General features: G+C 35.2%; 9 protein-coding genes and 1 long non-coding RNA gene across 25 annotated transcripts in view; 3 read left to right on the top strand and 7 right to left on the bottom strand.

Annotated features, from left to right (window-relative positions):
• The window catches only part of LOC136804904 (uncharacterized), a 17,662-nt gene extending 5,049 nt beyond the window's left edge, over nt 1-12,613 (top strand). Inside the window, exons 8-22 of the mRNA XM_067061416.1 lie at nt 54-160; nt 491-2,680; nt 2,851-3,028; nt 3,626-3,714; nt 4,149-4,217; nt 4,711-4,809; nt 5,100-5,226; nt 5,727-5,876; nt 6,405-6,489; nt 6,905-7,040; nt 7,319-7,368; nt 7,839-7,950; nt 8,570-8,999; nt 9,348-9,463; nt 11,649-12,613. Coding sequence (XP_066917517.1) covers nt 54-160; nt 491-2,680; nt 2,851-3,028; nt 3,626-3,714; nt 4,149-4,217; nt 4,711-4,809; nt 5,100-5,226; nt 5,727-5,876; nt 6,405-6,489; nt 6,905-7,040; nt 7,319-7,368; nt 7,839-7,950; nt 8,570-8,999; nt 9,348-9,463; nt 11,649-12,551 — 4,841 coding nt within the window. The 3' untranslated portion in view covers nt 12,552-12,613. The remainder of the gene's footprint in view (nt 1-53; nt 161-490; nt 2,681-2,850; nt 3,029-3,625; nt 3,715-4,148; nt 4,218-4,710; nt 4,810-5,099; nt 5,227-5,726; nt 5,877-6,404; nt 6,490-6,904; nt 7,041-7,318; nt 7,369-7,838; nt 7,951-8,569; nt 9,000-9,347; nt 9,464-11,648) is intronic.
• A 3,222-nt stretch (nt 12,614-15,835) lies between these two features.
• On the bottom strand, nt 15,836-34,476 carry LOC136804907 (liprin-beta-1-like). 9 transcript variants are annotated; one of them, XM_067061420.1, is made up of 17 exons: nt 33,871-34,476; nt 31,094-31,303; nt 23,341-23,452; nt 22,120-22,158; nt 21,547-21,656; nt 21,117-21,201; nt 20,715-20,837; nt 20,534-20,577; nt 19,839-19,882; nt 19,387-19,594; nt 19,041-19,187; nt 18,695-18,768; nt 18,291-18,462; nt 17,722-17,910; nt 17,157-17,369; nt 16,818-16,874; nt 15,836-16,556 (listed from the first exon to the last, which is right to left on the bottom strand). In XM_067061420.1, the coding sequence occupies exons 1-17, from the start codon at nt 34,225-34,227 to the stop codon at nt 16,527-16,529; spliced, it is 2,214 nt and encodes a 737-aa protein (XP_066917521.1). In that variant the 5' UTR covers nt 34,228-34,476; the 3' UTR covers nt 15,836-16,526. The 9 variants fall into 9 exon arrangements, with proteins under 9 accessions (XP_066917521.1, XP_066917523.1, XP_066917525.1 ...); XM_067061422.1 differs by having other exon boundaries at nt 31,271-31,303; nt 33,871-34,475; XM_067061424.1 differs by lacking the exon at nt 33,871-34,476 and adding an exon at nt 31,678-31,707.
• Nucleotides 34,477-35,539: 1,063 nt separating this feature from the next.
• Nucleotides 35,540-39,886, bottom strand: LOC136804908 (uncharacterized). Its single transcript, XM_067061430.1, has 2 exons — nt 38,782-39,886; nt 35,540-37,570 (listed from the first exon to the last, which is right to left on the bottom strand). Exons 1-2 carry the CDS (start codon nt 39,857-39,859, stop codon nt 37,110-37,112), a joined length of 1,539 nt encoding a protein of 512 aa, XP_066917531.1. The 5' UTR covers nt 39,860-39,886; the 3' UTR covers nt 35,540-37,109.
• Nucleotides 39,887-48,579: 8,693 nt separating this feature from the next.
• Nucleotides 48,580-50,568, top strand: LOC136804910 (uncharacterized). The gene is made up of 3 exons (XR_010846313.1): nt 48,580-49,057; nt 49,650-49,784; nt 50,182-50,568. It is a non-coding gene; the product is annotated as an uncharacterized lncRNA (long non-coding RNA).
• Nucleotides 50,569-51,878: 1,310 nt separating this feature from the next.
• LOC136804877 (Golgi-associated plant pathogenesis-related protein 1-like) lies at nt 51,879-53,303 on the bottom strand (the record flags this gene model as incomplete). Its single annotated transcript, XM_067061387.1, has 3 exons — nt 51,879-52,420; nt 52,799-53,057; nt 53,255-53,303. Coding segments are annotated over 3 exons (636 nt in total), but the record flags the coding sequence as incomplete, so codon positions are not given.
• Nucleotides 53,304-56,941: 3,638 nt separating this feature from the next.
• LOC136804926 (venom allergen 3-like) lies at nt 56,942-62,190 on the bottom strand. Its single transcript, XM_067061456.1, has 8 exons — nt 62,139-62,190; nt 61,531-61,600; nt 61,167-61,277; nt 60,527-60,622; nt 60,045-60,092; nt 59,618-59,734; nt 58,591-58,825; nt 56,942-57,352 (listed from the first exon to the last, which is right to left on the bottom strand). Exons 2-8 carry the CDS (start codon nt 61,589-61,591, stop codon nt 57,031-57,033), a joined length of 990 nt encoding a protein of 329 aa, XP_066917557.1. The 5' UTR covers nt 61,592-61,600; nt 62,139-62,190; the 3' UTR covers nt 56,942-57,030.
• A 701-nt stretch (nt 62,191-62,891) lies between these two features.
• Nucleotides 62,892-86,575, bottom strand: LOC136804913 (uncharacterized). 3 transcript variants are annotated; one of them, XM_067061435.1, is made up of 19 exons: nt 82,516-86,575; nt 82,051-82,115; nt 81,498-81,578; nt 80,728-80,941; nt 80,403-80,488; nt 80,027-80,106; nt 79,843-79,920; nt 78,993-79,110; nt 78,589-78,643; nt 78,257-78,296; nt 77,258-77,329; nt 70,422-70,552; nt 69,887-70,102; nt 69,606-69,647; nt 69,346-69,370; nt 68,287-68,378; nt 67,636-67,843; nt 63,994-64,141; nt 62,892-63,543 (listed from the first exon to the last, which is right to left on the bottom strand). In XM_067061435.1, the coding sequence occupies exons 1-19, from the start codon at nt 85,074-85,076 to the stop codon at nt 63,278-63,280; spliced, it is 4,578 nt and encodes a 1,525-aa protein (XP_066917536.1). In that variant the 5' UTR covers nt 85,077-86,575; the 3' UTR covers nt 62,892-63,277. The 3 variants fall into 3 exon arrangements, with proteins under 3 accessions (XP_066917536.1, XP_066917537.1, XP_066917538.1); XM_067061436.1 differs by lacking the exon at nt 69,606-69,647; XM_067061437.1 differs by lacking the exons at nt 62,892-63,543; nt 63,994-64,141 and adding an exon at nt 65,184-65,819.
• A 7,450-nt stretch (nt 86,576-94,025) lies between these two features.
• Nucleotides 94,026-97,047, bottom strand: LOC136804929 (uncharacterized). The gene is made up of 2 exons (XM_067061460.1): nt 96,800-97,047; nt 94,026-96,522 (listed from the first exon to the last, which is right to left on the bottom strand). The coding sequence occupies exons 1-2, from the start codon at nt 96,986-96,988 to the stop codon at nt 96,031-96,033; spliced, it is 681 nt and encodes a 226-aa protein (XP_066917561.1). The 5' UTR covers nt 96,989-97,047; the 3' UTR covers nt 94,026-96,030.
• An 89-nt stretch (nt 97,048-97,136) lies between these two features.
• Nucleotides 97,137-106,298, bottom strand: LOC136804919 (protein lin-9 homolog). 5 transcript variants are annotated; one of them, XM_067061446.1, is made up of 7 exons: nt 105,971-106,104; nt 102,301-102,376; nt 100,928-101,090; nt 99,588-100,068; nt 99,228-99,381; nt 98,961-99,067; nt 97,137-98,605 (listed from the first exon to the last, which is right to left on the bottom strand). In XM_067061446.1, exons 3-7 carry the CDS (start codon nt 101,063-101,065, stop codon nt 97,767-97,769), a joined length of 1,719 nt encoding a protein of 572 aa, XP_066917547.1. In that variant the 5' UTR covers nt 101,066-101,090; nt 102,301-102,376; nt 105,971-106,104; the 3' UTR covers nt 97,137-97,766. The 5 variants fall into 5 exon arrangements, with proteins under 5 accessions (XP_066917547.1, XP_066917549.1, XP_066917546.1 ...); XM_067061448.1 differs by lacking the exons at nt 102,301-102,376; nt 105,971-106,104 and adding an exon at nt 106,171-106,298 and having other exon boundaries at nt 100,928-101,083; XM_067061445.1 differs by lacking the exons at nt 102,301-102,376; nt 105,971-106,104 and adding an exon at nt 106,171-106,298.
• A 6,289-nt stretch (nt 106,299-112,587) lies between these two features.
• Nucleotides 112,588-118,178, top strand: LOC136804920 (chitinase-3-like protein 1). 2 transcript variants are annotated; one of them, XR_010846314.1, is made up of 5 exons: nt 112,588-113,043; nt 113,509-113,662; nt 114,058-115,028; nt 115,282-115,667; nt 118,141-118,178. XR_010846314.1 is itself a non-coding variant. In XM_067061449.1 (4 exons), the coding sequence occupies exons 1-4, from the start codon at nt 112,786-112,788 to the stop codon at nt 115,555-115,557; spliced, it is 1,659 nt and encodes a 552-aa protein (XP_066917550.1). In that variant the 5' UTR covers nt 112,588-112,785; the 3' UTR covers nt 115,558-115,790. The 2 variants fall into 2 exon arrangements, 1 of the variants encoding a protein (XP_066917550.1); XM_067061449.1 differs by lacking the exon at nt 118,141-118,178 and having other exon boundaries at nt 115,282-115,790.
• Nucleotides 118,179-121,896: the final 3,718 nt, after the last annotated feature.

Consider the following 121,896-nt stretch of genomic DNA (forward strand, 5'->3'; position numbering starts at 1 on the left):
ACCTTGCTTTGACCAAGTGTCTAGTTGATAGTTTTTCTTTTCTATTTCTTCAGGGCTAACATCGAGGTATTGTCACCAACCAGAAGACAAAGAAGCTTCCTGGATAAGACCAAATTTCAGTCGATGCGTTTCTCAAAAATATGAAGACCTTTATAAACAAGTATGTTTTTGAAAATCCTGTCGATGAAAAGTACTTCCGATTGTTTCTAAATAAAGATTATTGATGGACAACGGTAAAATAAATTTCTTTCTATTATGAATATCCATGGGGTTAACGGGTTTACCTTGGGTCAATTTGAACGGATATTTCTCTTACTAAACAAAGGCCAAAAAGAATAGATAACCGAATCCAAACCCATTATACCTAACACTTCTGGGGTATTCCCCAAATTAAAGGTCTTCAAGCGACGATAGACGATTTATAACCCAATTTCTTGCCATTCTATCCCTTTTCTTGCACTTGCTGACAAAGTTCTCTCACGTTCATTAGGCGCAACAATTGAACAATGGTGACAGTGAAACCACTTCAGCCTCCATCATCGATAAACTTTCACAATACACTACGGAAGACACGTATGGAGATGATCCGCCCAAAGAGTTCATGGGCATCAACGGGCTGGGTGGAAAGGCGGAAGAAGAAGCTAAACAACATCCCTCAAAACCACTCGATGAAGTTCCGTTTGCTACTGCTGGGCATAACGGAGGTTTACCGGAAGCTCAATTACGCAAATATTTAGATAAAATGAGCATGTCCGGCCTACTTGGCAAAACCGGTTTCCCCGATATGATGACTTTGTATAAACAGCTCTCAAAAAATAGTATCGGGGAAAACATCGGGAAACTTTCAGACTCTGCAGAATGGAATTCTCCAGTTAATGATCACCACGAGATCAAGAAATTAGAGACGCATAAACAACCTGTCCGTCCAATCAGCTTTCAGTATGATCACGTGACCGAAGAAACATCGAACCGTGATTGGTCGAATGCAAACAATAACGTACCAATCAAAACTGAGCAGTCGTTTTGGTCACCGCAAAAACCGATAAACCCTATAGATACTCACAACGCGAAACCGGCTTCCTCCTTACACTTCGATAAAAACAAACCAAGTTTAACGCCACACAAACATTACCAAAAACCAATTCAAATCAAACATTTAGAATATGTTGCGAATCAAAAATTAAATAAACGGAACAAAAACAATAATAATTTACGCTGGCAGATGTATTATCAACAAATGCAAAAACCAACAACAAATGATAATTTTCGAAGGAATAGTTTTCCACAATACCCTAGCGGTTATGGTTATTTAGGTGACTCACAACAAAATTATATCGATTATTCGCAAATCTTTCCGAACAGTTTGAAACGTAAGCGAAGAAATTCAGAGACCTTTGAAGACTCTAATATCGCTTTAAATAAATTGAAAAAATCTACGAAGCAATATTCACAATCTAGTAGAAAACGGCGTTCGACTATCAGTGATGAAGTCTTTTTACCATCTCTCAAACGGAAACGAGGTATAGATTCACTAGACGATGATGACGATTATATAAACTTGATAGGTACGGCTGAGCTTCAGGAGATGACGAAATCTACAGATGACGGATCCGATCGTAGAGTAATCAACGTCAAAGCTAAGCCACAAGAACTACGTTCAAAAACATTTAACTACAAATTTCTTGACGATGAAGGACATGAGTATAAAACTTCAAAGCGTGATAAGTATCCAACGTTTCGTTTGGCGTTGGTGAAAAACTCGACATCAAACAGTTTCCAGTTTGTTGGAGTGAAATATGCGAACGATTCCACTAACTTAGACCAATTACCCAAGAAAGCGAAAGCCGATGCAAAGAGTAGTGTCCATTTATCACGTGACCCTTCGTTGAAAGCGCATTCGAAAGTGGAAGCAGAAGTGACTGTTCAAAAATGTGAGAAGAAAGGATTGAAAACAATTTGTAAAACAATTAATGTCCCTGATGATAACCCTGATGTTTTGCATTCCAAGCAAGATTCACAAGTAGTAACAGAACATGAAAACCCAGGGCCTACTCTACCCGAATCAACAAGCCCGGGATTGGTTTCGTCGTCAATAGCAACAAATGACATTGAACCAACACATGCTCCGGACAACTTAGTTACCAGACCTCTACCGCCGCCACCTGATTCTGAATTACCGGATGAAAATGAGGGTGATATTGAACCGGAAAATGCGAGGACAACGCTCAAGCCACCAGAACAGGCGAAGTCTCATCACACTGCATCTCAGGAAAATCAACATCAAACAGAAATTCATTCCATCCAGAACATCTTAGTCAAAGAAACATCCCCACAACATAGCGACGAAAAAAACAAAGGGCATTCTACGGAGACCAAAACACAAGCCAAAGTAGAGATGACGAAAGGACATGGACATGATAAACAACAAACTGTTCAAAGTGAGACTCATCACAAAGGTGAATCTCACGAAATTCACAGTCAAGCTTCTATTGAAACAGAGAAAACTGAAAACCAGGGAAAATCTGATCCAAGCAAATCGAATCAAGAGAAGACTGGACACGATATCAAGATCCATAATGAAGTCAACATCAAAACTTCTAAACCACGCCCTCTCATCTCCATAACGGTGCTCAATAAGACAATAGTCAGCCACATAACACACCCTGCTGAAATCGAAAAGGTTTGACCTTTTGGTATTTTTTCTCTTCGATATTTGTATCCCTACAACTTTAAGGCTCATTGGATGCGTTCCTCATTTTGTTAACTCGCATCAGATAATTTTGATTTCAGGATAAGTTCCTTCTTCATTCAAAATACTGAGTAAATCATTTGTCCTCTCTTTCTTTAAAGGTTGAAGTAGAACAAACGCCAACACCGCCGCCCATTACCACCCTTCCCTCCACCACCTCAACCACCCTTCCTTCCGCTACCCCAACCGCCATTACTACCACCCCACCGCCAAAACAGCATGGATTATTCATCTTGGATCGAAAGATACCAGGCAACGAACAAGCTACTATGTTTGGAGGTACAGAGATATTTTCGACATGAGTTTCTGAGAATATAAAAGCTATCTCCTACATTAAAGGAAAAAAATTTACAGAAAGAAAATTTGGCGGATTTGGCTATTTATTCCCTTAAATGTGTGCTTTAAAACAAGTTTTGTTTTTTTAATGGCGTTTTTTGAACAAAAATGTCCTTCGTTCGCCAAATATAATTCCAGCCAAGTTTAATTTTTCATGTTAACCGCCAAATTAGATTCCCGCCAAAATTTCTTCCTTTAATGTATTTCATTCAACATTGATGTCGTTCACTAATATTGATTTGCCTATTTGCATATTTGTGGTTTTCCATGATCAATATGATTTAACGCTTAAATTCAGAAGTTGGTCTGAGCCTCTAAATCAGGTCAGATTTGGCAAAATACATCCAATGTTGTTCAGTCTATCCACAATTTCTAACAGCGAATTCAAAATCTTTATCACTCAGAAATAGAGAAGAAGCAAAGACACATAACTAGGATCCTATGGACTATCTGTGTACTACTTTATGTGAAAGATTAGAATTTTTTATCTTGTGGAGAGATAAAAAACAGAGATTACATCAACTTGTTTCCTTTTCATAGGTGACATCATGCTTGCAGTGGATATTACTGAAGAAATGGTAACGCATGCACAGAAGAGAAGTGAACCTGCGCAAATTCAAGAAGTTGAGGTAACAATCCATGAAAAATGGATCGAATATGTAATATTTTCGTAGCAGCGCAATAGCTTTCGAAAAAAGGTTCCCAATGTTCCCCTTCCCTTCCTTGATAATTACCTCAGATAGGAAAATTTAGTCGGTTTATACTTATCGCCAAATAAAATTAAATTCAGGGAAAACTTCGCCATTTTTATAAAAAAATATATTTCACAACTCGATTAAAGTTTACCAAAAAGGTTTTTCGCCGGGGAAAACTTCACTTGCCTAAAAAAATTGCCCTAACTAATTTTCCCTTTAAGGTATCAGAAGTTATTAGAATATTGTTCATGGAATATTGTTTACCTCGCTATTTATAAGCACCACGAGATCCCCATGACCACCCATTCCCATAGTTAACTCCTCAAGCGAAACTGATTCCCTTTTTCTCTTGCAATCTGTATTCATAGGAGTTCTTGCAAGCTTCCAGTTCAGTTTTGGATGATCTCAATATTCATGAATGGAAAAACGCTGTCAAGGTAAGGGTCACATATTTGTATCAGCAATCCAAAAAATATCGGCAATCTGATTGGTTAAAAAGAGTACAATGTATCTTGTATTTTACATATAAAAGTATAAATTGACGAAAAGATGTTGTTGCATTGCACCGGTAGCAGCAATTCTTGATATGCACCATTGCAATGTCTTCCATTCCACCCAATAGCTGATTGGTTGAAAGTGACGTATTGACTGTTTTTACGTCACTTCCAACCTATGAGCTATTGGTTCTGTGACGTAATGTCAGGAGACATTGCAGTGGTGCATATCATGAATAGACAATAGACCTGTCTTTTTCCAACATAAAAGTGCATTTTTGGGTCACTGATAAACCAGTTATCAGACGCAATGCAAATTTCACCAAAATTATAAATCACTTTTATTGATATGTTTTTCAATAAAGGTCGATCATCTTTCATCTTTTTGTGGGCTGTTATATATTATATAATTTTGACCTGTTTTCTTCAATTTCAGCATTTCAATCATCTTCGCAACGAGGTGGAGAATGGGGACGACTTGAGCGAAAATGAAAGCACTGATCGAACGGATTGGAAGATTCTTCATCGTCAAAAGGTTTGAAATCAATTTCAATTGTCAGTTAACGATATACCTTATCAGCTCTTACACTGACCCCTATTGGTGTATTTAACCTCTAATTTTGTCATATATTGATTGGGTAGAAGTTACCATAGAAAAAATTTAGGAAACGTTCCTTTTTGCCCTCTTTATACCAATTGCTTCCAATAAAAAATAGCTTGAAATATAAGTCAATCCTCCTGTAACAGCCCAGATTTCTTAGTTAAGCATCTCTATCGTTGTGTGTTTGTAGCTTGGAATTACTCCTCTTTGAATTTTATTTCTAGAGTTTGGAAAAAGAAGATTTGCTGTTAGGTTACGTTTCGACCATTTCAACTTTTGGCATCACTGTATCAAAGAAATTATCTCAATATGATGCAAAGTACAAGAAAGCAATCATCACCAAAAATATTAGTAAGATTTCCCGGCTGGCATACAACGTTGTTTCAACTTTTGTCTAATGTCTACAATGTCAATATAACGTTAAATGAACGTTAAAACAACGTTCAGATACTTCAGATATTGGTCATTTAAAGTAATGGAGATGACGCGTTCTTTAGAAAAAGTAACAAAATCGTTGTATGACAGGTTAACGACCAACCAAATCAAGAAAGAGCTTGTAAAAACTCCAGCTTGTCCCTTGATTTTGCATCTAAATCTTATTATTTTTCATGTGAAATTTTACAATCCATGGACATCACAGACCTTAGCTTCGATCTTCAGCGACCAAGAATTCTCTCAGAGTTAGAGTATTCAAATGGTGGAAAGTCTTTTGTCATACTTCCCCAGCTGAGAGAACCACAAATTTAGCCCATATTAAAGACTGATTCGGAATTAGAAGTTTAAAATGAAAGATTGGTTGTATTTTTACGTTTCACTGCTGTACCTTCTTATGGATTTGTTTTATTCTATAGTGATGCACTTGCAGATTCTGTCAGTTGACGGTCTCGAATACAAGAAGAATGTCGAATTCCCCCAATATAAAGAAGATGTTCGGCTTTCCAGTTGGAATTGCGCTGTCGAGAAAGTCGCTTTCCCAACGGAAAACTTCAAAGATAAACTAGGTACTGTTTTTGATTGTTTGATTAAGTCCTTTTTTCTATCTAGGTCTTTAGAATATTAGAACTCCTTGGTTTCTTATTGAATCGAATGACAATACATTTTAGATTGAGTCGATGTTTCATTTCTATGTAGATAGCATATTACCTTATTATATGAAAATAAATATGGAAGTACCACGAATTGAAAATTTTCGTGTTAATAAAAACCACCTTGATTAAAACCAGCCGTGGTTTCATTGAAAAAGCAAATAAAATTCGTGTTATTTTTTTGCGTGTTAATTTCAAGGGCGTTAAATACTTCCATATTTATTTTCATGTAATAAGGTATTCCAGGAATTTGAGGCAGTTTTTCAATTATTTAATGGGGTCCACAGCCAGCCGACTCAGCTATCAATGAACTAAATGGAACACTGGAGGGAGTTGAAATTTGGAGCAGTAATTTTTTGGATGTGCGTTGAATCCCTAGAATAAATACTTGCCTATCGTTCACTAACTGAAAATAAAAACTTCATAATCTGCCTTTGCTTTTAGATCCATCGGAAACGGTCCACATGACTTTCTTTCGCTTCAAAACGATCGGCGAAATACAACGATCGTGCGCTGAGAAAGAAGACTGGTAAGGAATGTGTTTTATTTATCAATCACCTGTGAACTTATCCCTTGTTATTCCTTTGCAAAAAAGTTAACAGAAGAATCTTTGACGTAATGAATAGAATCTTTTCGTTTGACCGCTAACGAAGAAGAAACTTATATTCCTCATCCAGTGGAGTGGATTACCATCTTGCTGGAGTTTTATCCCTGACAGATATCAGTAGTATATAAGGTTACTTTACTTTTGTGGAAAGGGGGTCGAATGACCAGAGTGTAGATACTCGGGGAATGTCTTTTAAACTTGGGATTAATCGTAAACTTTTATAGCACTCTTGTAAATGAAGGAAAATATTTTCGAAAAAAATCTTTATTTTGGTTGACTTTCTTCTCATAGTTTAATGAGCAAAAACGAATACATAACCTCTTTTTTCTCATTTCAGCGATGAGGAAGAACCAGAGAATATCATTGATGAAAATCCCATCAAAGTCGATTCACAACTCCTTACTGTGCATGTCGAACCTGAATTCTCTAAACCAATCAAAACTCCCGTTATCTTCACCTTCGCTAATGATGACGTAATCTTATCTTAGTTTATTTGTGCTGAAACAAGATCGTTGTTTGAACAGAATGAATCTTTTTTGAATGAAGATTTTTTTAATTGCAAAGTAACAGGCCCGGCGGAACAACCGTTAAAGTGGAGAGGCTGAAGTCTCCCCCAGTCTCCTCGCTTCCGCCGGGCCTGTAATATTACATCACATCAACTTCAGGTTGACGTTACGTAAGAACCCAATGCAAATTAAAAAATTTGGGATCTTTTAGATGATATTTAAATTGTTTTAATATGTTTTTGTAGATGACGAGAGCGAACCTACCTCATGATTGTGCTTATTGGAATGCAACCGAGTAAGTTCTTTTCACTTTAATACCTCCACCAAAATCTCAATTTTTCCCACTCTTTTCCCATCATCTTTCAGACTAGAATTTAAGCCCGCATGGGGAAAATTTGATGCAAAATAAACATGTAATATGCTTCTTTTAATGACTACAGACCGTCAACTTGTAAAAATACAAGTTTTTAATAAGAAACACTACATATAATAACACAAGGCTTTGAGGCTCAAAACATTAAGAATAAGTTAATAACATTTTAACGGGACTCTAATACACCAAATTTCTTAGGAAATCACACGAAAATACTCACAAAATGGTGAAAATAAGAACATTTCAAGAATTTTTAGACTTAAAACGCAAAAAGTTAAGAACATCTGCAGTCTTGAAAGACTTTCGTATGTTCTTATAAAAAAACGTGAATTGTTGTTTCTTGTATAAGTGTTCAGCCACTTACCTTTTTTCATTTAATCTTCTTCCGACAGAAATGAATGGAAAGATGATGGTTGTCGAATTGTTTCAAGAAATGCCTCAGTGACCACTTGTCAATGCGAACATTTATCCATCGTCAGTGTCCTCGTCAACACCGCTGGGGTGGTATGTCTATATGTTTAAGTTTATCGGTCCAATGATAAGCATATTGTGAGTTTATCTTGGCTTAGATTAGCATTGCCAACCGTAAATCTCGTGATCAAAGCCACGATAAACTTCCAATATATATGTCTCTTTTCGTTTGCTATAAATTATGCTCATTGTGTACTATCTATTGTGCACCATCACTCTGATGAAAGAGTATTAGGAGTATGCCAGGTATTGCGTGTGGTGTGGTGTGGTAACGATACTAATAGATTCAACACCTGCGAAGATGTATGTCCTCCCGTGTAGTTCGAGTATCATCGTCTATACAATAATAACTCTGTCGTCTCGCGACTGTGGTGTTAACAGTGTCTGGTAAACGTGGTAATTTCCCTAACCTAGGGTAGGTATCTATCCAGGGATAGGGCCCTTTCCGGATGATTCGAAGGGTTCACTTCTCCTCTTCTCTCGTGTACTATCTGCTTTGTACATCTAAGACCATTATGGGGAAGTTAAGTGTGTCTTGTTTCGACAAAATTCTAAAATTGTAGTCAGGTACATGAGGAGTCATTTGAAATGATGTCAGAAAATAAGAGTCAGGAGACAAAAGGTTATTACTTGCCATCTTTCCTTTTTTTAGCCCATGTCCCCTCCAAAGACGGGAGCTCCTCCGCAGATAGACTACGACAAAAATGATGGAGAGCCAAACATCCATGCGGGTGGAGCTTCGGTAAATGTTGAAGAGCCGAAAGGAGGAGAGCCTTCAACGACTATTTCGACAACAGATAGTGTTGTGACAACAGTCGGTACGACACTAGCTGTAATGGAAACGACTCTTCCTCCGACAACCACGACAACGACTACGACAGCTTCCGATCCGTCAGCCGGCAAATCACATCAATCAGAAACAAAGACGACAAAGAAAAAGGAAAATTCGTTACCCTGGTGGTGGTGGTTGGTCTTGTTGTTGTTGCTCTTATTGCTATTGTTGTTGTGTTGTTGTCTGATTTGTTGTTGTTATTGTAGGAAGAAGAAGAAAGATGACGACATACAGTCTGAAGAAGCCACCGGTAAGTCATTCTTTTCAAGTCTGAATCATAATCGAACACTTCTTCTTCGTGAAAATACTTTCATTTATTCTTTTACTTGCCTGTTTAGTTGACATGTACTCTTCTCACCCAGCGATATTCTCCTCTATCCTCTAGGTAGGGGGTTGGTAATGGATTGTTTGTTGGTGTTATATTCCTAAGTTCATTGCTGAGAGATTCTTGTGAAATTTATCATGGCTTCTAATAGCTATTTGAAAACAATATAGCTCTGCTTCGTTTATAGAACTTATCGTGTGGATATTCTCCCGCCGTGACCGTAGAAAAAAAATAAATCAAATAATTTTCCCTTCTCGTATCTTTTATCTATAGAACCAATCAGTACAGCAACAGGAGCAGACAGCCATAATCTAGTGGATAAAAGTAAACCAGAAACGAATGACATCCCCCATCACGGCTTGGTCACCCCTGGAACCACGTCACTTTCGGTTTGTATATTTCATTATCTTGCTGAAATATTCTCAAAAAAAGTGAAATTACGATACAGTGTTCGATAAGAACAATCTCTCTTACTTTACATGGGGCTCCCCCAGGGGCTGGCGTGACGCGTGAATGACCCTTTTTTCTGTCGTGAATACGTGAATTGGACTTTTTCAACTCGTGAATACGTGAATTGAGATATCTGCGTGAACGTGAAAATAAGATTTTACCAGCGTGAATTCGTGAATCGAGATTTTGAGCGTGAACGTGAAAAGCAAATTATTGTCTAAAACAAAACTGAATAAACCTAAATATGTAAAGTTTTCTTGCTCGCTTGGCTTGCATAATCCTTGATATCATATTGACCTATTGCCATTGTAAAGTTATTCAAAATAATCAAAAATTGAAACAAAAACAAATATTTTTTCCTTATTTTTTCTAAGGGCGTATTTTGTGATGCAAATATTGCATCCAGCGAGAGTGTTTTGAGCCAAAACAAAAAAGTCTAAATGAGAAAATTTTCTTCGTCGGCGATAATGATCACAGGAAAAAATCTTTAAATCCCAGGTCTGGGAAATGGCCATTTTTGGGGTGGGATTTATTTTAGCCCTGAGATTTTTTAAAGATTACATATTTCGATTAAATTTCGGGGGTGATTTTGGCCATTTTACAACCCTGGGAAAATTTTTATGAACACTTTCCCACCCCGAAAATGGGCATTTCCCAGGCCTGGGATTTCTTGGGGTGTAAAATGGTCATTTTTGGAGTAGGATTTATTTTTCAAAAATTCAGCGATTTGAAAACCCACCCTGAAAATGGGCATTTCCCAGGCCTGGGATTCCTCGGGGTGTAAAATGGTCATTTTCGGGGTAGGATTTATTTTTCAAAAAATCAGAGATTTGAAAACCCACCCCGAAAATGGGCATTTCCCAGGCCTGGAATTTCTCGGGGTGTAAAATTGCCATTTTCGGGGTGAAAATAAATATTTGAAAAGCCACCCCATTTTCGGGGTGGGTTTTCAAATCTATGATTTTTGAGATTTTTGAAAAATGAATCCCACCCCGAAAATGACCATTTTACATCCCGAAAAAACTTTGAATTACGTTTAATAAAATGTTAAATGTATTTGATCGTTTCGAATGGTCCTCTTTCTGTAATCGCTTATATTGTTACTAAATGCAGTACACAAAATGATACCGCATGAACTTGGAGACAGTGAAGGATATTTGATTCTTCGATAATTTACAAAAGTAGGTAGATAGTTCTAAAAAATTTTATATGATTGCATCATCGAACATTCAGAAAAAAACTCTTGTGACGCCGTACCGTGTAAGGCAGGTACGTCACTCGCCGTACCAGATTTGTACCAGTAATGGTCAGTGTTGAAAATAATCGAAGATTCTGAATGAATTGTTTTACCAAAGAAGGCATATTATGGTAACAATAGTGTGTTAAGGCCATTTTCTCAGCAATGAAAGAAAGTTGTCAAAAAATTTTCGCGCTCGCTCCGCTCGCTTTTTTCCTTTCCACAGCTTTTCTTCAATGAGACAGGGGGTCAAACTTGGGAATTTGCGTCCTCTGGTTGTACCACCTCTTTGAAGCTCGCGACTTTCCAGACCATGAATTTCGGCCAAACCTCGATTTAAATTTATTTTTAAAATGAAATATATTTAGGGCCTGCGACGTAGAAAATTCGGGGGGGGGGGACCTTAAAGCTAAGGCTTAACTTTGCACTTACCTCCCTTAAAAAGCAAATTCAGGCAGGGTTTATACCACCGTACGCCAGAGAGGTAGTTTTTTGTAACTTTGGCGTGATAGACGTGATAGACAGACCTTAAACATTGCCCTATGAAAGCTCCAATAATTGTAAGAGGTCTTAAAAGGTCGACGCTGTCGAGAATAAGGTTAAAAAGCTGCAGAAAACTTTATGTTGGCTATAAAAAGGTCAAATTTAGCCCAATAAGGTCACAATCGTTTAACAAAAGAATTAAAAGCAAAATCAGGGCGTGAACGTGAAAATGGTTTTTTTCGCGCTTGAATACGTGAATTGGCAAAAAATTTTGCGTGAATACGTGAATTGAGGGTCGACTGGGGGCCTCTTACATTAGTTCTTGTGTAATTCTTTTCTCAATTCGGCATTGTGATCTAAACATATCGAAGCATACCACTAACTTTACTTCTTTGTTTTTACAGACATCACCAGAGCCGAGCGACGCTCCTGGTTGGCGAAAGCTCCGAAGCCATGCTCACCATCCCAGAGAATTATTAATGAAAGAGAAAGCGTTATTATTCAAAGACTACATTCAACCTTACAACTTCACCAGTTCCAATGCAAGACCACCTGACACCAGCCGGGAATCGATTTTCGGTTCGACCATCGTTCCGTCAACCGTCAACCCTGAATCACAAAATATTGTAACACCGGAAAAAATATCACCACGATTGATACAGAAACGTCAATACGAGCCTTTATCACAGCAACAACAACCAAATCAAATAATCCCTAAAAATATTCCTAAAACAATGTCGGCTTTACCGGCGTCTTTACTAACGGACGACGGGTCCACTGATTCGTCACCGGAAACAATACACCGGGAGCCTACTAAACCGTTATTTCATAAACCTTATAACCCAGACAATATAGACAGGCAAGTCATGCCAAATAATCTGACTCAAGCAAGTTCAATGGAATGGGATCCTTTTATAGACAATAAGAACCCTCAGCGGAGGGGAAATAAAGGTATTCCTCGTAGGAGGAAGATAGTCTCTCCTATAGACGAGGGGGACGAAGAAGAGCAAAAGCCGGCCACCAGTATGGAGGTTCACGCAGGCTCAATGCAACCTGAATCTCCAGACTATTCAGAGACATCGTCGTATGTTGATAGTGCTCCAAGTTCTTACAAAACTCGCAGCTCGCCTACCTCCACCATTCGTTCAGGTGATGAATACTCAACTACTTCTGATGGCACTTCTTCAACTGGCTCTACAACGTCTTATACAGGATCGAGGACGTCAACGGAACCAGGTGGATGGACTCCGAGAATACAGGAAGATACTGATGAGGACTTGACTAAACGGCGCGGGCTTAGGAAATAGTCTCTTATATAAAAATCTCTATAATTGTACAGTTTTATTCCTAGACTAGCAAACTAGTCTGTTAATTAATCATGTCAGAGGGCGGGAACATAAAGGCGGCGGGCGTTTGCTAAAATAGGAGCTGCGTAGGAGAACGAGCAAAAGTTGGTGAGAGGCTGCTGATTAACAGCTTTCAGCCCTTGCCGCCGACAAAATTTCTTCCTACGCTTACCTAACTCCTACGCTCACTTTTCCTGCTTGTCACCGTTCCAGCCCGACTGGCGTGCCAGTCTATTTTATTCCCAATTCTTTTAAGTAACTTCAGCGTGGGACAGCCCGACACAAAGGCCAGACTCGTATTCGTATTCACAGCTTTGTTCACAATATTTCGATTTTTACTAATACCTTGAGTGTATTAATTTTGGTGTGTACAGCGGTTTGCCAAATGCGATTTTTAATGCGTATTTTATTTGGCAGATGGCAGAATTTATAAAATTTAGTGGGGTTTAGTTTGGTGGGTGGGGAAGTTTTAGGCACTTGTAAATGAAAAATTACTTAGTATTTTAAGATTTTTTACCTTAAAATGCTGACTTTCGATAGTATTTCTATCCTAAAAAGGTCTAAATTTGGTGGGTATTTAATTGGGCGGACGGTCATTTTTAAAAAATTTTGACGGAAAAACCGCCAAATCTGCAAAAACTGATACACCTAATACTTAAAGTAGCACTCATATGCAATAATACATTAAACCCTTAAACCAGTTTGTGATAGGGCGTTTCATGAAAGCCACTTGGTCTAGAAGATAAAAAGAAAGAATCGGGAAAGACACACGGTAGATTTATGAAAATTTGTAAATATTTTGTTAACTAATCAATAACAAAGCTTCCAAAGTATTTTTTTATCCGTAATTCTTCATCTTTGGGGGTTATTCTTCAACGATTGCTAAAAACAAATAAAATCCTGACTTTGTTGATAAAATCAATTAAAAAAATCTCGAACATTAACCTTGAAAATAAAACTTGGATGCTAAGAGACTCTACCCTTCTTTCGAAAATTCCTAGCATCTAATGGAATTGTTGCGTCTTGATCCTCCGTCCAATACATATACACTCTTTTGTTCAGAGCAGTACTCATGAGACGCTCAAAGAAGAGAAAAACATTGACGATAAGCCTTCGAAAATTATAGATCAATTGCAATGCTCATAAAAATGCCCGAGTAAAGGTTGGATCCAACTACTGTGTGTTTTCAGAAAAAAACAGAAAAATTACATCAAAATTTGTGTTTTTTGTAAAAAAAGTCTTTAACCGGTGACTTTCTTTCAGATTATCAAAAGAAACAGAAAAGTTTTGCTTCGTTTGGTATTTTAAAGCAGCATTTAAATCAGTTTTAGTTCGATTTTTAACGGAAAAATTGCTACTTTTTGACGTTTTGCCAAAATTTCGAAAAATGAGGATGCTTCAAAATGACACATCTTTTTTTTGGGCTAGAGCTATACAACAAAATTTTGATACAATCTCGGGTAACTTAATGCATGTCCCAAAAATGCCCTAATCTTTCCGCCATTGTTCCAGTCCCTAAACCATAACAAACTATACATTTTTGGAAGCGTATTTGGATGTAGAATACCGTATTCGGTGTAACTTAAATTCTTTCTCAGCAGAATTTGAGATTTTTTTAAGAAAGCGTGATTATGACGTCATTATTTAAAAAAATTGAATATCTCAAGAACTAATACCCAAAGCTTTATGAAATTTGGACCAATGATAGAACTCATCAAGTGGAGGAGAATTATTTTTAAAAAATTTGAAAATTTGCTGATGTCAGCATTTTATCGAGTTCTTGCAATTTCTGCTGACGTCATTAATTTTGGGAAACACTTTTAAAACTTTTTGAAACATCTCAATGTACTTTATCACTGGTCTAAATTTCATAAAGTTTTGATTTATATTTCTCGAGATGTTCAACTTTTTGTATTTATGACGTCGTCAATCATGACGTCATAATCAGGTTTTCTTAAGATATCTCTAATTAGACTGAGAAAGAATTTAAGTTACACCGAATACGGTATTCTACATCCAATTAGGCTTCCAAAAATATATAGTTTATTATGGTTTAGGGACTGGAACTGGGGCGGAAAAATTAAGCCAATTCTGGGACATGCATTAAAGTTACACCCGAGATGTTTAATGTTCTTTGAGATTATTTTTCTCAAATTGATTTCTGAATTCTTTTTCTGAAAACTTTTTTGAGATTCTCGTTTTCTCAAATTAAATTCTGAATTTTTTTTCTGAAAACTTTTTTGAATTTTTTTTTCGAATTGATTTCTGGATTTTTTTTCTGAAAACTTTTTTGAGATTCGCTTTCTCAAATTAAATTCTGATTTTTTTCTGAAAAATTTTTTGAGATTCGAAAACTAATAATAACAAAAAAAATCACTCGTGCAATTATTCTCGAATTGTACTCGTTATCGTGTGATTCCATGTACGAATTTTTTTCTGGAAACCTGTTTCAACATTGCACAACAAAAATAAATGTTGCTACAATCTTGGACAAAATATTTGAGATAAAGGGGATTTCCAAAAATTTTAAACACACCACAAATGATTTTAAGCGCATTAAAGTACGGTTGGAAAGTAGAGTTTTAACATGAGACTTAAGACCTCAGGATCTCAGGATTTAAAAGCTCGATATTGTTCCAATAAGGCTGGGAATATAGCCAAGAAACTACCGAACCCCTTCAAAATCGAAATATTCAATAAAATAAGGTGGAAATACTAAAACCCCAATACTTGCCCGAGCTCTTAATTCTGAAAAACGTTTTAAATACATTAAAATCTCAATATATTTGGACCAAGATTGTCGGCAGTTATCTGATATTCCGATGGCGTATTGGCGGCCGTCCACGCAAATTTTTTTTCCGTACATGGACGGGAGTATCATCAACGGTCGGGAGTATCTCATCTTTGTTGTTTGGTTTTGTTGTTTGGAATTACTTAGGTCAGGGTTGCTAGTAACGGCTTGTCTTGTTAAAAAAGGGACAATTTTACCCATATCATAATAACATTACCCCCGTCTTTTTTTTTCATTCTATAAGTATTTCCAAATTTTGTGTTCTGCTGACCGACCTTCAGAGCAAAGCGTGTCGTAGCATATTTCCACATCTGGTACCAGATAATGTCAGCAGCAGCAGCAGCACAAGCACTCGGTCTCAGATTGGATGAAAGCGTCTCTTTCAGGTACCAGCATAGTTAGGCTTGACTTCAAAAGTGTATTGATAGTAAAACACAGAAGAAAAGACATAATGTTTATAGATTAGATGTTTTTTATCAAAATATATGGTTTATCTTTTTCATATTATTGCTATTTACAAATAAAGATTATTAAGGAAGAATGTTTGTTTGATAATTAAAAAATCTTTCGTTGAAAGGGAATATATCATTATAAAGTCATAATTAATCTGAGATCGTAAAAAAAAAGAATTTAAATTTATTAAGCAGTTACCTGGAGAAAAAATTGCACAGGCAAACCTGCAAAATCTCAAAGAGTAACTGACCGGCTTTTATAAAACCTTTAAAGGCCGTCACATCCTTGCACGGACTCCAGCGGGTCGTTTGGAAATTTTTCCTTTTGTTCCTTCTAAAATATACTATACTTAGTAACAGGTTTTTGACCTTAAAAATTGGAACAGGGCCTACATACACCTAGGTAATGCAGGTCATTCACAACGCATCTCATTTTTGTCCTGTGTCAGCTTCAAAATTTTAAAGGGCACGCCGATTTAATAAGGCAATATAAAATTTAGTGTTATGCGAAAAATAATTATCAAAAACAGAACACGTAATTTGGTGATGTGTGCATTTCAAAAAAAAAACATAAGAAAAAAGATTGAAACAAAAGCTTCATAAAAAGTTCATTTTCATTTTTCATTGTTCTTCATTTCAAACCACTCAATCTTCACCGTAATTTGACCGACCACGTGACTTCGTCTCGCAATTTCATTGGTTGTCGTCACTTCCAAGCATGGACTTAATGAAATAAAGAAAAAACTTGAGTGAAATTTCGATCTTCATAACAATAGTTTTCCTAGTTTTCTTTGTGATTGATGTTGGAGGAAACCATGGAAGTGCTTGATAATCGAAGACTAGAGCCATGAGAGCGAAACATAATTTCTCACGAGACAAAAAAAAAGTATATAATACCCGTCAAATGTACAAACACTCTTAAATCCCTAGATTAAAAACTAAAATTTTATTCGAATACAGAAGAAAATGTAAGAAGAGCCTTACCGTCATTTGGTCGATTTCTTGAGACAATTCAGCAATCCGAGGTCCAGTACAACTTGTCTGTAAATGAAAATAATGATTTTGTTCAGATAATTTTGTTGTTGCAGAGGTCAAAAGCATAACAAAGTAACAGTAGGTAAAATCCGACAAATTTGTTATAGAAGACCAAGACAAACATCTTTTGTATCCCTTTTTTCACCGAAAGTCAACCATAAAACCGATAAATTTATTCCCTAGACTCGGTGGTGATATATCACCTCTCCTGAAATGTGTTGTAACCCCTTTACTATACTATACAAGACATGATCTCCCTCCCCTCAAAAATATTTGTTTCACACTTACGTCATTAGTTGAATTGCTTGCATTATCATTTGTGAAGGAGGGTGAGAGAGAAGTATTTTCCGACAAATCAAACATGTTGTCGGGATCGAGAGCCGGCGGTGGAGAGTAGATATTCGACACGTCAAGTTCCATGGGACAAATCAACGTCTCTAAGTCCGTCTCTGATTTGCGACGTCTCAGTGTTCCGAAATTTAACCCACCTTTTTTACGTAACTAAAAATGAAAGAAAAGTAGTTTCTCAGAGGAGGCAGAATCTAGATATCTATTGGGAAGAGAACGCCCTATCTTCAAAAAAAAAAAAAATCTGATCTTATGCAAATAGATCTTAGCGCAAGATGGGTGAATAGCATTAGTGCTAAGCATTTTTTCATAAGAACAAACTACCAAAACAAAAGGCTTTCAAAATATTAAGAAGTTGACAGCATTTTAGCATTTCTTAAAACTCAAAAATTTAAGAGCATCTAAAAGCTTCGAAAAATTTGGATGTTCTTATAAAAAATGTGTACGAAAATAAATCTTCAAACCGCAAGCTTCTGCTTTTTCAAACACTCAGAAAGATTCTTACCTTATGTTTTTCTGAGCCATTTAGGGGTACAAAATCGGCAGTCTTTGCAGTCATTTCCTTTTGTCGTTGACATGCGTCGCCTAATAACGTCATGAATTGCGTAGCAACGTGACGCCTTAGCAACGACTTGTTGTTTGGTATAGACAAAAGGTTTGCTAATGTTTCAGCATTGAAACGAGGCTCCAACACCTGAAAAATAAGAATGTGATTTTAAAGGAAAGGAATTTTCATTTTCATTTTCCAATTAAAGGTTTCATTTTTACATAGGTGTTCCCGTTTCATATCATACACATATCTCATATCAGGACAATGTCTTGCTATTGTTATATTATGCTGAATAAACAAAATTGTTTTTCTTTTCCTCTTTCTGGCCAATCTTGCCCCACATCTGTATCAATTCAATGTGAAAAAGCTTGTAAATTAAATATGACGAGTAAGCAAACGACATCACTCATATTTAAAAACAATACCTTAAAACCAATATTCTAGCATGAAATGATTGTAGAAATCATAAACCAGAGAACTTAAAATCTCTTCTTATGATAAATCCTTATTATAATCCGTCTTACCATAAGTCCTCCATGTACACCGCTCCCACGTAGATTTGGGGCGTATTCCGCCAGGTCCACAGAGCGTAACCAATGCATTATACGCTGATTGGTCCACAACATCACGTGATCACATCTCTCTTCTGATTGGTTCGCTACTTCTCGTAAAAATTGTGGATGGAATTTCTGGTGTCTAATAAAAGAGGGATATGCTAGATTACATTCGAAAATTATTTTGTCAAAGATTCGGATTCGGAAAATCCAAATGACTAGTTTAATTATTTTTGAATTGTAATTGTTGTCGTGCGGTTGTACGTGCTAAGATTTCGAATGAGGCAATAAGTTTGTTTCACTTTCAATAGATAACTAAAATATTAGAATCATAAAATCATTTGAATGTTTAAACGTTGAGCGTGCAATTTTACCTCAAAAATTGTACAGCTCTCTTTAAACTTGCATGATGTAGTAAATTGAAAACTTTTAGTTGAAGGATATCATCCTAAAAAGTTTAATTTGAAATGACATGAGAATTTGTTGTTGGATACATAATGTTGTCGTGAAAGTTGTACTTTGATCTTTGGTTTTAATAATTTTAAGAAGCAGAAAGTTACTATATACCTATATACCCTATATCTATAGATTTGTGCAACCTTCAGTAAAAAAAGTTCAAAGAAAATCATTAAGAAAAATCTTTTATATGAGAATGGTATGGCAGCTTCCTAAAAACTGGAAAAAGAACTCTATTGAAAACGCATTTGGCATGTGACTTACCAGTGTCATATTAACGAGAACACGTCCGTCTACTTTATGTATATAAAAATTCTGTTTGTATTGCGGTAACCCAAGGTCGTCAAGCCAACGTGCCACCCAATTATGATCGAGTCGGCCTGCATAATCTGGACTGTTCGATGTTATTGCCTTAATAAGGAAAACATATATTGAAAAACTTTGTAGCAAAAAAACAAAAGTAATTCACGCCTAGAGAACTGAGCCTCTCGATGAAAATCTCTTGAAGTTCATATAAAAACATTCTTATCAAAAATAGCTCGATAAAATGAGGCTGAACGGGCAGTGACAAGTGTTTTTGACATTTAGTTTTAATTTAAGTAGTTCGTACCTTGAGGGCTAGATTTAATTTCTTCCGTATCATGGGATCTGAAATGCCGAGACTTTTTTCAAAATCTGCAGAAGTGAATTTGATGAGATCTTCACCATTTTTGATACATTTAGAGCAATTATTGGCGTATTCTTCTAGGCCTTCATCTCGCATCCAGTCTTGCACTTGATCAAGTGACCACGTGGTGAATGGTTGGTCTGATATAAGTCTAAAGAAAGATAGATAGTTCATCATAGTTAGCACTCCTTTTCCTAGGGAGGGGGCAGAGGCTTGATAGCAAGAAACAAGAAAAGAGAAGAATACAAAAGGTATTGTTCTATTCATATAACAAGGCCAATGATAATAGATTCATAGGATAAAAACACAAACGGTTCATTATATTAGTTAAGGTAAGAGAATCCAAAAGATAAAGAAGAAATAGTGTCGTAAATTGAAAAAGGAATGAATCTTACTGCCGAAAAGGTCTGTATATGGCTTCATCTCCATTGACTGAAAGCTAAAAAGAAGCAATAACGTGAAGATAAAAAAAAGGCCAGGAAATGAATCAAACTAGGTATTGATCTGATATATTGTACAGTGGTCAAAGCATTTTTTTTTCTATGAGACAGAAAATTTTTTACCCCCTATATTGGCTAGAAAGGCACTAAAATTTGTTTATTAAAACAACTCAGAATGTTCTTAGAATGCCTATCATACAGCGAAAATAAATATCTATCAAAAATCACTATTTCTTGCTAAATAAAACCATTTCTAACTAAGGTGGAAAACTTTGACAAAAATTTCTGTGAGACGGAAATCCGTCTGAGACGGAAGAACTTTGATCTGCTTTGATCACTGATTGTACAATAGAGAAATAATGAAAAAATGGTTTTGTGTGGGGTCGTAAAACCTAATGAAATAACAATCGTGGTTCGTAGCCTTGCCTGTAACACGGTCAAGAACACAGGTTTTAATTCTCGATTCCATTCCGTCTGAAACTTTTTACATATATTGACGTCGTTTATAGTAAGTCATTGCAGTCTTTATCAAGGATTTGACATAATTGCGATAAAAAAGCAAACGCGTAATAGACCGTGTGATAGACCAACAAACTTATAAAGAAATCGCGCGGTAGGAAAGTAAAGAATATAATTTTAGGTTAACCTACCGAAGGTGGCGAAACTAGTCCAATACTTCTGTTTCCATCTCGTACTGAAAATATAAAAAGAAAAGAAAGTTACAAGAGTGCCAGAAACCGACATTAAGTCTTTTCTGTGAACAGGCTACTACAGTGCATCCATAACCTCAGATCAACATTAAAAGCTGTCTATAGTGATAAAAAAACTTACTTAAATTTGGTTCACTTGCAGATTTCAATCCGCTTTTCATCTGTAGGATTTCTTTGGATTTGGATTTTTGAACGGAAGCCGAGCGGACTGATTCAGGAGTTTGCGGTACCATACCATTCGTTACTGAAGGAGAAAGAGAAAAGCAAAGTCAGTATATTAATACGAGCTCAAAAAGCTAATAAAAGAACAAACTATTAACAATGTTTAATCTTTATTTTACTACAAGGATTCGAGTTAGACTGGACCTGACTGGGGAAAAATTTTGGTTTGCTGTCAAGTCCAGCCTTATTCATAGATTTTTTATCACTTATAAGGCATTGTTATAAAGCTCTTTTCTGGTGTCAAGAAGTCAACGAAGATAAACCAAAACAGTAATCTTAGATCTTCTTCTTCTTCACTTACTTCGTGGTGTAGCGATGTGCGGGGTGGAGCCGTTGGAATGCATTGCGGTGGCGCTGGCCAATTGCTGACGTAATAGCTCGTTCTCCTATGGAAACGAAGGAATTCATTTGAAAGAGATTTGAAAGAGATTCATTTGAAACTGTTATTATTTAATACCGATGTATAGTATAGACTTAAACTTCGTCTTAAAGATTTTCTTTTTTATGATATAGAAGGGAGGTGCGCCTCTATATACGCTGCGTAAGAAAATGGTTAAATGATGTCTTGAATGGCATGATACTCTGAAGCTGAAAACGAGGGTCTCTTCGAACTTGAAACTATTCTTTTGGTAATAAAAATTTTTGAATTGCTAGATTTCTTTCTATACTGACCCCCCTGCTTCTGACCAGTGCAGTGGAATATTTGAATAAGCAATCAATAGCAGACAAACCTCAAATAGGCGTTGTATTTGTTCCTGTATTTTGATCATAGTGTTATCTTTAGCTTCTTGTTGTTGTCGCATGTCTTCTAACTGAATCTTCAAACGACTGCATTCTGATGCTGGAGGTGGAGGAAATCGGAAATATTTATCTTTGAACGTCTTTTTGGTATAGAGATTTTACGTGTTTTGTTAAGTTACATAACTTCCGTCGTTATGGAAGCAAACGTTCGATTCGCGTAAGGAGGGTCGCCTCTTCACATTCAAACGTTTACTTCAATAATGCTTTAAATTACGTAACTCAACAAAACATAAACCTCTTTAGGAAAGAAAGAAAAGATCATTGAAAACCTGAAAGTTTTGGCCGTGACTGGTTATTCCGTTATATCGGAATAACTAGGATGTTTAGAGAGACAGTCTTATAGTTTAGTACTAACAGCCGAATTTTCTAAACCACGTATTATTTAGAAATTCAAATCAAATTAAATATCCTATTCTGATAGTATAGAAGTATGTCTGAATTGATTTTCTTGTCAAATACAATGTCAGTATGAATAAGTCTCCATCATGATCATCATTTCCTACCTTTTTCTCGAAGCCTTGCTTTCAAGCCGGAGAGACTATCTGAAAAGAGAAACAAAAAAAAACATTCATGAAAATTCTTCTTTCGATCAAAATACCTGCTAGGTTAAATACAAAAATGATGAAATCAACGAAAAGTACTCAACGCGCAGACGCAGAAAAGATTACCATCATCAGTTCCATCCATATTTTTCTCCTCGTGAACCCAACTAACGAAATACTGTAGTTACAAAAACATCTAGCACAAGCTTATTTATTATCACTGAGAGGGATTTAAAACTTACGACCATTCATTGGGTGAAAATTTGATAAGGAAATTACAAGGTATGTTTATATGAAAATATAAGGTGCGAAAAATCTATTAGCATTATGCTAATCGTAAAGTGTAAAAAAGGATAGCAAAAAACAACACTTCGACATGCGAACGGTAGATGGAGAAAAAATATCATCATTGAAAACTAACAAAATTTGAACCACAGATAGATAGATACGAGCCTTCCGAATGCATTTGGGATGGGTTCTACTCCAGAAAGAGTAGGAATCACGGCGCTGACAGACACTACCAAGCCATGCTGTACATCTTGAAACTCGAACGACACTGGGAGCCGAGCCTCGACTCGAGTCGAGCCAAGCCTACCCACACATACCAGAGTAATGGTACCCGAATCCCCACACATAGCATGGGTTGACACGGGTGAAGGTACGTTCACCTGTCGAGTGAATCGTAGTGACACGGTGAGTATCGTACTCGGGCCTCCCAGGCGGGAGCCAAGGATGATGACCACTATACCACTACACGTTTTTTTATAAGAACATCCAAAATTTTTGAAGCCTTCTTATGTTCTTAACTTTTTGAGTTTAAAGCCTAAAAATGTTCTAAACATGTTCTTATTTAGACCTTATTTTGTGAATATTTTTGACCATTTTCCAAGAAATAGGGTGTTTTTAAGGCCACAAAGCCTTAAAATGTTCTTAACTTGATCTTAACATTTTATCCAGCGCAGCCTTAATTTATTATATAGTTTGTTCTTATAAAAAAAACGTGTATGCCATTTCAACCACATTTCAGTGTACATACTAAAGAAATGAAAGCTGATTGTTGCCCAAAAAATGAGACACGTCCAAACCAGACAACTGCCCCACTTTCATGTATAATCGAGCTGAGATATTTTCCCTCTAGACAGCCCCCTCCCCTAAAAAAACTGACACCCAAGATCAGCATACCTTCTTGAGGTCGTTTCTTTTCTTGTTCATCGAGAAGTGTATCGATCCTGTTTTTCAATTGGTCCATTTCCCTATTGTCTTCGTCTGGTAGCAATAAGTCACTGTGATTAGCCTATAAAGAAAAATAACTTGTCGTAAGTTGATGTGATAGCAGACATATGTCTCGCTTTCCTGAAGTATTGAAGATATATACATTTACAAGCTTGAGTTTAGCGTTTCAAACACAAAAATCTTTAAACGCGTCTCTTAGATCAATTACGCGAATGTGCAAAATGATAATATAAGAACACTCGGTCGTTTTTAAACATTATCTTAACATAAAATCTATCTTTTTGTAATCTTTTAACTGACTACTCATTCACTCAAATTATAGATGTGTAATTATGAAGGATGGAATAAGAAAATCACATCACGTCTACAATGTTTTGATTTGGATCTCGAAATTCTTAATGAGCCTTTAGAAAATCCCTTCTTTTGGTCTATTACTCGTATTTTTGGTCAGTCTTTTTCTTCTTGAAACAACCAAACAAGTCCTTCTCCCAAAAATAAAATTCCCGCCAAAATGAACATTCATGATCGCATTGAAAAATAAAGAATTTGAAAAAATGATATCTACCAATAAAAAGCGGATGGAATTTAAACTAAAGAAGCTCGACATCTTTATAACATATGAGAATCTCCGAAAAGCAAAGACTTTAAAACTTCACGTCATTATCTGTAGTCATCAATCTAGCTTTGAGCATTCGTTGACATCGAACGTGAAAGGAGAAAAAAGACAAATCCTGTTCATATAAATTATGTATTTATAAAGCTTGTTGGTTTGCAGGCTGTTGTCGTCAAATAATGTGGACATATTCTATTTTTTATTTGAAAGGGAATAGATAGGCTGGTCCGACTTAAATATTTCATTAGCCTGTCTTCTCTATTCTCTTTCGTTTACGATTTGAGGCGTCTAGTCAAAGATACAAACAAAAATTCTTATTAACATAGTTTCTAGAGGGGTCAAGACCCCCCCATAGGTAAGAGGACCCCCCCCCCCTTAGGAAATTCATTTAAAATTTTCCCTTAGAAAATCAGTATAAATAAAAGATTGAAATTTTGCATAATTCAAGGAAGATCTTATCTAACTTATCTAAGAAGACCCCCCCTTAGGTAAGAAGACCCCCCTTAACTGGCAATCCCCCTTTAGGTAAGTCATACTTCATACTTTTAACACCCCCCTTGCTTTTGGTTCATCAAAACCCAAGACTATGAAACTATGTATTACAGGTTTCACTTTGACAAATTGGCATCTATATCACCTACATAAATTAACTCAGGACAGCTCTTCAATACTTAAAATTTAAACTAACACGTATGAAATCACCTCAAAAATAATAACATCTCAAAACCTCTCCTCTTTTACAACATTTATAATTATTTACAATATTTACATACTATTTTAAGGTAAATAGACCTTGAAAACCAAACAAATAGTAGAACTCGAAGAATTCGAGTTTTTTTATTTTGCTTTGAAAGTTCAAACATAATAACTCACACAGACATCACGTACTATAATATCAGCTTGCTTTGAAAGAGACAAAAATCATAAGTATAGTGTACAAGATAGTTGTGTAACATCAAAACTTAAAATGCATAAGCCTGGGTATTACCTTTGTTCGTCGTGGCTTATAACTTGTCATTTTTCTGAAAATCGCAGATTATTTTCAATGTTAGTAATAATTCTCTTGAAAAAACAACGATAGTTTTAAGTAGAAAGTTTCAGAGAGGCTCGTACGTGCAAACAAATAACAAAAGAGGTTAAAATCAGTTAAAATTCAGGTTAGATCGATTGTCAGTTAAGGAAAACCAAGCACAATTCCATGAAACTTGACTGCAAAAAATTTCTGAATGGAATTTATAACTACACAGAAAAAAACACAAGTACAGTAATAGGCAAAATCAAACATTAGCCTGAATGAAACAAGGAAAGCCCTCAGGAGTTAATATTCTTTATATTGACGAAAACCAAAACACCAAAATATCACGAAGCGCTTTTCCTTCCACCATACATTGATCTATATTCGCTTACAAGGAGAAAGTTTTGGAAAAAAATAAGAACAAGTAAAAATTATAAAATGGCGAGAACCTCAAATGAAACAGTTTATATCTCGCTTGATAATAAAACTGTATTGCTTTTCTCACCATTAGAACTCTCTATATTATTCAGTTGTTTTTAATGTACTTTTTAATAGTTCTCTTTATGGTCGTATTAAGTTTATTGTAATACATTTATACTGTTCCTTCTCTCTCTCTTTCCTTCCCTCTCTTGGTGTAATCAAAGTGGTAACATTTCTACAGCGTCATCTACAAGTTTTGGTCCATTAACCTCTGAATGGCGGTAAACGAAGCCCTTAGTTTAAACAACTTGTGCTACCCACTTGAATGGATCCCTCCAAAGCATGGAAGCGGAAAAGAGAGGAGGGATTGCAAATCGTATCCAGAAAGGGTGGCAAAAAGAGGGGAACCCTTTTAAAAGCAGAGTCGACATTCTTTTTTTATCTGAGTTGTATATTTAAGGGAATGTTTTCCAAAAAACAATGTATAACTGCCATTCTAAAGCAACTTTTGCGAGCTAATTATCAATTGTCTGGCATAAGGTAATAATAAAAAACTATCGTATTTTTGCAGCGTTGAAATGAAAAAGTTGAAAGCGATACTTTAGAAATGCCAACAAGAAAGAATCATTGGGATATTAAAACCAAGTGAATCATTGAGAATCTGGTCATGGTAGCATACTACAAAATCAATAACAATTCATCTCGTAGTGGGCAAAACCCCTCTAACCTCAGCACAAAAAGTAAACCCCATCTGTATACAGCGTATGTATACTTCCAGAATATTTAGCAATAGCAACCCCTTGCAAACCTTCTTAGTATTTATGATGGATATATTCAAAGTTCTAATTCTGGGTTCCCAATGGCAATTCACTTTGTCAGATTCAGACCTGACTGCATCCAATAGATGTGAAAGAGAGTAAGTTTATCATTCGATCTAATCAAAACAATCTACATCCCTCCAATAGTCCATCAATGATCCAATAATGAATACCAAGGCCCATGGTAAAGGGTAAACCTACATACAAAACTATCAACGAAAAATATAAATGCAAAAATTGATTAATTCAAACACGTTTTATTTACAAGACCAACAAAAGCAATCACTACAATCAATATTGACAAACAAGACATAGAAATACACATATAAACTGAACACACACCAAACAAAATGCAGAGAAGGTTATAGTACAAACAATGAAACATAGCATTCAGATACTTCGTCCATTTCTCTTTTCAATTAGCCTTCGTTTAAAAAGGAGATTGTAAGGAGCTTAAAGGTAGAAACAATACAAACTTCAATCTCTCTTAATTGATTTTTAATTAAATTAAATAACCTCAAACAATTTTATGAGCGTTTTCATCATTAGAAAAGAATGTCAGACATCTCAGAACTGTTTTGGGAAGGTTCATAACTGCGATCTAAACTACAGTAATTTATGAAGGGCTTAAATAGGTTATCATTTATGAAGACATCTCAGATAAAAAGGTTTAACAAACTTCGTACTTTCCAAATAGGATGTCAGCAAAGCTTTATATTTTGTGATCCCTCCCCGTTAAAAATCGCATTGGAATTTTTTAACCCAGGCAATTTAAAGGTCGCATTTGATTGTGTAACCTCTATGAATTACCATGAACTTCGAGCCCAACCCAAATATCATAAAGTATAATCAATCAAAAAAATTATTTTTAGAAACATTGGTACAGAGCATGCACTATCCAAAATTGCCATTACCTCAAGCTCTCCTTCAAATTAAAAAATATTCAACGATTATCTCCACAGCGAATCTTTACAACCTCAATTCACAATTTCTTGACTGTTAAAGTAGAAGACGACCCTCAGTCTTTTTTCGTGTCTCTCTTGAAATGATTTTTGTTTTCAAAAGTCATAGGGAAAGGAAACCTCTCTTTCTTGAAGCTGATTAAAGCGTAAAAGTTTAATCTTATACAAAGACACAACTTAGCTTCTTTTTAAAACCAAGACTGATTCAAGTTGCTCTCATGACCAATCAGTCAACCTTTTATAAGAACAAAATCTCATTTTGACTATCAAATGTTGATCCACAATATACATCTAGGCAATGATCATTTTGGTTGGTGGAGACCTTATAAACAGTTAGACTTGAAATCCCATAACAAGAAAAAGTCTCTTAACCACTCGGCTATGATAGATTTAAAAAAATTGCACTTTAACAAATCCTTATAAAATATATGTGAGTAGATTAGTGAGAGAGACAAAGATGGACTTGAATGATTTCACGAAAGATGAACAAGAAGGATGAGAGAGAAGAGACGGATCAACTATTTGACAAGGAGCTGTGAAGCCCTTTCGGATAAGCATTTGACATATCATCAGAACATATGATGAACTTTTACAAGGACAAATTATTCAACATGAATTTTAGCCAGGGTCCTCATCCTCATCGTTTCTTCTTTTGTAAAGAAGATCCAGTAAAAATTTGTTTCAGGTTGTTTTTGCACAAAATATTCTTATCCTGTAATTTTTCAGAGCCACATTTCAGGCTTCATATTACATTTTTTATACTCTTTTTATATAAGAACCAGTAGATTAATCTGATGAGGCTCGGCTGTTCTTATTTTTTCGCACTTTGAGCCTCGATCCTGTTCTTATTTTAAAGGGTGAAATTGAGGTATTTTAGGGTTTATACCCAGTTTTTACTGCTTTGAGTTTGACCCCTTAATTGCTTAAAATTGAGTAATTCCAGGCTCAGCATTGTTCATAAACCTGCTTTTAAAATTAACAGTCAATTATACACTCTTTTCGTTTTATAAAAACAAAAGTGAGTTGTTTTTATAAAACGAAAAAAGTGAAACTGTTCTTATTTTTGGCCATTTTGAGCCTCACTTTTGTTTTTATAAAACGAAAAGAGTGTATAATTGACTGTTAATTTTCTGACTCTCATTTTTTGGTTATTCTCTGCCTCATTGTTCTTATGAAATTATTCTTATAAAAAAGAGTATAAATCAATAAATCACTTGGGTAAATTTTGGCAAAAACATCATTGTTTTGACTATTATGACTTTTTCTGATTTTGCTTTTAATTGGATAATATAGATTGTCTCAATTTTTTGGAGATTTTTGGTTTCCTTTTACTCAGTCAAAACACAAGCAAATCTCATCTGATAGATGCTTTTTTTATAAGAACATCCAAAAAAATTAGCCTTTGGATGTCCTTACCTTTTTGAGTTCTGAGCCTAAAAATGTTCTTTACATGTTTTTATTTTCATCATTTTGAGTATATTTGTCCATTTTCCTAAGAAATTGAGTGCTAAAAGTCCACAAAGCCTTAGAATGTTCTTAACTTATTCTTAATATTTTGGCCATAGAAGACATATATTCTTATATAGTTTGTTCTTATAAAAAATCGTGTAAATACAATTTCTTAACAGACAAAATAGAGCTGAATCACTGAAAAGGTCATAGATTCTGAAAACATCTCGATTAAAAAATTTCAATATTGTGGCTCAAACTTTGTTGGAAGAATTAATGTTTCTTAGGGTCGTAAAAGCATCGTTAAAACGTCATAAAAAAGCTCCAACCTTTGCAAACCTTTCGGCTGATTTGGCTCTGACATGACATGTGTGTCACTTTTGCAGTTCCTTTGCAAGAAGTTACCTTGCTTAAACTTTTATTCATTGCAAAAACAGCAAGAAGAGAAATAAACCACTTACTTTACAGCCCACTACACAAAAAATATTCATTGTATAAAAAATGTTCTGAAATAGGAACTGAGTTTTCCAAACCATTCAAGTTGATCAACCAAACACCAAACCAAAAAAAAAAAGAAAAGTAAACTTTTGTAAATAAATATTATTGCCACATGAGCAAACTTTGGAGGAAGAACTTATCAATATTCCCTACTCCATGCTTCATCTCTTTTAGATTTCAAGTAGTCATATTATATCATGAAAAGTCAATGAACAGAAAAAAATGAAAAAAATAAGAAAAGAAAAGGAAAGGGAAGGGAAAGAGTCAAATAAATGAAAAATACATCTGTAACATAACATTTATATCACAAAATTATTTGGCAAATATAGTATAGGATACGAATGAGTGAAGAAAAAATAGGAAACAGTCTCAGTAAAAATAGTACTTTAAATAGGGTGAAGGGGTGAATCCTTACAGTTTTTAAGCAAGTACCCTCAAAGTACCCACCTTTAACCCTATTGATGTTTAGCAAATGACTAACTGCTCAGGTGTAATAAAAATATAGGACAAACCTGGACAAACTTAATCAACTATGGGAATTCATTCAAATTAACTATATTTTGGAAAACAGTGGAAAAGAACATGAAAAGAATGCATACTTTTTATAAGAACAGAACAAGAACACAAAAATTTGACATGAATTGAAAACTATTAAGATATCATTCGAGTTCTTTTAACCTTTTTGGCCATCCTTTTTGAGGGGGGGGGGGCAAAAGTTCAAAAGTTTTCCAAAATTACTGAATTTCATCTGTCAAAATGTTTAGGAAAGCAAGACTTAGTGAACAGAGGACTCAGCTCTGCTAGTAAAACATACAAAAACTGGGAAACTTTTAGCCTGGATATCTAAACTTTACATTCAGAAAAATGTTATTTTCACTTTAACTACAAGTTTTGAAATTAAATAAAGGTAGGTCTCCCAAGAAGCTAGTATCTTCACTAGCTAGTGACTGGTTACATGCTTTTTGAAAAAAGTACTATTCATGATAGAAATGGCTAAATATTTAAGCAAATGCTATGTTATCATGATATCCTACAATGATGGAATGTGGCACAGAACATAGGAATGTCATTTTTAGAGCAATTTTAACTGTAATTACCAATTTTCTCCAAAAACTTTCAAAAAAATGGCACTTTATGCTGCAGGTATGTATTACATGTTAAATTCAGGCTGACTTTGGATCCTAACCTAAGAATACCTTAAGAACATTTTAGGATAATTGTCATGAGAGTTCAAGAATATCCAATGATGAAATGAAAAAACACAATTTCATAAAAACAAAACCATTCCTATTCCTGCTAGGGAATTTCTCTGCCTTGTGTAGATCAAATACTGCCTATATATCGCTGCCATCAAGGCAAAAGGTCCAATCTCAAAATTAGTGTATGAGAAAACTAAGAATTTTTCTGCTATAAAAGCTTACCTTAAATTTTGAGATTGATCCTTTTTTCAAGTACTGTAGATGGGCCCCCAACACTATGCCAAACAGAATTTTTTTTAGTTTTCTCAGACACTAATTTTGAGATTGGACTTTTTGCCTCGATGGCAGCGCAATATCCAGGTAGTAAACATTGGCATTGAGGAATAGGGGTCTGATCTCCCTTTTAAATTGACCCCTAAGAGGGTTCTAACTTTTCTTGATACACACATGAGAAAGGTCAACTCCAATAGCACTAACGCGTTCTTAATCTTATCAGAATATTTTGTAAATTATTTCAAAATATCAGAGCCTCCCTTTCTGTTTTTAGACCTGTTGACAAACATACTGTATAGACTAACTAAACGATCAATAATTACAGAACAAACACATAACAGCTCACAACATTTGACAAAAACAAAACATGAAGAATAGGTGCAAGTCATGCAGGGTGCAAAAAAATTGTGAAGGAAGTGCAAGAAGTTAAAAAGACCCTCCAAGGAGGGACCAACCTTCTCTGTTTTCTCTTGAGCTAAGCGTTGTTCTGTAATCCTGACAAGCAGTTCTTCGTTTTTTCTAGCATAATCTACCAAGCTTTTCTTTGTCTTAACAAGTTCTGCTTGTGTTTCTGTTAGTTGTGTGTGTAGTAGTTTAGTAGAAGTGAGCTCGTTATTCAAGTCAGTGTGTACCTTGTTGAATGGGTATAACGGAGGTTCGTTTTTCTGAAATGAAAATGTACAAAATGTGAGAATAGTAATTTACCATCAATAGACAGGTTTCAAATTGGTTCTCTGTTTTGGTTCTGCGTAATTTAAACGAAAAATGTCAAGTAATCAAACTTTCAGATTAGATAAAGTTTTCCGCCAACTATAATAAGTTTACTTGAAACTTCTTTGGTGTGCACAAAATCAGAGCAAAGAAATTATATGAAAGCCATGTATACAAAAGCAACCTGCTGTAGTATTTCAGACATATATAATAAACTAACATTACAGTTTACACTATATACTGATATGACTGGAAAAGAAATCTAGCAAATGTGCAAACACTTAAAAAAATACTTAGTTTTAAGAAAATCTGATCCCAATGTATATACCTTTGTCATATGAATTCTTCAAAACAGCAGCTTGTTTGAAAACAAAAATGATTATTCACGTAAAATTTTGATATTCAAACAAATGGTTTTCAAATCAAGAATTTCTTATTCAACAGCATCCAATAATCATTTAAGTGTAAATTTTAGAGAAACATGAAATTCATCAGCAAAATAAATATATGTATCAGATGAACAGCAAAATGACCAAAATTGTTCTACTTTTTTTAATCAAATATCCAGCAAAGTGGGACTTAAAAACAGAATAGGTGAAACAATTAGTTAACAAAACAAACAATTCTCTTAGAAAATATGAAAAACGCTCATAAATTATGAAATCATAATATTTTTACTATCTAAAAGGGCCCTAAATTACAATTTGGAACAAGCCTTTCTCTTTTTACATTTTAAAATCTAATTTATTGAAAAGAGGGGACCCTCTATATTTTTATCTTGATTTACCCTCTACTTTAATCAATTATTCTATTTCATAGCTCTTGGGATCTAATTAAAATACTCTCTTGTGAAAGTAATAAAATAGAACTATAGGAATTTCCAAAAGTTGGTTTTTGGTTTGGTTGGTAGCTCAAACTTTAAAGCTACAGTGGTAATTTTTGTCTGCTATCACTAATAAAAATTATTATTAATTTAAAGTTCTGAAGATAAAATCTTCAATTTAAAAAAGCAGCTTTGAAATTTGAAACGTAGCTATACAAAGTTATAAAAAGCCTTTTAGTAAATACAAAATTCAAACTTGAAGAAGTAGAACAACTTTTAAAATAAGACTGATAAAAATAGCTTTTCAAAAAATATCTTATGTTGTTAAAATCAAACTTTGGGAAGAATACTGAATAATTCAGGAATTTCAATGGAGAAAAGGGGATGTGGTAAAAAATTGGTAAGAGCTCGTTCCTCTTATGTAGGGGGCCTCCAAACCTGTTAAAGACAATTAAGCTAAAACAACAATAGATCTTTTGCTAGTTAGGATGTCTATGTTGAATAATTAAAAACTAGTCTCAAAACAATGGTAAGAAAAAATTAATGCACACTTAAAACAATAATGCATCACTGGTCATTGTTTTTAATGAGTGGAGTTTTTAAATTATTCAGCATGACATCCTAGCTAGCAAAAGATCTATTGTTGTTTTGGCTTAATTGTCTTTAACAGGTTTGGAGCCCCCCTGCATAAGAGAGCTTGAAACACCAAAAATAACATTACAATTCAGGAAAACAATCTGTTACTGTAGAAATTGAAGTTCTTAGAACCAATAAGCAAGCTAACCCTTCTTTTTTTAAATTAACTTATGTTCTTCTTTTCTTCCCCTTTAATTCATGATATTTATGACGTAATGTTTACTACGGAAAGACCCCGGTTTTTGCCAGTAGTACTAGTAGCAAATTTTATACAATTTTTGTCTAGTTTAAAGTTTGCCTCTTTTCACCAACAATTTACAGTAGCCAGAATTTGCATTTTATTTTCTTTGAAAGGACAATTTTCTGCAAAAATTTACAAACAAACAGGGAAATTAATCTTAAAATTTTAGAAGACTGTAGAAAATCAGTTGGACAAGGATTCCAAACTGTCTAGTCTAGTATAATGTATATATGTCAATTATAAGAAAGTATTATGTTTGAAATCATAAATGCATTTTTTACAATGCCTGTGTCTAGCCGATGGTTAGCCATAGGCCTCTGGGAAAAATGCAAAATGTGATATCTATAGTATATACTTGAAATTTTTAACCAAAGAAAACCTTAAAGAAAAGTGATGATAATCAATGAGCCAACCTTAAAAGTAAACTTTAAAGCAAGCACTGTTTGAAGAACATATGTTGATATTTCCAGCGCCCAGATTTATATACAGTGGTTATCAAAATAACTACTTTAATAATAATGTCTCTGTCTGTCTCTCGTACTATGCATGGATAATGGGTCTTATGACCTTTTAATACTTAAAATATAGATGGATAGATAGTTTAGCTAAAAGCCTAAATAAAAAAAGAGTTTTAAAAACATAAAAGAAAAACTATATTATATATATATCAAAGAGGCTGACAAATTTTATAAATAAATTGAATTTGAAAGGTAGTGGAAACTTTCTAAAAGTTTAGAATGAAAGTTAAAGGAAGATGAAAACATAAAATTCAAAAAATTATAAATAAAATAAAACGTTGAAAAGAAAAACATATGTTTTACCTTTGGAGAGGGCTTGAATAGTTCTTTGAAGAAGAGAGACACAAAGGAAAGCTTTTTACAATAGCCTAAAATAGCTTCTTTCTCTTCAGAGTTGATAAAATTTTCACTTCCATCTAATTGTCCAGACAAAAAGAATTCAAGTTCGTCAAGCATTTTGATGACATTCTTGCTACACTCAGCAGACTTTCTCTTTGAGGATTTTGATGGTGTTTTGACATGTTGATTTTGTACAGGTGTGCTAGAGTTTTTTATGAAAGGATGTTGTGTCTGATGTGGATCTCCATCTTTAAAAATATCGTCCATTTCTTCTAGAGCTCTTTCTAGCATGTACTCCGCATCTGCACCAACTGCAGACATGTTGTTATGTTATTCAATCAAAATCAAATCAAAAATTCAAATATTTTGTTGTTGTGACTTTTTTGATTCTACCCTCAAAAAAGGAGGCTTCCATTAATAAATTTATAAATTTTTTCTTACAATAATTCAACTGGCCAGTAACATCATCAGAACTCTGATTTTCCTTTGGCTTTACTCTGTCAGTCCTGTGACCTTTCTTCTACCTACATTACACATAAAAATGTAAACATTGTCAACCATTCAAAAAGTAAACTTGTCACCCAGGGCCGTGTTTTGATTTTATATTGTGATGACTTTCGATTTCTCGAAACATGTAGCACAGCGAGCGCAAGAGCGGAAGGCCGTTACAAAAAGATAGCGGAAACGGCCACAAATCACTCAATCAAAATCCCCGTGTTAATGGTTTCCGGGCAAGGGTATGGATTTTGTTCAATTGATTCTGACTCAAATCTCAAATCTCAAACAGAATTTAACTTTGAAGAAAGTGAAGAGAAACTACTCAACTCTCGGTTGTCGGTTCCGAAATAAACATTAGTTCTTGAAAAAATGAAAATTCATTCAATTAATTAAAAAGGGATCTACATTGACTGTTCCCTTCTTCTCTCTTATCCTTTCCTTTCATTTTTTATCAACTCTTCAAATTAAAAAAACACCAGGAAATGATTAATGAATGGTTTAAAAAACTTAGACTTTTTTTATCAAACAAAAATATTGTCTTCACTAAATTTTGAACCAACAAGGCATGTAATTACATACGTAACGGAACCCCCATCTCAGGGGAATTACACAGTAGATTGAGTCTCCATAACTCGAACACGCATTGTGAACGCAAATTTGTTCGACTCGAGGTAAAGTAGATTTCGAGCTATTGTGTAAGGTTTATAAGGCATTGTTAACTGAAGGGACACTTACTCCAGTTAAGAAGACAATCGAGTTATATATAGAGACTCAACATAACTAAGATCAATTTTTGAATGAATCCTGCAAACATGTAGTCTGAATCGCAGGCCTCTACAAAGTAGTAGGTAGTACAGTGTTAGTGGATGTACGAATCGCGTTAGTGGATGCCATAGCAGCCTAACGAACATGGCGAGGGTATGCAGTAAGTCCTCCCTACGAGCAGCTACTAGAGTTGATCTCGAAAAAAACAGAGCGAATGTTACGGTATGGGTATGGAAAGAGTGTCATAGATTGTAAATATCGTGAAGGTAGGTGTGACTTATGTGTCATTAATCAGTAGTGAAGAAATGATCTCATCCCAGGCAACCTGATTAACACAAAAGCATGACCCAGTAACCAAGGAAATGTGATATACGGTTTTATTGATTTTATTGCATTACATTTCATTATTATTTCTTATTGTTCATTTGTGAATAACTTAATATATGATGAATAACTTTGTAACAAAAATACAAAATAAAGATATCAAAAAGAAAATTGTCAAACAAAAATAATGTATATACAAAATGGTATCGCGGTAGCCAGGATATGGGGAGGCCAACAAACAAATATTCTTCTCCTTGAACTAAGAGATCCAGGAGTTCAAATTGCGAGAAACACGTCTAAAAAATGAAAATGCACCCTTAAGGTCACTGTTATTTAATACGACGCATTAGACACCCCAGTGTGAGTGCGTGAAAATATTTTTTTAAATCCCGCCTTCGAAAGTGAAAAAGTATTGAATAATGTTGAACGAAAAGTTTCCTGTTTTCCAATTATGAATGGTTTTAATATATACAAATATTTCCTAGCTGTCAAGAAATTTCAATGAAATGAGGGGCAAACACAACATCATACATATCCTTGAATGATATAGGAGAAGGGGCTTGGAACTTTGAGGAATTTTAATTTTACAGAATAAAAAAATAAATTTGTGCAAAAATGTAAAAAAATAAAAAATGCAAAAAAAAGTATGAATTCTTAAACTAAAATTCAATCCGCTAATCTGAAAAATCCATAATTTTCAGTTTTTTCGTTGCCGCATCATGACTTAAAGTCTATTTCAAATTAGCTGGCAGTGTTTTTTCAAACCTCGATAACTTTTAATAGAATTTGAATTAAGTAGCAATTTTGTGCTCGTTGAAAAGATAAACAGGAGTGGAATATTGTTATAAAGAAAAAAACTCAAAAAAGATCGGAAAAGAAGAAGAAAATCGACTTCTTCAATAATTGTGCATAGTTATCATTTTCACACGAGTGATTCTTCAATCTTAGAACATCATAAATGTTAAAACAATTTTGAAAAAAAAATTATTCCATCGAAACATATTTATCAAAAAAAAAGAAAAAAGAGCCCTTTCTTAAGTCAACCAGGGCACAAAGTTTCTAAGCTGTATTTATGACGTTCTAAGATTGAAGAGTTTCTGATACAAAAATGAAGATCATAGCATTATTCTACAAGAAGTTGATTTTCTTCTTCTTCATTTTTCATCTTCAATTTTCTATTATTTAATTTTTTTTTCTTTTTTGACAATATCCCACTCCAGATTATCTTTTTAACGAGCACAAAACCGCTAATTAATTCAAATTCTATCAAAAGTTATTGAGGTCTGAAAAAACACTGCCAGCTAAATTGAGATAAACTTTAATAACAACCAAAAAGGAAAATAACGATGCCTTAAGTCTGTTTCCAAATTGTTTTGTTTGATTCTAACCAAATCTCTTTCGAATGTCAAGGCGATGTTAACCAGCAACGAGACCACAAGATAGGTCTTTCTTTGGTACAAAACTATTCACTTATTCATCCACGAGGTCCATACGAAACAACACAACAACATAAAAAACACAAAATGCAAACCCAGATTCATAACTATTTTGCTTCCTTGAAGCTTTTACCGATGAGACCTCGGTGGAAACTTATCTCGTTCGATCCACACAGACATTTACAAAAAAACATCTAGAACGCCCTCTCTCAACTTTGGATCAATAAGTGGTTCCCTTTCTACCGGTAATCTATACTTTTTCCGGATCTTTTCCGCAGCTAATTCCGTATCGGAACTCTCATCTTCAGGATTGACATAATAAACCTTTTTGTCTTTTCTGTAATCAAAAACACCGGGTTTCTCAAATAACGGAACTCGTAACACTTTACGCCGGTAATAACAATATTTCAAGCAGAAGTAAAATGTGACCATAGCCAATAAGATGATTATTAACGGCAATACGATGATGATGACGGCAAGTTGTACGTCACATTGTTTGACGTACCAGTCACCGCCGCACGAGTGAGGGACGTAGCCGAAGAACGGGTAGGTATGACAACTTTTGGAGACGTCACACCAATAACATTTGTCGTTTTCAACACATTGTTTACAATGTTTCATCGCCAAACACGTGTCAAGCCCTAAGAAGGAGACGGTGAGAAAAAATGATTAAATATAAGGGATAGTTTATAGATATACTTCAACCCTACACATTTTTTATAAAAACAAACTATATAAGAAGATAAGGCTTCAAAGATCAAAATGCTAAAAGCTAAAAAAAAGTTTTAAGGCTTCAGAGACTCTGAAACTTAGCAAGACATAGGACTCTTTCTTAGTTAATTGCATAAAAAATACACACAAAATTGTGAAAACAAGAACATTTTAGAGCAGGGTTAAAACTCAAAAAGTTAAGAACATCTGATTTAGGATGTTATTATAATAACGTGCGGGAGTTGATTCAGAAATCTGATCCAAGAAAACGAGAGAAAAACTTCATTTTTTTGCCGCTGAGAAAAATGGTATACTCCAGCATCACCCAGTCGCAAACGCCTCTTATTAAAGGCCGGTCTCCACTTGCGCGCACTACGATCGCAGCTTTTGGCTTCAATCCTTTTTGGTTGGAAAAAAGATTACGTCATAAAAATCTAGCGCACCTTCGAAAAAACCGTTACGTCAGATTGCGCCAATGGAATTGCTTCATTTTTCTTTTGGCCAATAGCATGGCAGGGGGGCACGCAGTTACTACAAGACATGATGTGTAGTAAGTGCCTTTTCAACATTTTTTTTCAGGACCACCACCCTTTGCAGTTACTACACCTTGGTAGTAACTGTTTTCAGAAAAGATTTCCAGGTACCACCCCTGTTTTTGAGTGATATCATCAAAAGCATGCTCGAAATTACCCTAAATTGCGATTATTTTTCAACCTAAAGCCATTTTTGTGCTAGATTTTCTTTTTTTTTACTTGGTTAACAGCTGTCGAGAACAATTTAATGATAATTAGGGAAAGCATAATTTCAAAGTTAGGTCTGAGAAAAATTTCAAATTTTGTTTGGCACCACCCCCAAACAGCAGTTACTACACTGTGTAGTAACTGTTTTCATAACTTCTGAATACAGTACCACCACGGTAGTAAGTGTCATACTGTCTTGTAGTAACTGCGTGCCCCCCCCCCCTGAAGTAGCATTGCTCGAAAATATGCGATCACAGCGCGCGCAAGTGGAGACCGGCCTTAAGAAACCCTTGATGGCCCTTGATGAACAGCGATAGAATTTTGCGATTCAAAAAATGGGTTGCTGGCCCAACTATAATACACAGAAAACAAAAGTGTGTGTCACCTTTTCAAAAACTTACCGAATTCTTTATCAGTCATGCGGTCCTTGGCATCCACACATCCTTTGTAGTCAGTATCCGACCTCCTGATGCAGACATCCTTTGTGTTACACCAGGTGCAATTATGATCAGAATTACACAAACCTGTCTCTTCGTACAGCTTACAAAAGTTCATAGAAACACCATTCTTAATAACGGCTGCTTTGGTTACCTTAGCAACAGGTGTGGTCTTAACAACAGGTTTTGTTTTAGCAACCGGTTTTCCAATGGATTCAGGTTTATTTTCTTGGTATTCAACACCAGCATTCTGTTCGTCAATTTTCTTCAATAAACTCAAGACCGTTTCGTTGGTTGCTTTCTGTTTGTTGATTTCAGTTATTAGTGGCTTTTGAGTTGGTGGTGAACTTGGTGCAATCGTTTTCCCTATCGTTGCATTCTGTGCTGTTTTACCAACACCAGGACTCATCGTAGTAACTGCTTCTTTACCCCCTTTTCCAGCTTTATTGTCCGTTTGTTTTTGTAAGATATTCAATAGTTTTTTGATTTCGTTTTTCATGTTAGGGGATTGGGTCGTGGTTGTTGTCGTGGTAACGACTTGTTGTTGTTGCTGCTGACCCACATTGGTGATCTGACTCAGCAGTTTAGTTTCTTGAGGTGTCAATGAGCTCGTCCCCTCTGCTTTAATTTTACGTAGAAGCTTTAATAATAATAGTTTGTGTAACAAATCTTTTAACTCTTGGCTACTCCCTTGAGAAGTCTGTTGCGCTTGAGCTAAAGAGTTATCACCTCCACTAAGGAGAGAGTTCAAAGGAGTCTGACCTCCATTTGTTAAAAGGTTCAATAAATCAGAATCTGCTGCTCCTCCACCATTAGTATTGGCAACAGCCGGACACAAGCTATCGTGTTGTATCCATTTATTCGGACAGATGATGTCCGCAAATTTTTCACCATAATAATCTTCACATTTGGAGGAGGTTGAGCACCAATAACAACCTTTGTAAGCGGCGCAAGTGTCACAGGTGTAATAACTGGCGCACGTGGACGATGTATAACCAACAAAACATGCCAATAAAATTATTTTATGTAATAGTATTTTCATTTTATGCTGAAAGATAGTGAGAATTATATGGAGTTATAAATGAACATAATAAAGGAAGCATTCTTCACTTAATTAACTCAAAACAAATTCTATCAGCCTTATTTCATTTCTTCCTTTATAAGCCTGCAAATCTCTGGAGTTAACCTTATATCTATATAAAGAACCGAAAGAAAATCTCTTTTTTCTCGAGTAACTTTAAGGCATAACACTTTCATAATGTATAATATGTGGTAAAATTCGTCTTTCATAATCAAGACAGAAACATACAACAAACAAGAAAAGGCAAAAAAATCGAGAAATCTTTCTAATAAATCACTTCGCTGTTGTACATTTTCGTCTTGGGGAGAAAAAGATCTTTGAGTGAATTTCCCAATGCAAAAGAAAAATTGATGAAGAAATATAAGACTTTTTCATTTCCTCTCCAGCTCTTCTTTCTCCTTTATTTTTTACCATGAAAAAAGACCAAACACTCTCCCAAAAACAATATTTTTTCATCAATAATTTATTTGCAAAAAGAACACAAAAACCGAAAAAATTAGGGAAAAGTAAGGGAAAATTTTGTACGTTAAAAAGAACAATGTCCCTTCGTTATTTCTCAAATATATATTCTCCTCTATCAGGATATTTGACACTGGAAGTATATTTGTGAAATATTGAACAGTTTTTCTGAATTCGTCATATTAATGGAAATGGAAACAGCAAACAAAACTTTCCCATCAATACAAAAAACTCTCAATTTCACTTACTTCCCCACCCCCACAGTATAAACAAAAGTAAGACCTAAAAAGATTCGAAAAAGTTGAACTTGAGACTTCAAACATATTTAAGATGTAGTACTCATCAGCTAATAAAAAACATACTCTCTTTCTCTACCTACCGACAAAAAAGGATTTTCTAACTTTAAATAAAAAGAGAAACTTGAACTATACGCTTGAGCATTCAAACCTTGGTTCTATCTTTAAAATTGTTCAAAAACGAACAAAATTGCAATCCAACAGTATTCAATAGTATTCCATTGAACCATTGAAGCTTATCTGACAATAATGATAGTAACATTTCTCTTTAGATTACGCATTCTAGGTACACGGAAAAGTAAATCAGAAAATGTCAGAAAAGAGGGGGAATCTCAAAAATTTTGTCAATTACTTTTCCTTGCATACACAAATCAATAATGCAAGAAAAACGTCAAACAAACTCATCTTGTTAAATCCTCAAGTTATTGTCAAAGTGTTTTGCAAGTCAACAAAGAAAATGATGGAATAATCTATAAACAAATATGTTTGGTTGTGGAGGTGTTTCAGATCATATTATATACCATAAAACAATTAAATTTGAAAATCCGCACAAATCCGACATTCCCATATACCTTAGGATACTGAGCCCCAAAAAGATGACTATGTTACATTTCACTAATCAATTATTGAAAATTCAGTTTTCCTCAGACTTTTGTGTTCAATAATATAATCTAATTTTAATTAAGAAAAAAGCTGAAATTAGGTAAAAACAAAAACTGATAGTTAAAACTGTACTCAAAAGAATGAATAGTAAAACAGGAGAAACTTGTAGTAAAATGCAGCAAAATTCAGATAATGAAAATATTGATTAAAATCTTAATCATTCCATGTACGGATTTCTTGAAACCTTAGGATTGCAAGCCATTCGACAGCATTTAGTTTAAAATTAAAGCCACTCTCAAATCAATAGTAAATTGTTGACACACAACAACTCATTAAAAGTACATCCCTTTCTGTGGATATTTACATAAAGGAATTATCATCGAGAAAAACTTGATTACTTCAAGATAAGTTGCAACCATGGTTACTTCATTAAAAAGATTATTTTTTGAAAACGAATTAAAATAGACTAACTATAGCTTAGCTCTATAAATAGTTTTATCTGTATACTGTAAGGTAGTCCAATCCAAAACAAGATTTATCTCTCCAAACACATCAAAATATACCATCAAGTGGGTTACCAAAATGTTTCTCTAAAAGAAATAATTTTTATCTCAAAAAGATAGTAGCAGAAAAACCTCAGTGCCAGTTAGTTTAGTTTCAACATAAAACAGTAACAAACTAAAAACACAATAAAACACAGCATGACATGAATAATATAAAACCCTCTCTCGGTTTTCTCATCTCAAAAAAGATTGCACAGTACTCACTTCACATGTAACTCATGAATGGAATGTCTATGATAACAAGAGGATGATACATAATCATTACATCACTGTCTTTATTTCTGGTGACGAAATAAGCCACATAAAAAGAAATATTTACTAGGTATTTTATATAATAAGCAGTGTATCCAATTACTAGATCATCTAATCGGCATTAATATAGGTTTACCCCTATTTCATCCAATAATTTTTAGTCTTCAAGCCCTTAAATGATAAAAATAATAAAAATGATAAAAATGGAACAGGAGTGGCGGCCTGGCAGAAGGGTGTAGGGTGTGAAATGCAACAACCCAAAAGATACGAAGCCAGCGTAAAAGAGCTACTAAAGGGTTCCAAAAAACAAGACTTGAAAACTGTGCAAACCATCCTGCCACCTAATGCAAATATAAAATGCCATGAAGTTTTGGAATTAAGTATGCACTTGAAAGTGCATTTTAATGCCAGAGGGTTATTGCCTCAGGGTTATAACCCATACAGGCGGGTTGTTTTAAAAATCATGGGGTACCCCAATGGTGTACCTTATGGTCTACTCTGATTTCTCATTCCCACAGCATGATAATTTACTATCTTCATACTCTCGGGTACCTAATACCCGTCCCCCAGCTAATTAATTTTTCGAAAATTTTCCACCCAGGACATTCTTATTCCAACCCCCCGCTTATTGATTTTTGGGAAAATGTTTTTGAAAGTTCCCTCTTTTGTCCTAATTCTGCTGTATTAGCCTCCTTTTCAAAAGTTTTCCACCAAGGACATTTTTATTCCAATCCCCTGCTTATTAAGTTTTGAGATTTTTTCCAACCCCCCGCCTATTCCAAACAAACCCCCCCCCCCGGCTATTAGGTACCCGAGAGTAGATAAGCTGACTGTTCAAGCTTTAAATACTCCAATAGCAAATGGTTCCAGAATAAAATTTTGCTGAAAAAACAACATTTTCTTGTTTTGTATACCATACACGTAAGAATCTAGTGTAGCGCTGTTGTTTCACGAAAAATCTTTGCGCTGGCATTTTACAGACCATAAAACTTATTGTTTATGTTATTTCCTGATATTTTTTGATTCAAAAGACTACAGCAGGCTAGTGAGTTCCATGATTTTGAAATTATTGTAGTCTTGTTAATTACTGTGGCCAAATGTTGTCTGCACTAAAATTCAATATCATAATTTTATCCCCAGGGAAATTGATGAATGAAATAGGCAGAATGGTGAAAATTAATCCATTTCATAAAGGTAAGGTTGTATTATTTGCATATTATTTTCCAGTCTGGTCTGTAAATCTTTTTCGGGGTAGACCATAAGGTACACCATTGAGGTACCCCATGGTACGGCACCACCTTTTAAAACAACCCCATACCATACAGGCTTTCAAATTACAACTAAAACTGTTTGATATTATGTGATTCCAGTTGTTGGATCAGATATGTTTTTGAAGGTGACCACAGCTGGGAGCAATACCAATAGGGACCATTCAAAAAGTATGTACGCTCGAGAGGGGGGAGGGGGTACTCCCAAAAGCGTACGAAAGCGTACGAGGGGGAGGGGGGTCCTTGAGGAGAAGTACGTACGCTCGTAACTTTTCCTAAATTGTCTTTTTTGAGAGAAAAACGCAATATTTTCATATCAAAAAATTTCTCCTTTGGCATTTTTGTTCATCTTATAGATTCTTTTAATTTCTTGAGACTTTGTTATAAATACGATTGGATACCTACATATTCTACTGTTACAACTACAAGAGTTTCAAGTTTCGACTTTGGTTAGGGGGGGTGTACTAAAAAGCGTACGAAAGCGTACAAGGGGGAAGGGGGAGTCAAAAATTTGCCATTTTCGAGCGTACGTACTTTTTGAATGGTCCGATAGTCAATGTGTGGTAGTAAGAGTGATTTACAAAGAGTTAGCATTACTTGACAAGAGATTGTCTACTACCACACATTGACTATTGCTCCCAGCTGTGGTCACCTTCAAAAAGATATCTGATCCAACAACTTAATCACTTCAAAATTCCTACTTGAATGGAATCCCTTCATTTCTTCATTTCAACATCTAGCAACTATCGGGAGAAGATGAAAGAACTTAAACCATCTACACCTGGAGCATCTTAGAACAGCTTGTCCCAAATTTTAACTATGCTGAGAACAAAGGTGGCATTTTCAGTTACCATAACCAGAGACTGGGCAGAAAGTGCTATCTAAAAGAGCTGAAAAGAGGTCAACATTTGGAGAGACTCCCTGACAGAAGAAGGTCCCAGACTATTTAAAGCCCTCCCAAAGCCCATCCGTAACATCAAAAATTGACATCAAAATTGACTCAAAAACGACATTAATTGGACCATATCTCAATTCACTACCCGACGAGCCACTGCTGCTGAATTACTTTCCTCTTAGGAGAGCTGATTCAAATAGCATCAAAGGCATGGTCCATCATCAGATTTCTCAAATTGGATGATTGTTGAGACGAACAAAGAAGCCTTCAAAAAGTATCAAAAAGTAAGTAATATTCTATTTTTTTGCAAAATTTCCAGAAATGAAAATAAAGGGATAATACTATGTGGCACTATCTTTATGAAGCTAGTTATAATGACAGTAAAGCTAGAATCACTTTGCATACACTTTGCATACTCTTCACTCTGTACACTTCAAATGATTGACAGATTAGAATAGTTCTTGGTTGTTCTGCCGGGGTTCTGTTCTGCCTTTTTCAACCAAATAGGCCAAATCATCAAGCCGCATATGTTGGTTTTCAAGTTTTTAAAATGGAAGTTATTGGAATGTTTGAAAGTATTTTTTGATAGAAAATTCTTTGTTTTATTGTAATTTTGATGGCAGTGCCGTTACAGTATATACTATAAGTTGGTCTAATATTGACGTCCTGTTAAATAATAACTTGGGACTATCTGAAAAAACATGGTAAGGCAATTCGGCCACCATTTCACCGAACCTCCAAAGTCATTTGATTTGAGTTAATGAACGGTGTATTAAAAAATACACCATTCCTCTTTTGCATCAAGTAGGCTTTTAAATCGAAATATGAAAAAAATCCGTAGTGTGGAACACAGGTGAATGTCTGGAACGAAGGAGCGTTTGAAATCATTTGTTAATGTCATCAGGCAATAGGTGGTTAGTTGGCGGGCGTTCTCTAATTCTCCAATCAGCGTCCGGTCATTTTGAATGAAAACAAAAAAGTTAAAAAGGGCGCGCTATCAGTGAAAGTTATCATGACATGTTATTACAGAAAGTATGATTGATAAACTTGGTGGAGATCAAAACAAATTTGATGTCAAAGAGATTTAACAATAAGTGAAAATACAGGCCAGATATCAATCAGTCCCATGTTTTGACCAATCGTCCCAAGTTAGAAGAGCAGTTGACGGTAACATTAACAGCCATTTTCTGTAAGAACCAGGCAGGTGGTGATAGTAGAAAAATTTGAATTCCTCCATTTTTGGATATTTGGTAGACAATAGTGAAAAATTCAGAATCCCAAAATTTCAGGTTATTAGACGATAACCATGAATCTCATTGTAACTTTTTCAGTAAATGATCATGAACTGGGACTTACCTAGGTTGATAAGAGAAGTTTTTTTGCGGTTAGTGTAAAACGCAGGTCACAGGTCGCAGGTCACAGATCACAGGTCAACAAAGTGCAGACCGAAAAAAAAATAATAAGATCATAACATATACATAACATAACATCAATACATAACGCATTAAATTACAAAAAAGTAATACATGTTATTTAGATATTATAAAATGACAATTGAATAGAATAACAACAAGTTTGAATAATCGCACACCTAGACCACTATAAATCAAAATTTAGGCGTGCGATGATCACACGTGAATTTTTCTTATGCCGAAGCCTGTAGCGGTGTCAACTTACTACAGATTTAAGGTAAAGAAGACCATCATTTTAACTTCTGGGAGTGCTTTAAAAAATCGAGTTTTGGGATCGAAATTTAGCAAAAAAAAATATTTTGCGGCCCCCGGGTGAGTGTTTTTTTCGTCACCAGGTGGACCAGAAACAAAAATTTTTCGAGGTTCGCCTCATTGTGACACTATCTGAAGAGGCCTCAGGAGTTTGGCGCTAGCCCGCGAAAATCCCACAGTATAGAGCGCTTACGGTACAAAATTAACTCCTGCTTAACCTCGCTACCGTAACTTGGTCTAATGTTGACATCCCTCCTCTAATTTCAACATCCTTTTTATCAGCTGAAATTGATAAAGTTTGAAACTATTTTTCTTTGCTTAATGGTCAGAGAGGAATTATTCTTTTCCAATCAGTGATTCAAGCCTTAATATTATTCCTGTCTCTAAAAAAGGGTGTCGGAATTAGACGAGGGATGTCGATATTAGACCAACTTACGGTAATTATGTAGACGATCCGTCAGCGCGGCCCTTGTATATCAAAATACTATTTTTTATTGCGGTATCTCTGTTTTTTTTATTAGGGAGATGATAACATATTCCTACAAACGTAACAGAAGGGTATTGGATATCATCTCTGTTATATTTTATGCGTTTGAATTAAGATGGCAGGTGTAGCGAAGGATGGAATACAAAATGTTACAGTTTGAAAATCGATATTCTGTTGAAATTTCTTAGCGTCATAGGCTCTGATGTGGTTCGGTAATACACCTTTCCCGTAATTCGTAAAACTAATGCGTGCGCATTATTTTGATGCTCTCCACTGTTTGGGCTCTGGAGGTAAACAAACAAACCCGTTTTTGCCTGCGTTTCCTTAGGGAAAGTTGGTTTTTTGAGCTTTTCTTAAGTTCTGTAGAACAAAATCCCCTCAAATTTTAGTATGTTCAATCTATTCATGATATTATACCACCCTGAAAATCTTTTGCGCAGGCAAAAACGCATTTGTTTACCATTTACCTCCCAAACACATTTTCCCAGGCCATTTCTGAGAAGTTTGATTTATGGGGAAGCTGGGGGAAGGTGTATTGAACAGCTATTGTTCGATTAGCCTGGGAATCCATGCTATGATTTCTTCTTTGATAAACTGATGGCGAAATGTATAGCATGGTATGGGCTGAGAGTTTGAATTTCTCAGATCCTAATAACGGTTGAAAACATAGCCAATCAAATTTTGTTATTCTTTAACTGGTCACACTTTCTTAGAGAAAGCGCAAATTTCGAAATTTGGTTTTTATTTTAGTCAGTCAGTACCTTTAGCCAAATTAGGAACATTTTTCTTACTTTTACTAGTATTCCTAATTAGGAATCTTATTCCTAATTAGGAAGAAAAAAATTCCTAATTAGGAATATGAAGCAAATACCTAGATTTTCTCCAAAAATAGAAAAAATCGCACGTTAAAAAGTACTTCATAAGATTCTTACCATTCCATTTAGGTGGGAAAAGATTGAGCTCTTGACTTGCTCGGGGGACCGAGCTATAATTCCTAGAAAAAACTTCACTTCTCCCAGCCTCTCCTCCCAGTAAATTGACGTCTTATTTATAAAACGCGGGAAACTCACTTTCTGTTTTTCTTCATGATAATAAAAACGGCAGTTCGTTTAATTCCTAATTTGGAATTATTTTTTTGGGGCGTTAATAATTCCACCATCCGCGAATGAAATTTTTCAATTTTTTGCACAGTTATAATATTTGGTATACCGAATCTATTGGTCATACTTGGAATTTGCGAATGTAGCTCGTTTCAGAGATATTAAACTTTTAAATATTTCTTCCTAATTAGGAATTTTTTTCTTCCTAATTAGGAATAGGATTCCTAATTAGGAATCCTGGTAAAAGTAAGAAAAATGTTCCTAATTTGGCTAAAGGTACTGACTGTTAGTAAGTGAGGACAGCGCTAAATTCGAATTTCCCACTGTAAAAAATGTGAGTCCAATATTGGACTCACAGCTCGAACCCGTCTTGTGTACATCAAATTATAAAAAAACACACGACGGGTCTCCTGTCTATTGTTCGATTAGTTACGATGAAATTCGATTGTTCGATGGTGGTTCGATCGATTGACTGACGACATCGTCTGGACTTCATTTAAACCTGAATATACTCAACAAATTATGCACGTCATTCTTCTCTACAGTAGACTGGAGTGTGGAACACTGCATGCTGTACTGTTCGTATCTGTGTGGATGGTCCTGATGGTAAAAGCAAGGCATTTTTGGACAATATTCTATGGCAGCCAGACTTTTTGTTGGCAGTCTGGTGGCAGTAAAGTGCAGACAATGATGAATGACCATGGCTGACTCCATTTTTTGGGTCAGACAAAGAAAAATTCGAATATACAGATACTTACTTAAAAAAATTCAGTGATTGTTAAACGTATAGCCTGGTTTGATAGTGATTGTTGATTGTCAGTCTCTTGTGGAACAATCAACAGCCAAGAAAATTATTTTCAGACCAAAAAGTCAAGCAAGCAAAATCAAAACAAACTGGCTGGCGAGTCAAGCTACTCGAAATTTAAGTTTGGCGAGTTGGAGAAAAATCTAAACGCCCGATAGCGCGCCGCTATCCGCCATCCGCCCAATTTCCCTCTTTCACTCTACCCGCCACCCCCAATGTGAAGTAGGAACAAACAATCCTTGATTTCGATTCAAGAGCTAACAAATCAAGCTGGGTTATCTTTAATTCAGACCCCTGAAACGTAAACCAAGGCTCAGCTGACAGATTAACTCGGTCAATAACTTACAAAACGTGTCCCTGTGATGGTCTGTGTGTTGAGAAAGATCATCATCACATCATCTGCTCTCATTCTTACTCTTGTGCTCTGTAATATTTGTTAGAGAAGACGCACTTTACAACTCCACATTGAATCAAGCTCAATTGACGAATATTAAGGTTAAATCTAAAGACGATCAGCAATAAAAATTGAAAAATGCTAAATATGCGAGTGATCAATCTGGGGACAATTGGGGTAATTATTTTATGTGCTCTGATCAACATCTCTGGTTTGGTTGGTACTTCATGGATGGTGAATGGGCAGATTCATGAAGGTCTGTGGAAGCATTACGACGACGGGGAAAATTCTACACAAGATATTGATGGAAGAGGTGAGAAAAATAATGTCGGGCTATCTTCCTTCCATCAATTTATCAAACTCGAACCCAGTCCCTTAGTTTATTTTCTTATGATTCTGATCGCGCTCACGAAAAAGATTGTATCGTGTCCATCACTATACGATACGAGAGTGGGTACGGTCTGGGCGACCATCAGTTACCGTTGATAAAATCTGGGATACAAAAGGGGTGGTGTTAAGTCTGCCCTACCCAGCTTAGAAACTGTTCATCTAACGTTTCCAGACCATCTAAAAAGAGCGACAAATAACTATAATCGACAAAAAGAACGACAAACCCTAACACCAACTATCAAAGAACGTCACATTTTGGGGTAACGTTAAGGTATCGGTAAAATACTGATTTAGACGTACGTTATGAAATACATAACATGAGAACATGAGAAAAGCATGTCAAAATAATTCAAATGACAAACTCAGCCTTGCAACATATCCTCCTCTTTTTCTACAACTATTTTCTAAACTACTCTTCAAAGATATTCACAATATATATGTTGTGGAGCAGTGAATTTATTTTCCGATTATGGTGGCAGAAAGTTAGTCAATTCTTATTTCCTTCAATTTTCTAGATGCACTCAAAGCTACAAAGACGCTATTGATTATGGCTTGTTTTACACTAGCGATTTCCTGTGCGTATTGGTCCTTAATTTCACTCGCAAAGGATATGAATGCAAAAATATTGGCTGCTATGCTACTTGCAACAAGTAAGAGTCTTTTAGTTTCTTGCATACCGTACTTACCTAAAACTATCCGAAAGTTCCCTAGACGTAAGCAATTAGATAAAATCGTATCAGCTGAAATGAAAATTTCCGAGTATTTCGAGATAGACGAACAGAGCATAGTCAACTAAAAAAGATTTTACAAGGGAACGCTTTTGATTGTTTTAGGTAAGCACGGTAGCTGTTTGGTATAATAAATGATGGCATTCTTAGAGCTTTTTACTGGCTATTTCGTTTTTTGTTTTTTTTTATCGAAAATATTAAAAAATATCATCATAATTAGACTGTTGTGATAAATAAATTCTCGCAATTTGAGATTCAATTTTAGCAACCTTGGGATGTACCAATGAATGATAAAAGTCAAATTATTATCTTTTCATAGGTTTGATGCAAGTGATAGCGTTGTCCGTTTACGCCAATAGCCAATTTCTCGGACAACGTCTGGAATATCACTTTGGATGGTCGTATATTATTGTTTGGTGCTCAACGGTTTTAATATTCGTTCCCGCTGGATTGTGTTTAATCAAAAGAAGTTATGCACCTTTCAGCTGAATTTTCAAAGTAAATTAAGCTAGTCTTGTAATAGGGTTTATTTGAAAAACCGTTAAACTATTCTTGGTTGTTGTAGACCGAATTATTATTTTACTTTGTGAATTTGTATAGCTATGCAAAGAAAACTATTTATGGATACTATTACAAGAAATAAATCCATATTGTATTATTAACGGGATGACTTGGAGTTTTTACAAGATGCTTAACTGATTGGTTATTTTTAAACAATAGGGATGACGCGTTCTTTAGAAAAAGTAATAAAATCGTTTATGTCAACATTTAACGACCAACAGAGTCATCAAAGAACTTGTAAAAACTCCAGTTTGACCCCTATTAACCTGGGGGGGGGGTTCCTAGACAAGTGAAGGGTACGGATATGTACTGCCCTTAAAGGTGCCTTTACTTTTGCACCCCTGTCTCACAACCCCGGTGGAACCTTTTCCTCAGTGGTGATAAAAATTCTTATCTAAATGTCAATGGGGATTTTATTGCTTTTATTTATTTTATTATTCCAAGGTTAAAAATCCAGTGCTTTGGGATGGTTTTGGACTGCAATTTTTAAACATTGGATCTCGAATGGGGAATGGGAAATCAAAGTCAAATTCCCAGTGGAGCTGAAATTCCAGGGTATTTTCCCAACGGGAACGATATTTTTACCAAATTTTCCACTAGGGCTGGGGGTCCCAGTGGTTTTGTGACACAGGGGTGTACTTTTGAACCTGATAGTCCCTGTAATCCATATCGTATTGTTAAAAGAGATTTTTGTCCTTATTGGAATATAATTGTGAACAATACACCTTTCCCAAATTGTTATTTAGCCTTTTATTTTTGACTTTTTTGGTTTAATGTTTGGATGTTTCTATTTAGTTTTCCAAAATTGTAAACCGGTCTCTAGCGCCGCCTGGGCTTACGCTGTAAGCTTACAGCGCTTTAGTCCAGCGAAGGGGGTAGAACCGACGAATTTTCACTAAAATAGCTTAAAACGCTTAAAAAGCTCTATTTAAGCGTTTTTAAGCAAAAAACGTAAAAACGCGACCTTACAAGCGAGTGAGCTACTTCCAAAGGCTCTAATTAGCACATTTCCATGGTGCTGAAGCGATTTAGAGGGTTTAGAACCGGCTGGGAACAGTAGTTTTGCCAGAAAACCGGTTTTTAGGCCTCCAGAGCCGCCTGGGCTTACGCTGTAAGCTTACAGCGCTTTACTGGAGCTTTAGTTAAGCTTATTCTGAGCTACATACAGGGCTGAGCTGGTTCCCAATGGTCCTAAACCTCGTGGGACACTCTATTGCAAAGGATTAGACCCATTGAAGTCCAGCGAAGGGGGTAGAACCGATCAATTTTCAGTCAAATTCCCAGTAGACCTGAAATTCCAGGGTATTTTCCCACCGGGAACGATATTTTTGTCAAATTTTCCACTAGGGTTGGGGGTCTCAATGGTTTTGTGACACAGGGGTGTACTTTTGAACCTGATAGTCCCTGTAATCCATATCGTATTGTTAAAAGAGAATTTCGTCAAAAGTTTGGAGGTTTGACGAACTTTATCATGAAATTCATATTCTAAATTTTTTCAAAATAAAGTACAAATAAAAATTCTAATGGGCAATTCAATCGTGCAAGAGGGGGGGGGGTCCTCGAACACGCACGGGGAGCGCAAATTCGTTCCAGTTATATAGAAGTTCACATTATGGACACTCCACTGTAATAGAAAGTGCCTGCATGATAAAAAATCATCTTTCATAATTTACAAAACATTTCTTTTTCCACTTTTTGTCATTTTTTTTGCATTCTTGTGAAGGGAGTTTCGTTTGTTTGTTTTCCATGGGTCTTCTTTGACAGCATCTTGAACACTCATACCATCCTTCAATTTCATCACATTCTTCGTCTCTGAACCAATCATGTTCCCAGCAGGTTGGTATCTACAACAAACGTAGGTAGTTTCCATCCCTCGAACCTGACCTTTGGAGACACCACAACCGACCTTTGTTGTTGATTTCCAAACCATTTGAGTAAAATGCAGAACACCACTTCCTTTTCCTGTATTGAAATTGTATCGCAGAGCCTCGCGGTACCTGAAAGTAAATTTATTCCTTGTTTTATTTTCTCAAGCACAATTCTAATTTGATGAAACTTAAAACTGCTTCGACATGAAAGCAAAAGAAAGTCAAGTCAGATTCCTTTAAGTTTTTCTGTATATGTAATGTAAAACCCTGTGCTCAATAACAAGGCTTTTAAAAAGAAAAAAATTAATGGAATTATTTCCATCAAGGGAAAATGTCAGCTAGAATTGATATAACAAAATCTTCGTTAATTTTGCGGGTAATTTTGATTACAACTTTGACTCCACAAAACTTAGTAAAGATGATATCACAGCCCAACTGGCATCCCTCGTGTAAGTAAAATATCATAAATTTCAATGCGTTATATTAAAAATAAAAACTTCAACGAACCACGAATCAGACGCCCTTTGACAGGGCGTTCCACCAACACTGGCAGTTCCTGCATCGTAGTATAAATTTTCTCCAGCATTTTTCCTCTCCTCTTGTGAAGAATGTCTCATACCCGTCTCCAACATATTTTCCGCCCATTCTTTAGCACCCATCGCGATATCTTCATCCCATTCCAACGAGGGTGTATCTTCATGTTTGGCACGATATTCGTTGTGGGCGACTAGACAATCTTTTTGGACATCTTCTGGATTTTTGCTCTCTAGTAGAGTGACAAAAGAAGAAAAGAAGTCTCTTTTAAAGCCTTAATGTTTATGTTAAGAAGTATAGGAACCAGCCTGAAAGATAAAAATAAGTTGAATTATATTTTCATCTTCAGGTATTATGGTATACCATAAATGATTCTAACAGGCCTCTTAACAACACATCCAATCGCAAAATGCCTGTCGCACTTTTTACCTGACTTTGAATTATCTGGTGCATTCGTTGTTTGGTTGCTTGGTCGTTTTGTTCTCTGAATTCTCCTTATTTTGATTTGAAGATAATGGGGTGGTATTGTTGCCGCGACCCTCCTCTGTTTGGTTGGATGAGGAAGGGAACCACTGAGGTTGTTTTGATTGTGGTGAGGGGTTTGGATTGAGAGGTCCTCCTTTTTCTAAAAACTCGAATTCTAAAAGCAAAAGTAAAAGATACTTTTAACAACAGTGAATTGACCGAGAAAAGTCAACAAAAGAATTAAGGATTTGTATATGCTATCATGTACCCAAGAATCAATCGTTCAACTTTTTTGATTTTGCATTTTGGCCTGGTAAAATCGCAAGGGTTTTCAGGAAAACCATACTGATGTAAAAGGTTACAAGTTTGGTTTTTATAGATGATGAAAAAATGTTTTCTTACGCAGTGAACACATTCAGGACCTAAAACTCTTACTAGTGGAAAATATTTTCTTTTTTTACAGTTTTTTTTCCTCTATTCACCTAGGTATGGGCAGTAAAAGAACCTTAAGTTGAGTATCTCACCACAAGCATTGCATTTCTTGGGACACAGTAATCTTCCCTCTTGTGAGTAACAAACATCATCTTCTCGACACAAAAAACTTGCCGAGTCTATACACTCTAGAAATACAAGATTTTCCATAAAGAAAGAATTTGAGATAATTATTAAACTATATATCTCTACTCTTTTCATCCTTCTCCCCAGCTCCCTATCGATTTTAATAAGAACCTGCAACCGGAGACTGGAATAGTCGCGTTATTTTCTCGAATTTCCCGAACTACAATCATCTGCATAATATTGTGAGACTGACACCTCCCCCCACTCCCCCAAGTGATTTGGGGGAGCGGGGGACCCTGAATTAACTGGAAAGTCTCATAATTTTCACAGATGATTGTAGGTCAGTAAACACTAACAGGAAAGGGTCTACAAAGTCAATTAAAGAGATCTATGAATAAAAAAGAAGATTTTCACTTAGTTTTTTTCAACATACCGCAAGATCCACACGATTTTCGGCATAAAAGTCTTTCAAGAGCATTTTGACAAACTTGAGAAGAATCAGCAATGGGGCATGATTCCACTTTGTCTTCACATACCAACCTTACTGTGAACACAAAGAAGAGAACAATTATATATTCATATGAAAAAAAGTTCTTATAGTCCAAAAGCCCCCTTAAAACGATATTTACCTCTTTTTTCGAAATGCTGATGAAGTAACGAAAGATGACGAAAATTTCTATTTAAGCAGTCGCTTCATTTTTCTGTTTTATAAATTTACTGCTTTTACACTTTACGGTGTTGAGGAGCACGAAAATCGTATAGAAGAAAACTATACCCCTCTAGGTTGGCGCTACCCCTCATTTAGTGTATTTAGGGACTGGTTTATTACAAGTCTTTCAATCAATTACTAATGGAGGTGGGTAGCGATATCAGTACACTAAAAAAATTTATCGACACGTGAGTCATGTGCTTATAACTGTTCTGTCTCTAGAACATGCATCGTGTGACAGAAGCACCCGAAGGAGCAAACTGTTTCAAATTAATATAATATAAAAGGCTTAATAGTTCCATAACTTTCTTTAGGGAAGGTTTAGAATATCATACCTCGTTTATTTGCAGTAGCTGATTGAAGAATGCAAAGAATTGCCATGACACTAAATGTTGACCAAGACATCTTTTACCCTCCTTGAAATAGAAACGCAAAAAGTTATCGATTATTCTTTGATTTTTCCTCATCATAAAAATAAAATACAGTGGGTATTTTTTCAGCTAACTTTCTTTTTTCAAAATTCGTTAAAGGAAATGAAGAAAAATGAAGAAGAAAAATATGAAATATTTTTCCAACGCTACCAAACCTTTTTATTATATGGTAATTGCTTTGAAAGCCAAAGCCAAAAATGCCAAAAATAAAACTAATGCACAACTTTTGGACACAGACTCAACATTGCATAAAAATTCATACATTGGAAAAAACGATTCGAACAATTTTTTTAAGGAAAAGGTGAATTTTATCTTACCTCAGTAAAAATGTTTTTGTCTTCCAAATATCTCTCGTAATAATAATAATATAATAATAATGTTTTACAGATTTCCAGGCCACCGTGCAAGCACATGGGCCTCTATAAATCGCTCATACATTGGTTTGGTTTATTACAAAGGTTAACTTCAAACAGATATGCAACAATAGTGACAATTTCAATCATACTCAAACATTTTCTCTTTCCAAGCTAGACCGAGGTTTTCTTTAAACTCTTGTATTGTAGATGATTTAACTACTTTTTCAGGTAGGCTATTCCACTGTTGAATGCCCCGATAGTAAAGGGAGTTGCTCTGGGGTCCACGGACACCATCGTTCCCGAAAATTCTTACCAGTTCAGAATTATGTGTTCTCATTGGTCTTATTCGTTGGTTAAATTTCTTAGGAACACACGATTTTTCATAGTGATTTAAATGTTTAAAGATCTCAACCATATCACTTACCGCACGCCTATATTTTAGACTTGGGATTCCAATTCTTTGTAGTCTGCTTTCATAACATAGTCGTCCACATGTTTCAACCGTTTTTGTAGCGCGCCGCTGAACACCTTCTATAAGTTTTTTGTGTTTTTTTAGTTTTGGTGACCAAATGACTTGTGCATATTCTAGGTGGGGCCTGACAAATGTTATGTAAAGTTTACGGAATAATTCAGGAGTGAGATACGTGAAGGTTCTTCGAATGATAGATTTTGGTCAAAGATAACTCCGAGATCCTTTTCGAATTGTACATGTTTCAGTAAATTTCCTCCGAGTGTGTATTGATGTACATGTTTAATTATAATCGGCTTACCTAACGTTAGTACATGACATTTGTCGGGATGAAATTTTAAAAGCCACGTATCTGACCATTGCTGTAGTCGATCGATGTCCTCCTGGATTATAAGTGCATCTTCAATTGATTCTACTTTATTGACAAGTTTAGTGTCGTCAGCAAATAGAAAGAGTTGTGATTTAATTGAATCTGGTAAATCGTTGATGTATAGAACAAAAAGGGTAGGCCCTAGGACACTACCTTGGGGTACTCCACTAAGAACTAATTGTTTTTCGGATTCAGCTCCATTTACTTTAACTATCTGAAATCGATCCTTCAGGAAGTATCTGATCCATTCAAGCAACTTTTTTCTTATTCCGTAGGCTTCTAATTTGATTAAGAGCCTTTGGTGGGGAACTGAGTCGAATGCCTTTGCAAAGTCAAAGTATACTGCGTCAACAGCTTTGCCGTTAGCAATGTCTTCGGTACACACATCTAGATAGTTTAGCAGTTGTGTTACTGTTGATCGGCGATTGATAAAACCATGTTGCTTGTTAGAAAGCAGTTTCTCTTGCTCTAGATGTGACATAATATGTGTTTTAAGAATCTTTTCCATCATTCGACACACAATGGATGTCACGAAGATGAATGAATGTAATGAAGATGAATCGCATAGGAAAACGACTTCAAATGAATTAGCCATTGCAACATTTCCTTCTTTTGGAAGGATGTAATGGCAACAATAATAAGGTAATGTATCATACACACTTTGAGCATTGTTGCTCAACACTTCCTTGTTTTGATGGTCAAAAATTCAGATTAAAAAATTTACTAGCGGTAAAAAATATTTGGTGATTTTCGAAATATATCTTTCATACCTCAAAATATATTTAATTGTTAAAAATAGTTCCCATAAATAGAATAAAAATATAATGATAATTTGAATTAGGCACATTTACAAAACTTTTGTAGTTTTATTTTTCGCTGCTCCCTTTATTTTCTTGATGTGACGTTTGGCTCCTCCCACTTCTTCAATCAACTTGTTGAATGACAATCCTTCTATCAGCTCCTTTACATTTTCTTTCTCATTTCCCATCATGTTACCAGCTGGCGAGTATCGACAACAAACATAATACCCTTCCATGCCGTTGCGTGAGGCCTTAGCGGCGCCACAACCGAGCTTGGTGGACTCCTTCCACACGACTTGAGTGAAATGACCAGTTCCAGCAATAGATGGTTTATCGAAGCTGTATCCAGGATTAAGTGCTTCACTATACCTGCAATAAAATAAGGAAACAATGGTCATTAGTTGAATCTCTTCAAAACAGGCAGCTTACTACATGTGTTTTTTATAAGAACATCCAAAATGTTTTGAAGCCTTTGGATGTGTTCTTAACTTTTTGAGATTTAAGCCTGAAAATGTTCTTAACATGTTCTTATTTTCACCATTTTGTGGGTATTTTTGTCTGTTTTCCTAAGTAATCGGGTGTTTTGGAGTCCCCAAAGCCTTAAAATATTTCTAACTTGTTCTTAATATTTTGGCCATTGAAGCCTTATGTTCTTTATAGTTTGTTCTTATATAAAAAATCGTGTACTACACTTTAGGAATCTTTGAAATACAATAGTCCCGCTGCTGAGATCGAAAAAAGTGGCTAGAATACAATTTTCGTGACACACATCTTAGAACTAACTTTTTTTGGTGGAAACTCACGAATAAGTATATGTAGATTCCAAAATCAAAAAGTTTCCACGATATTATCGTGCAAGTAACGAGTAATTGGCGATTTTTTGCGTTTCCAGGCAAAATTGCAAGGCCTGGAAATTCATGATTTTTGGGGGGTCTTCAAATTAATAAAAAACCTATATCACATGATAGAGCTTTTCAAACTGAGCAAAAAAGTGTATTACACCAAAGTCCCAACTTCTCTAGATCAAAGGTATTTGTGGTCAAAAAGGTGTTTAATTTTGCATAGATTAATGCAGATTGTGGGGAAATTCCCTGTTTTCCATCGGTTTTTTAACCACAAATAGGCCAATAAATTTTGATTTAGAGAAGTTGGGACTTTGGTGTAATACACTTTTTTGCTCAGTTTGAAAAGCTCTATCATGTGATATAGGTTTTTTATTAATTTGAAGACCCCCCAAAAATCATGAATTTCCAGGCCTTGCAATTTTGCCTGGAAACGCAAAAAATCGCCAATTACTCGTTACTTGCACGATAATATCGTGGAAACTTTTTGATTTTGGAATCTACATATACTAATTCGCGAGTTTCCACCAAAAAAAGTTAGTTCTAAGATGTGTGTCACAAAATGAAACATTTATCGACCTCAGCAGCGGGACTACAAGCTGTGATTGCAAAAAGCATATAGATTTTCACGCTGACTGTCAGCAACAGTAAACAGTTTATGACGTAATTATCAGGAGATTAGAGAAGAATATGAGAGGAAGACCGTGTGTTTCTGTGGATAATAATTGAATTTACTTTTTTATGTAGAAAAACAGAATAGCTTACCAATTAACAATCGCATTTTTGCAGGGAGAGTAATCAGCTGGAAGCTTTGAACTCATTTTATATGCAAGATTTTCACCAGCACCTTTTCTCTCTTCCTTTGAAGCATGTTCCATTTTGTTTTTGGCGACAATCTTTTCTGCCCACTCTTGGGCGCCCTTGGCCAATTCATTATCCCATTCCATACTTGGTGTTTCTTTGTGTTTTGAACGGAATATGTTGTGCCATTTCAAACATTCTGAAACATTAATAAAAAAAAATTCTATATGTTGAGCTAATTTCAATGTTGATTTTGCTTTTTATTCCTCTTCAAGTTTTTTACGAGAACATTCAAAGTTTTTGAAGCTTTCAGGTTCTTAACTTGTTGAGTTTAAAACCGCTAAAAAATGTTCTTAACATGTTCTTATTTTCACCACTTTATGAGTGTTTTTGGCCATTTTCCTAAAAAATGTGTTTGGCGTTTGAGAGTCCCGAAAAACTTAAAATGTTCTTAACTTGTTCTTTAATTTATTAGCCATAGAAGCCTTGTCTGCTGATATAGTTTGTTCTTACAAAGAACGTGTACAGTAGATTCCTTCTGACTTATAGATCATCGAGTTCACCATGGCATGGTTTTGATTACATTCTCAAACTCAGAATTCTAAGGAAAAATCCTTCACCAACCTCACTCACGACCCATCATTGGGGGAACATCATTGAGTTTCAAGCCCGAAGGGCTAGAGGCAAAGCTTTAACCCTTCTCAGATAAGAGAAATTGAAGCCACTTATTTCCCATCTAAAACGCGCATAGAACGCGCCGTAATCATGACGACGGATTATATCTAGCGCTTTCTTTGTTTTGGAGGACTACATTTTTTGAAATCTAGCGATAGATCTTAGTTTCAATCCGGCGTTTGTGTAAAAGCTACGCGCGGTGTAAAAGCTACGCGCGGGCGTTCTGGATTAGAAATAAGTGGTTTCATTCCCCATCCAGGAGTCTCACCTCTAGCCCTTCGGGCTTGAAACTCAATGGATGAGAATATTTACTTACCACCCATGAGAGAACCATCGGACGTGTGTTCATTATTGTTGGTCACTTTGTTGTTCCCATCATCTGTATTGCTGTCATCTTCGTCAACTCTTTCTTGCATGCTCTCTACACGTGGTGCTACGAGGTGAATTCATAATTAGCATTTAGTTTCAAGGATAACTCCTTATCTATCAACACAAATATCACGGATAGAAAAGATCGAACTAAAGTAGAATGCTCTTGGAGCAAGAAGAAGGTTATTGGTTGCTAAGCAACTATTCATCATCATTTTGATTTCATTATGTATTCAACTGGACTCACAAGAGGTCATCATCATATGTCATTACCATTATCTTAATCGCTATTAAATTACTGCATACTGGCCAAAAGGAAACATTTCTCAATATTATGAATTAAATTTTATGAGCCTAAGATTTTAGTAATTTACCTTGAGTTGTGGTAGCCTCGTGTTCCGTGCGCTCCAAGTAGCGGAATTCTGAAAAGTATTGGAAATGGATTTAAAGGAACGTATACAAATCGCGGCAAGGAAATCCAGATTGTATAATAATGACTGGTAATAATAAAAAGGATTTTTTTCTCAAATTCATATCTCTTCGACTTGTCCAACAAACACACAAATGGGCCTTGGATGCACAAATTTGAGCCCATGCCATATACTATGCAGTCGTAACATCGTTACTTAAACCGTTAGTGGTTAAACAGTGTAATGTACAAAGAGTAAGGAATACATATAGGGGTGCTCTAACTTGTAAGGTTGGGGGTTCGGATGGCTAAATATGTCGTTCTTTATTGTCATTTTTATAATAGTGGTGACCTTTTATAGGTCTCCTTCCCTCCCTGAATCACTACTGCAAACCTGTTTTGATTCAAATCCACAGACGACCCTATCAGAAAACAACCTATACTCACCACAAGCATCACAAGTTCTTGGGCATAAAATTCGTCCTTCTTGTGAGTGACAAACATCATCTCTTTGACATAAAACGCTTCCAGAATCCTCACATCCTAAACAAAAAGAAAACAGGGTTCATTAATACACCCCTGTGTCACAAACCCGCTGGGACCACAACCCAACCGGAATTTTTGGCCAAAGTTTTGGAAAGATCGGAAAAATACCCTACAATTTCCCAAAAACCCCCCATTGACTTTGAAAAATTGAAAAATTTGGACTTTGATTTCATCCCAATTCGAAATTTTAAGCTTGGAGCAATTATTAGACATTAACTCTTCTCATTTGAGTAAGAATAGGGTTTTTCTTGCTTGAAACTACATTTTATATGGACATTGACAGTCGCGTGAGAATACACGTTTTTTTATAAGAACATCCAAAGTTTTATGAAGCCTTTGGATGTTCTTAGTTTTTTGATTTTTAAGCCTAAAAATGTTCTTATTTTGAGTATTTTTGTCCATTTTCCTAAGGAAATGGCGTGTGTTGGTGTTTTAAGGTCTGTAAAGCCTTAAAATATTCTTAGCTTGTTCTTAACATTTTGGTCAGAGAAGCCTTGTGTTCTTATAAAAAAACATGTAAAAATTTACTCCACCAACTTACTGCATTGATCACATGTTCGTTTGCAAATCAATCTCGATAAATCACTGGAACAAACATCATCTTTTGGCTCCTCAACACAATATTTTGATTTGTCATGACATGCCAATTGAACTACCGAAATTAACAATTAAATTAATACTGAGCGATTTAAAGAGTAGGATCATGGGTAAAATGGAGAAATCCATGGAAGGGTGCCCTAATTTCGGGTAGATATCTATCGAAAGAGGAGACTGCGGAACGACTTGGCCTGCCATCACAGTTTATGGATGGTCTTGGTGTCTCAAACTTTTTTCTTTATCAGTAGTTGTGATTTTCCCAGTCATTGCCTACGTTTTTCATAGGAAACGAAGTAGTAAATTCTTACCTTTGGTTGCCCAGGCAACTGTAGCAGCCACAAGGAGAATACAAATCTTCATCCACATCATCTCAAATTCCTGAAAAAGATCAACAGACGAGGAAAATAATTCTTCCGACATTGTGAAAGCTTTGAATAGACGATCATACGTTGCAGTTAAAAAGATTAACCATCGGTGACGAAATACTTGGCACAAAAAGGAAATCCACCTGGATGTTTTGAAACCACAATCGATTTGCAAGTGCTCTAAAGTAGGTTCGAAGGGTATAGTTTTAACGCTAGACTTAAGACTTAAGATCCAAAGTTCAAAAATGGTCCAGTAGGGCTTGAAATATAGCTTAGAAACTAATAAATCCCTCCCAGATCGAAATAATCGTTGAAATCAAGTTAAAAGGCCTGAAATTGACATTCTCGCTCGAACTTAAATTTTCGAAAAATGGTAAATTAGCCAAAAGTGCCAATATGTTATGGCACTGATTGTAGATAACAAGTTAGACAAGAATATTGCAGATTCTTACAAAAACCAATTTAGATTATCGAATCAACGAACATGCGATACTTTTTAGCAAATGAATTTGTAGAAAACTATCAAATCAATAAAACGCGCAATACTGTACCTTTTAGCAAATTAAATTTTCGAAGACTGAGAAAAAACTGAAAAATAATTTCATCTTACCCGAGGTGTCAAGGCATCGTATACGCTCTATTGAATTCTTTTGTTTTCTTATCACCATTGTTCTATTGTGCTGAATGAGTTCCCATTGTTCTAATGTGATGCAAACAACGATAAGAAGATAGGAAACCAGCAAATTAAAGTATCGCTCACACACTTGAATGCCCTCTTAGATTCAAACAAGATAAGGGGAAAATTCAAAGAAATAATTCGAAAATCGAAAATATTCTCTAATTTATACACTTCTTCTTGTTGATAAAATAGTCCTTCTAGAAAGCCGAAGACTGTAAAAACGAATTTAAAAATCAAAGGAAGAACTGCGTTTTTACTGTAGTACGAATTCCTTGTTCCTTTCTAAATACGATATGTACAGGGGTGAAACAGTGCCTTTGGTCAAAGATTAGTCCACACAGACTTAACTGTTTTGTCATACTTTGTTCCCCACCCCGCGGGGTGTTAGCTACCACTTAACAATTAGGTCTTTCTTTTCGATGTTTATTGAAAAAAAAAAAGAAATTAGAGCTATTTAAAAATCGAGGAAAATAATACAATTTTTAAGTACATGAAAAGTTATTTAAAATTTTCATACATTCGAAAAGGCTATAGGCATATTTGTTTCGAGCAAAATTCAAAGTTATTCTTTATCTATTCAAAGTAATAACGTTTACCGTTTTGGCTGCAAAACATTACACCCATGTAACATGAAAATAAATTTTTGTTAAAATGAAAGCAAAAAATAAACAATAATAAATAAAATATAGCAAAAAATAATAATGATTAGTCGTTCGATATTGTTAAATAATTATAAAATTTGATATAAATAATCGGTTGAGAAATTCCATTTTTCTCGTAAATTGGCTAGCCTATGTTTTTACTTGGAATGATTTAATTGACATGTAGGCCTTTTGGTGATGGTTTCGAGTCTTTCAAATCGATTAAATGAATAAATTAATGAGTGTCGAATTCATTTCTTCGAAAATACTGCTTTCAGAATCTTGCGGGAAATTCTAAATCTCGGGTTCGTAGAGAACAGAAACTTTTTTTAAAGCACCTCTCTTCTCTCAAACATTGCACTTTTTCTCCTCAATAAACACTAACTTGCGTGTTCGATGACGTCACTACACTGTTCGAGTTGCGATTAGTTTGTCCGTTGATACTCCAAGACATTCTTTCATCCCTCTCCCCCACATTATCGTTTTCTTCGTTGTGAGGCTCCATCGTAGATGATGAGGATCCCCGGTTATTGGCTAACTCCGTAACAACGGTTGCCATGGCACTGGTGACGTCATCAACGGCGCTCATTAAATCTACGCGAAGATCTTGGTTTTCTTTGATGGTTGAAGTTTTACCTGAAAAGAAAAAGGAAAATTACGATAAGGGAGATCTCCGAATGAAGTTTAATGTTCTGGGGTTGAAGGTATCAGCTGACACTAGCACATTTTTTATACCCAAAAAGAAAAAATCTCAGTTGTATTTACAAATGAGTAACTTTAACTGGAACCTCTTTAACTCGAACAAGTTTTATGGTCCCTTCAATCAACATTGCTTTATAAACCTTCTTCCATAACTTGAGCAAATTTGCATTCCCCGTGATGAAGGTTCAAGTTCGATGACTTCGATGTATTTATATACACTTTTTCAATTTTCAATTCATTCATTAACGAAAGGTTTTCTATGAATCATACTACATTCATTTTCAGGTGACACTTTTTATCAAATAATTCATCATAAGCTTCTTTGAAAATAATAATACTGGCGTTATGCAAAATATTCATTTCACAAAAAGGTTGGTAATTTACCGAACGCTTCTTTGACATCTCCGTTGACACCTCTCATCAAAGTGGAAGTTCCACTGGTTTTGGGTGACCGGAAATCATTCGTGTCACGCGGATTGTCTCCGCCTCCAGTACGCCTCATTTGGCGAGGCGTGGTCGAAATTTCATGGTTCTAAAATGAATAATACCCTGTGGATTTTATTTCAACTAAGATCAAACAATCAATACGATGTTATTTTTTCATGATTTTCTAGACTGGAGTCGTTTATAATGCGTGTAATACTAATAATACCAATAGTAACAATAATAATAATACGGGATTTAGTTTGTATAAACGACTGGAAGAATCCGGTGTTCCAGCCTTATAGATACAGGGGCTAGCTACGCAGAAACTTGCGTAGCGAGAAAACAATTTATCAAGCAATAACAAACTTTCAAAACGAAATCAACTCAAATGAAAAACTTTCAATACACAAATCTACACATATTTTTTTTCTCAAGAATTATTTTGAGCAGGAAATAATTATAATTGCAATATTGACAATTTTCTTTTGTTTGGAGTTCGTGCACAAAGGTTTCTAGACAACTAAAATTGTTCCATTCATTACTTTTTGCTTTATTTCTACTATGTATAAATTAGTCGTCTAGCTTGCTAGACTAATGATTTTCAGGCTTAATGTTCATAATGCGCTGATTTTACTCTCTTATTAACTTAAAAGACATACGTATTGTATGATAAGCATTCATTAAAGCCAATCCTAGGAATGTTCTTTATTTGTTCTTAGATTTTTGGCAAAATTTGAGCCCTATATGTTTTAATAAAAAAAGCGTTTACTAGAAATATATCAAAATTTGTTTCAGTAACTTTCAAAGTTTTATTGGAACATGAAAATCATATAAAGAAAAGATTCTAAATATTTTCAGGATTAAATTTTGATATATTGATAAACAAAAGGATAGAAAATATTTTATGTTTTTTTATACAAAATAATACAGATAAAAATTAAAATAAATTTTAAATTTGCGGAATATATTAATTTTAAATCTTATTTATTTTATTATAATCACTCCATGAAGCCAGGACTTTACAACCTCAAATGCGAAATCGATCCAACGAAAATTTCCTCCAACAAATACTTCATGAAAACTCAGATTTGACCCCCGAGTATTCCCCACGATGCTTTGCGCGGAAAATATTTTACTGCGAACTTTTTTCCGCGCAAAAAATTGTGGGGAATTCTCGGGGGTCAAATCTGAGTTTTCACGTTAAGCCGATATCGTCTATTGAGAAATGGGTATTATAAATACGAGGACTTCAAAATAACCCTCGTTCAGAACTAATACTGTAACCATACAAATTCTATTCCGAGAAAAAAATCTTGCTTTTTTGAAAAGAGTTATACCAGGTTATAAATTTGTATGTTGGAAGACACTGGAATAAATTCCATGTTAATACTTGATTCCTTCATTGCACATTGCTACTCATGCGATTCCATACCATTATCTACAAAGTTCGTTCTCTATTTCGGTGATGCATCAAGAACGACATTTGTTACGCGATACTGTGTAGACGGAGGCCAAACTCTCCATCGCTAATTTCTAAGTTCATTTCAAACTATTCTACATTCTTTAGAAGTTAGCACGCGCGGCTAAGGTTCCTTTTGTAGTTTATTATTTAATGATGGAATTAATCAAAGTTAATGCTTTTTAAAATCTTGCTTTCTTTACTATCGTCTTTCGTCTTTGACGAGCGTCCTCCTTCGAGTGTACGCTTTCCGTGCCGTTCGGTAGCAATACGTTTAAGCTTCAGGTTGAATGGGGAGGACAGTTATAGTACCATTTTCTGAATTCTACGAAAAACGAGGAAAGATGGATTGAGAAAAATGTTTCGAAATTGAAGTAAAGATTAGTTTCTTTCAGTCGTGACGTCATTGTGTAAGTAAACGGTTAGTAAGTTGTGAGATTTAGTTTGGAGAGATTGAAGTTATATGCCCCCCAGCGCTTTGCGTGAATGCATGAAAAAGCTTTTTTCACTCGCGTGAATGTGTGAACATTTCAAAAAAGCTGCGTAAATGCGTGAATTGGAAAACAAGAAATGCGTGAAATTATTCGAGAAAAATTTCGTCAATACGTGAATTTGGAAAAGAATAAATTGCGTGATGGCGTGAATTGAATATCCGGGGCTTCTTAGAGTAGAGAGAGAAAAGAAATTTGGAGGAAGTTTTGGCATAAACATATAAACGGCTGGACATCTATCTTTTATTGTCTCTTTGAAACGAGCTTCGTTGCCGCCTGTATTTCAAAATTGGTATGAAAAATCCGATAATACTCCGTCATAATTTTATTTCTTTGATTTTTTTAGGTAAAAAGATTGATAGAGCTTGAACATTACTCATAATGTACAAATAAATTATTTTCGAATTTTTTTACAAGTTTGTAATATATTTCATCAACATTTTCAACTCTGAAATGCAGAATTTCAACTGCGTGTATACTTTTCTATCCCTTTTGTCACTCCAATAATTTTTTTTATGACTTAAAAGAAATAGCTTGCCAAAGTTGAGAGCCTGTTTAATAAGAATATCGAAATTAGAATGTGACACTCTCTAAAATTATTAGACACTTTTAAGTCAAAATTTAGAAATATTAGTCGGAGTTTTGACAAGCTGATAGATAACTGACGATAATTTTGCCTCTGTTATCTTTGTTATGATATAGATAAAAGACTTGAGAAGATTAGAACAACAGAGACTTTTGTCGAAGTTTTGACGTTGTTAGCAAGGTATTCCCAAGTGGTATATCATCAAAATCTATTGTTTCATTTTATGCTTTTAACGAGGCGGCAACGAAGCTAGCTGTGTTATCTTTAAAAAGACAAAGGAGATGGATGTCCAGTCGTTTATATGTTCATGGTTTTAGTTAACAGAAAGCAAGATTTTCAAACATTGAATGTTAGAAGGTTAAAAGGTGGTTTGCACCAGTTTTCAAATCTTTCCATTATAAATCAGTAATGTATACATTTGGTCATTCAAAAGACTTTTAAGGTGGATGAGGTTAGGATCGGTTAATTGTTAATGTTTAGTATTTTGTTAGTTTAAACTTTTCAGTGTTAGTTCAGAGTTACGAGTTATCAATCGTAGTTCAACCATAACTACAATTCATGAAATATCTTCTGATCCTAGCTGGCACACAACATTGTTTTAACGTCAATTTAATATTCACAACGTCCATTTAATGTTAAATGAACGTAGAAACAACGTTGTGTGTCAGCTGAGATATTACATTATAGACCCAACAGTTAATTGGTTGAGTGTGTTATAAAATGAGTCAATACGTCACTGGCAGCCAATCAGCTTGTGGGTCTGTGATGTAATGTTAGGAAATGTTAAAGTGATGAATAACATGAATTCTATCCGTATAAAGTCATGAATATCAAGAATTATAGCTGCTTTTCATAATTTGAAAAAGTTACGTAACTTAAGGTAATCCACCATTATGGAAATCAAACGTTCGAATTTGTAGAGGCGACTCCTTACGTAAATCGAACGTCTAATTGGTTGCTTTGTTTCCATAATGGCGGAATTTACGTAACTTATTCAACTTGAAAAACCTCTATACCAATTTGCCACTGGAGAAATGAAACATGAAATAAAGAGGATTTCCTACCTTGAGGAGTTTCATGAGTCCTTCTAATTGTACCATCAATTCTCTCCGCGTTTCTTGTAGCGCGGACATTCGCATCTCTAATTCGTCTTTGCGTTGACGGAGAACGCGGAGTTCTGTTAACAGGTTAGGATCACAACCCATTTGTTGAGCATTTTTAACGGCTTCTTCATGCTCCTGCTTCAACTTGCGAATTTCATTCAAGAGAGATCTGAGGATGAGAAAGGTTAATATTAAGTATTGTTGAACAAAAATTATTTTAGTTAAAATAAACACAAATGATACAAAATTACGGAATACAAATTTCAGTATCAGGAACTGTCATATGGAGGTATATTTGGAAGGTGTGTGTCTTTTTATAAGACACTCCTATTTTGGGGTCAGTCCTTGGGCGGTTAATTTGCATTCTAGCTCATTTTTGAAAGTTTGCTTTGACCACTCTTGATATTATACGATACTTATGCTTATTGGGTCAAAGGGCTATTGGTTAAGATAAAAAAGTAACGTGTACATCAAATCTGTTTTAACAAATCATATTGCTGGATCATACGACGTCAAAAAGAAAGTTTCAATCAAATATAACCAGCCAATAAGTCCATAAACGGAGTATTCAAAGATGTTTGAAAAATAACGAAAAAGTGGAATATATTTCACCTGTTTTTTTCTTCGAGGTTGGTCAAGATTTCTTTTTGTTGGTTGGAAGGTTCGGAAGAAGTGGAAAGCTTTTTGTTCCGCAAGTTCGCTTCCTGAAAGTCGAATACGAAAATAAATCTATCAACTCTTGTGTAAAAGGCTGCTGCCTACAGGAGGAGATTCAGTACTAGTTTACTAGGGTTGAATGATATGATATGAGCCCTCCCCACTGGGGACTGGATCCTACTCCTTGCAAAGTAGGAATTCCTCCTCTTTCGATTTGGAACACTTAGCGCTGTCCAGACACCGTTGGTTCTGTGCACGCGAGACACAGATACCATGATGCATAGTGATGACACTCGAACCACGCGGGAGAGCATATAGCTCGTCGCAGGCGCGGAACGGGATGAGTGACACCACACACCACAATGCCCGGCATATCACCCACACTCTTGTATCAGAGTAGTGGTACCCAATTCCCCTCACATGGTATGGGTTGACCCGGGCGAAGGTGTGTTCATTTGCCAAGCGAACCGTAGTACTACAGTGGGAATCTCGGGTCTTCCAACTCGGGTCTCCCAGACGGGAGTCAAGAGCGATGACCACCACACCACTACATCACTAGGGTTGAATGACGTTAAATTAGATTGACGCGCTTACACGTAAAAACGTATGGCGTCACTTGACCCTATTAGACTTGATTCCAACCCTCTTACGAGTTAGGGTTAATAGGTGTATATGACAGGATTTGTTCTGCTTTGCTCCATTTTATACATCAACAAAACCCGAAGGCTCCTCTTTCGATAGCTATGTAATCAAAGAAAGGGGATGGCGCTACTCTTCCTCCCTGAATTGCTCCACTTAACCTTGACCCTCTAATTACTGAGCATCAAGTAGAGGGGCATCAAGTGTCATTTCTTTGTACTAAGAACGAATAATTCGGTATGACCTGGTCAGTGATTGAACCCACGATCTTGTGCGCCGTAGCCGGATGCTCTATGCACTACGGTCACTTTATCAACACAGGAGTATGGTAACTTAAAGATCACAGAAAAAAATATTGAAAAGTTCAAAACATACCTGTTCGTTTCGTGCAGTTGCCAGTCTAGAAGTGGGAGAAAAAGCTTTAAATTAAAGGTTCTTTGTGGAATAAAATTTCTTAAGAGGTTTTATCCTTGGCGGGGACTGGAAGCAAGTTCTAATTATAGAAAGATTCGAATATTAGAAGTTTAGATAAGCGAGAATTTAGTGTATAAGGTATCAAGTATTGTGCATTTGTACTACATACACCGATGGACATGCTACCAATAAATATGAGGAAATTGAAAATGTATACATACTTTTGTGCGTACATAACAATAAGGGCGTGTTCGTCGTCATTCCTAAAGTGTAAGGAAGTGTACGTGTAAAACCATGCATCCATGCGCGTTTCTTTACTCTATATAAACTTTTCTAGAGGTTTATCAAAATCGTACCATACCTTGTTTTCGAACTAGCTAATTTTCCAAAGCGACGTTTACACACCTTTTGCTCACTCACTCACTCACTCACTCACGAAATTATGGTCCATCAGCAATCTATTGATCCTTCACTACCCTTTTTGTTGGAAACAGTAGGTTACCTTGGCATGTTGGACATTGGAGACGGGGGTCCACTGTATTGCCCATCTGACGTTTTTCTATTGCGTTGTAGGGTGGAGAATTGGCTTTGTTGACCCCCTGACATACCACGTTGTAAGGTGGAATACTGACTGTTGCTACCGTTCATCATTCGGGGTGTTCGGGGGGTTCGTTGCAGCGTACTCATCGGGGAGTTCGGTTCTGATGGTAAAGGTGGTCTGTAGGGAAAGAAAACATAACAAGAATAATATTTTATCTGATTATATGATCAAGAGGTCTCCATTCAAAGAATGAGGAAAATTGCCTAACTTTTCAAACCAAAATATCCTGGATAAATCCCTCTAAATGAAGCTACCAGGACGGTTACTCTACAAGCTGTAAACTCACTTCGACAGCAAACACAGTTACCTTGAAGAACAAAATCAAAACCCCTGAGCTAACCTGATTGATGAGCTTGAGATATGACGATGTGAATTAAATGATGACCAAGAATAATAAGCGAAATTTAGCTAATGTCAAAACTGTGGAAATTCTTACACGATGTTACTCATGTCGAGTGTTTTGTTGAGTTCAGGCTCTTTTGGATAATTGGGCAGTCGTTGGTGTTGTGATTTGGTAGGAGCACACAATAACTTCTTACGGACTGATGTTCCGCGGTCGTTCTTGTTCTAAAGGAAGAAACAAATCAAGGTTATAGTAGTTGGAGGGTAAGAACCTTTTGGGTTTGTTTGTATGTTAGTAAAAAGAACATAATTAATTAAAGAGCAATGGCTGATTGATCAAGACGTCAGCACCTGAAACCAGGGATTCGCGGTTCGAATCACCGCTTCTTCAAATGTCGTTCAGTTCAAAGATAGCCGAGCCGACCCAAGCCGAGCCGGGCCGGCTGGTCGTCGATCCCGTGAAAAAAAATCGTCGAAAAGTCCTAGAATACCAGGCTATCCAACTAAAAATATCGACTCTAAAGTTTCGGTCATCAAAGTGTCAACTCGTATATCCGGATAGCGCTCATTATAGGGCGTCATTTCGTAATCTGTTTCAATTGTATAATGAAGAACGGAAAAATGTCTAGTCAAATACTTCATGGAAATTCACAGACCAATCATTTTTGTAATGAACACCTTTGTAACCGGTAGACGAAGAGTGGATCCATTAACTAAAGCTTCAAATTAACGACAATTAAAAAATACACATCACATAAAAAAGTACTGGTTCACCCTGTCCGATAGATATCGTTGAGTCCCGTTTGATCTCACCTTTTTCGAACGGCAAAAGAAATTACAAGTTGGTGTGCGCTCTTCCCTGATCATATTATTACGTTTAACAGAACAAGTTGTTGAGAGGTAAGTGAAGTAGAGAAAAAATTGAAGAACGAATTTTTATCAGTTTCATTTCATGGTCCTTTTCTCACAAAACTTTATCTGAAGAAGAAGATCAAAATCAGAGAAAAAGATAAAAGAAAGCCAGTCAGAGGTTTCATAACTTTTAAGTACTAAATTATCAGTCTCAGTCTCTTCCTTTGATTGAAAAATGATATGATTGTAAATGTTACGAAAATCTTTCTACTAAAAATAATCCCGGTAAGCTACAGTTAGTGAAATCAAAACAATCAATTTCTCGTCTCCCAAGTAGCCAGTGTCATTGAAAAATCATTTATGACGTTCGAATAATGTATTCTCCCCTGATGTGGAAAGTTGACTAAAAGTAAAGATTCGTCAAAAAAAAGGAAAGAAAGAGATGTCAATATTTTTCATTTTCATTTCACCCGTATGATATAGTTTATTTTTCATCGACTGTAATATTTAAAGAAAAAATAACATGTAAGAAAAGAAAAAGAAAATTTTTACGAATGAAAAATAAAGATAAATATGGAAGAAATATTGTCGCTGAAAGGAAGGAAGAATAAAAAGACAAAAGGAAAGCTTTGAAAATACACCTGCAACGAAAAAGGTAGTGGCAATATCTTTCCCAACGTACAATGTCGTACAATTTTTTTATAAGAACATCCAAAATATTTATAGCCTTCGGATGTTCTTATCTTTTTGAGTTTTAAGCCTAAAGAGTTTCTTAAAAATGTTCTAAATTTCACAATTTTGCGAGAATTTGTGACATTTCCTAAGAAATTGGTTGTTCCAGAGCCGTAAAGCCTTAAAATATTCTTAAAATGTTCTTAACTTGTTCTAATTATTTTAGCTATCGAAGCCTCATATTCTTATATATTTTGTTCTAATAAAAAAATGTACTCCTTCGCTTTGACGGCATTAACAAGGGTGTGGTTTTTTTTGAAGGAAAGTATTTAAACCTCTCTGCGTGTGTACACGCTTTTTTATAAGAACCAGTAGATTCTTGTTGAGGCTCGGTTGTTCTTATTTTTTGGTACTTTGATTCTCACATTGTTTTATCCTGATTTGTTCTTGGGTGATTGTATTTTAGGCTTTATACCAAATTTTCACTACTTTGACCCCTGAATTGCTTGGAATTGAGTTATTCCAGGCTCAGCATTGTTCTTAAATTGTTCTTATCTTTTAGCAATTTTGAGCCTCGTTGTTCTTATAAAAGAAAAAGTGAGTGTATTCGTTACTGAGATTGAACTTTCGAATACTGTGCTTATAAAGGTTATGCTTACAAATAAATCACTCACCTCTTACTCAAAAAGGGTGGGTATTAGGGTTACGTAAGTATCAAGGTGAGAGAAGGAGAAAAGTAGAGTTACGGCAGTGAAAGCTAAAAAACAATACAACGTTCTTCCTCAAAGAAAATTAAGAGGAAGTGTAAGTTTTTCTAATTAACGAGAATTAGCACATAGAGAAAGTGTCTACTTCGCATCTACTGTTTCATTTCCAAAACACGGGGGAAAGTGACGAAAATTTTGAGGGGTGACGAAATTCCCCCCCGACGAAAAAAAACCCCGACTAAATAAAACTCTGACATTTTTTTCCCCGATAAGGTAGTCGTTATTATACGCAAAACACAAAGAGGGATGATAATATGTAGTGATGGAATTTGTCGTTCTTTTTTAATGTTGCGATGTCAGCACTTTCTCCTCCTCTTAGATGATAAATTAGAGACGATTTTGAGTTATTGAATGAGAAAATGAGAAATACTAGGTATATTTTAGCTTAATTAGTTATTCGATAGTTCTAATTTTTAATTAGAAAATCAGTTTTATATCTTGAATATTCCAATAGACTACATTTTCATTAAACTAGTCATAGCTTTCACTAAATGCCCCCACATAAAGATCATGTCATGCACTTATAAAGCTTTAATGCTTTAAAGATTAAACATTAAAAAATAATCAGGAATAATTGATTGCTTTAATTATTGATTGATTGGTTGATTGATTGATTGATTGATTGATTGATCTATATATTGATTTATTGATTGATTGAGGCGTTTGCTTGAAAAAAAAATTATATTCCATTATAAAAAAATACATACTTGAAGAATTCATGCAGCTTGATAACTTAATAAAATTTAAGGAAAAGCTGGAAAAGCCTCTCAAAAATATATTTAAAAAGTTATGGTATCATTATCTTACTGATTTTCACATTTCCTGTTTGTTTGTTTTTTCTCCTAGTTTCTTTCTTATAACGATATATGTCATGATTATTATTCACTAAATAGACCTTTTCTAATAATGTCGCAGACATCTTAGATTGTAGACAAAATATATGGACATACGCAGCGAATAAATCCACAAGGTAACCAATCAGAAATAGCTTTTTTTTTTTCATTGGCTGCTATATTTCAACATTTCTCTATTGCTACTTTGCCTAATAAACAAAAGTCAAGAGGATACTGCGTATAAAATTTATCAAAAAGTTCTGCGTCATCTTAAGTTGGGTGAAATAGAAACTCACTTATCCTAGTTAAGGCCCGGACTCCACTAGCGTACGCTGTGATTGCACTTCTCAAGTAAAATCTTCTATGTTGTTGGTCAAAAGAAAAGTAAAGGAATGCCATTGTGGTTCATTCAGACGTACAGTCGGGAAAAGTTAAAATGCGCCTAAATTTCTTTTCAAGTGCATAGTCCTTTTTCATGATGCAATCTTTTCTCCAAGCTGATCGCAGCGCAGACAATGAAGAGACGTGCCTTCAGGAAGCTAGACTTTTTGAGTTTATAGCTAGCGATATACTTTCCCTTTATGGTGTTTCTGTATGACTGTCTGTGTACCTAGTCTAACCATCGTTAAATGCCTTCGGGAAGGTCTCTCCTAACTTAGAAAGCCAGAATTTGGAGCACCAAACCACTGGAGCGTAAGTTATTTAGGCTATCACAACTGCATGAAAAAGTTTAACGTACGCATGTAAAGTTTAACGAGTAAACAAACTTTTTTCAGGTTTTTGAAAAAGATTTACCACACTGAAAAGACGTAAAAACACTCTAAGTGAGGTAAATTATTTTGAAGACCAAAAGAAAAAGTCAACCACGTTTGGATTCAACTTTACATATGCGTACATTCATCTTTTTTGTACTTTGCAGGTTGTTTTACTAAGTTAAGAAGGACTTTCTCGAGTTACGACCATATATGTATTTAGAGCTCAAGAAGCCCTATAAACAATAAAGGTAGTTATCAATAAAATGACAGACAAAAATAAATTAGAGTTTGAACAAAAATATCAAATGTACATTTGAAAACTTAAGCAAATTTCTTTAAAGATTCTGGAAAAAGAATTGAAATCATTGCTGAAGTGAACTTCTGACTAAATTACAGTAGTTAGTATTCAGTTTCAAAGACAAGAAACAAAATTTGACATACAAAACACTTTTTCTAGTCAATGAATCAGCTCATCATCATCATAACCAGTCTGCCATTTTGTTTGTTTTGATTTGCACAAGTAATATTGTAATTCGTGTTATATCATACACTGTTTTGATTTGCATTTATAACACTCGCTTCAGCTTTTCAAAGCTAAATCAAAACTAAAATTGTAATATGTAATAATGATAATACCATATAACGTAATATGAAAATATGTATACTACCGTCCCGGAAAAAAACCGAACATTTACGGAAGAGACTAACTACGGATATGCTTGCGCGACAACAACAACAACAACAACAAAACAATTCGCAAAATTTTGAGATTCCAGTCCAATATCTATGCGTGAAACTATGAGAGCCTCCTCGTCGCTACGCTCCTGCGGGGGCAAAAAGTCGTGTAACCATTTACCGCAGAATTCGTAAAGTTTTACAAACTTCGACAAACTTGAAAGTTTTTCTTGAGTGAGAAGGGAATCAGAAATAAAAATATTTTCGTAACACTATATGAAAAGTAGGATAAAATATACAAAATGAAAAGTTGACCTAAAATTAATATTTGATTCAACTCCACCCAATTTTTCAATCAAAAATCCTGAAAAGAGGCTGTTGTAAAAATCTGCTCTAAATTTTCATCGTTTGGGAGACAGCGCAAATATATGATTTCATATATAAAAATATTCAGTATTTAGAAACGTTTATTTTTACCGAATTGAATTTGAAATGAAACTTAAAGATCGTTGCATTTTGGGAAGTGAATCTACCTCTTTGAAAAAGGGGTCCATTCGTTATACACAAACTACATAAGAACACAAGGCTTTGATTGCCAAAATATTAAGAACAAGTTAAGAACATTTTAAGGCTTCAAGGGATCTGAAACATCCCATTTCTTAGGAAATTGCGCAAAAATACTCATAAAATTGCAAAATTAAGAATATCTTAAGGACACTTTCAGGTTTAAAACTCATTCAAAAAGTTAAGAACATCCGAAGGCTTCTAAATCTTGGATGTTCTTATAAAAAGATGTGTAACGTTCTCTGGTTAAAAATTCAAAACACTTACAAATAATCGCAGGAGCTCCGGTGGGTAGTTCGTCAACAAAAGGCAAGCCATAACACACACATATACACACCCAAAAATGAAAAAGATTTTCAAAAGAAATAAATTCCCTCCAGTCTGTAACCTCAAATGATGAACAAGCTCAGACTAGTGTTGTTTTATGCAGAAGCTCATTTTTTATTTTCCACCACCTAGCAATTTATTGAAATAAATTAAGCAGAAAAACAGTCCCAGTAAGAAACAAAAGGGGAGATATAAAACATAAATATAATTGAGAGAGGTCTATCATGGGGACAATTTTGCAAATTTTAACAATAAATATCTCTTAGAAGGGGGAAAACACATTTCACGTCGCAGAGCCTCCATTTTTCATTTTAAAGTTTCTCATATAAAAAGTTAAATCAATTATTCAAATTTCAAATTTCCTTTGGTTTGAAGAGTTTTTTAAAGTGTGTGGGTGCAATTTAATCACCCCCTACCTGAACAAATGAGTGAGACCTTTTACTTGAAAGGACAAACTTGGCTCTTGAATTAGAGGGCTTTAACAGTTAGAAAAGGCGAAAATTCTAATAATTTTTTTTTCAACAGAAAATGACATTTCACAATATGACTGAAAAAAAACGGGAAAATTTCATCTTGTCGAAGAACGGGCCTTTAAAAAACTAACCACGTGACCTTTAATCATACAATAAGGTAATTTTAAAACTTTGAAGGAGTAAAAATTTCGAAGAAAAAGAGAATGTTTTCTGGAAGGTAAACCGGTGAAAATTGTGTAAACTTTTAAGACTAAGATTAGTTCAACTTTTGATATTCTCATAGAGCCATACATACAAAAGCAAGCTTTAGGGGAAGAAAGAATTTGATCAACGACACGCTACTAGAGAAGTCTAGAGAACGAGCGAAGGAATAAGAAAGTGGGCGAATGGTGACTTATACGAACGCATGCAAAGGAAAATGCAGAAGTAAAATAAATGGGAAGAAGTAGCTGAGAAACTAAGCTTAAACCATCTCTACATGATAAGTTCACCCCCGTGTAAACAGGCCTTACGGAAAACATAAAAACAAATGAAAATAGAAAGACAAATAGCCGAGAATTTATAAGGATGCCAATTTCGGACACAGAATTATATAGGCTGCATGCATCCTATATCAAAACTTATCAGAGGGGATGTGTGCAGCCTAAGAATTCTATCGCCTATTAAAATCACGTGATTTTATTTTTTTGACAGATTTTGATCCACGAATCTAATTGGCTCTGGTTTGATATTAGCAACCGATTTTAGGGAACGCAATTCAAACCAATACGTTGGAATTTCAAAATACTCGAATCTCGTTGTAGACGACCAGAATTGAAAACAAGATGGCGGGCGGATTAGTCAGCTCTGAACATGGACATTCTATATACGAAAAGCCCGATCCAGTTAAGTAGTCAGAGATTAGTGGACGTACTAGAAAACGCAATGTGGCGTGAAAATTTTGGCAAAAGATAACAGACCTATATGGCAGTAAGCAAGAAAGAATGAATGTGAAAAAACATACACCACTTACCCAGGTACTGAATTCTCGTGACGTATGCTCAACTTTATGTGTTCCTGTGATCCGATCTCGCCAATAACAATCCTGAAAAAAGTGATGACATAATTTTATGGGTCAGTATTCCATTTAATTGTTACTTCAACGTAGAGTCTCTTTAGCACGAACAAATTAGCGTTTCACATGCTTGTTCGAGTTATAGAGACTCCGCTGTATTAAACGGATGGCCAGAAGTGAAAACAAAAGGGTCACAATGATATTTATAGAAAATGGAAAACATTTCAAGAGACATAACTCTATTCATCCTGAAAGACCAATTTTTCAAGAAAAGTTTATCTAAGAACGACGAAAACTCGATCAAAGTTGTATTGGCTTAAAAATGGTGGTCAAAGGAATATTGGTTTAGATATTTCGGTCAATATATATCATTTCAAGTGGTCAAGTAAAGCTTACTCAATCAGTGACTCAACGGAAAGAAAAACTTTTCACGAGCAAAAGAACTAAATGACTTTTAGGTCTTACGGTTTTAAAACATTTGAACTGAAGCTATTACGTAAGGTTACATACATTCAAAATGGAATTATTATTGAATAAATATCGTTTATTATGAGAACATCCAAAGTTTTTGAAGTCTCGTATCATCTTTTCACACCACGTTTTAAGTTTTAAGCCTAAAAATGTTCTTAAAATGATCTTAATTTCACTATTTTGTGAGTTTGTTTTTTACATTTTTCCTAAGAAATCGGGTGTTCTAGAGTCCGAAATACCTTATAATATTCTTAACTTGTTCTTAATATTTTGGCCATCGAAGCCTCATGTTTTTATGCAGTTTATTCTTATAAAACAACGTGTAACCGAGTCCCGACCCTTGGACTGTTTGGCTCATCTTTCTCCCTTTACACTATTAATGGCCAATGAAAACTAAAAGCGATTTCGTTGGTTTAACCTGCTACCACAATTGGGAATATCTTTCGAGAGTGGAGATCGAGATAAGAAAGGAGAAAGCGGACTTACTTGGCACATATTATAGCTGTAACATTCCATACATTTGTATCTGGATGATAGAAAAACAGAAAGCAAGTTGAGATAGATCCTCTATTATTCAGCACTCCTCAAAACACGTTTCCACCAATAAAGACTGAAGAAAAAAACCTTTCACGATTCCCAAAATATTCTGGAACTTAAGTCTCAGATCTTTGTCACTGCCAAGGTAGCCCATGCCTCATACTCCCTTGACGGGACGTGACTATAAAAGTTTATTCTAACTGAAGATTTATCCTACCAAAGTTTCGTATCAATGTTATAAAAAGATGTCTTAACCGACTCAAATAATGATTAAAACAAACCTTAACCCGCTAAAATTTTTGATTCCACAACCTTTACACTGTGTCTCGTGTTCCGCTGAAAAAAATATTATAATAGATATTCTTCAAAACGGAACAAAAGTCAAGATGCGAGTCTAATTTGTAGAAATAAGAAGTCAAAATACGAAAGGGCTCAAAATAATACCAACTATAAGAAAAGGTCTGGTATGATACCAAACAAGCTAGATAAACCATTCCACTTAAATCGTTTTTTATAGAATGGGTAGCGCAATTAAAGTGCATTATACTTAACTAGACTCAGCTGCAATTATCAAAACGGAAAGTTCAGCTAGATTTAGACTCTAGTCTATAAACCTGGAAACAATAAGAACTCTTGCAGTGTGAATCGGATAACAAGATGTTCAGTGAGCTTGACCACAATATACCTTGAGAAGCTTTGGAGATTTTATTTAGCATATGCAGCCAGAATAATATTCCATTCGATTTCTCACTCAGGAAGACATCCAAAAATTCGTCTAACTTTGTTGTGTTTCGATCCAAGGGCTTTGAAGGAAGAAAATCATGAAATTCAAAAAAGATGAAAAAGTATCAAGGATTTTGATTATGTAAGATTTTCTTTCATAAAAGAAATCAGAAGAAAGGACTTTTGCTTTTAAAAGGCACAGCATGATAAACTTAGGCCCAAATAAGGGTTTTTAGGGGAATTAGAAGGAGTCACCTAAAGGGGATCGAAACTTATTTTGTTGATAAATAAAAGATGATATCATCTATGATTTGACTGAGGGGGGAAATATCAAAGATGGCGCATTGAAAAGTCGATAATTTTTCCATTGCGTGAGTAAGTTGGAGATCGTCTCCTGAGAGCAAAATAATTCAAAATGGACCCTTTTTATCGAAAGGTCACGTAATCGTTCCCATAATTTCATTTTATATCGATTCTTTTAATTAAGCCGCGTATCTAAGAGCGAACTTTTAACCGAATAGTTCCTTCTCACTCTAAAACTTAAGATCACTATTCGTTGGCCCTTGGTAAAGGAACCATATTCCCGTCACGAGAACATGACAAATTGACGTATTTCCCGGAAATTCTTTCATTTTCCTTAAATGATTTTTTACAGATTTTCATAAAAGTTATACTTGAAAAGATTTGATTTCAATGTAAACTAACCTAAAGAGGCTATATTGAATTCCTCAAATTAATCAAAAAAGATTTTGTCTTAAAACATAATCTCAAAGATCATCTCATCTTAGTTAATTTGACGAATAGAGGCTTACACCATTTGGATGGAAGAAAGAGTCCAGGATAGCATCACTGTATCCAAAGTTGGGTTCTTCACCAACTGCACTTGGAAGCTGAAAAATAAATATGATATGATATAAATGGTGAATATCATTAATATTATAAAGTGAGGCAGTGTATCCAATGTAATGTAATGACGTAATGTTATGGAATACTCACCGTCAATAGGTCGCGCAAGTAATGATCCAATTTAGCCATGTTCAAAACTCCATTCGATTCGGAGATTTGAGTGAAAATATCTGGAAAATAAAGAATAAGCAACCCATAAAACATATGAAGCTGATAATTTCAGTTCACATGATACCAAAAGAGATCATGGATTAATTAACAAACAATTACAGTGGAGTCTCCATAACTCGAACACGCACGGGAGAAAAAAATGTTCTAGTTAAGGAAATCTCGAGTTATAGAGATTGGTTTATAAGGCATTGTTAACTGAAAGGACGAGAAAATTTGTTCGCCTTAAGGAGACATTCGAGTTATGGAGGTTTGAGTTAAAGAGACTCTACTGTAATAAAGCCCCAACAACGCTCACATCTAAATTTGTCGACCATTCTTCCTTCGCATAAAGTGGAGAGAGCTGTTTTGACGGATAATACTCTAATACGTCCAACGCCATCGCTAAAATGAAAGAAAGCTAAATTGAAAAATTCAATGACCATATCAAGAAAAATTCAAGAATATGTCAAGGCTTAGCGGACTCTAAGACGCCCAATTTTCTAGGAAATTGCACAAAAAAAAACTTCACAAAATGGTGAAGATAACAGCATATTAAGAACATTTTCAGGCTTGGAAATTGAAAATTTAGGAACATCCCAAGGCATCCAAAAGTTTTGGATGTTCTTATAAAAACAATGTACCTATCGTAAGCGTGCATGATCCATTGTGTCAAGATGAGAATAGATTTTTCTACATCGATATCTTGTGTGGCAGGTAACCTTTTGTAAAGCGAGTAATAAATACTAGCAATTATGCATTCCAGCCTCGGTTCGTCGATTTCGTCTTTAGAATCTAGTGTGTTTAGCCCATTCTCACGGAACGCTTCGATAATGTTGTAAATGTCAACCAGGTATACTGAAAATACAACAGAAAAAAATAAGATGGTCTCTCTAATTTCGTTCGGTTTCGAATAGCGGGTTTATAGGCCTTTTAATAAATTACGTCACGAACATCACTTGCCTCGTATTCAAACAATTACCATGGTTATTATGTCCCTTGAGAAAAAAAAAAGATTTTTTTATGAATAGAAAGTAGTTTTAATAAAGTCTGCTGGGAGTTAATCACCATGGCAATAATTTCAAAACGAGGGAAGTGATGTTCGGGACGTAATTTATGAAAAGGTTTATTTCCTTCGAGTTTATGTATTTGCATTTTTAACAACGGCAGAGTGATTTAAAGCTATTCAGAAAAACACGCAGCTTTGATCCACAAAATCGAGGATGGTTTAAATGCTGATTTACCGTCGTCCTCAGTCAGTCGGGATCTACTCAAATTAGAACCTTACCGTCTCCGTCGCTGAAAATCAAGGATACATAAAATCACTAATAAGAGAAATTAGGGATAGATAAAACGAATTTCGAATAAAGGATAATATCTATATTCGCACATTATGCAATGTATTTGGGCTTACTTTTAGAGGTTTTTTGGATGAAAAATACTTTAGCGGCAGTCCTGTAAGTTGCCAATTTGATGTCGTCAAAATTTTTGTTCCCTAAAAAATAAAAAGAGATTTATATTGAACTAGGGGTTTGTTTCAAGGTTACTAGATGACATTTAACCGCGGGTAGTAAAGGGAGTATGAATCCATTAGCAGTGTCAGCAGCCTAACTTTTTCCATGCAAAGAAATACAAGTAGAATCTCTCTACTACTAGCAAGCACTTCACCAAAAACCGGGATTTTTCATTCCGTTTCGTAGAAAAAACGTGGGTGACGCAGTAGCGTAGACAAGAGGGGCACAAAATTTGTGTAGGAGAGCAGTACGACACTGTAATTATCTGTTCATAATGTAAAAAGATATTTACCGTGTCGTAAAAATCTGCTCTCCTACACAAATTTTGCGCCCCTCTTGTCTACGCAGGTGATAAAGGCTATTCTACAAATTCTTTGTTCTGTATGTCTACATAAGAGGAGCATCATATCACGAAAAAGAAGACTAAATTTTGCAGACCAACAAAAGACTTACTCATATCAAGGAGGAACTTTTTAAGTGCATTGGTATGGTCTTTCGTTAAAGTGCCGTTCATTGAACTGAAAAGAAAAAGATTACTATGAAGAATATTTTTCAGGTTAAATGATTGGCTTCTAAACGTTTTGAGGGGAGAATAACCAGGAACGTACTAGCCTTACGAGACAAAATAATTATTTCGGGAAAAGTTGACTCCCTCTTTTTCGAGATATTTTTTCGAATTAGAGAGAGAAAGTATTTTATATGACGAAAATACAGGGAGGCTCGACGAGTAAAGGTCCGAGTTTTTGTACAGTTCTACAGTTAGTTTCATTCGCCAGAAGGTTTCGTTATTTTACTTCTTGCGATCTCCTGGGGGGACACAACACAGTTGGAGTCAACTGAAAAATAATCGCTAAAAATAAGAGATAAATAAAAGCAAACTGATATCTTAATAAAGTTCCACCTTTCCGGCCAACTCACCAAAAATATTTGAATATTGAAATCATATCGTCAGCTTGATTGTAATAACTCAACGAACGTGTCCCTGTTGCCGTCGTGTTGTGTTTACGTACGCTCTCGTCCTTAGATACTTTAAAGTCTACAAATTCTCTCTTTTGTTTCTCGTCTTCTCTCTTTTGGGCGAGAGACATACACTCATACCAGAAAGGGTGGAACAAGGGCGTGTTGTTCCATTCATTATGTTCGTTCTTGTAGACGCGAACGTGCGTATTATCCATCCAGGGAAGTGCTTTTTGCTCTTCACTTCTCCGATTATGATTTAACTGTAAGGAGATTTGACGCTGACGTTTGAATTCGTAAAATCGTAATCGTGTTAAAGGGGTCGAATTCTGGTGACGATAACACGATTGATTGACCAATGTCGTGACCTTTGTTTTACCGCACGATTTCTTCGTATGGATTTTCTTTGTTGATTTTTTTGTTGATTGGATTTTTGTATGAAGTGTTGTTGATTTCGTTGACGATTCAACATTTTTAAATTGCTGGCGAAGGGTTGTTTCCTCTTTATTTTGTTGACTGAGAATTTGAGATTGTTGAACACATTTGGTTTCAATACTTTTTCCAACTTTATGAGATTCGGATGTAAGATGCTGAGCATTGACTTTTTGAGTCTCGATTTTCTGATGTTGAGATTGTTGAAATCTTTGTTGAACATAGACTTCTTCTCGACGTTGTCGATCCGTTTCAATTTGCTGTAAGTATACTTCTTGTTGAGTTTTGGAGCGTTGGTTCTGCATTGCAACTTGTTGGTCCTTTTGCACCTGATCACTTTGAAAGCCTTGGCAAGTTGCCTGATCACTTTTCTGTTTATCTAAGGCTTTTCGTTCATTTTGAGTTTCCAAAATTTCTTGATAGATATTACTGACAAGTATATCAATCTCTCTGTGCTCCTTTGCTTCATTGAACTGATCTCCATTATTCTGTAGATAGGTTTCTCGGCGCCCATCAACGATCTGTTGGTAGATATGTTGATTGTGAGAATCTGCGGTAGTCGAGATTGAAACTTCATTCAAGGAAGTATGTTGTAGAGGCTGGCTCTGCTTGCATTTCTTTCTTTCAGTATTTATATGAAGTTTTCGAAGTTGTGGTGATGACTTGACGAGGTCAGAAAGGTTCATTGAACCACTGTTATCAAGTTTTGACGCATCTAGCGCATCGTTGTCGAGTTTTGGTGAATCTGGCGCATCGTGATCAAATTTTGGTGCAGTTAGCGCATAGTGATCAATTAAATTTGATGTATTCAACACGTTATCGATATCACGTTTAAGGATTTGTGGTGAACCGTCATCACGTTTACAACACAATCGGTCTTTAATCTTTTGACATTGTGTTTGTTCTTCCTTGTGGTCCTGTTGAACGTGAACTTGTTGTTGAGTAAACAAAGCCTTATGTTCATTGACTTTGTCATTCATTAATTGATCCAGAGACCAAATCTTACTATCATCTCTAATAGCGTTCAGTTCAGTGATTAAATTGCGTCTCAAAGATGTTGAATGAGTCTCCTTCCTCATGACGTATTGAAGTTTACGGCGTGATTTCTTCGCTTTTTTCATCTCTTTATCAATATTCCCTCCCTGTTGATGAAGTAATTGAATATCTCCCAACTGAAGCAAAAGATCCTCCATTGTGTCTAATTTATCGACGCTTGATTCGTCAGAACCACTCAAGGAGTCGTAATCCGACGAGTGGTCGGCATCCGTAAAAATCTCAGTCTTTGAATACGAACGTCTAGTCAAAATTTTCGATTCTGATCGGGATAATTGGTCCAAAACCTCAGCTCTATTATCATCGCTAGTGTCCAAAAATTCATCCAAGGAACTTCTTGAATGTTGCAAAGTCAATCTTGATGAATACACGCCACTCTTATGCAAAGAGCATTGATCTATGATACACGAAGTACTAGAAGTTTCTGAACGCTTCATCACGCCATGTCCACCTTTAGGTGGCAAGGGCGGAGCTTTTCGTTTGGGTGGTAACGGAGGCGGTAAATCGGGAGGAGGACTAACGATCAAAACATTTCCACATTTCTGAACTTTCATTGGAGACATGTGGATTTCTTTCGTTAATTTCGCAATACATTGATCGGTGAAAGATTCGTAATAATTCGCTAAATTGTAATCTCGGTTTCCCGATTCCCGATTCATGTCACTTTCGGATTTATCGGATTTGACGAAAGTTTTCGGTATGAAACCCGACCATTTACTGTCTAGAGTGCTCGTCGGATAATCAAATTCATCAGGAGAATCCTCGTCGGTTGTCGGCTCAACGATTCCACATCGAGAATAATCCTCGTCTATGAACGAATCCCGAGTATTTGAACCATCGGTAGTGAACGTTGGGTCTTCAGCTAACAAGTAATCATTTTCGTCGAATAAATTTTCCCGTTCTTCCCGGTTTTCACTGTGTAGTTTCTTATCTAGAGCAGCGGTTATGGTACTATTTCGTTTGCCAGTATGTTTAAGTGATACATAGTAACTCTCCAACTCGATAACAATACTTTCAAAATCATGCGATGCAGTCATTTTGTATAAAGAATTTCTCGAGGAAAGATTATCTGGGCTTATAATACCAGAAATATGTCTTAATGTACTAGTTCAAATTGTATGAAGTGTTTTAAGGTTGGACCGATGTATTGTTGATAAGCGATTTTGAGATAAGTGCAAAATTTTCCTCCCAATCTGTTCAACTCCATAACAAAGTTGGTTCCGTGAGACTGTAAATTTGTTTCAATGTGTTTCAAAAATTAACATGGTTTAAGCGCCAAGGTTAAGTTTCTCACAAAATATATATTACGATAAAATGTTTCTCGTTCAAGTCCAATAGGTGTACAGAATCAAACATCCACAAAAAAATATATCCAGAGTTTGTAATGATCCATCTTTTGACACTGCTTTTCAAATAATAACGGAAATAGTTCAACGATTTCAACGAAACAAAAAACAAGATTCAATTTATATACATAGACGTTAGGTGGCTTGAAAGCTTATGGTAGGTAGTGAAAAAAAATAATTTTTTTGATTGATTTTTTTTCAGATTTTTTTTTCGCTCAATCATCGACCACAATAAGGTCTCATAAAATCTGTTTCAGATCATAAAAAAATTCGATAATCGTTTTGAATAACTAGCTTCGTCATTTTAAGTTTCTCTTAATCTTTAAAAGCTGTCCTTCTTTCTCAAATCGTGTAACCTTAAAGTAAGTAAAAATACTTAAATTCGCTAAACTATTATTCTTGTAGAGCCAACTTAAACCCTAATTTTTGAGTTGTAAAATAGAAACTTTTTAAAGACCATTGAATTATTTCTAAATAGTTAGAAAGCGACAAGTTGATTTAATTAATTTGACATATAGCAAATAGTATGAACAGAATTTCAGCCAAAATCAGCACACGAACAAGTGTAATAATTCATCTAAATACGTTAATATCGTCTCGTTTTTTCCTCTTTATTCCGTTTAAGTGTTCGGTCATTTCTCGACCTTCTGCTGGCAAGAATTAAATTGTCGTCGATCACGAGAACGAGAAACGATTCTTGTCGTTCATATTCACCCAATCAAATGATAGTTCAACGTCCAAATCATCGATTCAAATCTCCATGACAACGTAAATTGATTGTGAAGCAACGAAAACCGAAAATTTCAACAAAATATTCAATGAATGATCTATTTTCTTCTTTTTCTTCTTCTTTCTTCAATATTTTTTCTCCATTCTTCACATGATACGAAAAATCAACAATCCGCATATTCCAATCATTGACAAATGTTTCCCCGCAAACTTAAAGTGGACTCGATCATTAACTGTCGGTATTCCTTCTCCTCGAAAACAACTTATATAAACTCAGTTTACCAGACATCATTTCATACGCCATACGCCAAAGTCTACAGCTCCAAAAAAACAAATCATTGACGTCTGGTTCGGTGAAGAAGCATCGCTTGTTTCATTTTTCAAGATCTGCTCTCTGGTCAAATTTGAGAGTTTTACCAAGACCCCTATTCGAGGGTCTATTCTGCTAAATTTTTCTTATAAGAACAAACTATGTAAGAACGTGAGGCTTTGAATGGCCAAAGTTACAAGTTTTAAAACCATTTCAAGTTTGTGGACTCTTTTAAACACCTAATTTGTTAGGAAAATGGACAAAAATACTCACAAAATGGTGAAAATAAGAACATGATTAGCACATTTTTCGGCTTAAAACTCATAAAGTTAGGAGAATCTGAAAGCTTAAAGATGTTTGAATGTTCTTATAAAAAAACGTGTATTGAGAACAAAATAATAAAGAAAGTCAAACAACTTACTTGTTTCTGTGGTAGAGAGCTGGCGAATTCATCGTTCTTTCTGCTCTTCAATGCTTCACAACCTTAGCTTTGTTCTTATTTCTTCCCTGAAAAAAATTAAAACATTCTTCGATCCACCTTCTTCTGATATTCAGTCGAATCACTCTAATTCGATCTTCAAGGGACCAGGGATTTTCTTCGAATCAGAGAAAGATTCAAATTACAGAGATTATACTACTTTCTAGCTGAAGGAACCAGTATTCTAGTTCGAATTGTAGAAAATTTCAAATAGTAGAGGTTCGAATTAGAGAGAGAGAGTTCACTATATTCTTCTAAAATTGACTAAAAAAGGTCAACATTAACTAAGTCCGATAAAAAAATAAGAAATTTCGATCCTTTCAATGCCCGTCTTTGTTGCCCTTCTGGCCTCCGTTAGATAGGTAGATATATAAGGATTATAAGGTAGATAAATATGAATTTCGATCTTCCTTTGGAACATCCTAGCATAAAATTTGAAGCGAATTTGGGCAGAAATTTTTTACAAAAAAATGCATTATTTCGAGTGTCTGATGGGACCTAGAAAACAGAAATTCTATTCGAATTGAACTAAAAAAGAAAAAAAACAATTTAACTTTTAATACACGTATAATATGTTTTGGACTTTTCAGAAGTGCTTAGGAAAGAAACGAGGATAAAAGAGCAATTCACCTAAACACTCCCACTCAATTTGTAAATCAAAAGTCAAAAGACAAATCCTTTCAAATCCCCAGAAGCTTCCCTAAGATAATCTGATGATAAAACGTTCCGTTGGTATTTTTAAGTACAGAATTTTCGAGTTTTGTATTTGTTAAAACTAAAAAGTACATTCTTTTTATTCTGTAGGAACAGGATAAAAACAATTTGGGGCTCAAAGAGCCAAAAAAATAAGAACAAGCGAAACACAATCAGCAAAATATAAGTTTCCAAAGTATTCTTAGAGACAGTTGAAATTTATATGTTGTGTTGTAGTAGACACTTTAAATTCCTCAGGCCGGTACAGTTTGCAAGTTTTTTATACTGGTAAGAAATAAGCTGATAATGTTATTCGGGTCGAATTAAGTCAACTCTCTCTAATTCGAATTCTGCAATTCAAACGAAACATAGTCACTGTAATTCGAATCTTTCTCTAATTCGAGGACGATCTTTGTCTCTTAAACATCTAATTAGAGAGAGTCAACTGATGACTTTCATTTAAAAGCTGCGAAAAATTTCAAACAAGAAAAGCTAAACTGTTTTTGAGCAAAATCAAATCAACACAACAATCCTAATAACGAAATACATAAAGCATATTTGGTTCCAAAATCAAAAACGATACACAAGATTTCAAAGAAAATCATTTATCAGAAATGACGAGTAGAAAATATTTAGCAACCTCAAATAAAACATTTTGTTGATTAGAGATGAAGAGAGGAAGGGTTAATTAAGCAATGCACAAGACAGAAATGTCCATTAAGGATGTTGGAAAATTATCCAATAAGTGCAGAACGACTTCTTTTCTTCTATTAATTGAGACGAACAATGGGTGTATATAAATGAAGTTTTCAACAAGCTTTTCATCCGATTAGCAACTGCTTGCTAACTGGTTGTCCATGATAGATGGAGAATATTAAGCTCTAGTTGAGACGGTCAATATTTCTGCCTACCCCCTCCCCCTCGTTAATAGCGAGTTTAAGTATTCGAGGTAAATCGAAGGAGACTGTATAAAGCAATGACATGTCACCAAAATCACCATCCACTTTGCTCGACGACGGTAAAAACACCAAAATACCGTCGTCTGTTAAGGTGAGCAAAGGCGATATACATCAACTATCGGCTTTGTTTTGCGTCGACTTCACTTACCCTCTACCTCGATATCCTCCGATAATTTCAACGAAAGTCGATCGAAGCAAGCATTTGAAATGCCATTTTCTATCGACATTCTGCAATCTCTACTTACAGTACATCAAGAGAAAGTTAGATAGAAATTCGTTTGTCTAGATTAGGTCTAACTACAGGCAACTAACTCTAATTCGAGCCTCTATTATTCGTATCTCTCTGTAATTCGAAATTAATTATCTTAAACATCTCTCTGTAATTCGGATCTTTCTCTAGTAGTGTAGTGTGCCTTGTTTTATATCACGTTTTCAAAATTTTCCTACATCCAACAACAACGCTATTCATTTGAAAGCTTCTCTAGCAAGGTTCCAATCGAAAGCCAAAAGAAATACATTTGGCTGGCGCTCTCTAATTCGACGTTCTACAATTCGATACGCTATTCTATGCAATAACATAAACTGTAATTTCAACTCACTCGAACAGCATTAATCTAGAGCTGTGCAAATCATCTATAAAAAAAGTTCAAATCAAATATATTACTTGCTAACTTCAGACAGATGATCAGAACTAATAGTAGAGAGGAAACAAACATCATCAACAAACTATAACAAGAGATTGCATTCATTATATGCTTTATAAGGGAGAAAGAATGCTTTGAACAATATTGGATTGCATATGTTTGACGATTGACAAATTCATTTATAAGAACTGCCAAGAATTGATGATTTCTTTATAAAACTTTAAAAGATGAATTCTGAGCATAGAACATTAACAGTAATTTGTTGTCCTGGCTTTGTGGGATGAAGATTGTATTTTCAACTGAAATAAACTTTATTTTGAGAAGATGTGTGGTTTATATAAAGATAAATGTTTGTGGAATAAGAGTTTCTTATGGATGAAAAGCACATTAGGTTTTGGTTCATCTTGTAATTGACATTGGTCTATTAAAGATGAGCAATTAAGAGCTAGCTAATTAGATCCATTTTGGCTGAATGTTATCTTTTCACTTTCCATAATATCCTATACAAAGTAATTGACAGCATTCAAATTCGAATCTTTTATAAGCAAATAAATATTACGTTTTTTTTATAAGGAACTTTAATTTGGATCCGAGTTCCTTATTTTTTCCAGAGAATTTCAGCCTCAAAGTTCCTTAACGAGACTTGGATGACTTTCATTTTCAGCAAAAATTTCCTCCATAACTTTAGGTAAGAAAAGAATACACCTTTTCGACCGTAGCCGCCAATCGCCGCGTGGCCATTTTTACCACCCTAAAACCACCCCGGTCTTTTTTTTCGCCCCTATAGACAATAGAAAAAGGTGTGAAAAAAGGATTGGATCGAATTTAGGGGGGAAAATGCCCGCGCGGCAACTGGCGGCTACGGTCGAAAAGGTGTATTCTTCCAAGGCTTTCTTAGCAAGTTCTGCCACTTTCCAGGAGGTATCTACACTATTTTTCAGATTTGTTTTTCACTTGAAAAAGTTCGCTGTATGGCTTTTTAATGAAACAGCCTTTTTCATCTTGGTTCAATCGAACTGATGGCTTTCTTGACGATCACGACAAACTGAACTTTCAAAATGAAATCGGTGGGTGGAATGTAGAAGGTAGACCTTAATGGACAAAACGACACAACAACCACAAAACATCAACCATCCTTTCATTTCAAAAGCCATCAAACCAAAATAGTCTTTAAAATTGGGTTTTCTTTGACCAAATCAAGGAAAGTAGGATATTTTCTTAAGAAACAGTTGGTTCAACTTCTTTGTCGGGTAAACAAAAACAGGATATCTTCTCCAGAATTCCTTCCCTCACAAAACCAACATTTATTTAAAAGTGGAATAGGTCAGTGGTCAAAAGATAAAATGACTCGATAATTGAAAGCAGCTAGCCCCCCCCCCCCCCCCACTTCTATTGATTTTTTAAAATATTTTCAGCTGTCAAAAAAAAAATCCCTTACTACATAAAGAAAACCTCAATCTTGATGGCCAAAATCCACTTTCAGGCCCGGCGGAAGCGGGGAGACTTCAGTCTCCCCATTCTCGAGATTCTTAGATTTTTTTCTCAAATTCCTAGAAAATCTTATCTTATTTTGAGCCTTAAGATTCCCCGCCGGGCCTGACTTTGATGAATCCAGAAATGAAAGAAATATTTAGCACAAGCCAGCTAGCCAATCTTGCCGGTTGATTAACCAAAGTTCCTCGTACTGTACATTAAATTGAATTCTATTGAGGCATCAACGAGCTACTGAGTTAAGATAAACAACGGGGGCAAACCAAAAAAACAAGAACTTTGAAGAATCTATCTTAACGAAGCGAGCAAGTACGAACCAACAACAGCTTCAGCAGAACATCCCATAAGGACTTCAACGTTCAAAATATCGAAAGAAAATAGAGGAGAGAGTCTCATCATAAGGAGGAAAGAGAAGCAGGGTCGACGACAAAACGAAATCTTTTAATCGCTTTAAGGTCTTTTTCTCTTGTAACATATGGTTGTAATTAATATGTAATAACACAAAAAATAACAGTCTCCTAAAAACCTATTAACACTACAAACGATTATCAAAGTCAAGAATTTCCTTCTTAGATTTTACTGGCTGGTTCATGAGTACTGAACTCTCCTGGAACGGTCAAAACAATATAAGATACACGTTTTTCTATAAGAACAAACTTTAGAAGAACATAAGGCTTCGATGGTCGAAATATTTAGAACAAAAGAAGATTTTAAGGCTTTGCAGACTCTAAAACACCCAATTTTTTTTAGGAAAATGGACATAAGTACTCACAAAATGGTTAAATTAAGAACAAGTTGGGAACATTTTTAGGCTTAAAACTCAAAAAGTTAATAACATCCGAAGGTTAAAAATTTTGGAAATTCTTATAATAAAAACATTTAGCAGAAGAACCAAGCTTGAAATCTGACTGAAATGGGACGTTCTAGAGGTCTCCACTTCCTTAAAAAAATATTCTCAGCATGCTAAGCTTTCCTCTAAGAATTGCATAACTGGAAATGGATTTTTTACTCAGTGGAAAATAAACTCAGTATGCAGACTCTGTGTGAAAGCATTCTTTGAGTAGAAGTTAGCTAGAATCTATTTTAAACAAGATGGTCACTAAAGGAAGCTTACAATAAGTTATGAATCTGACAGGACGTAACATAGTAAAAAGATTGGGATCGGGGTTACCAGGCTGGCATGAAGTCATTACCATCAGGGAGAGAACCAAAACATTCAGCCATTTGTGGACAAAATTGACCCTGAATAAGACCCAAACCTATTTCATATAGTTCCCTCCTATGGTAAGTAATGTAGTTGCAGTAGATTCCTGGCGAAAATGTCAGTTATGGCAAACATTTCTAACCAAGCTTCCATATGTCAAAATAACATTTTTCAAGTAAGATAACTAAGAAGAGTACACGTTTTTTACAAGAACAAATTCTATGAGAACATGAGGCTTTATGTATGGACTCTTGAACATCCAATTTCTTAGGAAATTATATAAAATACTCACAAAATGGTGAAAGTAAGAACATTTTGAGGCTTCTAGGCTGAAACTCAGTAAAATTTTTGACTGTTAAGATTAAGCTAGAAAACACGAGTGATCCTCCAATGCGCGGACAATTATAATAAAAGTTTACAAGTGCACTAAAATTTGCTTGGAAATTAACCCAGCTTTCTACAACACAAGCTCTAAAAGTTCGATACACCCAAACACCATGCAAGAGCATTCAATGTTTTATACTTACAGTCGTACAATAAGAAAGAGATTTTTTACAGAAAAATTACAAAAAGGTTCGTGAGGTTCATAAAAAAGTTCGTGTCTTTTTGAAAAAGGAAAGCGAGGAAACCACAAAATCTTGTCGCGTTTTTCTTACCAATCCTCTCTCCTCTACTTAACAATAACAAAAAAGTTTTGAAAGAAAGTCGAAGTTCTTAAGTCCTTTTAGAATTCACAAATTTTACCAGTTACTATACAACTAATTAAAGCAGACAACGCATTCTGCTCCAAGCGCTTGTCTAGTAAACGCTGGTACAATTTCTTTTATAAGAACAAACCTATATAAGAACATAAGGTATCGATGGCCAAAATGTTAAGAACAAGTTACCAACATTTTAAAACTTTGTAAACTCTAAAACACCTGTTAGGCTTAAAACTCAAAATAGTTCAGTAAAAATGCTCTAAAAATGGGAATCAGTTGTCAAATTCCTTGGTAATAGTCTCAGCTTATTTTAATATTTTGGCCGATTTCATCATGAATATTCTTATAGAGTACATTCTTATAAAAAAGGCAGCTTATATATGTGATCGATATTTTCAAAAGTGGACAAATACATTGCTTGGAGAAGATTATAATAAAACATATTCTTACTTACTTGATTTCAAGGTCACCAAACACCATCCAATTAGTCAACCATTGCGGTGAAACATCTCCAAAAAGGATCATAAAAATTGTGTGAAGGTTTTTTTGTTTTGGTTTTCCTAAAAACACCATGACAGAAGAAAGTTTCATTAAATTAAAATGATCTGAAAATCAAGAATATGAAAGTGGCAGTAAATACAGTTGACTCTCGCTAATTCGAACTCAAACGGGGAATCTCATTAGTTCGAATTACGGAGAGATTTGAATTATAGAAAACATTTTACGAAGATATCTCCTCGACAGGGGTTGAAAATAAATTAAATCGAATTACGGAGAGGTTCGAGTAAAAGAAGTTCGAATTAGCGAGAGTTTACTGGATAACCACACTGAATACAGGTTGATGTTGTCAATAATAACAATCGAAATCTCTCCAAATGAAACTATAGTAAAATCCTTACTGAAGTAATGTATATACACGTTTTTTATAAGAACAAACTATATAAGAGCATATGTTAAATGCAAGTTAAGGTCATTTCAAGGCTTTGCTGGATCTAAAACACCCAATTTCTTAGCTCTTAAAAGAGTTAAGTACATCCGGAGGCTTCAAAATTTCTGGATGTTCTTATTAAAAAACGTGTATTTTAAATACTGCAACTACAGACCGATACGGCTTATTCTACGATGACATAAAAATGCGATTATCTTTCAAAAACAGGACAATCATTTATACTTTTCTTAAAACAAGTCCAGCAATTGACAGGCACTGAAAACACTGATAGTTTGCTGCCTACACCTATTGGTCCCCTATTGGCATAATACAAAATCGCAGAGAAATGTAATAGTTCAAAACACACTTCATACATTGTACACTATCGAAACATCATCGAATAACTCTCTGTAAACTTGCTAAGACAGTAAAGATATAGAATATAATCTTAGAGAAAAAAATTAAATGGTTTTTAAAATGCTTAGTAAATAAGCTAATGCAAATTTAATGTAAATTTTATCCCATATTACACACAAGAGTAAAGTTGGTTTGGAGAAATTGCACAAAAAACGTACAAACATCATAACATCGTCATAAAACATTAAAAAGCAGTTGATAAATTTTCGATAATTACTAGAAAAACATATAGAAAATAGTTGTAGAAAAAAATTATTTCATGCATAAAACACTACAGCACAGTGATCTTACAAGCTTCTTTATAAAAATTCACAACGTGATTTAAATAAAACTTATAATCAATGCAGTGCAGACAGTCAAAGAAAGTTTGTGAGTAGTAGTTTAGATGAAGTCATGTTCTGCGGTTATAAATGCTTCATTTCACAAAGCTAGAGGTAATATTATTATTGATCACAGAGAAAACTGAACAAAAATGCATAAGAGATTATATGAGATTAGTATTTAGAGCTAAAAAGTAAAATCAAAGAGAAATATCATTTTATTTTACTATGTCTGTCATTTAAAGCACTTATGATTGGCAATATAGAGAGTTGAAAGAGTCAAAAGCTAGGGGCTATAATGGGGGACATAATTATAATTAAAAGATGAACAAAAATTCGCACTGAATAGTTTCAACTTAGATGGATGCATATGATTTTATAATCTTAAAATGGTTCTGAATCTACTATGAAATGAAAAAAAAGTTTTAAAGAAGTCTTTATAAAGAATAACCAGAAAACCTTTATCCATAGATATACAATTTAGATTTCCTTTGACTCAGAAACCATAAAATCGACCGAGATACATATAAAGCAGGGTCCACTAACAAAATTTGTGATAACTACAAAATAGAGACTGAAAAAATCAAATAACACGATATAAATTCTACCAAAAATACGATGCACCAAGTTGACAACAAAAATGATCAAGTTCGTCGAGTGTCCTTTTAATAAAATTCATTTTTTTTTGTTTTTGTACATGGAAGGGAAAGTGTCAATGAAAGTTAACAATTTATCAAGAGAAAAAGGGGGTGTCGGTTTTCGAGCTCAACAAGTGACTGTTTTACGAATGAAAGTAAATAAATAATGTGTCAACAAAATGACACAACAGAACACAGACGCGTCAATTTACAAAATAAGAATCACCTATTTGTATAGCCAAACTTTGTTAGATTGTCTCTCATCTCTTTATAAGCAATTTCAAAGGTCTCAAAATCAATACAAAAAATTGTAATGATATTCAAAAAATTCATTTAGTGATAATTAAAAAATGGATCCTAATCAGATAAGCTTTGTCCTAAGCTTGATGGTTTTTCAGCTTTTAGGTGCTTTGAAAAAAGTCAGAGTAATGAAAAATGACCACCAAACACGAGTCAGTGGACTTGGTTTTATGCTTATAAAGGTACTTATGAATTAGATATAATAATGTGTGTAGACGTCAATCCCAGACTCAAAAGCAAGTGCAGTGATAATGAGACAGCGAATTTTACCAAAACAAATTGGCGTGGAACCATAAATGACTAGAAATGCTTTTACACACTTGAAAACGTATGACTAATCTAATCAGTAATTAAATTGAATGCAGAAACACTATTTTATTTACAAATTTTTTTTTTATTTCACTATTCGAAATTTGCTGGTTGGTTTGGACAGATAAAAATGTCCCCGAGCATAGCCCAAAAACAACCCAATCACAAAGTCAGAGTAAACTGAAAAAATCCGGTCAACATACACGTCAGAATAGCACCATGCTGAATATAATTTAATCAATGTCAAGCCATAAAGGATTGAAGAAAGAGGTAATCACACCAAAATCACAAAAAAACAATTTTTCAATTTCATTATCAAAACACGTCCATGTTGAAAGATTCAGCATCCCAAGAATTGACCAAATAATTAGTTGAACAAATAAATCATTTTCCCTATTAAATCAATTTTCTCCAGCATACATAACCTTTTCAAATGAAAGACATAAAGTGAAAACATCAATATCATCATTTTATTTTCAATTTAAATAATGCTCTATAGGACGACCACCACTTTATAAGTAAGTTCACTTTTTATCTTTGGGGATGCGTCCAAGCGAATAGAACTCATCATTTGGTCTCATATTGGTCAAGTGTGCCATCCGATTACTCAAAGCAAAGAAAGCTGCAATGGCTCCAATATCCCAAATCTCTTGATCCGAAAAACCAGATTCCCTCATGTTTTTAAACTCTTCATCAGATATGGGTTGTCCCTTAGCTACCAAAACGGCAAAATCTAACATTCTCTTTTGACGGTCTGTGATATCAGCATGTTGGTGATTGACAGCGACTTGGTCACCAAGGAGTGGATTCTTGGAGTAGATTCTCAATAGAGCACCATGCGATGCTAGACAGTAATTACAGTTATTAATGGTGCTTGTAGCTACAACGATCATTTCTTTTTCAGCCTTGGTAAGGAGAGATGTTTCCTCCATCAATACGTCATAATAATTGAAGAATGATCGAAATTCGTCTGGACGATGCGCCAATGTTTTGAACACGTTTGGTAAGAAGGTACTCTATAAAATAGGTGTTTTTTTAAGACAGGACATCGTCAAAATAAAAGTTTGTCTGAAGAATCATAAATTAATTTAGAAAGCCAACAAATCAAAAAGCTTAATGAAAATAAGATGAATGATTTATTATTAGCAAGTTTGGAACTTTCTCATCAAACCATAAATTGAAGAACAGATTGTGAGGTGGGAAAAACACCCCAAAACAACCATTCTCAATCATTGCTCTGAATGAATGGGTAGATATATAAACGAGTTGAACGGATAAAAAAGTTCACAATACCTTTTCTTTGACATCCAGCATTCGTTGTTTGATATCCTCTGGCATGTTTTCCACATCTCCATCGTCAACGATCGGGTATCGACTGATTGGATATTTCGATGAGGAGCATCTGATGGAACCAACGTTTCCAATGTGTTTTAATTCTCGTGTCAAGTTTGTTGGTTTTCTCATCAATACTCTGCCAAACATCTTTTTGAATTCGAGTTTTCAATATATTCTATTTTTAAGTTTTACATGTATAGATTTTTACCTTTAAAAAATGAAAAATGAAAGCTTCAACATTGAAAGATTTCTCAAACAAAACTCCGGGAATAATTTAATCGATTTAAAAAAAGAATTGTTTCATGTCATTATCATGTCCTATATGTGTATGTACAAAAGTGATAATATATGCCTTAAAAAATGAAGGATAAAAAGTAGAAATCTCTACCCTATAGATATAAAAATGGATTAAAATCATTTCTAAGAAATTTCATAAAAATGCAGTGCAGTATTATTTGAAAAGCCAATTTAAATGTCAAGGGAGAACCTTGACAATTGAACTTGTAGTCAAACTGAAAACATCACAAAATGAACATGAAAATTAATTCCATCATTCACTCAGCATCATCCTTATTACATAGTACGAGAGGCGGCTCTCTATAATTCGATCTTCAAGAGACGAGGGCTTTTTGTCGAATCATAAAAAGGTTCAAATTATAGAGGGCATTTACACTACTTTCTAGCTAAGGGGGCCAGTGTTTTAAATCGAATTTTAGAAAGATTCGAATAATAGAAGTTCGAATTAGAGAGAGTCTACTGTACTTTCGACCAAAAAGGTCAAGAAAAAAAGCAGAAAACTGGGAGATGATCTTAAAATAGACACAATCGAAAAAGATTTGAAATGCCTTAAATTATTGTAAAGACTCTTTAGCTCCCAATATTGAAATGAAAACTTATGATCAGCCCAGATCAGTCATCCAGTCACTCACTCACTCAAATCAGAATCTTCCTCTTTTATTTCTTCCTCCTCTTCTTCTTCAAGAAGCAAATCATCGTCATCGTCATCATTATCATTTTCATCATTCGAAGATAAATTGTCATCCAGATTATCTACCAACGGTAACAAATTCTCCTGTTGTTTCTTATGTGAAAACGCAGACAAACTACTCTTTTCGTTCTGCAAATTATTCTTCAAGAAAGCAATACTAATCTCCACTTGGTCCTCAAACAGTTTCTTATTTGAAGGATGCAAGGTCTCTTTAATCTCTTCCACAGCTGAGTCCAGTAAAGATAATTTCGCAGAACACGGCTCCTCACTTTCAGCAACGTGATTAATTTGTAGCATTAGTGAGGTGAACTGCTTTGTGAGAGTTAACATATGCTCATCGTGCAAAATACACTGAGATTGTTCAATCAAGTCCATTGCTTTCTCATTGCACTCATTTCTAACGTTTAAAGATTGATCAAGAGCACCCATGTGTGGCGCATCAGTGTGTATATAATGCTGAATATTATCGAAAATATCATTCATTTCTGTATTGATTTTATCCAATTCCAGAACAACGAATGCATAATCCCGTTGAAAGTCCTTCTTAATATAACCAAAAGGTTGAGCTAATTCAACTTTACTGTTCATCTCTTTCAGTTTTTTCACGTATTCTTTCTTGAGGGCGATAGCTTTTGAGAGGGTGGTCAGTTGCAACAAGAAGTGAACAGGAAACCCACCGAACGTCCCTCCACTTCCCTTTCGAAGTTCTTCCTTCAGACGTAATCGTGTTGGAGAACAATTGGCATCGCTCTTGTCCACTTTTTGATTTGTCGACTCTACAAATACAATCAAGAAAAATAATTCATAAAAAAAAACTTCTCTATTTTCATCTACATGGATTCTCTTATACAATAGAGGCTTCGAAACATAGTAATATAGTACTTAGATTATTTTTTTGGGGGCCCAGAGCCAGCCAGTTCAGCTTTCAAGGGATTCGAACAAGCAACTTTAACTCCGTGTCTATGGACCTGGATCATCATCATTATATAAGCCAATAAAATGAATGCTGATAAAGTTGAATTCTTAAATGCAAATCAAGGAACTACAAACAGTTCCTGTGGAAAAATTGCTATAAAGAATTTATAAGATGAAAATATTAAGTTTGCCTAAAGATGAGTGTATTCTATGTACCTGCTACTTTTGGTCTTTCTTTGACGACGAATAATTGTAAATTCATTGATTCATATTCTTCACTGGAGACGTCAGTATCTGGGATTGAATGCGATCCAATACCCTCTCTAAACAACGATAATATAAACAAAAACAATTTTTTTTAAATTAGTAATGGTACCTGAAAAATTCCTTCGGTTTGTTAAAATCAGAAGCCAGAATATAAGGATTCCTGGAACAAAATATTTGTCTGAAGCAAACGAAAACGAAAAATAAATTGGGCCGTACCTGTCAAAGATGATTCTAAAGGTATTGTTTACATTATCTACAGCATCAATGCTGCCAGTGAAAAGATTCAATCCATCTTTTTGAAGATAATCTGGAACTTTCGCTGTCACCTTAGTTCCTATAACCATTGGGGTGGGCACTTCTTCTGGTAAGTCTAATAATAATAAAATTAAATGATAGATTTCTGAATACTCTAAAGGTCTCAAACTTTGGAACTGACTCCACGGTCATTCCAGGGGAAAGGGTGCATTATCTCACAGTCTTTTTTAACTGATAAGCAGGGTCACAACCTATGCACCATTTGATAGAAACTATATGATAGAACTATCAGGCATAAAGATATGTGTAAAATCTAGATACCTTTGAATTGTGTCATATCTGTCACCTCAAACCCTTTCAGTTGATGCAGATATCGAATTTTCTTTCGTTTTTCTTCTAAAATTGCACGTTCTTCTTTCAAAAATGCAGCTGAATACCTCCTGGGTTTGCCCATCAGTCGACGAATATTGGACCACTGGCGTCTAGTCAACATCCTTGTTTTCAGATCTTGGAACATCTGCTTCAGACAGATCTCAAAATCATTACATCCCAGTAGTAAAGCTCTATCAATGTTGGAATAAAAGAACTCGTAATACGCCCATCTTCGTCCGGATGATTGCTTCAAAGTGTTTTTAATTGAGGTGTAGTTTTTATTCATGCTCTCCAATTGTTCTTGTGAGAAATCTTTGGAAAGAGATCTAGGTTCGTAGCGTTTCAAGGGCGAATATTGGTTCCATGGCTGATTGTCCTGTAAACCCTCAAGACGTGGCCGTTTGATTGGTGATGCATCAGCTACTGCTTCCTAAGAAATTCAAGTAATTATAAAACAGTGGACTTGGATAAGACAGTTACAATAAATAAGTTACCAAAACCTGACTTATGTTGCAATACAAATCCAGCCTTCAGAACTTGGAAATGCCAGACATGGTCAATCAATCTTTTAACCCTGGAAATTTTAGCATATTAAAATCTCAGACATCGTGACGTTAAAGTGAAATTGTTATGGTATACCAAAAAAATTAAAATCCTTTTATAAACATGGAGGACTAAATAAAGTAAAGGTGACTTTATCTTCTTTAAATCTTTTTTAGAATTTTCCCTAAATTTTTCGAAAATAATTTTCTCCTTTAAAAAAAGTTATTTTTACATTTTAATCATATGCCTATAATGTTTGCTAAATTAATAAAAAATAAGTGATACTTTAATTTTATAGACCCACCTGGCTGATCAACAGAAACATTATATTAAATAAACAGAAAGTCAGGAAAAACTAATAAGAAAACCTCAAGAAATCATAAAAAATTTATCAGTCAGTCCCGAGAAGTGCTGGTAATTAACGAATGAACGAACAAACAAACACTGTTTAATTAATAGGACCATTTTGTAAGTTCAAAAATACACAACATACTAAAACTACTTCTCTAAAATGATGGGGTGGTGCTATTGGGGTATCATGCAAAAAAAAACTTGAAAACCCTTTTAGTACTGTCTGAGATTTTAACACCAAGCCTAGCTTAAAATCCTCTGAAACGACAATAGTATTTTTCATTATTGGCAAACAATATAAAATTGAGAAATATAAATTAAAAGGACTTATCCTTTACTTTTGTTTGTGTAAACAAGATAATTCAAGACAATTGTAAAAGCAGGGAAGATCTTACCTGTAGAGCTGACTTTTGTTTACTTGGCATGTTTTGTACAGAATCGTGCAATGTCATGAGGGCTTGAGCAGGAACTTCATGTTCCATGGGCGATTCATGTACATCATTAAACTCAATCTTTATCTCATCAATCTCCATTTTTTCCCAATCTCTTTACTAAACACTTTGTAAGAAATAAAATTATAACAAATTATCAACTTGAACCGAACCAAGAGGAAACATTTCAAAAATCTTTAATTTTTTAGCCTGTTTTAACAATGTTTAATCTTTCCTGAGATACAAGCTTCTGACTTGCGAGTCATTTCTTGAAATGAAAACACTTAATTCTGCATATTGCTAGCACCCTCTAGAAAAAGCTTTTCAATGTTTCTTTAAGAGATATCACAGCGGTCACATTTTAGCAGACCCTATTACTTGACAAATCAACAATTTTTTTTCAATTGATGACCAATAGATCAATAAAAAATTCCAATAATCAATAAGAATTGGTAATCTATTATCAGGATTTTAAAGGAAGGCTTGATTATCTATAGATTGAATCGATTGATTATCAAATGGTTCTTTTAAAGGGCTCTGACCAATTTTTCATATTTGACACATACGCAATACAAATTTCTGCCTGATGTAGCCCACAAAACTTTGGTATGATATACATTTTCTGGTAGAGCAACTATCCTTGAATATGAAAATTTAAAAATTGCAATGAAAAAATTTGACAAAGAAGAAAATGAGGACTTTTGTAAAGAATTTTCGTGAAAACTTTGTTTTTAACTGTCCTCTATGTATTTTTTTGAGATTTTCCTGTATCAGTGAAATAGGTCTCCTACCTAAACCCAGCGCCCAACTGCTTGCGCCACTGAGACAGGATAGATTTTGGTCATTCACAAATATAAACTGATAGCATGGAATTTATAGACCTTAATTAAAATAGCTCCCAGCTCTACAAGTGCCCCTAACAGAGGTGCCAGCAACTCTCATGCATTGGTTTTGAGACTCACACATTTCCACATTGCCTTGTGCAATTTTTGAAAAGTTGGATTTCTCAAGCATTTTTGAGAAAAATTTTCCTTGATTTTTCCAACTTTTGAAAAAGTTACCCCGATTTTCTGATTTTCAGAATTAAAAGAATTTTCTAATTTTAGGGAAAAAATGTTCTCCCAATTTTCTCATTTTTGGAAAAAAGTTTCCCCAATATTCTAAATTTTTGAATATACCCATTTTGGGAAAAAATTTCCTGACTTTCGATTCCCTACAATCAAATAAACCAGGCTAAAATTTCAGATTTCGCTGCGAAATTTTTATCTCACACAAAATGAACATCTCAAATTGGCAGGTCTGCCCTAAAGGGAACCCTATGGGATCCCAAGACCTACCTGAGATAGATAGTCACTTTTTTCCAGTCATACTTCTTTAATTTTGCATATCTCTTTTTCTAGTGTAGCTAGAGACCTGAAATTTGGAGGGAGAATTCATAGCGTCAGCCCCCCCTGCTGGTTGGGGGAGGGGTTACACCCCAAATCTTTCCCAAAAAAGGAGATGCCTGGAACTACGCCACTTTTTTAGGGGGATCTATTTACTTGGGGGGAACTAAAATCTCATCACTTACGTGGGGGCTAAAATAATTCAGCTAAATAGTTGGTTCAATTACTCAAATTGAAGCTCATAAATCTGAAAAATAGTGTGCAAAATATTTGATCTTAAAAACTTAGAATTGAACACAATTTAAATTGGAAAACCCTTTTTTACTGGATCAATTTTTTGAAAGTGTCTAAAAAGTCAAAAGTCCTTGGGGCTAACAAAAGCTTCATAAATCTTTGGGGGGACTTAAAACTCAGGGGGGACCTAATTTTTGCATGGGACCTAAATCCAGGCTGGCGCTATGGAATTCTTTGATGGTGTTAGAATATTATTATATAAAAATATTTGTAAAATATTTAGTATATTTATCAAGATAACAAAAGATATATCCTTTTTTTGAGAAAAGAAGACATTGCATTGTTTTATTTTTGTTTTTGAAGAAAATAGCTTGGAAAAGGTTGAAATGAGCCAAAAAAGGTGGTAGGCCTCTGGAAATGGAGGAACAAAAAGTTATAAGTAAAGAAAAAGGAGAAAACCCTGATTTTTGGGACATTCCCATGCTAAAAAAAACTACATGAAGATGAAAGAACTAGAACTAGCGATTTTTGAATTCCTCAACCTTTTTCTGATAAACATACAGAGTTTCAGCCTTCAACTATGAGTTCCTCCATTTCCAGAAACATTTGTTCATCAATAGTTGCAACTTTTTTCATTCCCGTAGCAGACAAATTTGCCGTCTAGCCCGTGTCCACAGTGTTATATACCGCTTGAAAGCTAAGATCACAGGCTTTCTTTTAGTAAAATCCGGAATGCTTTAGCATACATAGAAAAAATGTTAGAAGGGTTCAAAGTTCACGGAAAAATAAAACCTTTGGTTTGACGTCAACAAAAGTTGTGTCTTCTATGTGGCGTTTTTTTGCAAACTTCAAGAAACTGATTTTTGTCCCACTTTTGCGGGACTTTAGCTTAAGTGCTTTAGTTGCGAAGTGAATTTTAGATTTAGCGACCAAAAAAGATTTTCTAACTCAAAAATGCGAAGTTAAAAAATACCTCCTGACTTTCTTCATTCGTTAATCTATTGCTTTTTCTACTCGCTTCTTTGCTACTTTCTTCATTTGTTTATCTGTTGCTTTATCAACTCGCTACTTTGCTATTTTATTTATTCGTTTATCTATACTTTATCAACTGAATCAGCAGAATGCTGAATCAGCAGAAAAGTTAAAAAAAGTAAATAAACAAAAATTTCTAACGTTAATTTTACTATTAAACACGCAGAAACACGTGGTATTTGACACCCTCGCAATTAGTAGGCACACTATGACTCGTTTACTTTTGTTTTCATAACTGCTTTTTGTTGGAAATGGACAGATGGAGACTAGCAAAATCGAGTCATATGTAAACAAACTTAAAACCAGACGGTACTAATCGAACATTCGATTGTGATCGAAGTAATCAATAATGATCGATAATAATCGAAGGTGATCAGTGACCACTTATTGATTCTATCGGTGATTGAATAATCCCTCAACTCTTAATCATGGCATTTTCTTTGACCATTTTCGATTTGTTTGATTGTATGTTCAATCACTTTCGATCATATTGAATACCTTCGATTGTGTCGGATATGCTTCCTGTAGCAAAGCGATGGAATCTGAAACTGAGTTCATCTCGTCCAATAAAATAGTTTATTTTGTACAATAAAAACACGCGATTTACGTGGGAAAACCACTTTTGCTCTCTCCGACCAATCAAAATGCGTGATTTGGTTTATTTAAGGAAACCCAGAGCAAGCACATTCAAAACGGGGAAGTACTGAAGGTGATTCTTATGGCTTCTTTTTGTGGTTTGGTTTTAGGTCACTGTTTTTGGTTTTTCCTATTTCTATTTTTCTATTTGGTTGAGTTGCAGGAGGCTTTGAGGCCTATTTTCGCAACTATAGACGCTTTCAATGAGCGCCCCGCCAGCACCTTGGACTGACTACCCAATTCCCCTCACATGGCATGGGTTCATTCACTTGCCAAGTGAACCGCTGCGAGTGGGAATCGAACCTCAGTCGCCTGTGCAGTAACCAAGGTCAATGACCACTATACCACAGCGCCTTTTTCCAAGGTATCGGTATTGGTTATCGAAGTAATCAATTGGTTATCGAAGTTATCGGAAGTAATCAATAACAATCAAAGTACTCAAATGGTTATTGTTACAATAGTTGGCACCGCGGATCATCAGCGGATATATCCCTTTATTTTCGTTCCTAGAACTTTTGCAAAAAATAAGAAAAATAGGAAAAGTTGTATTTTTTACTGCTCTATTCGCATACTGAATTTGAAAGATCTTGTACGTGGCGTTTTTTGCAAACTTCTGATTTTTGTCCCGCCTTTGCAGGACTTTGGCTTAAGTGCTTGTGTGCAGCATAGGGTACAAAGTCCAAATATGCGTTTCTGGTAAGTTTTGTATGAAGAGTTAGGTCTATATATACTCTCCGATAATTTATTAAGAAAGTGATCGAAGACTCACAATGTTTTTGAAATTTTGGTACTCAAAATTTGATAAACGATAAATAGTCGTTCGATTACTTTGATCATTAGGGCAGGCCCAATTCAGTGCTGCAAATAAGGAATTTCAATTTGGACGGTGATTACTCAATCAGAAATCACTAACAATGAAACCATCAAAATTTCTCGGGAAAAAACACACATATTAGCTTAAAAATGACCGGTAATTACCGGTCACCGGCCGTTATTTGCAGCACTGCAATTGACAGTTTGGTTCGTGTCCTCCAACCAACTGTAAATTTTTGAGAAAAAGTGTTTCACTTTGAGTAGGAAAAATCAAAAAAATTCTACCTCCTTTTCACATGATAACTACTATCTCTGCTGTTCTTTTTTTATAACTGACTGCTTTGATTCTTCTATAAACAACATCCACTTTGTGCACAGAAAATGTCCCGGTGTAACCCACGGGGGTACGTAAAAACAAATATCAACACCTAAAAAGCAGAGAGAGTCTACAGCTATATTCCTTTAAAGCACACGCCGCAAACGTCTTAATCTTCAACTAGAAGTTATCTTGCGATCGCAGCGCGTGCCTTGGCCTTTGAGGATCCGGGCTTTAGGCTATTTCTTTACAGTCGTGGTTGGATTCTAGAATTGCGCGATTGCTTGAGGAATTTCAAAAATGGAGGTTTTTGGTGGGAAAATGAAAAAATGTTCCATCTTTAGCCTTTAGCTACCGACCGACCGACTGACGGACCAACCCATTTATCAAAGCTTCTAGGACACGAACCAAACAATCAATTGGGCCTGGCCTTATCGATTACTTTGTTTGGATAATCAAATTTATCAATTAGTACTGTCTGGTACTTGACTGGTTAAAACAGGAGGGGTCTTGTTTTCTCTTTCTGGTTGCGTTTCGCAGCGAAGCTCAAAATCGCACAGAAAGCTGGACTGCTAAAAATTCAAAGTTTACCTTAAATTTTGGCAATATACAGTTACCCTCCTGGCCCTGCGTGGTCCTGACTCCTCTGGCGTCTGGCACTCTGGTCATGTGCTGGTCATGGATCAGTCCATTTATTTGCTATTTGCATGGTTTGCATTAGCCTTAAAAAAAAAACATCAGAACATCGTCGCAAATGGGTGATCATAAAATAACATCAACTTTAAACTTACACTACTTTGATTGGTTATCAAAGCACACATAAGGCGATAGGAGAGTGTTGATTGCTGAAAGTTGCAGCTGGTTTCTGAAAGTTTGAGATTTTTAAATTGGCCGCCGTCAGGGCACCATCTTTGATGTAGTGTGGCTTGACCTTAGGGCGACCATTAGTTTATCTCCTTTCAAAATATTGCACTGATAGTCGCTTGACTACGGAGATAATTTATCCAAGCAGATCCTTATTACTCTCCAGGCTTTTGACTTTTTTTCCCTTGAAAGATTGAAATTTTTACACCCCCCTCCTCTCGGGGGAGGCAGGGGCTTCGCCTTTTTTCATCAGCCAGTTTTTTTATAAAAACAAATGACTGAAACTCGATGGGGATTGAATTTCCCATATTATTTTACTACTCTAATAGGATAAACTTTCGTCTATCCGCGAAATTCAAAAATTTCGCGGGGACTTAATTTCGCGGGTGACACCAATTGTGGGTGCATTGGGTGGCAATAAACTCACGATTTTGTGACTCTTACTGTCAAATCATGCATGTTGGTTGTTGAAATACACATTATTTGCGCCTCTTTGATGCAAGTAACCATTCAAGTAGTATTTATTTGACATATTTTGATTTTTTTGTTTAGAAATATTTCGCCTTAATATAATTGCCACCGGAGGAAGCCTAAAGCTTCTGAGGATGGAATTCATAGCTTCACGCATAAGGAAGTTGGGCAAACATCTCATAATTTTGTGCGCGTTTTTCAGTATTTTAGTTCCGCTTAACGATAGCATTCTTATCTTACGGTCTCTCTAGGGAGGGGTTTCAGGGGGTAGCTGATTCCGCAATTCCGCCAATTTTTTCTCCAAATTCCGCCAAACCGTCTTAAATTGAACCAAAATTCCGTCACCGAAAATTCCTTTGAAATTCAATGTTTTTGTCGAAAATTCCGCAGATTTTGAATATCTTTTACCAATTCCGAAATTCCGCAAATTTTTTTGCTAAATTCCGTTTTTCCGCACTAAAATTGTCTAATTTTCCGTCTCCGTCAGAGAACCCAATTTCTGTAATTCCGTCTAAATTTTCGCCAAATTCCGCCACTCCGTCCGAAAAAAGGGCCGATTCCGCTCCTCCGCCAACCATGAAACCCCCCCCTCTCTATTGTTTTATCATCATCAAAAAGACTTTTCTGAAGTTATTTTGATCTGATTATTACTCATTTTGAAATGTCAGTTTGTCTTTTTCTTATCCCTGGAGAGTTAAATGAATCTAAGAAATTCCCTTTTCTGGGAAATTCCCTTTTTATACCACAAGTAGTTATTAAGCGCTCTTCATAGGTTAAAAATATTACTCTACTCTTATTAATCGAACAGTTATGTTGCTAATAAACGTGTACATTAGTAAAATAACAAATGAAGAGCAGTATCTTCAGATTTATCGTCCACCTCTAGGCAAAACGCACTATCGAATATTTTTAGATATCCGATAGCAAAATATCTCTTCTGTAGCACTGCGAGCATAAAGAAAATAGTTTATTGATCAAATAATTATTTAAATGTCACATATATAAAAACAGATGAACAGAAAGTTTTTTTAACAAAAGAGAAAGGAAATTCGAACGTTTTATAATTAAAGAGTTAAAGAGAAGAAAAAAACAATGAAATTGACATCCTTATAAGATAGTAAAACGTTCGAAAATGTCATAAAAAGAGAGAAAGATCGAATGAAATAGAACATTTAAATGCTTTTCTTCTAATTTGTGAACGATAAACCATATATTCAACGTGAAAAATCGGATATCGAAATTATTCAGTCTCGCTTTAATGATATTCGACTCAGCTTCGCTTCGTCGAATATCATCAAGCTCGACTGAATAATTTTCGATATCCGATTTTTCTTGTCGAATATCTGCTTAGGGAGCGGTCATAAAGTATCTACTAGGGGGGGGTGGAGGATTCTAGGGGGGGGTTCGAAATTTTTTTCGAGGGTTTAGGGGGGGGTTCCAAAATTTTTTTGAGGGCTTAGGGGGGGGTTCCAATTTTTTTTTGGAAACTCAAGAGAAAATGTAGGAAGTCTAATTTCATAGTTTTACGTTTGAAGATTTCAAAAATTTTTCGGCCTTACGGCCGACAACTCATAATTTATCTTATTGGATATATGTACATTTCCTAATGGCATTATTTGGGCATCATCGCCTTGCCCTTTTGGTTTGTAACATTGAGCTAGGTGAGGGAAGTAGATTAGTGGCTCTCACAGCTCATCAGAGTGGTTTGAAAAAGTACTTCTTAAAAGAAATTTGTCAAAACAAAGTGTCTTTTAGCTAAAATGGTGGTGAAAAATATTGAAATTTTCGCCCGTCGGCGCAAACCATGGTTGCGCCTCCTTAGCATCTGCTAATGTCAAAACACATTAACATTTCAAATTACAAAAAACAAATTCCAAGTTTCTTGACTCAAAGATTCCGGGCGTTACTTTCAACCATACTGCTCTTACAGTTTAATATTTTCACTTAATAATGGAGGGCGCAAGTAAGGACAGAAAATACCAGGGGCGCCAATTTCATAGTTTGCACCCCCAGAAAATTAAGCCAGGTCGCTACTGGGGAAAATAAGCCGTATTTTTTTCCAAATTTTACAGAAGCTCAGAGAAAACCACTTGATGATTCTTGTCTTAACCCTGTTATACTTTAACTTAACAGGGCTAAACTACTATCTCCCTTACCTTATTTTGACATAAAAAACTGTCATACAAACAAATAATACTCTTTGTACCGCATCTGGATGAATTCTTTTTCACGTAAAGATTTTCTTAGTTGGGGGGGGGTGCTAAAAAATATTGGGCCTTATGAGGGGGGGTTCGAAATTTTTTTTGAGGGCTTAGGGGGGAGTGCGAAATTTTTTTTGGATTTTTCAAAATATCCTCCACCCCCCTCTAGTAGATACTTTATGACCGCTCCCTTAATATACGCTTTTCATAGTAAAAACCAGTAAGTCATATGATTCTGGCTGGGCTGCTCTTAAATTTATATGAGTTTTTCAGCCTTAAATGTCAATATTAAGTAAAATAGAAACATGTACTGTACTTCTCAGTAATTTCTGAAATCTGAGGTTCATATTCTTCTTAATTTGTTCTTAGGTTTTGGCCAAATTTCAGCCTCGTATTCTTATGAAATTGTTCTTATAAAAAACGTGTAAGACAAGGCATGGATGTCACTCTAAGTAGACTGTAAATCACTCCCTTGACACATTTGTCAGCATTTGAAAGAATTTTGTCTCCGATGAGAGGTCACTCTACTGTTGTAGGGCTAAGATCTTTCCTTTTGAACGCAAATTCAACTCTATGTGTTCGTTTTGCTGCGGTGGCACCTTAATCGTAACCGGGGGGAGTACTTAGGCAAAATGGGAGCCATGGGTCCCTTTTTCATGCCCTCGAAAGTCTCTCAACAGTCTCAAAGGTAAAACCATTGAGAAGCAAATCGAGTCCAAAAATTCACGAGAATCAAAATTTCCTCTCTCAAAGGGTCGTGATTTTCAAAGATTTGGACGAAAAACGAGTGAAAATCGACAAAAATTTTGACTTTGACGAACGAAAAGTCTCTCTAAGGGTCCCAAAAACGCCATTCTTTTTGAGTGTCCCTCCCCCCCCCCCGAGGCGTAAAATTCACCCTTTCCTATTTTAACCAGTTTTACTTCCTCTTTCATTCTCATCAAGGCAGGGTCTGAGGGTCAAAAGCGTCGTCGGGTCACATATAATACCCAGTAAGCTTGCAATTCTAGTAAGTACCGTACTCCCAGGAGGGGGTACCTATATAAATAGAGGTACGGGAATGAGCTACCCTTAATTCCTTAAGTGAGCTTTTTTGGGTCTTCAAAGTCCCTTTAAGGGTCGTTAAATTCAAAATATCTAACTGCAGTTCCCTTAAGGGTGACAAAAACAAGAACTCCAATAATATCAATTGATTGAGCTTAAACATTTCTTGTAATTCACAAACGAATTATTCTCAGATTTTTTCAGTCAAAGAGAGATGATTGACGATTCCAATTGGGACGCGCAATGGATAATAGTCGTTGAAGACTAGTTGTAGACATACGAGTAGAGCCCTGGGTAAAGCCTTTCCAGTACAGGCCCGATAACTGATCTCATCTAGTATTGTACTTATAAAAAAGTGCTAGTCTAACCATATTCGTTATTTTTTGGAGGTCCCGTACAACATAAAGAAAAACTTGACAAAGCTTTGACAATGCACAAATTAGTCATCAGGCTCAAAGGACACGGTAGAAAGGAAGACACATGCTCTCTGTAATTAGAATTTTGCATGTACAAAGTAATCAAACAACATACAGTACGGGAAATGTAAATCTTCACGATGAAAGCAAATCAGAGCTTGTTAATTACAGTTTCAGTAAATCCTCAAACGTATTTCCGCATCCTTAACGGTAGCAAGGAATATAATTGAAAACAAAACACCTGTGAAATGAATCATCAACGTTTTTCTTTTGAAGCAAAGAAATTCAATTTCCATTTTCAGAATTATGGAATTGTTATGCACCAAAAGGTATTGCTTGAACGGTTTTTATGAATAAAAGTATCTTCATACTAGAAAGTGCCTTTATCAAGCAACGTAACTATGTATTGGCCACGCCACAATCATTTAGCCTTTACAATATGTAACCTAGGGTATAGTAAAGTATAACAACACTAGCTTCATTCGTATGGTGACTATCAGAGAGAGTTTGGTTGTTATCTCTTAATGAGGTAGCTAAATACTTAGGCCAGTAGGAGCAAAAAGGACATATAAACTTCGTTCCCGTCGGCTTTATCTTCGTTTAATGATGGATGCAAGAGTATATTATATAATGCTAGCAGTAAGCGTCAAAAATTTGATAATACACAGGGAACGATAAATTGAGGACATAAATCTTAGTTCCCAGTTATGGAAAATAGACGTAAGTTTCAGCTGCACTTTTACCCCCGCATTTGTTATAAATCTGAGATATTATTTTAACAAATTATGTCTATAACCGTAGGAGTTAATGCGATTTATTGAAGAACGTGATTTCTAACTGAGGAGAAGATAATTAACATGTTAATTACAAAGATTATATTTTGAAACGCAATTATTTTCGTTAGTTAATTAGAAAACAAAACAGGCATGTCAGATGATTTTTCAAGAGAGGTTTACTTTTCTACCGCTTCCTCAGGTGTATATCTTTTAGAAGAACAAAATAAACAGCAAGGCCAAAATTAAGGACAAGTTAAGAACATTTTAAGGCTTCGGTGACTCGAAAACACTCAAAAAATACTCACAAAACGGTATTTAAACATAAACTTTAAAACGCATAAAGTTAAGAACATTTTGGATGTTTTTAAATAAAAACCGTGTTATTATCAATTAAAATTCTAGATTTCTACAGGCCTTGAGGTCTACTTGTGGAATCTTATGAGTAGATTAAAGACACGCTTCTTGCACAAGACACAACCACTACTATCAGAAAAGGATCACCCATAGTTTCGCATGTTGGCGTGAGTAGAAGGGTTTAGCTTGATAATAGCAAAAATATTTGTCTGATGTGGGATCTAAAAATTGAAAAGTGACCTATTGAACAAGTGTTAATGGTGATCTTCTTCCCTGATGGCCATCCGTGAGGACGAGTCACCACTGAAAGGATTGCTATTAGAAAGGGTTGATTGTGGACTACGTTATAGTCTAAAACGAGTTTCATCTAAGAAGAACAAATGCTTTTTCCGGGAACATTTCATCACTTTCGTCTCAGTTTCTCAATACAGCCTCAAAAGGTCGCTGTATTTCTCTAAAGCGCCGTATAATCTTTACGCGTGTTGAAGTCGTCTAAGATGAGAAGTATACACCTTTTCGACTGTGGCCGCCAATAACCGTGTGGGCACTTTTCTGTCTGTTTTACCACCCTAAAACCGTTCCAGTCTTTTTTCGCACCTATAGACAATAGAAAAAGGTGTCAAAAAGGGATTGGATCGAGTTTAGGGGGATAATTGAATAATTAAGTGGCACGCACCTGACCACGCGACTACAGTCGAGAAGGTGTATTCACAGTAAATTAATTATAAGCAGGGGAAGAAAATATTGTTTAAACTATGAATATGCTGACCTATCATGTATGACACATAATGTCATTTATCTGCTGAGATTTTCATTCTATACAATCGCAATTTCCTTGAAACAAAAACTTCCAGTGTAGAAAGAGAAGAAATCCTTTTGTCTTCAAACACGAAAAAGAAACTAGATGACGTAAATTGAAGATCCGTTTATAACCTCACCTTAGAATCTCAATCCAAAATTGTAACGCGGCGACGACAAAACGTAAATTAGTTGTCTATCCTTCGCAACCGCAAACAATAGACAAACGAGTGACATCATGTAACGATTTCCTGGACATAACGTTCCAAACAATATAAAAACTCTGATTTGTGTGGAGTTGAGCAGAAATCAACAGCACTCAACAGCGGCAATCAGCAGCACACAGCTTCCATAAGATATTTTAGTATTCGGTAGGATCTTTCATCCTAAGCGATACTAAACTAAATCTTGAAGCTCATCAACAACAGCAATTTATATCAGCATTTTTTTGATATAACATTTCGTGAAATCAACAATTCAAGATGGCAAATGGATCTACAATCCTCAAACTATCTCTCTTGTTGGCTATGATAATGGCGACTCAAGCTTATGTTCGTGTTTGTTATTACACCAATTGGTCACAATATCGAAACGGCCTTGGTAAATACTCGTTAAGATCACATTACCAGAAAGGCTTGTGTACTCACTTAATGTTCTCCTTTGGAAAGGTCGTCAAATCTGGAAACGAATACACGATCGACCAATACGAATGGAACGATAAATCAAATCTTTACAAAGAGGTAAGAGTGATTATTATCGGACACTTAAGTTTAGTCTTCGCCACGATTTGGTGCGTGCTTGTTTCCCCATTGAAATAATTAAATTAACAAAAATCTTATTAGCCTCTGTCTCACAGCCCCAGTGGGCAATTCTATTGTACAGAGGATAAAAAATCCATCGGGGATAGTCATGGAGGATAGTGTAACTTTTAAACATTGAATTTCAAGTTTTAATGAAATCAAAGTCAATTTCCAAGTGAGGCTGGGGTCACGGCAGTGTCTTATTGATTGAAAAGTATACAGTAAAAAGACTCATTTCTTCCAGAATCATTCATTTTACTGGAACATGATATTATTCTCTAGGCTATGTCATATCTTCCTTCATTACAAGCGTAAAACTTCTACTCCTATTGAAGCCTAAGCTTTTATTGGGTAGACTTAATCTTTTATTCTGTAAAATCTAACTCTTCATCTCATTTTTCTTAGATGCAAGACTTGAAAAAAGACGATCCTGGATTGAAGACTTTGTTGGCTATCGGTGGTTGGACACATGCATCGAAGGGATTCTCTCCAATGGTGTCATCCAAACAAAACAGAGCTGCATTCATCAAGAATTCCATGAAATTCATTCAAGACTATGGTATGTGAAAAAATCTAAACAGTTGAAAATAATCGATCGCCTGTAAAGCCAATTTCAGTACAATTCACAAAAGATAATAATCTCGAGTGCCCCCTTTTTTCAAGAGTTTAAACAATTTACTTCCTTGAGGTATGAAATACTCTTATAACAAAGTTTCCTCAAAAGTCGGAGAAGAGACGTGAAAAAACCAATTATAGTGGCCTTTATTATTTGAACTATTTTGGCTATTATTTGAACTTCATTACTTCGAATTCCTCTGTAATTCAAACACTTTCAGAAAAAGATTTCCCCGTTTGAGTTCGAATTAACAGGAGTCGACTGTAACACGTCATAATATGGTCATGTACATAAGTCATATGGTCATGCATATGTATAGAATCAATTTTTTACTTTAGGATTCGATGGTTTGGATTTGGATTGGGAATTCCCTGGTGAAGGAGGAGACCGTGGTTCATCACCAATCGATCGTCAACGTTTCACTTATCTTTGTCAAGAAATGGCTGCTGTTTACCATGACAACGGTTTACTAGTTACTGCTGCCGTCAAAGCTGCTGAAAGCTCCGTCAGACATTCATATGAAGTTGCCAAGGTCGCCCAAGCTTTAGATTTCATCAATCTAATGACTTATGATTTATACGGCCACTGGTCAAGCACACTTGGTCATCACACCAACACTGACCGCAATGCTCGTCCACACAATTTACACTTGACCGTTGAAACTTGGCTCAAGAACGGTGCAAATCCTAAAAAGTTGGTTTTAGGTCTTGGTTCATATGGAAGAGCTTTCTCTTTGAAAAATAAATGCCAATACCATCCAGGACATCCTGGGGGAAAAGCAAGAGCTGGTCGAATGACTGGTGAAGGAGGATTCTTGGCTTACTATGAAATCTGCCAAATGAAATTTGACAATCATGTCTGTACCAAAGACAGCAAAGTGCACGCACCATATGGCAATGCTGGTGATCAATGGGTTGGCTATGATGACCAAGAATCAATCGTCTACAAAATTGAGAATGTAATGAAAAAACACAATCTTCTGGGATACATGTTTTGGGCTTTGGATCTTGATGATTTCACTGGCAAATTTTGTGGACAAGGAAAATATCCTTTGATGAATGCCGCCAAAGATGCTGCTGAAGGGCGGAGAAAATCTTACTCATGCATGACAAAGGACTCATGCGATGGCGTCCGCCCACCACCACCACCAGAACCGACAATGCCCACCAACCCTCCAGTTGTAGTGACAGGAAAATGCAAAGGAAAAGCTCCATGGGGTGCGCAATATGACGTATGGTGCAATCAAGGTGAAAATTGTCAACTGGCTTGTAATGAAAGAAATGACTGCAAGCAAGGAAGACCATGTTCGGTGAGTTTTCATTCACATTTTTTTGGGACACGCTTCAATACAGTGTGTCCCAAAAAAGGTGGATAAATCTTTATTAAAGTAAAATCATCTTACCTGGGCTTAGAATGATTGGAATATATAAGATTAAAATTCTATATTCAATTAGATATTCAATTCCCAAGATGATTGAATAGGTTTTTGAGATTGAAATATTAAGTATACAACTCTCAAAATTTCACATGAATTAATGACTAACTTTTTCTTTTCTTTGCAGGTTTGCATATGCCCCAATGACCCAGAGCCACCAAAAACAACGACCACTACAACGACAATGAGTACCACCACAACTACTACGACCACCCCCAAAACTATAACGACCACCCCAAAAACTAAAACAACGACCACCAAGGGGCCCAAAATGAATTGCAAACCAAAATTGGAGTTGTTCATTAAAATTAAATGGTTTTGTAATGCATATTGCTACAGATGTGACAAAAACATCGGAAGCAGAACAACCAAATTCTTCAATAGTTATTGCACATGTGAGTGAAGATGAATGAGGAAAAAAAGAAAAACTTCGAAAGCATTTTAAGATTATTTATTGTGCTATTTATTTGCTAATTTATTAATTTATTTTTATGAAAAACTTTCTTAATCGAAGTAACGAAAGTGCCAAATGATTTTCAAATTTTGAAATTTAAAATGAAGTAAAAATTTTCAAATTTCAAAATTTGAAAAATGAAAAATGGAAAATTTTTAGTATTGCTTAAAATTGGACAAAGCTCGTTGCAATAAAAGTGCCAATTAAAGGTTTAAATTTTAAAAATTATATTTGTCACACTTTTTTCATTTATCTGAAATTTAAGAAGCAAAACTAATAGAATTATCTTTGAAAAAACATATTCGTGAAATTGAAGGGACAAAATATCCACCTGTTTTTTGCCTATTGTCTCAGATATTAGGCTATATTAGTCGAAAGTAAACATCGTTCTAAACCCCCATAACGTGGTTTCTTTGCCTTATATGGTAAAGCTGATTACCTAAACGTTCTTAAGGTCAAATTATGATGTTACAGTGTGTGCAAATCACACTTCTGTATACTAAGAACAAAAAGTCTATTGACGGGTCACGTGACGTTAATCAACCAATCAATTCTCTCAAAGATAGAATCACTCGAATTGCAGGGCTTTAGGTGATTATTGCACTTTTAGTGTACCTCCTGTTGACGTCAACACAGATTTGCTAACCTTCTAATGGGCTATTAAAAAAAAATTATACAGGGGTATTGACGAAATTTTTCACTAGCCCCCCTGGAAATATTGAATAGCAAATTATCCCCTGGAAATTGGGATACAAACCCTCTGGAAAACTAAATTTTGTGAAAAAGGGCTGGAAAACAACTGATGTCAGTTTATGAGGGGAGAACCCCCTATAAACCTTGAATAACCCCCTTGGAAAAGCTGAAAAAGGAACAAAAACCCCTTGGAAAATCAAGGCTTAGACCCCCTTGAAAATTTCATCAATACCCCTGTACAGTTTAAAAATGGAATAGCAATGCGTGTATGGAAAGTATAATTCGAAAAATTAATTTTTCATAAATGAAAATTGCAAAATTTTGAATTTCAAATTTTTAAATTTGACTTTGATTTTCATTACTCAAATTTTTCAGTTATAACATAACAATTCAATATTCATTTCATTTTAAAATGAAATGAAAATTGAAAGTTGGCTTCAAAATTTGATTTTGCGAAAAAACACACAAAATAGGCATGGTTCTTAAATTAAACAAATAGATTTTGTCTTTGAAAGTAATAGTTAAAATATCAAGTTTGATTAAAACTTTAAAACAACTATTGTTTTAATCTTTCTACCGTAAACTGAACAGGGCCAACCTATGGTAAGAAAAACAGTAGATCAAAACTATTTCATTTAAGTCTTCAAACCCTAAAGATGTGGCTTACGCGCAGAATGGGTCAAAATACTGTATCTCAGACTCGAGGCCATTAATTACGCCTGACCACTTGATTTAAAAGGTCATAAACTAAATAATTTTAGAAAGAGTATGAAAATACCTTTCAATCAAGCTACAATCTTTTATGTCACTTTTGAAGTGTTAAAGAAATTGACAAAATAAAATTTTACCAATCGGCTCCAGTCTTTGAATGACTTATATTCAATTATGTTTACACGAACTAAAACCTAGAAGTTACTCCCCGCCAAAAAAAATGTGTAGGCTTACCTCCGCTACTGCTTCGCGAACTGCATCGGATACAAAGTCTTTGTTGATTCTCGGGGAAATGCCTTCACGTTTACAAAAAAGTTTTATTGCCGGAACAGAAAAACCTCTAACTCCTGGAAATTGTTCCTTGTAAAAGTCACTGATCTGTTGAAATGTGAATCTAGCCTTGAACAGTTCAATAATTTCATCCACAGTCACACGTTCCATGGCTCTTATGATATGGTTAACAGAAAGCCAAGAGCCTTTTAAAAGTTTGAACATGCTCTTGTAGCAAATATTCTATACAATAATGGTCTATTGTTATAAACAATCGGCGAAAACCATACAAAAGATGTATATTTTTGCCCCACTTTCTTTTTTCTATTTGATTCATATTGAATTGAAATTTGAAACCAAATCTCATTATATTTTGCATTTCGTTTTTGATAGGTTTGAAGATTTTTAAATAATTTCATTTTTTTGCTATTCAATCAGATATTTTGATTTTATTTTTCAAATAAAATCGAAAAACCAAATCGAAATTCTTCGTAATCAAAATTTAGCAATTTAAAAATTGAAAATTGTTTTCAATCTAACAAATTTAAGAGATTTAAATTTCAAAATATAAAATTTTTGCAATTTTCATTTTTGAAAAATTAATTTTTGGAATTATACTTTCCATACACGCATTAATAGCCCATTTATTCATACTTAAAATTTAAAAACCTCTTTTGGCACTTTTATTACGTCGATTGGGGTATAAACAATTTTTTTAATTTCAAAATTTGAAAATCAAAATTTTTTTGTATTTTTCATTTTTCAAATTTTGAAATTTGAAAATTTTTACTTCTTTTCAAATTTCAAAATTTGAAATTCATTTGGCACTTTCGTTACTTCGATTTTTCTTGAATCAAGAATTTCCTTTCATGATTAAAATAATGTGCGTATAAATTATTTTCCCAACACCCCTGTCTCACAGCTCCGTTGGGAATATTTTCCTCAGTGGGGATAGAAATTCCTATGGAAATCTTAAAAGGGATAAAGATTCTATTGTTCCAAGGCTAAAAACCCAGTGGGATGGTTTTGTAGTGCAATTTTTAAATACTGAATTTCGAGTGGGGATAAAATCAAAGTCAATATCTCAGTGGTTCTGAAATTCCAGTGTACTTTCCGACAAAATTGTTGCTAAATTTTCAGTGGGGCTGTGACACAGGGATGTTTTCCGGGTGTGTTTTTGTACATTGCATGAGTCTAAAAATTACTGGTTAAAATAATATTTTTACAATAAGGAGGCAATAAACAGCATTGCAATACATACAGGGATCGAAAGCTCGATTTCTTAGTGATTTTCCATTACATGGCTTTTTATAAGAATATGCCTTATAAAAATATCTATCAATGAAATTGGCCAAAAAATTTAAAATATACTTAGAAATACCACCATGATGGAATCTGGAAACTGAGGCTAAGAATACCATTTTTAGAGAATCTTACCTGTAAATTACCAATTATTTCCCAGTGATGCTAAAAAGTGTCATAAAAATACCAAATTTGCTTGAGGTATGTATTGCATGCTAGATTAAGACTGGGTTCGAATCCTAACCTGAGAAAACTGTAAGTATTTCCCAAGATGATTTACCCTGAATAATTTAAGAAAATACATGTTTTTTTTATAAGCATTGCACTTGTAAGCATATCTAGGCTCAGATATAGGGGAAAATTATGCATATGGCAAGCATTACTTGAGCCTACTAAAAATGTTTTTTTCCTGATTTTGGCTTTTTTTGGCTGGAATTTTACAGATTTTCAGTATTTCCCTAAATTTTTGCTTTGGATATAAGCATCCCTCAAGCATTTTTTCAGCCTTATTAAGCTTTCGACCTAAGCATCTCTGTGCCTGTTTTCAGATTTTTGTATGCTTATAAAAAGAAACATGTATGCATGATGAAATGGAAATACGCCATTCCTATAAAAAGCGTGTACGCGAGCATTGTGCTCGAACTTTGAATTAACTGAAACAATACCCGAAGAATTAAAAACTTTCTTGAACCTTATACTTCGGTCTTCTTAACGAAAAACTTTTATCTCCGAATAATTATAATACTCTCTTTCTTAACGAGGCTTAAAAAATGCCGAAAATTAAAAAAAGAATGTTTGAATTTTAGGCCATTAGAAACATAGTAGTATACAAATAAATAGCTATAAAGTATGGTCAAAAGGCCTAAAAACAACAAGATAAATATAATTCGACGCTTAAAAAAATACGTACAGACAGCTGAACCTCAACAAAAAATTACTGTTGGGCGAAAATAAAAAAATGTTGTGTTTCTGGAATATGAGTGAAGGAAAAAAGCTCCAATGAGGCCTTAACTTAAGATCATTGAAATAGAACTTTAAAGATAACCTTTATGTACAAACAGTATGAAGTAAGCCCTAAATACTATGTGTCAACTATTAACGAAGTCTGCGACCGGGCCAGAAAATGTATTTTTTATTCACCCGGCCAGTTTCCGGAAACACTACATTTTTTTTAATTTTTGCCTTATTTACAAAAAATTAATTCATAATGAAATGACGATCACAATACCTTATGATACATGAATTTATTCTTCTTCTTTTGGCGCTTCATAGTCACGTGATATCAGGTTTTAAAAAGGGCGGCTGTGCGAAACCATTCACAGGTTATTAGATCTCTGATGAACACCCTCCCGCCCACTTCAGGAGCTATTATCTTATAGCAGTCTATATATTTATAAGAGTCTTTTTTTGTGTCTGCCTAAGCGCTATGATATTTATACTTTAAATACTACACATATAGAATCTTGAAGCTTCAATAATAGCAATTAAAAACCCGTCATTAAACAATCAAATTGAAACGAAAATTTTACAACTTTTTAGACATGGAATTACCTAGAGATATTTGCAACAATACCTTGTATATTCTCATGAGTATTAGTGCAATTATCTCTACTTTTAGCTTTTTTATAAATTTGATAACATTTTATTTTGAACGTTTTACTTGTATATGCACTGATGATGTTTTTTAATAAAACGAAAAGCTTATGCTGAAAAATATTTGTTGAAATGTTTTTTGAATAATAATACATATAGGATTAAATGATACGATTTTTAAAGTGTCGTAGTTGATAAAATTTGTAATTTGTTGTTGTTATATTTACGCATCTTGCACATTGGACGCTTTCTAGACCCCTAGACGGGTAATACTAAAATACGCAACCAGCCACAAACCAGCCACAACCAGCCACAATCAGCCACAACCAGCCACAATCATCCACAACCAGCCACAATCATCCACAACCACCCAGAAAAAGGTTACAACCACCCATGAAAAAAGGTACAACCAGCCACAACCACCCACAACCACCCAGGAAAAGGTACAACCACCCAGGAAAAGGTACAACCACCCAGGAAAAAGGTACAAAAACCAGCCACAACAACCCGAAAAAGGTACAACCAGCACCAAAAACCCAAAAGTTTAAAAAGGCCACACCACCACAAAAGGTTACAACCACCCAAAACCAGCCCCAGAAAAATCACAAAAGAAAAGTACAACCCACAACCGCCACAGTTACAACCACAAAAAAAAGGTACAACCACCCAGAAAAAAAACCAACAAAAAAAAGGTTACACACCACCCAGAACACAACCACCAGGCCACCAACCCAGAAAAGGTACAACCAGCCCAGGTACAACCAGCCACAACCACCCAGAAAAAGGTACAATCAGCCAGAAAAAAGGTACAATCAGCCACAACCACCCACAACCACCCAGGAAAAGGTACAACCACCCAAGAAAAAGTACAACAGCCACAAACCCAAAAAGGTTACCAACCACCAAAAAAGTTACAACACCACAACCAGCCACAAAACACCCAGAAAAAACCCCGAAAAAGGTACAACCACCCAGAAAAAGGTACACCACCCAGGAAAACAACCAGCCAGGAAAAAAGGTTACAACCAGCCACAACCACCCAAAAAAAGGTACAACAACCCGAAAAAAATTACAACCACCACAACCACCAAAAAGGACCCAGAAAAAAAACAAGGTACAACCAGCCACCACCAGCCCCCAACACCCGGAAAAAGGTACAACCACCCAGAAAAAAAATTACAACCAGCCACAACCACCCAGAAAAAGGTACAACCACCCAGAAAAAGGTACAACCACCCAGAAAAAGGTACAACTACCCCGGAAAAGGTACAACCACCCAGGAAAAAAGGTACAACCAGCCACAACCACCCAGAAAAAGATACTATCAGCCAAACAAAAGGTACAATCAGCCACAACCACCCAGAAAAAGGTACAACCACCCAGAAAAAGGTACAACTACCCAGGAAAAGTTACAACCACCCAGGAAAAAAGGTACAACCACCCCCAACCAAAATTTAAAGACTTTTAAAGATTTTTCAAACCAACACTTTTCCTTGATCTTTGATTTCCAAGGTTTAGAAAGTTCCATATTCAGTCCTCATAGACCTCATATTTTTGTCATATCAAAAGGTTCTGTAATGAATACAATATCAATTTGCCAAAAAAGGTAATTTTTTCTTTTCTGTATGAAAATGTAAAGATGCAATTGTTAGAATATCACATAAAAATTTACACAAATAGAAATAAAAGTGAGATATAACACTAGTACTGAAATAAAAC

This window comes from Clytia hemisphaerica, unplaced genomic scaffold (genome assembly GCF_902728285.1).
Source record: "Clytia hemisphaerica strain Z4C2 unplaced genomic scaffold, Clytia hemisphaerica genome assembly, whole genome shotgun sequence".
In the NCBI taxonomy this organism is placed as follows: domain Eukaryota; kingdom Metazoa; phylum Cnidaria; class Hydrozoa; order Leptothecata; family Clytiidae; genus Clytia; species Clytia hemisphaerica.

Excerpts from the sequence above, each read along its gene's own strand:
- LOC136804907 (XM_067061420.1), bottom strand. The coding sequence starts at position 34,227 with ATGTCTGCAGTTGGTGCAGATGCGGAGTACATGCTAGAAAGAGCTCTA. Across the intron at positions 21,657-22,119 it reads AGCAAGGCTTCGAGAAAAAG|CATCAGAATGCAGTCGTTTG; the intron begins GTAGGAAATGAT and ends CTCCACCTCCAG. Across the intron at positions 20,578-20,714 it reads TGCAAGTGAACCAAATTTAA|TACGAGATGGAAACAGAAGT; the intron begins GTAAGTTTTTTT and ends TTATATTTTCAG.
- LOC136804908 (XM_067061430.1), bottom strand. The coding sequence starts at position 39,859 with ATGAAAATACTATTACATAAAATAATTTTATTGGCATGTTTTGTTGGT. Across the intron at positions 37,571-38,781 it reads CATGACTGATAAAGAATTCG|GGCTTGACACGTGTTTGGCG; the intron begins GTAAGTTTTTGA and ends TCTCCTTCTTAG.
- LOC136804926 (XM_067061456.1), bottom strand. The coding sequence starts at position 61,591 with ATGATGTGGATGAAGATTTGTATTCTCCTTGTGGCTGCTACAGTTGCC. Across the intron at positions 58,826-59,617 it reads CGATGGTTCTCTCATGGGTG|AATGTTTGAAATGGCACAAC; the intron begins GTAAGTAAATAT and ends TTAATGTTTCAG. Across the intron at positions 57,353-58,590 it reads AAAAATGCGATTGTTAATTG|GTATAGTGAAGCACTTAATC; the intron begins GTAAGCTATTCT and ends ATTTTATTGCAG.
- LOC136804913 (XM_067061435.1), bottom strand. The coding sequence starts at position 85,076 with ATGACTGCATCGCATGATTTTGAAAGTATTGTTATCGAGTTGGAGAGT. Across the intron at positions 80,942-81,497 it reads CATCCAAAAAACCTCTAAAA|TATACCTGGTTGACATTTAC; the intron begins GTAAGCCCAAAT and ends TTGTATTTTCAG. Across the intron at positions 78,644-78,992 it reads AATCTCCAAAGCTTCTCAAG|CGGAACACGAGACACAGTGT; the intron begins GTATATTGTGGT and ends TATTTTTTTCAG.
- LOC136804929 (XM_067061460.1), bottom strand. The coding sequence starts at position 96,988 with ATGTTTGGCAGAGTATTGATGAGAAAACCAACAAACTTGACACGAGAA. Across the intron at positions 96,523-96,799 it reads TGCTGGATGTCAAAGAAAAG|AGTACCTTCTTACCAAACGT; the intron begins GTATTGTGAACT and ends CCTATTTTATAG.
- LOC136804919 (XM_067061448.1), bottom strand. The coding sequence starts at position 101,065 with ATGGAGATTGATGAGATAAAGATTGAGTTTAATGATGTACATGAATCG. Across the intron at positions 100,069-100,927 it reads AACAAAAGTCAGCTCTACAG|GAAGCAGTAGCTGATGCATC; the intron begins GTAAGATCTTCC and ends TGAATTTCTTAG. Across the intron at positions 98,606-98,960 it reads AGAAAGACCAAAAGTAGCAG|AGTCGACAAATCAAAAAGTG; the intron begins GTACATAGAATA and ends TTGTATTTGTAG.
- LOC136804920 (XM_067061449.1), top strand. The coding sequence starts at position 112,786 with ATGGCAAATGGATCTACAATCCTCAAACTATCTCTCTTGTTGGCTATG. Across the intron at positions 113,044-113,508 it reads AATCAAATCTTTACAAAGAG|ATGCAAGACTTGAAAAAAGA; the intron begins GTAAGAGTGATT and ends CATTTTTCTTAG. Across the intron at positions 115,029-115,281 it reads AGCAAGGAAGACCATGTTCG|GTTTGCATATGCCCCAATGA; the intron begins GTGAGTTTTCAT and ends TTTTCTTTGCAG.